This window comes from Nicrophorus vespilloides, unplaced genomic scaffold (assembly GCF_001412225.1).
Source record: "Nicrophorus vespilloides isolate i.1.1-1 unplaced genomic scaffold, Nicve_v1.0, whole genome shotgun sequence".
Lineage (NCBI taxonomy): Eukaryota > Metazoa > Arthropoda > Insecta > Coleoptera > Silphidae > Nicrophorus > Nicrophorus vespilloides.
Window position 1 is genome coordinate 22,393 of NW_017100083.1, and position 130,047 is coordinate 152,439.

Here is a 130,047-nt window from a genome sequence, read left to right on the forward strand (position 1 = left end):
TCAAACTTAAAAGTAACATAGAACGTCGATAAAGCATCCTCGAATTTTCTCATTTTAGCAACCAAATAATAGATAAAATTAATGAATTTCTCTAATTCATCAATTTGTTTATTATTTAAAGTTTTTTTGTTTTTTAGATCAGTTTTTTCAAACTTTTTTACATATTCCTTGGTAACGTCCTCGACATTGTCATAGAACTCAACAATTTCAATTCTTAACTTGGAAAACTTTTTCAATTCCGAAGAATCGATTCCTTTCTTTGGTTTCAGACTGTCAGCGGCCCTCCAGTCCTTCAAAATGTTTCTCTTCCTTATCACTTTGTCCAATTCTTTGCACTTGTTGTCCATAATTCTTAAATTCGACGTTATATCGAAATTTCCATATTTAATAAAATCTTCTATAATTTCAGTGCATACCCAGCCTATCTCCATTTTCACTTCTTCGCTCAACAAATCCTTTTCCATAAGGTATGCCATTTCTCAGTTGTTGTTTTTGACGGTATTTGTACACTGCAGATGCTGATGCTCCTTCGAACTGATGTTCCTTCGAACTGACAAAAATTTGGGTGAGGTAGTAACACGTCAGAAGTGGGGAGAGAAAGGTACCATTTTGGGGGTAGACAAGTAATAAACCCTAACGTTTCTTGGTATGTGCATAAAACCGTACTATAACATTCACTGGTTTGCTGATTTTATATACCAAATTTTTAGGCTAGTGGTAGTGGTAGTAACATTAGAAGTGCGGATGGAAAGTTTCCATTTTAAGGGTAGACTTATTGTCTACCTAAAACCCTAAGGTTCCTGGTATTTCCATAAAACTGTTCTACAACTCTCACTTTTACTTGTACAAAAGTTTGCTAACTGTCTAAAAACTTAATTTTAATGAAATGAAATTATGGCTTATTTTTGCTACCCACTCAGTTTTTAATAATTATCGCATGTAATTAGAGTATTTCCCTAAGTACAAGACGCAACTTGTAGAGTCTAAAAACTGGGTGCGTCTTATATATGAGAGCATCTTCTACTTAGGGAAAGATAGTAGGTACATTTAATAAAATCATATTAATAAAATTGGTTTTCTCAAATAAAATCAATTAAAATATAAAATTTTAGTCAGTTGAAAAAAAAAAAAAAATAGAAAATTACAAAAACTATAAAACGTTTATTTATATATCCTCATCCTTCTTAGATGCCAAAACCCATCCTAAGCCTTAAATTAAATTCCTACATAGTCAATTATCCATTCAAATCCTGATTACATCACATAATTTATTATTGATTCGTAGTTGATTTTGATATTTATAAATATAATTCAATTCAAAAGTTATTATTAAAGTTTTATAAAAGAATTACAGTTAAGGTAGTAGCAGTTAGTATAACCCAATCATATATTTCAATTAAAAAACTTATAACCATATCCTAGAATATGATTTCCTCGTCCTTTCTTAAAGTCATAAACTGGTTATGAACAACCACATTATTTCTAAAATTTCAACCAAAACCAAATAAAAATTCTTTATAATAACATTTTAAATATGAAATATAGTTGAGAAAGAGGTTAATTGCAAATGTTGTTAATAATAAATGTAGAATAATTTCAAATTATGTCTTTATTGTTTATAAAAATGTAATGTATTTAACTTAATACTAATGCATGTTTTGTAGATATAAATTTTGCAGAATTAGTTTTGTCTGCGTCAATGGTTAAACTACATTTGGGTACACGTTTGCAGAGCAATATTATTTTTGGTCTTTATCCACTTAATAATTCCCATGGCTTCAATTGATGTCTGTCAATGGGGGGAAAGACGCGCATCGTGTGACAGGAGATGAGATGAGATGGTAGGAGAAGAGGTAGTAGAATCTGGAGCACATACGTAGTACGTAAGTGCATACACACGTATGCAAATGAAAAGAACAAGTATATAATCCTAATACTTAGACTACAGCGATTTAATAACGTATATAGAACGATGTAACAATGCGATCCGTAAAACTCTGTAGGTCCACTGTTCAATTTGCATACAATTGATTTACAGTCTGAAAGATATTCCATGTAATAAAACTTAAAACTAGCGTCCTGCAAATACCGGGAACACTGTTCGACCGATTGCAACCCGCCCCCGTGCATTCGCAAATCACCCTGTAGACCAATTTATTTGATATCTTGTGACACGAGTCGCTACTTTTATCCGTCCTCCCGCATTCGCGAATCGTCGCTTCGGTATGTTCCTTCCTCACGTAAACTACAATAAAGCAAATACAGAAAACTACAGAAACAAAACCAAATGAAAACTTAACATATTTACGTATTTGCGAGACTTTCCTACAATAAAAAGATGATGAAACGGTCAACGATTCTCCAGCAGCAGCGGCTGGAGCCTTCGTAATTGATTCTTCTTTGCCGGACTCTTGGTCCTCTTTCGCAATACATTCTTTCAGGTACTTCTGATGCACCTCTTCCTCGCAATTCTTGTCCAAATCGCTGCGGCATTGGTAGCACTTCAAAGCGGTCACTGCAATTCGTTGGAAATTTAGTAACGTCCTTTCTCGATCATCATAATTTTACCGTTGATCATGGAAATCATCAGGATGATGAGGGGTATCACTAACGGACTGTTACATTTCATAAACATTATACTGTTTCATTACCGAAAGACCTTGAAAATAATGATTGCTTGTTACATAAATCGGACGTTTTGTAAAGTGTCAAAAGCTGTCACACCTGTAACCTCGGGCGATGATCGCATCCTGACGCATTCACATCCAAAAAAACATCAGATTCGACAACTCTTACGCAAACCCGATTTTACTTCTTTTCCACGATTTTATTATAGTCAGTATTTGATATGTATTGTTTGCAACACTATTTCAACCATACGATGACACCGATCGATCAAAGCTTCCTTAGAAACAAAAATAAACTAAATATTATATAAACATTACCTGCCAAACAAAAATATGATAATTTAAAAAATAAAATTACATCAACATTCACTAAATTTATTACAAAAAATAATATTTTATATGATGTATTTTATATTAACTGATATATCTAAATAAACAAATTGCAATCACAACTAATTACTAAATTCATTTAATTTTATATAAGTTGGTAATCATTATTTACTTTGAAGATTAATATGTCAATAGATTATGTTATTAAAAACATGAATACCTCGCTTAGTGCGGAAAATCTCAAATTGTTTGAATCCGGACTAATCGAGGAAATACGGATTAGTTTATGTACAAAAAAATATCTTAATTTTTTCAAAATTTAAATTATTTTTAAATTTTTATATCGGTATATAGTGACTAACCGAAGCCGCACTTTTCTAGCTATTGCTATATCTTATTAATTGATAGTGGCTTTGGATATTTCTAGGCAAAAACAATGAATTCTTTGATCTCATAATCAATGTTTACTTTGAGTCATAAGCGAGTATAAACAGATGGATTACATAAAGTTAATGCAAGAATGCTCAATAAAACACAGTTGTGCATTTCATAATCTTATTTCACTGTAATTATGTAAAATGATACACACATATTTGTAACAATTAATGGAAATTTGTCTAAAGTTTGACTATAAAAAAATAAAATTACATAAATTGAAATAATACCTAATAACTATGGTAATAAAATTAATTAATTTACTATTAAACCAAACCAAGTTTTCTACAAAATAATTTAGATTATTTTTTTCAAAAGAAAGAAAAAACAAGTTTAAATAAAACTAACTGTTATAAAATAAATTATTGGAATTGACATTTTTTTCTTGTTACGAAAAGCTGATGCAAAATTTCAATTAACCACATGTCAATGAAAGATATGCAAATTAATGTTGTGAATCATTTGAAATAATGAAAACAAACAAATATATAAAGAGATTGTGACGAAACAATGTGACACACCTCCAAAGTCTCGTTTTTCTCGTTGACTTTGTTATATATGTAGGAGTAGATTACAGAGGAAGTGCATTAACGGAATGCCAATTATGTAATTTCACATATAACATTACCAATGACCGACCGAAACTTAAATTTATTAACAGCGCGTGTTTATCTGGATATGAAATTATTTTCTTTTGAGTAAGATAAATGTGTTAGAAGAAGGAAAAAGGAAATACTGTGCAATTATAGCGTTATGTAACAAACGTTCGTTCATTTAATATATTTGAATCGTTCTTTTATGAATGTATTGAAGATTCAACTACTTTTTTAAATTTATGTATACAGCAATACCTCGTAGAGTGAGGCTTCAATCAGTCCGGATTCACCATAATCTGGTTTGAAAATTTCAAAACAAAGTAAATTGCAATTAAGCAAAATCAAAATAAATTCTAAAAAAATATTTTTATCTTGTTTATTTTTTAAAGCTTCGATTAGTCCGGTTTATAATAATGGCACTATTGAATTCAGGTACAATAAAACGACTTTATATTACAAAATCATTAAGTTTTTATATTATTAAAATGAACCTTATCACATTTCCACTCGACATTCCAACATTATCTAAAGTACAATCTTATCGCAATTAAACAATTGTTTGCAAAAAATCTGTATGTATACAACTATTGATTTATGAAATTATTTATTATGAAAGTAACGACGTTTTTTACAGTAAGAATACTGTAATTTCGTCTATATTTTCACGTAACCTTAGTTATTTTTCAATTAACTAATGGACAATTGACGTTAACTTTAATTTACTGCTATCCCCACCATTGAAGTAATTAAGAATGATTATAAAATGAATGAAAATTTAATTGAAAAGTGTAGATAATTTGTCAAACAGTAAATTTATGGTTGTACTTTTCAAATAAATAAAAATTGTTTGATTTTGTAATATACTTTTTACACTAACAATAATATTTATTGTAAAGACAAAAATTCAAAGAAACAAAGTTTTTTTTAATTAAATTTAGCTCTATTTGCAATTGTTTTAATAAATATTCAAATTTTAATACAATTGCAACTAAATTTTTAATATTTTTTTTAGAATTTTTAAATTATCTCAATAAACTTATTTGAAGAAATACAAGAGTAAATCAAACCAAATTTTCTACATGTTTTTGATATATTTTTTTTAAGAATCTCGTCTGTCTGCCATGTGTTGTTAAATGCACGAAACCGAATCGCTTCTTTGGATGAAACAAAACCTGTATTGGAGTTCCGAGAAAAAGATCTTTATTAAAAATAAACGGGGTACCTGAAATAAGAAGGGTTGAAATAAGTTTTTACTAAACATTTATCACATAGTCAATAACATAAATTTAAATAATTATTTACTTGATTTATATACATATAATTGCATACATAAATAATACAAATATTAAATACTTTTTTTTGTCTATACTTAAATAAAATTTAATTCAAGTAGAATAAATAACAAGAAATTTTGTTTTAAAAATGTTAACTTTAAGAATTTGTTTGTTTTTAATTATTTGAAACCCAATCTCTTTATAAAATATGAAAATCATATTGAAGCAATATATATTTACTAAAAAATTGGGTACTTTAAATAAAGAGTGAAAAAAAGGCTTTCTTCGTTAAATTGTTATTATATAATATAAAAATCTAATTAAAAATGAAATGAAATACAAGTATCCCCCGACTTACGAACTCCCTGACTTACGAACAAAATTCTAAAAGCTCTAACTTGTTACAAGGAGATATGTAATGATAAAAAAATAAACTGTCCAAATAAAAATTGATAATTTCTTTAATAAAATACAATATTTTTGGCAGATGTACTGATAAAGTGTATATTTTGAAATTTTTAAAATTCGAACAAATTCGACATACAAACAACCCTTCGGAACGGAATTAGTTTGTAAGTCGGGGTGTATCTGTATATGAGTAATAAATTGTATAACACTATTTATTATTGATTAAATAATAAGTCCATCTTAGAACTACCTACACATTTCTAATGTCTACGTTTTTGCTAAAAGACTATTGAAATTGCCATTATGCAATTATGTACATTAAAAGTAATGAAATATTTCAAATGTCTATTGAAAGTAGAAATTTTACTTTTATTTAAATATTTTAAAAATGAAAGGAATCTTCTATAGTAAATATAAACTGTAAATCTAAAAATATTTACAAATTTTAAGAATCTGCCTGCCATGTGTTCTTAAATGCTCGAAGTTACTTTCCTTACAAAAATCGAAACCTTTCTAAAAATTTAGTACAAAACGATCATTTTTTTCCTAAAACTGTGTACCTTGGAAAATTATCAAATAATATAGCAATGAAATAATATTTAGTTGGAGTGCAATAATTAATATACAATAATGACTTTAATACATGAAAGTAACACTAATTCTTTCTGAAATTATTTTAATAAAATAAATTAAAGGGAATAAGAGCATCAGCAATCAGTATTTTCTTTCAGAATTAGAAGATTTCAACATTTAGGAAATGTCAGTAACAAACATTTTGTTGAAATAATTACAACTAACTGCACACATAACAGAAAGTGATAGTAATTTAGAAACAGTATTAACTGTAGTACTTTAAATCAAAACTAAATTTTGAACATTTTTTTTCATTTTTAACGTGTTATGCATGAACTACAATATCTCTTTGTAAGAAGCGACATCATTCTTTTATTTCGCAAAATTTTAATTAGGTAATGTAATTAGGTAATTGAATGAACGGAAACTCGTCCCAAAACAACATATTTTTCAACGTACGTTGCCAAAAAAAATCGCGTTCGGAATGACCTTGAACTAAACAGCACATTTGAAATAGAATATCGGATAGTGAATAAGAGAGTCCAAACTATAAAGATCGTAGGGGAACATGGATTGGAATGATGAAGTTATTGGTCGCTTCCTGGATAGGGAAAGACGATAGCTGCAGGAGGAAGTACCCGAGATTCCTAAGCACTTGTCCTAATGCGTTATTAACCCAGTTGCTTGCGATTTCTGATGGAATTTGATTAATACAATGACGACGAGAGGAGACCACTTTATCCCATCCTATCGTCACGATGATCGCGATGAATGGCAATCATTATAATCATCGAAGTGTGGGGACTCTCCTTCTCAGAATGTCCCCCCACTTTGGAAACTGGTCCCGACTACCAGAGAGTGTCCGCTGCGCAGGGTTTTCAAAACGAATCCAGTCCCTCTCTACCATCGCAAACTCAGGTTTGCCGCACAGTGAAGTTCAACAACAAGAACAAGAGGAACAACAACAACAAGAGTAGCTTAAAGTGCGAAATACAAAAAAGTATTACGAAAATGGTGCAGAAAATGTACGCGTTCGGAATCCTCTTCTTGGCCGTGGTGTGCCTAAAGACTGGTAAGTTCAACAACAATTTTATTTATCATTTCCTTTACCAAAAACTAATATAGATCTTCAAAAATTTTGGGTTAAATCAGTTTCATATTCAAGCGTTTAGAGCTGTAGAAACAGTTCGGACCAAGGCGTAACTTCAGTATTTATAGATTCCGTTTATTTTTAGGTTTTGCATTGGATTGCTACGAATGCAACAGTCACAACGACACCAGATGCTCTCAGGACACGCTTCCCGATGAGATGGTGAAGTCTTGTCCGAAGGAGACGAAAGAGGGCAAACCCTACATCCTGTGCAGGAAGATCAAGCAGATCATAGACTTCGAAGTGAACGGATGTAAGCATTTTTAGGATTAGGAAGGTCCGCTAAGTAGAGCGCTTCCGTGATCAAACACATCCGCGTTGCCTTTAATGGGATTTAATTCCGCCGGTTACACTGCCCCAAATAATGATAATTGAATGCGCTGAATGAATGAATGAACACACACACACTCTTTTGTTCCCATTGTTAAACTTTTTGTTTAAATAATTATTTCCCGCCAAAACAAACGCGTCTCCATCGGCCTTGGCGCATCAATGAATAACGTTAACAACAGTTTTTAGTAATCAATGGAAAAGTTGGAGAAAATTTTAGTACATTTTGCAACGAACGTGCACACTTTACAAACTGAATAGCATTCCATTTTATTTTTAACTCCAAACGCAAACACTTTTAAGAAATAAACCTTCAAATCTATTTGCTTTTTCTTGCACGAAATATTTACATTTAGCATTGAAGAATTTTCTTGATTAAGTAATCTTAACTTTCTGTTAATTTTAATAGTAAATTAATTTCACAAAACACATTATTAATACTACTTACGTCAAGTTTCGCATAAGTATACTAATCATTAATTAGAACAAATTAATTAACATTAGTTATTTTTTTGTTATTATAATTACTTTTGAAAATAATTTCAATATAATACTTTAATTTTTTTTTCTTTTTAAATTTTAAAGAAATATCAAATTATTTCTTGTTAATTCGTAAACTTTTATAGTTTAAAAAAAAAGTAAATTTAACGTAGACATATAATTACAATTTGTTTACTATTTCCTGCTGTTGAAAATATAATACATATTATATAATTCTTTATTACAGCGACACATTGCGTAATCGTGTATCCAGGACGTTAACCATTAAATTATTTTGAATTGTTTGTTAATTCGGTGACGCAGATGGTGCGAAACAACTCATCCATCGTATACGAAAGGAGTGTTCTGTCGATTAACAATAATCTGTTTAGCACGAAAAGAAAACAACAGCTAGAAATAAAAGTATATATTTTACAAAATTTATGTTTTATAACTTACTGAAGTTAAGCATTGTTTATACCGGATTATAATTGGATGGGTGACGTTTGTTAATTTACAATTAATAAATCGTTAATGTTTATACACATCTAATAAGTGTCTAAATGTAATATATGAAAGAGAAAAAGTTACAATTTCTTGTAAAAATCATTTTTTTCTGTTTAAAAACATTTCTCTTAATTGAATTAATTTGAATCTTCATTTCTCACAAAAATTCAGATTTATTCTTATACTACTTTAATATTTATGCGAATTTAAGGAAATATTTCAATGTAAAATATACTAATTTTGTTGAATTTTATCAATTCAATATTTATCAATTAAAAATATTTGTTTAATTTAACTTGATGTTTCTGAATGAAGAAATGAAAGTAGTTTATTTTATTTACATTTGGAAACTAATAACAAATTTGATCATATTTTTCAAAACATATACCAAAAGCATTCTATTAAAACAATTCAACTACGTTTCTTGATTACCATGGATACAATACGGAAACTCCTTTGATCCATCTGGATAAAAAATGTACGTGCCTCGACTTTCAAAGAAGTATCAAACTTACTTCTTCATTCACACGAATTACATGAAATTAGGGAAATACTCCTAAACTCAGTTTGGAAATAAAATTATTAGATTTTTTTTATAAAAAAAGGAACAATAACATTTTCACGATTGAATTAAATTAGTTAACATATTTCAAGCACGAACATACATATAATTAGAATTTAAAATAAAAGGGACTCTTGGCATATAAAACAAGTTTATTATGAAACGTAAAAAATAATGTATATTTTAGCTGCAGATAATTTACTTTGCGCAATTAAAATTTAATTTGTAGTCTCAATTAATAATGTAACAAAAGTAGTCTAAAATCGATAGTTTCTTAGATGGAATTATTTAACATTGATACAAAGGTCTGAAGGCCAAAGTCGTACGAGTCTTTGAATGAATTTACTTTGAATTTGCATGCAAGGTATTTGGCTTGACATTAAATTATACATTTACGAAACATCAAGGAAAACCTTCAGATCTTTACGAATTAATTAAATCTTATAGTTTTGGTGATAGAAATTCTAACAATTTCAACAATATTTGGAGTAAAATAAAGTAAAAATTTACAAATTATTAAAAAAAAAACATATAAGTTATAGTAAATAATAGCAAACAATAATCTAGATAAATTTAATTGAAACGTTTATTACTACTAATTGAGTATTATTGTTGTGTGAATATTTTTTGGTGTATGATGTAATATTTCTATAAAAAAATAATTTAGTTCAACTACACAAAATTTAGCGCAATACAAATTGGGTTTATTTTTCTATTGTCACTTATTAATTAAACTATCAAAATAATTTACAATGGAAAATTAATGGAACATATTACGAATTGCAAATTTTTAGTAAATTATTCAGTCCAGACTATTTTTTATTAATTTAGATTGGAATTATTCAATTATGTTGGTAATTAATTAATTGTTTACTGTAGTTTACTTGCAAAGTTTTATAAAAAAAATAAAACTAGTTTTATTTTATTTCTCATAGAAGAAGCAATGACATTGACAAATCTAGTAAATGTATAGAATTAAATTCTAAACTTTACTTATACAATTCAATTCTTCAGTTTTTAGTTTAAATTACAAGAAATTTTAATCTTCATTCTTTTAAAGAAAATCTATACATATTGCATGTACAAAAAGTATAGTTAATACAATTCGATAAACCAACAAATCATTGTTATTACCTTTCCAAGGTCATATTATTTGTTTGATTGTTGCCGATCCTTCAAGCGTTGAGTTTTAAATATAGAATTTTTACGTAACAAAGGTATTATGTGTTTACTTTGTTAATGTTATATTACACTTGTTTAATTGTCAAATTTTATTTTGACTGATTTGTAATTACTATAAATTTGTAATATTATAAATTTACTATATTTTCCAACTCAATTTTTAACTCAATTAAAAAAAAGTTTCTAGTTCAATGTAACATATATTGTATAAATTTTGTACATTTTTTGAGAAAAAAAATCTTGTAATAAAATGTATAATGAAATTACATAATTTCATGGCCATACATTGAAATATAAGAAGTTTTCTCAAAGAAGCCATTATTTTTTGACTCATTTATAAGATATCAATTTCATTCAAGTACTATCATTTAGACACGTTGCTTAACTATTGTGAGATGTAAAACTTTAAATGGAATGAAATTTTATTTTGATCATGAACCGTATTCAATTGCACATTATTTATCTAAATAATCGTAATAGAATACATTACTATGGAAGCTAAAAATAGATTGTTGTTGTTCAACAATTCATTAGTCGCTGAGTGTTAATTGTAACCTAAATATCGTTAAAACACAAATCATGTAGCATGCAATAATTTATGTACTAATTCATTTTCACAAACTACAGCAATATTTGTCATGATTCAATTTTCAAGAAAATAGTGATAATTGTTGTAATTTATTGTTGATAAACATAATTTTCGGTGTATGAAAGGCATCTGTCAATAAGACTAATTGATGTATAAGACGCATTGATATATAATAATCATCTGTATATAAGACACACAAATCATCTATATATAAGATGCATCAGTCTATCAGACACATCAGTCCATTAGACACATTAATCTATAATAATCATCAGTATATAAGACTCACAAATCTATGAGACTCTTTAGTCTATAAGATGTATTGATCTATAAGAATCATCTGTATATGAGATACACCAATCTATTAGACTTATCGTCTATAAGACGCATAAATCTATGAAACTCATTAGTCTGTAAGACGTATTGATTTATAAGAATCATTTGTATATAAGACGCACCAGTTTATGAGACTGATCAGTCCATAAGTCATATTGATCTATAAGAATCATCTGTATAAGACGCACCAGTCTATAAGCATTTCCATAATCTTTCACATTTTAAGTCATTTTTTATAATATTATGTCCTTTGATTTCAAATTGTTTATTTAGGAAGTATAATTATTATTTGATATTAATTATCATTAATCCGCATAAAAAAAATACAAAACGCACTTCAAATTTGAGAGTGGAAACATTAGTATTATTTAATTTGTTCGATGTATAAGACGCACCTTGATTGTGTTGACTGAATTTCGAGTATAAATAACTATTGCTTTTATATATAATACGCAACAGATTTTATAAAATCCGTTATCTAACTTATAAAATATGTCATTATGAATACATTGTAAAATCGTTGATATAAGCATAAAATTTGTCCTTGGCGATAAATCCAGGTGCACTTCTCTAAAATCAGTATTGCTTTACTTTATGATAAACATTGCTACAAATAGGCGCTAACTATTATAATTAGAATGATTTTATAGATAAATAATAAGAATTAGAACTTGTTGGCTATCATCCAACACCTACTTCGAATTGGAATATTATCAAAAACTCTCATTTATTACGTTTTGTAAGAGTGACAATTAGATGACCAAACATACGTCAACGCTCTGTCGTAAGCATCAATTGGCACAGATTCAAAATCTGTAAATAAACCTCAATAACTTAAACTATATTTTCTATTCCAGTGCCCCCAGACAACCGTGTGATCCGCTCCTGCGGATGGGACGATTCCACCTACAAGAACCGCTGCTACCACCGTTCCGGATTCGGAGGTCGTCAAGAAGTATGCGCCTGCGAAGGGGACAAATGCAACTCATCCTCCAGCCTCCTCGGATCTGCCACCCTTTTGATGTCCCTTCTGGCACTTCTGAAACTATCGAACCGTTGCTAATAAACCTCGGCAGCACCTCTAGCATCAAATAAGTTTAAAAGTTAGCACGACGAAGAGTATATATATATAAATATAAAAAAAAAAAAAAATAACAGAAAGAAACCTCTCAACTCTCAGTTATAGGTAGCATTTAAGAGTGTTTTACAATGTATGCTTTTTACGTAAAAGAAAAAAATATCAATCAATTTTTGTAATTGAAATTTTCATCTATCTTTTTGTAATTATCCTTGTGTGGATGGATTGAATAACTGCCAAGGGAGACTATTTGTTGTGTTTTTGTTTATAATTTTTTTTTGAGTAAAATTTAATACACCCAGTTTTATTATTTTATATTACCAGTTTTCATTCAGAAATAACGCAGATATATATAAGAAATTTAATTACACAGGGAATATGAATACATGAATTCCGTGAAGGCAAATGAAAGCTTTGCTTGAAAAGGAAATATAACGGGAATTTAAATAAATTCTATGCGATGTTGGAGAAACAAAATCGATAGAATACACGAAAGCATTTTACAATTATTAATCGTTTTACTTTTTCAAATGCAAGAATATTATTTGTGCATTCATTGAAAAAAAATCGCAATTGCATAACAATCTTATATTTTTATTTCTTTTTAAATCAATACTAATTAGTTACTTTCCACTACAAACAAAATTGATCTTTTTTAAACTATTCAATGCACATATTTCTTACATATAATTTACCCAAGTTGGTAAAGGATTTTTAGTAAAACCATGATTATTTTTTTTAGTAATTAAAATATAAGTTGGTAACGCGGATAGAAAGCGTTTCTAATTATTGACAATTAAATCTTTAATTCAGTTATCACTGTGTATTACGTAAGAAAAAAAACTGCGCTTCCTCCATTACTCCACTTTCGCAATGTAAGTTTTAATAGAGTATCAATTTCACTAATAAATTATTAAAAAATTTCCATCACGAAAAAATATTTTATAATTATTTTTACGAATAATCAATAATAAGTAACATTTTCTTATTGAATTTGTCCTTATAAATTGGAAATTTATGGAAATAAATGAAGAAATCATTAAATAATATTAAAAATTATTGATTGACGTTAGATTTTTTTTAATAATAAGTTTTAAAATTTTATACACGATAGATTTTTCACATATTTAAAAATGTTATTTTTTCATTTAATAATATTTTTTAAAAGTTATATAATTTTAGAAATAACAAAAATAATGTTTTCTATTTTCGTTAATTTTATGGACAAATTTATGAAAATAAAAATTGTATTTGCTTTTCTCTTGTAGTAAAAACAATAGAGATATATCAACGTTATCTTTAATTATGTATTTGCTTCTTTATTATAATCAAATGTATTGTGATAACTGTAATTTTCAAGTAAAATTAACAATTTTAATTAATTTTATTAGATATATCGTTGGAAACAAATGCTGATACAGCTGCGTTTGTCAGTTGACAGTTTAAATCGTGTGTAGTTTGTATCGTTGATCGCTGCATTATTTTATCAAAGGAAAAAACGTTTTTCTGCATTCGGTAATGTTTAAGGTAATTACTAAGTTGTTGGTCTGATAAATGAAATTAACATGTAAAGGACGGTTTTTTTTTCAGATCACTTTGAAGTAAAATTAAGATGCACCTATCAACATTGGAGTTTTAATTTTGTATTTGTTTGCGGCAAGATGTACCAGCCTGAACAGAACCGAAATGATACCAGTCAAGGTATGCATTTCCACGTGCATCAGTGTATTTGCACGAGCCCTTTGTACAATCCCTACCGGCAGCCGCTTCTCGCGCAGTACGTCCCTCCACCTGTACCGAGACCTTACAACCTTGCTCATTACCAATACACCACCTACAATATGCCCTACAACATCCCGGTGTTCAATGCCAATGCTATAGCCCATCAGATCCCATCTACCACTCCTTCCGGTATACCAATTCCGGATCCTGTGGGATCTGAAAGAAGAGAGGCGCGCGAAGTTGGTGAGAGTCTAAGGACTGCTGAGGATGTCGAAGATTTTGGAACAATGCCCAATGATGCTAACACCGAGGACTTTACCAAGTTCTTAGAGCAGGGTTGCATCATAGCTGAGAAGATTGCTATTAGAAACCAGCATCGGCCTTGCTTCAAGAACATCCAGAACCTTTGCAATCGAACCAAGAACGAGATCTTGAAACCCAGTCACACCGTTTCCAACATCCATTCTCAAGGAATACCTTGGGCAACCAAGGACTTCATTTATGCCTACGTGCGACTCATCAACTGTTGGCACATGCTCAAAGGTTACTTGCAGGCCAAAGACGGTACTTTGGGCAACATTGATTGTGAGTTAACAGCAGAATTCAAGAGTTGCTACGCCGTTTGGGAGAGTCACACTAAAGATCTGGCAGAACACATGATCCGGATCTTTTCGAACCTAGACAACAATGTAAGCAATCCCATTCCAAATCAAACCTTTGTAAACCGAACGCGGGTTGTTAGACCGGTGCCCTTGGAACCCATCGAGGTGCCGTTGCCTACAGCAACTCAACCTTTAGCAACAGAAGAGACGAATCAGTTCTCGGAAACGACCACAGAGCCATCCCCTCGTGAAGAAGAGTCCGATGGTGAGTCGCGCGTCTACATGAAGCCAGGAAGCTACAGCGTACCAAAGAAACCCAATTCTGATAACAGTTCACCTTCGATAGAATTCTTCGAAACGGCCAAAAACATATCGTGCCATTACAAGAAATTAGAAGCCAAAAAACAGAATGAAGCTAATGATAGTGATTGGAAGAATGCCATCACAGCTACCTCCAATTTGATCAAGAAGAACAGTTCGTATTCTGGGGATGCGGTTGAAGATATAGTGAGCGTGGATAACGTTAGGAAGTGGTTGTACAGCGATCACTTCGATCAGCAGAACCTCGTCTACTCTCTTTCAGATCTGAGGAGTATTTTGCCGGATAGACCTGTGACAGTTTTACAAAGAAATGAAACTAAGAATAAAGAAGAGTTGAGAAGCTTTGGTTTTGATGAGGTTGCTATAACCGGACTTCTGGAGGATCTGGAGAAAACTGATCTGAATCAAACACTGCTCAACAAAATGGTGCTTTCCTCATACTTCTAACTGTAAATAATTTTTAAATTTTATTTATTTTCTAGTCCATCCACAAAGATTCGCCGGACAATTTGCAGAGCATTATACATAAGCACAACTGTAAAATGTACAAGACTCAATCAGCGATCATACAGGATCTTAGGAGGCTAGTCCATCATGCCCAAATGATGTTCAATGTAAGTTTAAAATTTTATTCCTTTAAATACAATATTAATTTTGTTTTCATAATTTCTAAAAAATATTTTAACAAAATATAATAAAAATTTTCACAATCTATTTAGATCCAAGTAATTGGACAACTTAAAATCCATACAAATTATCGTCTTCAGCCAAAATTGCAATTTATTTGAATACATTTTAAAAATATCGTCTATTATTATAAATAAAATTATATAAAAAAGCAAAAAATAGTAGAAATGAAATAAAACACTTATGCATTTCTAACATAATATACCCATAAATGATAGAAGTTTGGTCCTTGAAATTACAATAAATTTATTGAAAAAAAGTGAATTAAATAGTAAAAAAAATAATTTTAATCACTTTTACAATTTTATGCTGTGTTTTTTGACATATTGAAATAAAATATTTGTTGATATATTTTTTTTTAATTTATTTAAATTTGGTTGGAAATGAGTTGAGACAAGTATGTTTGTTGTTAGGGTGATATGGATGTTCTGAAGCAGATCAAAGTGTTTACTGGAGTATTGGACGATGCCCTGCAGAGATTCCATCCGGAAGGGACGATGGAGGAGATCCTCGGTCTGGACCTGAACGACGTTGACATCAGTATCAATAAGGGCTAAACGGAGTTGACGAGTCATCGACGAGACGAAAAAAAAAAGAACAAGAAACATGATAAAAATGTGCTTGATTTATTTAAGGATAGAATCGTTTAAGTTTCATAGTTTATAAGTTTCAAATTACGAAGGTTTTGAGAGTTTCCGGTTTCCGCATTTATTTAATTTAATTTCAGCATTGTGTGCATGTGTGTGGATTAAAAACAAAGAATTATACGTGTGTATATTTGTATATGTTTATGTATTTTTTTGCGTTTCTCTGTTATGAATTTTTGTCATTGTTAGACGTCGTCCGTCTCGGTGTTGCTTTCTCCTTTCGGTGCATTTTCGTCCTGCTTCTCCTGCATCTGCCTCTCACGTTCCGAGTCCCATAAATATGGATCCTTCTTGAGTGTGATGCATAGGAAGGCGCTCGCCAGGATACCTATAATTTGGTTTACTTAATCTTAATCCACGTCCGTTTTGAAAGGATGCTGGTCGACTCACCGAGCACGACGAATACCAACAGGATACCGAATCCTATTAGAAACGTTGTGGTGTTGTCGGTTGTTGTCGAGTTTGTTGACAGCGTCGAGTTTATCAGTATCAGAGGCTCCATTTCAATGTAATTTATAATTAAATCTAAAAATAGAAAACATATATAAACATATATTTATGGGTTTAATTTTTGTAGCGCCCTTAGTAACTAAAGTAGCGTCCTTAGCAACTTAGCTATCAAAATGTATTACATTCATTCCTGTATACAAAATGGTTTCGGTATTCGAACAGCTTTCGAGAATGAAATATGTTCGACAACCGAGTTTCAATTGCAATTAGATTTTCATACAACGTCCTTAGTAACTAAAATAGATTATATCCATTTAAATTAATTCCTCAATGGAAAATGATTTGGGTTTAGGAACAGCCTTTAAAAAGTTCGACAACCGAAATTCCATGAGAATTTAATTATAATAGAACGTAGCGACTAGAATCCATTTACAGTAATTCTTATATTGCAAATGGTTTCGGTTTCCGAACAGTTTTTAAAAAAGGAATATGTTCGACAACCGAAATTCCATGAGAATTTGATTATAATAGAACGTAGCGTCTTTAGCAACTAAAAAGGATTATATCCAATTACAGTAATTCTTATATGGAAAATGGTTTCGGTTTCCGAACAGTCCTTAAACACGAATTATGTTCGACATCCGAGATTCTATTGTAAATATATTTTAAATATACAATTTAAAAGTTAAATAACTTTTCAAAATGAAAAAGTAAGTAATGCTAAGAAATGTATATTATAAAATAATTATAATTATAAAAACTATGTATACTTCAATTACTTCCTGGTCTAATGGACTAAATTTGTATAATCTTCAGGTGAATTTCCCATTCTTAAGAACTGCATAAAATGTCCTTTTTTCTCGAGAGGAGATTTGGGTTTAAATTGTGTGTGCTCAAAGAATTTAAATGAATTATGCAAATGCTACATTTCTGTGCTAACGCCTGGAAAATTGTCATATGTCCCGGACATTTCCTCATTTCTCCTAAAAGTCCTTGCAATGTCCTTTCCAGAATTTTAAGTGTTAAAAAATGAGAAACGTAACAAAAGTAATGATACAATTAAATAAATGGAAAAGTGGGAATTAAATTCCAGAAAAAAAGTATATTTTCACCTGCTTTAACGAGTTATATTTTTGATTAATTTAAAAAATATATCAAAACATTTCTTCATGAACATAATTAAGTTTATTTGATTGAAAACAAAAACCACAAGAAAATTAATTACGTTATTAAATAAATAAATGTTATAATGTTTATTTATTACAAAAAAATATATGATATATTTCTTCACCTTTTATATAAGAACAAAGGCATAATCAAAATTATTTTATTTTCAAGTGTTAAAAATTAGCTAGGTAACAAAAGAATTGATTTAATTAAATAAAAGTTAAAAAATTATTAATTAAAAAAAAAAGGATAAAACTTTTCTTCGCAGTTTATTAGATTCTTAAGTGTTAAAAATGAGCAACGTAACAAATGAAATTACGTAATATAAAAAAAAAATTTCAAGTTATAAAACGAGCAATATAAGAGAAGAAGTGATATTAAAATTAAAAAAAATAAAGGTAAACAGAAATGTAACCAATATATTTCTTTGTCGTTTATTAGAACAAGGATATTATTAAATTTATTTAACTTTGAAGTAATAAAAACCGTCAACAAAATATTATAAAAATGTTGATTAAAAAAAAACATATTTTTTTCTCATTGATATTAGTATTCGTTTCGCAACAAATTTAATATGAAATAACACAAATTGGAAGCTCCATTCATATAAATTTTAATCCAACAGGGTTTGGAGATTTCAACGGGTTGATTAAAATTTAGAGCGAACGTGTGTATTCATCGTAATGAGAGTTTATTATACATGTATTTTTATTTTATTTTTGTTGTTTTGACCGCGTGTTAATTTGAAAGAATGGATTATGTTCGGTTTTGGTTGCGCAAAATGTTTACGTAATGTAAAATGATGAGGATGGCCACTGATATTTACCCCGGCGCATCCACCAGAATCGTTGCGGATGGCGTGTTAATTCAATGAGGTATGTTTGCTAACCCCAAGCAAATACCGTCTGCAAATCTCGTCCTTTCAGGTTGCCACATGGATGTACGTGCACATAGTTTCAGGGATGGGCACGATTCTCTGTTTTCGTGGAAATTACCATTTCGGGTCATGTTACATGTTATATATTCTACAATGAATAATTATAATTTTCATTGTAGAATATGAGTTAAAATTTAGGTTCAAATTCGTATAAAATATTATATTCATATTCTATTTAAGATGAACAAATTTTATTTCATTGATTAATTGAAATCATATAGATTTATTGATTTTCTTTTACAAATTATTAAAATCAAGATTTGATTTCTTCTTTTCTTAAAATTTAATAAAATTAACAGTTTTCCAAGTTAATTTTATTACTTATAAAGTTCCTAAATATACTCTTTTCTTTTCGTGTTTCCAATTCTTATTTTCATAAATTCCCATAAGTCACTTCTTATTTGTTTCTTTAAGCTCTTCCATATTTCATTCATTCATCTTTATTTACGGTCCGCAATTTTTTATTTTCATTTCTTTTCTTACAATGCCTTGGTTATAAGAAAATAAAAATATTTTATTGTACATTATGTAATATTTTTTTTAAAACTAATTAAATAATCACTTTTTTATATTCTCTGATATACAAAAATAATTACTCATTTATTTTAAATGTATTTATTTCAAAATTACAAATCACCCATCAAAGTTGCTTAACTGTAACTGTAAATTGTTTAAACTGATTTTTATTTAATATATAATTTTAATATTTTTGTGAAATTGCACAAAATTTTATATTATTTACGCATAATTTTATTTACTACATATTTTAGAGAATAAATAAATAATGTTCACTGTTTTCACAGAATTCTCGAATCGTTGAATTTCTTCATGAATTATTTATGAACATGATCCGCTTTTGCATCGAAACGTACAAAAAGTAGGGGTCCTAGGATTTGGTGAATTCTAGCAGAAACATCTTTCAAATTTAATGAGGCGAAATAATACTCAATTCAGTCTTTCGTCAAACGAACCGAAAAAAAAACCTATTTGATAATTCTGATATTTTAGATCCGGATATTTCCATACTTATATGAAGCGTTAACTTAAGACCTAATATTTTATATTTTCAATGATTTCTTTAAAGTTAAATTTATAGATGTACCCAATTCGTTAGGACATATTTTTTGTGTTGCTATATGACATCAAAGTGACAGCTGTCATTTGCTGGGACAAATGGTTATGAAAACGCGTCTCACGACGATGAATCATTTGTTGCTGTCAAATGATGAACCAATCCGAATGAGTACAACAAAGTGACAGCTGTCATCTTGCTGTCATTTCGTAGCTTTTACTGCTAAACAAATTCTTCTTTAGTTATAAAAACGCGCCTCGCAACGATTTCATAAGTTAAACTAATCCGAATGGACACGAACAATAGTGCGTTTTCTTATTAACTTATTTAAGTTCATACATTAGTTGAGAAATATGAAAACGCGTCTCGCGACGATGAATCGTTTGTTGCTGTCAAATGATGAACCCATCCGAATGAGTACAACAAAGTGACAGCTGTCATCTTGCTGTCATTTCGTGGTTAAACAAATTCATATTTAGTTATAAAGACGCGCCTTGCAACTATTTCATAAGTTAAACTAATTCTAATGGATTAGTTAGGAAATATTTTTAAAAAAATATCACTTTTTAAACAGAAAATTAAAATATATACAATTATATACAATTTCGAAAACACTTACTTGTCAAGTAATGTATCAAGTATATTCACTTGTAGAAATACTTGCACCTTATAAACACTTGCCAAATACGTAATAAATATAAGTAAGTACAAAGTTGCACTTAAGTACAAATTATTCATAATTTTTGTGAAATAAATAATTTAATAAAAAAAAACAATTTAGTTAATTTTATTTTTTTTAACCCGGACTATACTTAATCCGGACTGATTGAAGCAGCACAATGCGAGGTATTGGTGTACTAATGATTGTAGAATATTTTACACGCAAACATTACATAAATAATTATAGACACAAAACATATGATGATTTTAATAATTCATTACTACATCTAAATAAAATACGTTACATTTATTATTCACCGTTTCTCATTTTGTATGTAAATCAGTGCATTAAATGCACATCACTGTATTCTCTCCTAATGTAGGGTTTTAGTGTTTCTCTAGCAAATAATACTCCAGTTTGATTAATCTCATGCATTTAATAAAGTTATGTAAGTTCCATACTACATTATTTCGTAATTGAAATAGCGGAGTAAAACAGAAATTGAATACATGCATTAATTTTAAAAACATACATGCATGCATTAAATGTAATCAATAGTGAAAACATTATTATTTATATTGGATTATATAAAAACATTATTTTTCATTCTAAATTATTTATTTAATTAATTTTTCTAAAAATTTAATTTGGTAATTTAAAAAAAATTGAACAGAAAGAGTTTTGGGGTTTTATAACAATTTATATTGAAGTTTATGTTTTGTTATGTTTTCTGACCAATAAATACTTTCGATTTTATATTTATGAAAAATTTTATACTTTAAAAACGAAATGGTATCAATTGATGTTGGATGAAGCATTACTTTTTATCCTAATTAATTGAATCTTTATAATAAAATATCAGTAGATGAGAGTTTTTACAAAATATGTAGAAAAAAAATTGTAAATTTTAAAAAATTGAAAGCAAATATTAATCAATTTCAAAAGTATCTTAATTATGCTAAATAATTGAATCATTTTAAATTTACTGAAATATACTGAAAAAAGAGGGTAAATTTTAATAAATTGAAAGCAAAATGTAATCAATTTCGAAGGCATTGTTGGGTTGAGTATAATTTTACTCCCTTTTTATATTTTTTTTCTCTGTAGAGAGTCAAGTTTGATAATGGAGAGTACGTAATCAAGTAAAAACTGCGGAGAACCGTCGTAATTTATCAGACTGTGACCGGTAATTACAAAGCCCGGAACGGACGCTTAAAGTTTCGATAAATCAAAGCCCTAGGTGTATATTTAATGGTCATCCCTTGGTGGAACATAATCCGCGTGGGCTATTTCCGATCCAATTAATCTCCACCTACTGGATATGCAACATCCTGATAAGCTGAATTACCTGCGTCTTGCATGCGCCTTTTCCGTATCGCATCTAATGGAGAGCACTAATGCAATTGCCTTCACCTATCCTTTCCATTACAGAAACTTCCTTCCCAACCGAAGACAATTTAATGTATTTATTACATTCTAAACTTTTAAAGATGTATATGGACGATAATATCAAAATAATAAGTTCTACAGTCTTAAAGAAAGATAATTCAAAACTTATAAACAGATTTTGTAAAATTCCTGTTGATAATCGTAATCTCACAAACAAAAATAATTTAAGATCATATTTATAAAATTAATATTGTTTTTTATATTTATTCATTCAAAAAATAAATATCAATTACTTTCAATACTTTATTAATTTGTCCAACTTTGATATATTTCAGCAAAATCTCTTTCACTGATAAAGCTGATTCATTTGCAAGAAACTAATCAGGATGAAGTGAATATAATTCGGTTTCAAATTCAATTCTAGATGATAAAATACGTATTTACAACTCTCAGTTTAAGTATGTAGTTTTATGGTTTTACAGTGAAAGTTTTCAGAAACTTGAGAAACTTTAATTGATTAAGGAAATGAAGATTTTCAACTTTATTAAAGAATTAAACGAAACTAAAAGAAATTTCCTTCTATCAAACAATTATTCATATCGGTCTGTAATATTATTATTTTTAAATTATGTGAAATTTTTATTTTTTTTTACTCTTAACAAAAGTTTTATTATTTTTCACGTAAATGAAGATTTTGAAGTTCTTTCCTTTTTCCAATCAGAAACTCATCTGTTTGTATCCAGTATTATTATATTTTCACAGAAATAAAAAAAATTAAGTTTGGAATTGTAAAAAAAAAGTATTAAATTGGCTTTACTATTCAATAAACTTCGTTTTTCCAATCAAAAACTCATCTTGGTTTGTATTATTATTTTTCACGTAAATGAAGATTTTGAAGTTCGTTCGTTTTTCCAAGAAACTAATCTTGGTTTGTATCCAGTATTATTATATTTTAACGGAAATGAAGATTTTGAAATTTTCTATTGTAATAAAAGTATTAATTTGGCTTTACTATTCAAGAAATTTATCGTTTTTCCAATCAAAAAGTCATCTTGGTTTCTATCCAATATTATTATATTTTCATGGAAATGAGGATTTTTAAGTTCTGAATTGTATTAAATCATTTATAAAAGTATTAAACGAAACTAAATGATCCCAATAAAATTCAAATACTAAATAAAAACAACATTTCACTTAAAATAAACACAGTTCGCGAAAACCCATTCAAAACTCATTTGCATCGACTTAGAATTCCATAGATTTTTCGCCACAATTTCGCGAAGTTATTAACATTTGAAAGAACCCGCATGCCGGTACTTTATTCATGACCCATTTCAGAAAATTCTATGGAACCAGACGTAGAAAAAAAAATACATCCAAACCATGATTAAATGATGGATGAAAGGGTTTTGAGGTGGAATTTACAAAAGGTGCATGTAGAATAATGCGAAAGAAACTTACACAGTGTGTGTGTCTATTGGATTCAAAAACGGTCGCTCCTCATTTGCAATTCACACTGATTTACATATTAGGGCTCCAGTTTTTTTACATATACTTTGATACTGTCTTTGTCTATGTTTTATTTGTGGTACAGATGCGTTTCGTTGAAGCGGCTCGACGCTTCTGAAGCGACGGTGCGAAAGACACGAGCGTCGCGACGCCCACGCGTTTGCGCTCGCAAAATGCTCTGTGCGAAGGACGTGGATGGATTCAATCACGAAAAGTTGAGCATCCGACAAGTGGGTTATCCGATTACTTTATTATGCAAAACTAATCCAAATCCTAGGCATGTAGGATGAAGAGACGTGAGAGCAACAGAATAGAAACGAAAACATCTCCTTTTTTTTATTTCGTTCCTCCCTTGCTACGAAAACATCCACCGATAAATGGCTAAATTGGATTCGGAGACGACGGACGTAAAAAAGGTGTTCGGAATATAAAACTACCCCAAAAGAAGTCTTGCTGTTTATTGCTGATACATTGTTACTCGATGGACGGAGAATGTATTGATCCAGAAGCCGTTGATGCGTTGACAACAAATGCAGATTTTTTTTTTCTGCATGCTTTTCATCGTGATCCCTTTTTCTTGAAAGACTCTCTTGTCGGCTTAATTTGGAAATGATTAAAGGCCGTTTCAAGAGAAGTCTTTGATTTCACGACCCATAGCTCATGTGTCCGACTCAAAGGGATAATAATTAAAATGTACGTATACTTTCAGCAAAAAAACTGTTTCATAAACGTATCCCACATAAAACTTAATTACTAAATCTCATTAAAAATATTATTAACAGAATTTAAAATAAAACTTTTAGAAGATTTGATCGAAATCCCGACAAACAAAATCCCGACATTCTAAATCCCGACAATCATAATCCCGACAGTATCTTTTATTATTTGATATAGACTTATTCATTAACAATAAGAAATATTCTATAATACAATTAGTTTATTAATTGTTAGGATTTATTATGAATAACTCTATATTAAATAAGAAAAGATAATGTCGGGATTAGGAACGTTGGGAATTTGATTGTCGGGATTTCAATATATACCTATAAATAATATAACATTAATGTTTTTTATTAAAAAGAAAATGACATATTTATAAATAATCGGTAGCAATCGAATCCCGACAATCATAATCCCGACAGTATCTTTTATTATTTGATATAGACTTATTCATTAACAATAAGAAATATTCTATAATACAATTAGTTTATTAATTGTTAGGATTTATTATGAATAACTCTATATTAAATAATAAAAGATAATGTCGGGAATTTGATTGTCGGGATTTCAATATAGACCTATAAATAATATAACATTAATGTTTGTTTTATTATTATTTTCTGCTTATACAATAAAACTATAAAATTGGTTTCAAAAGTTTCATATTTAATTTAAAGAAATGTATTTGTAAATGTTACAATGTTTATACTAATAAATATACAACATCAATTCCAGAAAAGATATCATTCAAAACTTACACAAATTGTTCAGAAAAAAGCATGTAATAATTAGATTTAATTAACAAATAATTACCAAAAGTTGGCTTTAAAAAAACTTTTTTGTTATTTCCTATCAGAATTTATTTGTAATTAAATTATTTTCCAATACATTTGGAAATATAATAATCAATGTTATTATATAATAAATGATTTATAAAACTTTCAGAAAATTGGTTTCAAAAGTTTAATATTCAATTTAAAAAATGTACTTAGAAAAATATCATACTTTTACACACACAAAAAACAATATTAAGATTCCTAAAGTGATTTTGTAAAAACTAGTTTAAGTATTCAAGAAATAACGTATAAAAGTCAACAAACTTGCATTTAGTTAAATCAACTTTCATACAACTTAAATAAAAACAAAGAAGAAGTCGACAACTGTAAAAACATATTACATAAGAAAAGATTTTCAACTTTTAAAATAAAACTTTGAGAAAATTGGTTTCAGAAGTTTAATATTCAATTTACCAAATTGCATTTGGAAAAAAATGATACTTTCACAAAAAAAAATCAGATTTTTTTTATTAAATATTAATATTTAATTAAAATTACTAAATTTTCTTGTAAATATGCTAAATTTACAAATAGATTACATATAAATACAACCAAAACGTTTTCGCTCTAATACACTAGACCAGTAATTCTCAACCACTGTGCCGCCAAATTTTTGAAATGTATATAGTAAACATTATAACACAGTGTATTATAGATAAGTAAACAACTTTTAAACTTATCTTTTTCTGTTTTCACGTCTTCTGTTTATAAACAGAGGTAAAAAAATTCATAACATTCATAAAAATAATATAGTTTATATATAAATGTAAATATAAATTTTCTTACCTTCAGAGAAACTTTAAAAAAGAGAATACATAAAAAGTAGCAATAAAATAAAAAGAAACTGCATAAAGGATTTAAGCACAATAATTCCCTTTATACAGAAGAAAACGCGCCGAGCGAATCCGCATTGTTTATATATCCTTTCATATTGAAATATTTTTAATTAAAAAAGAAGCTCCGGATGTTTATTCTACGAGTCTTACGTAATTAATTACGTGGGAGTTCATTATAAAACTTAATGCGAAAGACAAACGCCCGCAAAGTTTGTCGACCTACTTTTCTCCCCATTCAACCAATCTAGCAGTAATATAGTTGATGCTATGTGTATGATCCATTGAATTTACTACCACCGATTTACTACTGATTCATCGATAAGCTTCAGTCATTGATTGGGAACAAATTTGTACAACAGTGAAATACTCGAACCGATAATTTAACTAGTTGGAATTCACGTAACTGCTGTATTGAAACTGTTACATAAACAATTTAAGTTAAACGTTTAATGAGGCTTAATTGTGTAAAAAAATATAACTAATTTTATTAGTATCAATCATAAAAAAAATAATTATTACATAATCATCCATATAAAAATCCATGATAAGAAAGCAGTTAGTATACCTAAAAATCTCGAATAGTGCGGTTTTTTTACAAATATTATATTTTAAAGTAAATCAATCAATCAAATTTATAAATTTATTTTCTTGCAAAATTGTAACCGAAACTTTCTCAAACTAAAAAAAAATAAAAATAAGAGACATTTTGCAAATATTTTATAAATGATATTAAAAATATTGTAAAAAATATACTGTATGAAATAAGTTTTAGGAAAAAGAAATAAACAATCAAAATTTAAAAAAAATGGTAGAAATGTTTCCAAGTGAATGAGAAGAGAGATTTCGCAAAGAATCAACATCATTAATTTAGAAACCACCCCAATCAACATCCTTTTGTGATGATAAACCAAATCCTAGTACATCCATACCAAAAGATGACGTAATACGGATTGAAAAATTTGCATATTTTCGCAATCATGAATCACATCTGATTTTCTATTCTAACCCTTTAAATAAGGATAATCTAAATCTGTTTGCACTAATCTCTGTCCTTAAGTTATATCTCTTTATTATATAGAGCAATACCTCGCATAGTGCGGCTTAATTCAGTCCGGATTCATTAGAGTCCGGTTTTAAAGTTTTAAAACAAACTCAATTTTACTTGATCATAAACTTTTATATAAATAATCTTTTTTTTTTCGTTATACAATCAAGTTTGTATTTATTTCCTCGATTAATCCGATTTCAAACAGTTCGAAATATTGGCAGAAACCCGTACTATGTGAGGCTTTATTTTGGTATTAGTACATAAACCAAGATTAATAGTAATCTTGATATAATGATGTAACTAATCTCCAATAATAATTATTATAGGATTTGCATCTATGCTGAGACAATGCAGTGAATTTAAAAGCTTTATCTATAAAATACACAAGTATCAACTGTATACGAATTGTGGAAAAGTGAAATATATAACTTTTATCTTTCGCATAAAACCTCGTTTCGTAATTAACGTAGAAACCCCGCGTTTACTTTTAATGTGTTTGCTGATCAAATACCGTCTATCTTAGTAGCTGTTTTTATTGCGATCACTTAACATCCTCCCGTCGATCATTAGTGCTAAATACTTAACCGAATGGAGCAGTCGGTAATGGTTTATTTCTGTATTGATCGATGACATGTTAATTGATATTTTGTGTGCTTGATTACCAAGCTTTTCAACCATCTATGTTGCAAATTATCTAATAAATTAAAAAAAAAACATTTATACAATTAAAAATTAACAATTTGAAAAGATACATTGAAAACCAGATTGATAACAATGTTAAATGTCATTTTATAATATTATAATAATTATATAGTAAATTGCATACAAATAAAGAATTAAAATTTTAGTTTTTTTTTTGTATATATTTTGATTTAAAAAATTTGACATTGTTGGGATAATTTATGGTAGGTGATTATGAATTGTCATAATTTATTTACTCATAAACGTGGGTTTCTATGGTAAACCCCATTGTGTTGTTTTTACCGCTTGCAATAACTTCTCGTCGGTAAATCCATTCCAATGCTATAATTAATTAAGTTTTATTAGAGGAAAGTATACACTTTTATAGAGCTGCTTTCATTTTGTCGATATTTATTACCATCCAATATAAATTTCTTATAAACAGCCACAGAGATTATATTTATTGTTATTTGGTTTTATATAATTAAGAAAATAACACTAAACTATTTTTATAGTATTCTTTTTATAACAAATTTTTACTCAAAGACCAAACAGTTTTTGCACATTGTTTAGTTTCAGTATAAAGATTTAAGTCTTATTAATATAGGCTTAAATGATAAATGAATTCTGGTCTTCTATCAATGCACGTAATTTATTGTACAAAAAACTATCAACAATATACAATAGAATTGGTACTTTTATAAGAACAATGGAACCTCGCTTAATGAGCATAACCCGTTCCAAAATTTCCGGATTTTTACTCGTATAGTAAAACAAACTTTCCCCATATAAACTAATGTAATATACCAGGGGTGGTCAGAGTTTTTGCAGCAAGAGCTGCACCTAAACTTTTTGGTATAATATTTTTTTTTAATCTGAATCATAATATAAAATATATATAATATTTGTGTTTTGTCAACTCTTAAAGAGCCGCATGCGGCTCGCAAGTCACAGTTTGGCCACCTCTGTAATATACGATAATGCGTTCCATTTTAGAGTCATTTTTCTTAAAATTTACTTTGCTCGTTAAGCGAAATGCTCGTTATGCGAGGTTCCACTGTAATTTTAAACATTAATTGCATAATTTTGAATAAAAAAACAAATTCCACGATCGATTTGTTTAGTGGCGTCATCTATCTTCAACTAATATGAACTATACAGTTCGAATACTTTGGCGCTGCTTTCCATAATATACAAATATGATACGTTTCATGACACAATTTTATCTGTGATAAAGTTATTGGATAATTCCTCATCATAGTCAATAAATAATAAAGTCCAAGAAAATTGATATTAGAAATGTTTACATGGAAATAAGATCGAATCAATAAAATAGTAGTAAATGTGATTATATAATTTTCATTTTTGCATTTCATGTTTTAATTATGTATTTTGTAATTGAAGTTTCATTGTAATTCATTCATTTTTTTTTTCTCCTAAAGTTGCTTGATAAGCGACGTTGGTAAAATATGAATAGAAGGTAATAGTTAATTAATTAATAAGAGTCATTAGTAAACAAATGTATTGGTATTAAATTAACATCAAATTATAGTTCAAGCAGGGATGGATTTAGGCCTGATATTTATGGGCTGCAAGTCAGGAGTTCCCTTCGTAGTCAAAGGTTTGGTGGCAGTGTTAACCGAACTCCCTAAACAGTGTTAGTTGAGGGCCCCACATAATATTAGTAAACGATATTCATTCATATTGAATACTTAACTACTTATATTGATTAAATGTAGCAGGTAAATATTGTCAGTAATAAATTTGATGTAATAGTAAAATATATTGTAAAATCAGATGTGAGAAGTATAGCAAATGTAATCTAATAATCATAAATTACAAGGATTTGATTATATTGATTTACTTCTACAACTATCGGGGACACCACAAACTATTGACGTACATTCACATACAACTATCTTATACTTTAAATCTAATAGCAACATATTTGGGAATTTGTAGACAATTGTAAATAATTTACTTTGCAAATAAAAATATAATTTTATATATAAAAAATATTGATAGGTCAATTTTTATAATTTTAGTTCCTTATTTTTATATTATAACAAAAATTAAATATGAAAATCAGGAAACGTTAAAAGGCCAATTAAATTTTCTTAATTAGCGCATTATTATATTCATATTAATTAAACTTCAAAAGATGACAGTATAAATTTTATTAAAAAATATTGACATATACATAAGAAGTGTCAAATTTAAATTTGAAATAGTACGAAATATAGGAATGCAGATGTCGCTTTATCCAATGTAGAGAACGTCGATAAGTTGTCCGCGACGATAAAAGGGGTCAGCACGTAATCAATGTTTCATGGTCGCGAGATAATAAGTCTGGTTGTGATATAAGATTTAAATCGACCAAACAACTATTGTCAACATATCCAGGCCAGAGCAGAGCGGTAAGTGCACAAAATATACATGTACACATGTGCTCGATGCACACACGTGCTTGTCAAAATATATTTAGCGGGAATTTAGCATCGCCAGGCGGACGGGCGCCTGCTGTGAAGGATAGATGAACGGATGGATGGTAAAGCTCTGTACATGAAGGCACCACGGGGGCAGTTAGATACACCAGACCGCATCCAGATTTAGCAGTCTGGTGGTTAGTCGGCTCTGATGCTGATGGGGATGAGGGGGGTTATTAGGTGGCAAATATTTAATTGGAACCGCAATTGTCCCAATAATTATTGTAGGCTTTGCAGCAGTGCAGACCGAAAATCAATACGGACTTGACAAATTATACTGAATATAAATAGCTATAGCCCTTATGATTAAACCATCCACCCTCCTAGCAAACAAATCCGAAATACACCCATCAATCATCTTGCAGGATTTAATGATTTGATATTAATATATTAATTAATAACGATTATTTATTGGTAAGATGGATTAGGAAGGATTATTTGAAGCTTTGTGTATGGTGGACAAGTTTGTATCGGATAAGAATTAGGGTTTGTTTGGATTATTTATAAATTATTTGTTAGGAGTTGAGTTACGTTGTATGGTAGCAACGAAAAGGTCCCGAATGTAGGTCGCAAAGCGACATCGGCAACGTCGCACGGAGAGTGTAACACAATTTCCTGTTATCGCTCAGGCCAAGCCTGCTGTTCGTTTATGAGCCCCAGTGCTTTTTACTACTACCAGACTCTCCTCCTAAGCTGAGGCAATCAACAAAATTATCGTCCGTGTCCATACCTGTTCTGCTGTCCCCTCTTCAAAGTATACGAGCTCCACACACCCGTCTCCGAAGCTTTGGTGGTGGAGGAGAAGGATGAGGAATTTCCACGATTGCGAAACATATTTTTCCGCTCGCCCTTCGAGTTGCCGCCCTTCGGTCGCACCATTTTTTGTGCAGCAGCGATAACTAATTAGTATATTCAATTGTTAGTTATCGCTGCTGCAAATGAAATGATGCGAATATGTATGCATTCCGAGGCTTCATCATCTCCATCTATAAGACGACGAGGAGGAGAAAAACATCATGAGGCGCTTGGAATTGTCAAGGACCCGAATTCTATTCCAAATACCGAAAATTATGATTAAGAGCTGGTGGTGGTGGTGGAGGAGAAGGAGTAACGACGTCCGAGCGGAGAGAGGCCTTCACCTATTACGCTCCGCAGAGTCGCTCTGCTCGTAAACACATTTCAAATTGGAAATGCAAATACATCTGGAATTCCGTTTCGAAGAGATATGCCTCTACGTGTGATTCATTAAGGCCGTTTCCTCTTAAAGCGATTAGCACGTGGCGGACTACGCGAAATCCGCTTCTTTTTTTTTCCATCACCTCAAGATCAATAACCATACCGAGCGTTTCTGTAGCCTAGAAGACCTGAAACTCCCATTATCTTTCCACTCCAAACCTTCCAAATATCACAAATTTAATAACAATAATTCAATTATACAATTAAGTATATTTATTATATATATATAAGTTTATTAATAATTTAAAAAATAAATTAATTAAAACTATAAAACTTTATATATTTGTTATTAAATAAAATACATGTTCTATTAACAGAAGTAAATACTAATAATTACAATACAAAATATACGTTTTTAGTTATATAACTTTGTTGAGGATTTAAAAAAAAAAGAGATTCTTAGGTTCCACCGAGATTTGAACTCGGATCGCTGGATTCAAAGTCCAGAGTGCTAACCATTACACCATGGAACCTATATAATATTATAGCAGGATTGTTGCATTGGCACTTCGTGGATATATATTATGCATTTTTAAGGATTCATCAGTTAATTGATCATTACTTCATCCAATTTTATAGCATTCCATAAATTATAATTTAATACTAATAATTCTAATATCATGTAACCTTGTTTCTAGCCTTTTCATTGTCAATGATATTGTATATTTGTTACATTAACTTACATCCAAACTATAACTTATATATTACATAAATCATATCAGGTGTACCAACTATAACAGTTGTCAATGTTTGAAATTGAATACATATTAGTTAGAACAACTGTCAAAATTGAACAAGTAATGTACACCAACTTAAATTATATAAGTCTCATTGGAGTGACAAACTTTTGTAATAAATATGAATTAATCTGTTATATGAATTATTTAAAATTATATTAATTTTCTAGAGAAATATTGATTATGAAATCAATTGTAATAAATATGTTCTTGTCATTATTAGACTCATCAAGGACTAAATAAGTAAAGTAAATACGATTTGATGTAAGTAGAGGCATCACTGTATAATAGTTAACAAACGCATATTCTATAATTACTTTGTATAATACCGTTTCCTTCATTCAAAAAACGTATACTATTTTTCCTTTTTAATTCAAATCCTATCTATGCAGATTTCCATCAAAGAGGAAATCGATATTTGCGGTTAATTGCTCGATTCAATCTGGAATCTCCTCCATTCAAATGTTATCTTCCTCGAAATGCGATTCCGCTAATTACGTCTGGGCAATTATAAATTAGCTTTTTTGTAATTAAATTTCGTATCTACGATCCTTTCTATGGAGCGGAGAGGTGAAAGTAACATAAGAACTTTCTTTTTTCCAACGGATCAGACATACCGAAGAACGAGGAACAGAACAATTCCGTGTCGCATTCGGAGGCTGTTGATAAGAACCTGTTATCATTAACACACGCACCTATTACCACATAGCCTCGGTTTCCAAACATGGGAAAACTTTTACGATGTATAATTTAAATCTATTTTTATCAACAGGAAAATTTCAGTTTGTTTTGTTCGTTTTTGAAGAATGGTTTTTCTATGCATGTTCGGCTCGAATCCGAACGGAAAAGTGCGGTCATATGTGTGTGTCCTTGAACTTTGTGTCAAAACACGCTATTTCTTTCCGTACCCTTTTACAATGCAACAAACTAATCGTTCCTCTCGGATTTCAGAGATAACTGTTACAAACAACATCCAATTAAATTTAATACCTGTCATTTCATTCATTTTTACTATTGTTATTATAATTAATACAAATTGTACCTTATCTCATAAGATTTTTAATTAAATTAAAAACAACATTTTATAATATTTATATTTTTTGTAATTTTTATATAACAAAATAATAAATTCCTAATTAATGAATTTACCTAACAAATTTAACTCTAAAAAAAATCAGTTATCAATTTTTTAATTAAACTAATTTGATAATTAATAAAATTGAACTATTAACGTAATTACATTACTTTTTCATAATTCTACATAAATTATTAAATAACAAACTTTCATTTATTTTGAATATAAAACAAATGCTGTCACTAATTAATAAAATTAATTAATTAAATTAACAAAATACATCTAAACTAGGAAAAACTATGTGATTATAATTGTGATATTTACATTTCACAATAAAGTTAGAAATAATATAATTGTTAAATTAACAAAAAAAAAAAGAGCTAGGATTAACAAAGAGTTTGTATTTAACTGCGTGGAACGTAATGAGAATACTGGTATAATTATGATGCTAATGGTTTTCACGTAATTAACTGTTCACGAAAATACAAAAGCATTGTATTTGTTTTGCGAAAACTTCGAATGAGAGTTTTAACGTTGAAACGTGTAAATTAATACAATTATTTCAGAAAATGGAATTAATTTGTATAATGCAAATACATATAAACAATAGGTCTTTGATAAATTAAACTTAATAATAATATCTTGTTTTTTACTCTTGTAATAATTTTGCTAAAAATGAAATAATTGGGATAAAATGTAAATTTTTAGTTAATTTTGTAATTAATTTATTATTTTATAGAAATTAATCACTAAAAATTTAAATAAAGATAAAAAGTGAGTGATTTTTTGATATTTATTTATTTATTACAAAATTATTATTTGATAAAAAATATCAATAATAGAAATTTAAGTAATTAAATAGAAATAAGCTTATGAAACCATTGCATTATATAAATAAAGTAGTGCTATGTTATAAAAATGAGTAAATTACTAATAATTTTGTAATTTTAAGCTTGTTAGTAGATTTTTTTATGTAAAGAAAAGGTAATAACGTTAATGGGAGAGAAAATAATTAGAAACAAGTGCATTACGTAAATTAATGAAAATTGATTATTTGCTAGTGATTTAGTTACTTATTACGAGGTTATACTTTTATGGACAGAAAGTTTTTATGGTAATAGAAGAGAAAATGTGATAAAAGTGAACAATTGCATCATATAAGTGAAGATTCACTGTGTTATAAAAATTGATTAAGTTACTAATGATTTCTGTTTCTTTGTCGTTTGTTGCTTAATGAAAGAGTTAACTTAAAAGGAAATAAAGTAATTATCAAACGGTTGCATCGTAAAATGAAGTTGCAGTTTAATTGTCAAAGGAACGACACCTTGGCAATCTAATGAATCAACTGTCATTTTCTCCATTAAAGCCGAAGGCCGTTCCAGTTCTCTAACGCAAACTGGTTTCGCGTTTCATTCCGATTTCCGTTCTTTCCACTTATTTATTTAATTTATTTGTATCCAAAATAGAAGAAAAAGCGGATCGAAATTCGAAATTTTTCGTTCTGCCTTTGACATCTCCGAAGGCCGCACTTTCACCGTTTCTCGGAAAGTATTTTTAAAACGATGGAAAATGCGCGTTTTGTAAACGATTTTTCCATCGATCCAATTTCCATGTTCGATTGTGTGTATATTTTTTTGTGTGTATTATATTTCTTTTCCGCTGCGGAACGTGGAAATGAGCAGGTGAATGGAAAAGCACGCAACTTTTGCACCTGTCGCGCGCGAGGCCAAGCATAATAATCACATCCTATCTTCCTGTATTCTTCATCGTACTGTTGTTCTTTGAACGGCGCACAGTGCTTCATTGTCCTGAAATCGCAGAAGAAGGATCGTTTTGAAAAAATTGGAGATGGAATAGATGTTGGTAGGTATGGGGGAACAAGAGCCTGGGTTAGGGACGTAACAATGGAGGGATTGGGGTGCCCGAGGAGTGGAAGGGACAGTTATGTAAATGATGGTGGGACCCTTACTTTTTGGGGGCCCTTTTCATCTAAGCGCTGCGGTGGTAGATTCGTGCGTGAGAGCCTCTATTCCGTAGGAGAGAAACCTATAAAAACCCTTACCCATGATGGTTGCAGTTCGGAATGGTCAGGAATCCCAGAATCGCATTCTATAGGAAGAGGAGGATCGACCAACCTATGTACTGTTACGCTCCTCGTCCTTTCAAATAAGCCTACGTGATTTTAGGGGCAGATTTTATCCCTAACAGAAACGTCTATGTTATAATTAGGTATTAATCTTGATAAATCTCCAATTTCATGTGGAAAAGTTTAGAACAACTTGCAATTATATAAAGTTTTTTTTTTATTAATTATTACTTACAATTAAACTAATTAATAATAAACAAAAATTACTGCAATTAATAAAAAATCTAGTTTATTCCAAATCAAAACTTAAAAACAAATTAATCGAATTGATTTTTTAGAAGAATCTCTCAACTCTTAAATTAAAAAGCAATAATTACATAAAAATAACTGTAGAAATATTGTTGAGAATTATGAAAATATAAACTCAAAATGTTTTAAAAATTTATTAAAAATATTTGAAGATGTTCGGTTCTCAAACAAAACAAACCAAAAGATACTTCGGTTTTCGAACAGAATTTCGAATGTAAGAAATTCGAATGTTTTGAGAAATTGCAACGATTGATGTATTTTTTTAATTTAATTCTTTATTTTCTGTAATTATATAACAATAATAATAATTGTTAATGTTTCATAAAAAAAATATAAGTTTTCTTTTGTTAACTAAACTTTAAATAATGAAATTCTTTCTATTAGAATTCTCCAATTAACAAATTGATCCATAAAAGCACGTATTTCTCAATTCATGTTTGCTTCAGAATTGATGTAGTCTTACTGCAACAGTTTATATTGCGCACGGTAATATATTTTATATTGTCATTTTTAACACCCACATCCGAAATTCTAGGCCATATGTTTCATATTCAGGTTAATATTTAACCTCCGGTTACACAAACAATTTTTATTTCATTTTCTATAACATTTATCATATGTAAATTCACAGTTTGACGTACATTTATTAATATTTATTTTTCATAAAAGTAAAACGAATTAATTTAACTAATTTAAAATATTTATAAAAAAGATAATAATTCTACTTATTTTTTTAATTTAATGCAATTGTGTATAGAATTTTTTTTTGTATATTTTAATTTTAAAGATTTTTTATTATTATTTCTCTTACTAGTAAATATTACATGAAAATTATTATAAGTATATAAAGCAATACCTTGTATAGTGCGGTTAATCTGCTCCGGATTGTTTGAAACCGGACTAATCGAGGTCTTTAAAATTTGTACAAAAACGTGCGAACACCGTAAATAATGCGCATTTTTTTTCTAAAAGCAAATGTTTATAATATTTTAATTTTAAAGATTTTTTATTATTATTTCTCTTACTAGTAAATATTACATGAAAATTATTATAAGTATATATAGCAATACCTTGTATAGTGCGGTTAATCTGCTCCGGACTGTTTGAAACCGGACTAATCGAGGTCTTTAAAACAAAAACGTGCGAACACCGTAAATAATGCGTATTTTTTTCTAAAAGCAAATGTTTATAATATAGAGTGCGTCTTATAGTGCGAAAAATACTTTATACTGTACATTCAAAGTCTTGTATTGTCTGTATTATGCATGAATACTCCAATTATAAAGTTATTATTTCAAAAAGGAAATATTATTAAATAAATGTCAATTAGAACAAGGTACAAAAAAATTGGTATAAAATGACAACCCCATTTGAACGCACCGATCCAATGATATTTTAATGAGCCTTAAGTAACCCAATTTACTTAAAGGTCTGCAATGTGGTTTTCAGACTCGCTCTTTGTTTACCCACTCTTTACGTCAATTTCTCTCTCTCTCTGTATCTCTTCCTCACTCTTCCAACATAACTCTACCTCTATTTACGTCTCCATCTCTTCCACATCCACTCCAACTCTTCATTGCGCTTTAATTGCAGTCGATCAAACGAACGGTTTTTCAGGAACAGCCTGCATTGCGTCGCAGGTAACTTCAGGCACACCTGACACCTGTAACACGTTTCATCTTCCGCCTTCTCCTACCACCAACTCGCAACACGGAAACAGTATCATTATTTTACATTTCCAATTCGCGATTTTAATTACCGAACGTAACGTCATTATAATTATTTCGCCGTTGCCATGGTAACAAATACAGGGACGACATTTGGATTACGCAACGCGCTGTTTAATTTAACGTTAACAATTGCAATGCGGCTTTATCTTCATAACAAACAAAAAAACAAGTATACTTAGTGTATTCAGAGTGAGCGCTACAAATATTTGCAAGTCGTCGTCGTAATAAGCCGTTTATTTCAGGAATTCAATTCTGAAATATAGAATAAAAGAAAATGTTACAAAATGAATGGGCGTGGGTGTTCTTCGGATTTGGATTCAAACAGCGTTCGAAGCATATTTAAAATTCAAATTCAAGTTAACGTCTATGCCTTCAGTATTTTTTTTTTCTTCTAGGAAACTTACAATAGATCTAAGGGACGAGGGTAAAGATGCGTTGTCGCCAGTTTTTCCTTTGTCATTTTCTTCCTAATGCCGTTTGTTTGGAAAACTGGAATATTTCCAAAAGGACTTTTCACGACGAGCTGTCCTTTACGATCGAAGGCAAAGTACTAGATTGTATTCAAAGCGAAAAGAAAGCCCAAACGAAGAGGACGGACTCGGTTCTCCGAAAAAAAATACCGCAATTCTGCAAAACTTTATTGCAAGGAAAGTTTGTTATCATACGACGATTATTATACTTCAAACAAAACATATTCTACGACTTGCTAATTAATAAAGCAAATAAACAACAAAATGTTATATAATAATACAAAGCTGCAAATATATGACATAATATATTTCATTTAAATTTAGGGTTATGGAATAATGCCAAAATTGATATTTTTATTGTGTCATAATTAAAACTTATCAATTTTGGTGGATAGTTTATTATTATTAAACACAAGGAAATTGTTTGAGTGAAATTTGGGAACCTTCATTGTATATAATTGAACTTTACACAAAAGGGATTTTGAAAAGGTTGTATTGTCCCTTGGAGAGTACTTAAAATTATTCCTTTCGTTAGTTGTAATCTTAATCTTCTACCTTTCTTTGACACTAACTATACTTATCATCTTTAGCTTTGTGTTATAAAAAAGACGTTGGATTCAATAACGTTAGTAAATAAATTTGATTAATTATTATTATCTTCATTAATTTTTAAATGTTTATTATTATTTATTAAAAAAATGCTTCGTTCATTATCATTCTTGGAAGTTTCAACAGATTTGGAGGTCGAAACACGAAAGCAAATATAAATTTGTGAAACATGTGTCTGAAAACGTCACAAACTTAAATTTCAAATAATAGTATTGAAACAAAAATAAGTTATTATAAAGAAAAACTAACAATTTGACGTTAACTTTTATTTTGCTTTTGTTATATAACTTAATTAAAATTATTTGTTTTCTTTTAATTTTTAAATTAGTATTTATAAAATTATTAAAATAAATTAAGTTTGATAATGTTAAGCAATATTTTAAAATTTACTTTTGTAATATAATATCTAATTACGTTCTGTGTTATAGCAAATGATTCATATAATTATTAAATTATAATCTCAATACGTCAAACTAATCAGCGCTCAATTAACGCGTAAATAAGATTGGCGCTCGCCGAGTCGTCAAGCTTTCGTAAATCGGACGGAATATTTTGGTACGTGCGTGTCTTCCCGTCCGCACAAACGTACTTAATATTTATGCGAACGTACAATTCGATAATTTCGTATTACCAGTATAAAAAAGTATCTAAAACTATAAAACAATGAATTTAGATAAATAGTTTTATTGATAATAATAGAAAATATTAATATTTATTTCTCAATAAGTTAATTTTAGTTATTTGAATAGTATACAATTATTTTCTGAACTATTTATATTATTTCTCACTTTGTGTCCACACGAACGTACTTTATGTTTATACGAACGTACTCTTAGGATATTTTATATTAAAATAATAAAAGTATAAATATAAATACTTAATCCTGTTTTTTTTAATACTATCATTGGTATGAATGTTTTTTAATGGTATTTTTGGCTTTGTTAATTAATGTCTTCTAAAATTTGGTTTTGACTGAAGTTATTATTGCTTCGGTAATATCGTTTGCCATTATTGTTTTGATGCTATTTTTTCTTCTCACATTTCTGCTGAGGGTCCTTGATGGATGATTTTACTGGATGGAAAAGTACAGAAATTGAAGATTGATAGGCAGGGTGGGTATATACACTTTTTTCGGCCTCATGCAGAGGGGTTGCTCGTTGTTTAGGAACCGAGGGGGCTCGGCGTTGTATTTTTTTTCCTTCTTCATCCATCTGTATGTGTTTGTGTGTATGTATATATATAGACTTCTTTTCCGACCATCATTCCGGCGGTTTGTAAAAACGTTGAATAGCCCCGACCCGAAACGAAATGGTTGGTGCCTGAGTATAAATGTATAGTATGAGTGTGAGTGTATGCGTTTGTATGGCTGGTCGGACAGCTTGCATGCGGGCCTGCCTCGCCTGCCCAGCCGTTCGTTGGTTGCCGTTGCTAAGTCTGTTTTGCCCTTGTTCAAACATCCATTTAGTGCGAACCACCATCGAACGCGGCGAACAATAAACCCGATTTCCGGTCGACTGTGGAAAGGACGAGACTACGTCTAAAAAAAACGTATAAGGATGATAAAGAGAATAAAAATAATGAAAGGCAGCCGGAAAAAAGGAAAATACCCGGAAGAGCGGTCCGCGTTTCCTGTTTCGCGCGCTCCTTTCCCTTCCATATATATATATATATGTTATATTCCTATCCTCGTGCAGCCTGCGCAGAGTGGTCAGGACTATTAATACTCGACGAGCACGTTCCGCACCGCTCGGGAAAACCGTCAAGTGTTCACTCTCTGTATATGTGTGTATCCACGTATATATTGTATAAGAATGTATGTGTGCCCTGACGCTATTCCGAACCAAGGTTATATTTGTATATGCACCAAGTTCTATCTAGCCAGCGCCGCTTGAAAGCACCGGATTTTCGAAATACCGCGCATTGCAAGAAAACTGCGCGCTCATACATACAAAAACAAATTAATAACTTTTTTTTGAAATCTTAATTTAAATCTGATCCTGTATTGATCAATTATGTGTTTTGTTATTGAATAGTTAGTCACTATCTAATTTAAATATTATTCGGATGATGAAAACGAACCGGACTATAAGACGCACTTCAATTTTGATAGAATTCTAACAAATTATACTTTACCAATTTTATATTAAATTTTATTATTTATGCAATAAATTATAGTTTTTATTATATATTATATAAAATGTGTTATCAATGTCTTTTTTAAATCAATTTAATATTATCAAACTATTAAATGATATAAAAGTAAACAGATTTCATCTATAAAACGTTTCTCAAATTTAGAGACGATTTATTGTAAAAAGTATTTGAATGTTACCTTCAGATCATAAGACGTACCCAAAATTTGAGTCCATTTTTCTAAGTGAGAACGGAATGTTTTCTGTCTTTACTTAACAATTTTAATTGTTTCTCTTATTTTCTTCATTCTCGAATTATTTTCTCTCTTGGTTGTGGACCAAAATGTCTTTCTGCTGCTCTGTTTCCACATTGTTTTACATAATTGATAGTATTTAGTTTATACCTCATGTTATATGAAAGTCTTTTTATTTTATTTTCAAATTTAGAGACAATTTATAGCAATTTTTTTTAATGTTACCATCGGACCATAAGACGCATACCATAGTTCGAAAAATACGGTATATATAATAGTTAATAATTACAAAATTTGACCAAATTGTTTATTTATTATATAAATGTAATTTTTCACAAACTATAACTAAAATATTAGCTTTGTTGATTAACATTATTTAAGATTTGGAGGACGAAACGAAACCAAATAAAAATTTTAAAAAACATAAGTCTGAAAAATTCACATTCCCTTTTCTCTAACATTTTGTTTTTAAACATAAATAATTGATTATAAATAATTTCATTTCAGGTTTTTTTATAAAATTTACATAAAATGCTGTTTTGTATGTAGATGTAAATCAATGTTTTTTTCAGTCATATTCCCAAATGTGAAACTAAAAATCTTCTATTAATTAATTAATTTAATTATTGGATTGGTGCATAATTATCAAACGTTTTTGTAGGCAGGTTTCTTGTTAATAAAAATTATAGTTTTGTTTACTTTTTTAATGAAAATATTGTTTGCAAATGATACATATTACTTAGAAACGCCTGTTAATTATGTACCAATCGAATACAGGTATCCCCCGACTTACGAACTCCCGGACTTACGAACAAAATTCTAGAAGCTCTAACTTGTTACAAGGAGATATATAGTGATAAAAAAAATAATTGTCCAAACAAAAATTGATAATTTCTTTAATAAAATATAATATTATTGGAAGATTCACTATCTATTTTGTTGCATTTGTTTCTTTTGTCGTTTTCTGTTAAATAATTTTGTTTATTTTAATTTATTTTTTCAAATTTAACATATATAAGAGTAAAAACCATGATAAAGTGTAGTAAGATAAGTATATTTTAAAATTCCCCCGACTTACGAACAAATTCGACTTACACACAACCCTTTGGAACAGAACTAGTTCATATGTCTGGGGATACATGTATTAATTTAATATTCTAAAATCATATACTGAAAATGTTATATTAATAGATTTAATTAACAATTTTTTACATTCTTGAATCTTTATTACATATTAAATAATATAAAATTTGTTCGAATGTTAATTTATACTAAAGAGAGTTTATGATGTTTTATTCGCTATATTTTTACTAAATTTTTCTTTGTTAATTAGAATAAGAAATTAAATGCGTTCTGTCAGTAGTTACAAGTTATTTTTTTTTAACAAAGTTTGGATTTATTATCAAATTTTAAATCAAAGCTTTTTATTTATTTTTAAAATTATTTAAAAATTTCAATGTCTATGTCAAAAGAGAAAATATAAGAAGACATACGTAAGATGTCAACATGAAAAATTGAACTATTTTAAGATGTTCATGAATGTAGTTAAATATACTTAGTTAGTTGCATTAGTGGACACTTTTCTCTTATATAATGGCTGTAAATGTTTACAAATTGATTTTGTTGTAATTTAAATTTATAATTTTAGATATTCACATGCAAATTTTTTTGAATTAGTTTTCTTGGTTTTGGTAAAAAATGTGAAAATGAAAACGCAACGTGACAAAGTAAATGTTTGTCGATTGAAATTGAAGGTTCTTCAGGATTGTTGCTTTTTATAACTTTAATAGCACTAATATCGAATTACTTATGATCAAACGCCCCACACATGCTGATTGTTGTCAAAACTTGCTGCGCAATTCTGCGCAATAATGGAAACCACAAACGTTCCAATATATAAGCATTAATCGACGCACGAATACAGATTCAGACGTTCACTGATCGCACGACGGCCTCTCGAATGAAAAAGCACTCAAGAATCATTCTGAGTCATGTCATAAGTATTACAAAGAGAAAAATAAATTAATATAAAATTTGTAATATAGAACTAGTTGAATGAAAGTACAAAAAATTATGACTGCACCAATAAAAATACAAAAAAAAATAGTTATTCTTCTCTTTTCTCATTTGTATCAATTAAATTTATAAAATTGAACAACTGAAATTTAAAAAAACAAGACTTTTGAATCTGCATAATTTGTCGAGGACATAAATAATATTATCCAAGACTTATATTTTATATTTTAAATTTTACTTGACAAAAATAAATTTTTTACATAAAAGATCATGATATTATCCTTTATACAGTTAAGTCTCTTTTTGCACTGTTTAGTTTTATGCAGTTCTAAAGTCCTCGATTAGTCCGGAAACAATAAACCGCACTATGGTATTGCTTTATCTATAATTATTTTTCATACAGATTGAACTTCTTAATTATTTTGATTTCAATTATCTATACAAAATTATTTCAATTATTTTCTACTTTGAATAATAAATGGAAGAGTTTCGATTAGGAGTAGTTCATTTCTTTCGCATTTTTTTTGCTTTAATATCATTACATCACTCCACTTCGCGTAGTTTATGACTTCGAAACTCTAAAATGTAATAACCGTAAGAGATTGCTCGGAGAATTTTAAATATCCAAGGCAGCAACGTGACTTTGAATTGCTCGAGATAAATTGGCATTTCCTTCTTTGCGTGTTTAAAGAAAGAAATGATTTTTTAGTGCAATTAAACATTTCCAATTTAAATTAACGTCACTTTTAATACAATTATTTTCAAAGATTATTTAGAATATCATAAATTCATAAAAAGTTATGAAAGTTTCCATATACTAAAGTATATATTTAAAACTTTGTTAAATAAACAATTACTGTAGTCATTTCATAGATATAATACAGCTTTCGAACTCACCCTTGGAAATGGAAATGGAAACAATCCATAAAAAAGTATACAGGTATACGTCTTTTTGCGCCGGTTCGAATTACGCGAAATATCGCTTGTTAATTGCTGATTTTATATGTATATAGATCTAAACCCTATAGTTACTTTACTGTAAATAATGGTTCATTTTACGCCGATTCGATTTGCGACGGCTTTTGTAGGAACGGATCTGCGGCGTAAAACGACGGCTACCTGTAATATTATTTTATAATAGTTTTCCAAAATATCAATCGAATAAATTTATCAAATTTACAATAAAATCTATAAGTTTTCTACTTCAATATGCTTTGAAATACAGTACCAAAAAAAACCATCGACTGTGACTTTTTGGAACTTCTATCTTTTGGATCCTTGACAATGTTGTAAACTCTTCTTTTTGTAAAGTCCGTTTTTTTTGTTCCAACTTCCACGTCTCTCTATACTCCTATTCAGGATAATCCATCACGTCTCCTTCTCCTCCTCCACCACCTCCAACGAGGACGGGGTCGCGCCTTTTTAAGTTCCGCGCCCCAGTTTTCAGCTGCAGAGCCCAGTGCATTCGTTCCATTTTCAACGTGGTCACGTCTGGCAACCACCCAACTTAATTGTTGGCCCATTACCCACTAGCAGCACATCACACTTCCCGATATACACGTACCTTCCTGAAAACTCAAAAACTCGATTAGTCACCATCAATTATACCATACCTATACCTAAAAATACCTGCATGTCAAGCGTCGCGAAACATGTGGGTGGCCACTTACAAGTGTGAATGTGCTTTAGAAATTAAATAAAGTAAGCACGATAATGACGATGATGAAAAGAAAGTATGCATTTATGTATATTGTAGAACGTGGTGCTTGTTGGAATGATGACGACGATGCATGAGGTATGACGAGCCGGCTGCAAACAACATTTAACAACATCACGTAGATTCTAAGTAGTGGCAATAAATGTGTGTGCAATTTTGTACGGTGACTTGAACAAAAAATTCCCCATGAAAACTTTAAATGCGAACGAGTCATCATCGTGCATGCATGTTTATTCCAAACAAACTGCCTACCATTTCTACATTCTACATACTAGAATCATTATTTTAAACATTTTGTATGTTACAAAAAATGATCATTATATAACAACATTTCTCAACCCAATATTGGGTCACGTTAAATGTTTAATGGATCGCAAAATGACAGCTGTCAACTACAAACAAACATGCTGGATTGCGATACAAAAAAAATGAAAAACGCTGTTATATAACATCTAGTTTCCAGTGTATACGAATTTAATAACGCTTTGTTGTCACAAACTATTTATATAAGTACTTGGCAAGTGACAAGTAGTGAGTATTTTCATAATTACTTGTTAAATCAAAATAATTGAATTACAAATAAAATAAATTACTTTCAAATCTCTCAACACTCGATTAATGTTATTATCGTAATGTGTGTACTCTTCTTCTATTTATAAAAGAGTTGTCGTTCTTTAATATAAATGAAATACACTTATTATTTATTTATTAAATTATAAAATAAATAAACGTTATACTTTCAATGAAATTAAATGAAATCAGATTATGTAATCAATTGTTATTATAGATAATCTATCCGTTACATCCTCAATGTATTTATACCTTAATTTGCTGGTAGCACAATAATATTTACCTTATCTATGTTTGCTTGTAAATATTTCAAATTTTCAAAATATAAAATTTGTAAAATGTATTTTGTATTTTATGATTATCGAAATTTTTATATTTTGATATATAATTTATTTTCAGTGATTGCTTTGACACATGGTGACAACTGTCAATTTGTGTCCAATTAAAAATTTAACGCGACCGAATTTTAGGTTAAGATAAATTTGCAAAGTAACTATCAACAAGTTCTTGTCAATTTGTCCACATTTTATATTTTTATTCTAATTTTATAGCAAATGTCTACAAGTAATTATAAGTTAACCCGTATTTCCAAATAAGACTTACGTTTAAGAATACTGTAATGTTTACATAACAATTTAAAAAATCAGTAGAAATCTTGTTCTTAAATGTTAACTAGTAGGGATTGGCAGTGCGTGGACTTAGCAAATAGCTTGAAATTACATCTCGTTTCCATCCATTTTTGATCATCCAATAAATATCATTTGGATTATGCATTCCATTCTATGATTGTTTAAAACGTAAACATTTATATCCCATAGTTTAATTACATCTCTTATAACTTTGTTGAATTATGCTGCTTTGATCAGTCTGGATTCACAACAGTCCGGTTTGAAAATTTAAAAAAAAAACTAAATTTAAATTGAGAAAAATAAATTCTAATAAAATAGTACATATAATTACAAAGTCCTCGATTAGTCCGGTTTCAAACAGTACTGTTCATTACTGAACTGTACTTTTAATAATCTTTTAAATAGATAATTAAGAATTAATAACAAATATGAGTATTTTATTTGCATTTTTAAATAATTTCATTTATTGAAATAATTTGTGGAAAATACAATTTGTAGTTGGGGAATAACATTAATAAATTTATTATATTTATTAAAGACGTACCGACTAGAAACGTATTCTACTAAATCTCCTCCAAACATTCAGATAACTTGTTGATAAAGTAAAAATAACCAAGTTTGCTTATATTATTTTATCTACTTGCTTTCGTTTATTTTTAATGTAGATTAGATTACATGTTGGTTTACTCTCCCATTCAGATACAAATATATTACAGTTTATACGTAATAACATATTTATTAAATCAAATTAACCCGTTTTAAGATAATTACAAATAATTGTTACAATAAAGCAAAAAAAAAATATATTTTTAGACTTTAAAAAAATGTTTAAATAAATATTTCAAACAAAATAAAATTCTGAAAAATCATTAATTAAAACTTCTGTTTTCATGACATTACAAAATATAATATTGAAAAACTTATTATTTATATATAAAATATAATTTTGTAAACTATTTTTTTTAAATAAAACCGTACAATTGTGAATCCGCACTATGCGAGGTATTTCTATATACAATTTACTAAGGCTACGCTATGCATAGAATACTAGTAATTGAAACAAAGTATTTTTACTAGTATATTGATGTTAACAATACTTAATTATACTAAAACTTATTTGAACTAAACTTTTTGTATATAATTTGTTGAAATATTTATAGGAATCAGAAAGCAACATTCTTTTGTCATTAGTATATTTTACCATAATCTCTAATTCATTGTAATTTAATACTTTAAACAAATTGATACCAAATCAATTATTTTCTAAACAAAAACGCATATAGTTTTAGTCATTGAACAAATACAAAGTAAACAAATTAATTTATGTGACAAAAGGGCTTTCTGTCAATAACAAAATATTTATTTTCAATTATTGAAGTAATTGTGAAAAATATTTTTAAAAAAATTACTTATGGAAATACATCAATTCAATATTTATAAAAAAATATATAAAATATGAAACGTTATATTAAGTAAACCAAATAAGTTAAAGTAAATAGATCCAATGAATTAAAACAAAATTACATTGGAAATTATATAATTTGCAACTATAAAATATGAAACTAAATGTTAGCTAATTTGTTTAATAGTTGGTAACAGAAAGAATATGTTTTCGATATTTGTAAGATAATTACAATGGATAAAATAGTAAAGACATGGAAGCATAAAACCAATTGCTTAATTATCCAGAAACATTTCTTGTAACTGTAAAATCTGAAAGTCGAGCTATACATTTAGATATGATTTGTTGTTAACAGAAGATAACATGTTTTCGATACTTGTTTATGTAATATTAATCAAAATGCATCCAATAATATAGGAAACAACACCAGTTAACTACTAAATATAAATTAAGTAAGACAAATAAAAACTTAGAAATAACCGCATATTCTTACTAGTATTAATTTAAATTAGTAATTAATTGAGTATTTAAATTTTGGGAACAGAATGTTCAATTGCAATTGAGTAAGTAATGAAGTGAAACAAATAGTAACTATAAAGAATGGTTTGTTAATTAAATCACGCGTCATTGGAATTTGTTTACGCGCGTTTTTTTTTGTGTGCTCGTATTGCAGCGATCGTTGTTATGCAACTGATCAATAGGAAAAGCAAGTGTAAACGGCGATTAGTGCTGAACGTTGGTTGTTGCATCGCACAGAACTAAATGCACCACCGACTTTGCGCAATCCAAATACACGAACAGCGTTTGCACAAATCGCCCAAACATATATTTGCCTTTCGATAATCTTGAATTTGACAAACAATCAACAAGTGTCGGTCTCGGTTTGGGTTTGGCAGCAGTAGCAGCTCGATGGATGCTTGAGTATTATATAGTGATGGTGTGTGTGTATGTATGTATATATGTATGCACTCTCTGCGAGTGCCGTAAATAGTTCACACCAATACACACAAACTCACTTTCGCTACCATTAAATCGAGTACGCCTGGATGTGGTCTGTATGTGTACGTATACGTATATAAGAGTTCGAGTGTGTTGGTGGAGTGTGTATACATCACTAGCGCATTTGTAGTGAATGAGAGGAGGCCCATTATTTTCAGTGAACCAGACATCCAGGCGCCAGTCGGCATTAATCAAAATAAACAAATCCACTGGTGGCCTTTTTTTTTCCTCTACGCGCTCTACAAATATCACACATACACACGGGCACACAGACGCTCACACACACACACACGCAGAGACGGACCACTCAATGAATGAATGAATGAAACCTCGTGCGATTCCACATTTACAACCACAAACAAACACACACACATAAACACAGACATGAGCCCAGACACAATGTATATTTATATGTATAGACCCGTTGTAGAGGATCTTCCATTCACTAAATGGAAGACAGAGAAAAACGGAGCGAGATGGTTGCACCTCCTGAAGTCGGGGAGAGATAGAGATGGACCTACTCTACTACTACTATATACATGTGCATACATATATACGTACTACATACACAAACACACGTGCATATAAAGTCCTCGTTCAATTATAAATACGTTAACGTTTCATTTCGTTCGTTCGAAACACGAACTAGAGTTTTCCCTCCTTGTGTGCTCGATGCATTATGCATTGAGACAGAACCAGTGGCCCTACGAGTTGCGTGACTTCCTCCTTGAAGACATCGCAGGATTCGGGAGGGTTTTGTTTTTAATTAGGGGATGTTTCGATTCTCGACTTCCGCAGACGGAATTGATACTTCCTAACAATCGATCTCTTGCATTCAAATTTTAGTATTCTCAACCGAATCCTAAATATTTCCTTTAACTTCTTTATGTTTTATTAATACATTTTATTTTAATAAACAAATATGTCTTGTTTCAAAATCTTGATAATAGTAAAACAATGCTTTGTTACATAAATGTATATATTCAGAAGCATTAATGTCTAACACTTATCTTCAGCAGTAAAGATCGATAGGTTTGAGTCTAAGTTGTTTCATCTTGATGAAATTTTTAATTCTGTACTATAGCAAATCCGCACTATGCGAGGTCAACTATACTACTATAGTGAATGGAAGCAGCATTGTTCTTGGTCTTGCTTTACATGAATGAAAATACAAAAGAAATAACTTGATTTTTAACAAATTTAATTCAAGAGACACCAAAGTATTAATATCAACCGTAGCAATATTTATCATAAATAGTTGGAACTAATTTTCAACTTACATAATTTTAATAAACTTTATGTAGTTATTAGTCCCGAGTAAATTAAGAAAAGAAAAGAAGTAGCTGAACTATGCTAATGCATTACGTGCGAAGATCTTATGGATGTTTTTGGTCATAAAATACAGTATAAAGGTAGATGAAAAAGAAAACTTGAAACAGCTGTGGCCAACGATTTATGTAACCAGCAGTTTATTACAAAAATTTTAAATATTATACATAAAAGAAAACTGTAGAAGTGAATTAACTCTCGTCTAACTGCAAATGACTATGGAAATTATCTTTTAAAACTTAATAAAGTAGTAAAAATTTAGTGTAGAAGTTATTATTTCTTTTTATATTTTAAATTTATCTTCTTATAATTATTATATTATATTGTATAAATAATTGGAAATATTTCATAAATTACTGATAGAAAAAATAATAAATTTATGTCGTTTTATTGTAAAGTTATTTAAAATCAAAATGGTAACGCTTCTTTTATGACAGTTTATTTATTGTTTTATTTTCAACTATTACACAAGACGTTGGATTTTAATAAACAAAATTCCTTAGTATTCAGAAATTTCCTTTATTATCTGTCAAATATCAAATTCTAAACTGTTGTTAAATTATAAATTGAATGGAATTTAAACTTTTTTTTTATGTTTACATAATAAACTAAAAGCTAAATGCATTGAAAGCTAATACAAACTGTCGATTTGTACCATGGTTTTGGAATTTTGTGGAATCTGCGCACATGTGTGTTTTCATTAACAATTCACGTTCAAATTGGAGAGCGTTTACCGAAAATATCCATTTCACCGCCCACACAGTTCATCGAGGCAATTTCGAAAAGTACGGGAAAAAAATAACATAGAACAATGCAGGGGTGGCAGCTCGGAATTTACATAAGCCTATAATAAATGTATCACTTCGTGTTGGGAAACTCAGTCTATATTTGTATGATTTCTATTCCTACTTTTCAATTGCTATTAATTTACATAAATAAGTATAATATACTAATTTATTTAAAAATTCTGATAGAAGCTTTATGTAAAATCTATACTTTCTGTGATATTTGACATATTACAGATATCATTTGACATATGACAGATGTTATTTGACATATGACAGAAGTCAAATGATAGCTACAGTTGGTACACCTGACAGATACGTCCAGTTTATTAACAATACAACAATTTATTTCTATTATATAACCTTAATAGAAACGAGCATATTGTAATATAAAAACGCGAATATTTTTTCCCGTTGCCGCAGCTATTGATTCTATTAATGGATTAGCCAGATGTTATGGAAATGAAGCGCACGAATTTGAAATATTATTTTATAAAAAAATTATATATATGAGAGACGGGTATAATCATTTTATAATTACTTAGTAATCGATTTTTGATTCGTTTCGTTGGTATTGATTAATCGCAACTACTGCAGAGAGAAATCCTTCTTTTTTCGTATAGAATAAATGTTCGTCCCGTGGTCGGGCATTAATTAAGGACGTAAAAGTAATTGCGTTGTTAAATTCGGTGCAAATTTAAAATCCTCGTTGGTTTTATTTTTTGCTGTCTTCCTTTACATTTTTATTTCGAAGCCCCCGGAGCGCCGGATGCTAGCGGTATCCGGTAGTTACGGATTCATCCAACAAAAATGTTAAAATTCTCACAGTAAATTCAAGCATGCACGTATTTTGATAAATAAATTAAAAAAAAATACATTTACACAACAGTAAAAAAAAGGAAATTTTGAAAATTTAAGAATTATATAAGTTAATATCATTTGAGAATAGTTTTTATAAAATTTTCATTGAAATTCTCATAAATTTCCATTGAATCTATTATAATATACAAAATAATTTAAATTAAGGAACATTTTTATAAAAAAAATTGGAAGATTTGTCTTGGAAGTTTTCTCCAAATTATTATATAATTTGTAGCAAATTATAAAAAACCACATAAATCTATTATAACATACAAAATAATTGAAATTAAAGAAAAATTTTGATTATAGATTGTTGGAAAATAATAAAAGTAATTTTATAAATTTATTAAAGTTATGTCCAAATTATTATATAATTTATAGTAATTTGTAGCCATATTGAAGCAATTTTCATTTTGTTGAAAAAATAAAATGTTTTTTAACTTTGGTTTTTACCATGGGAGAACAAACTTGAAGCCTTCGGGTGGGTTTTATGCAAAAGGACAAAAACTGGCATGGAAAGGAAGCAACAAAAAAGAACTTACAGAGAGTCGACCCACCGCACCGTAATTCATATATAATTCGTTGCGTAACGACGTGCTCGGTGCGGCATTAGCGAGGATTACATGGAAATCAGGTAGGAGAAATGTACGCACAATTTACCCAATTATTTTCGATAATTAAATTTGTATTACGACGCGGTGATTTACTCACGTAAACGTCGGACAATTTTGCGGTTGACGGGCGAAACATTATGTGTGCATTCCGGTTAATTAAGCTGAAAACGAATTATGAAAATCCTGCAAAAAATGCGTGGATGTTTCAAAAGGTCACGAAGGTCTTAGGCTTTAACCTTTTCGTGCTTTAATAAATTTAATTATGTTATTAGAGTTTAATTAGTTTAGATTTATAAACAAAAATAAATGTTGACACAACACCTCCTTTTTTTTAATAATTTATTTTATGACAAGAAATTTTGAATATTGGTTTAAAAAAAATGTTTACACTACACCTCCAATTTTTCAAAAAACGTCTAACTTTCTTATATTTTAACTGAAAGGTAATGTATACTAATATTTATTATGAATATACTAAAATTAACGATATATGAATCACCCTGTAAATATAGGTGTGCATTAAAAACCGACGTAGTATTTATTACACAGCTCCAATGTGAGCTTATTTATTAACATTTCTTCAATTGTTTTTTTTACTGGATAAAGAAAGCCTCGTAGAATGAAATCAACTACAAACAGTGTTTGTTTTCGTTTGCTCGGTTTCTGTTATGCAGACACAACGGTATATCGTGGCTGCAGTGACTCAGCGCGCGCGCGTTTTGTTTCTTCAAAATGAAATTTCCATCTTTGCCAACAAATATTTCCAATGATTTTGAAGACAGAGCGTAATTTAAATGATACTCAATTTATCTTCAGAGATGAATGAATGAGAGCAAACAATGTAATTATTATCTGATAGAAATTGCTTTTGGAAATTTTCTTCACAGATTTAATTAAATGTCATTAATGGAGGAACCTTTACAAATTTGGCTTTTAGGCTGTTAGACGAAAGGAAAATAGTTGCGCCGTGCAGACGCTTTTCAATTAAGTCTGTTTTAGTTCCATTATCTATCTCGTGAAAACTCCATTTTCGCAAAGAGCAAACCAATTAAGCTAATTCACGTGCTTTGCAAATTAATTAATATGTAACCATCGAATTTTCAGTAATTTTAATTACGTTAATATTTTTGTTATAAATTTGTATAAACTTTTATTGTTTGTTAAATGCACATTTCAGTATGATCATACAGCACCTCCACTGTTCATTCATTAATGCCATATATTTGCACAGATGCATTACAGACTCATTTTGTTAACAAAATAAAAGTGTACATTATTTGTTAATAAATAACTCGTTTAGTCCTAATTTATAGTCATTGCATTACAGATACACTTTGTCAATAAATATTAAGTGTGCATTACAAATAAACGTCTTCCTATTAAAGAATTCGAATAGTCCTAATTTTTAATCAATTTATATATTAAATTACAATATAATTAATAATTAGTAAAACAGATAAATCCAATTCACAAAAATATGTATTACAGATTAACTTTGTTATCAAATAATTCGATTAGTCCCAATTTTTAATCAATTTGTAAATAAAATTTAAAGTTTTACAGAAAGACTTATTAATATTAAGTATACGTTAGGAATTAACATTTTGTTATTAAATAACTCGATTTGTCCATAAAATCCATGTGAATATTTATACCTATAGATGAATTTGAGACAAACTTTGTAAATAAATAACAAGTGTACGTTATAAATTAACGTCTTGTTACATATTAAACATTTAATATTTTAATTGGAAGATTAGGAAGAAAGGGCAGTGATTGAGTCGTGAGCTGTAATCCTTTTTTTTGTGTGCGAAATCCATTGAAGTTGAGAGGAGATTATTATCCTTTATTATTAGTTTTCTTTTCTGGGCTTTGATTCGCGTGTGCTGGGTCTGGGCCTCGACCCCGTTCAATACATCGGCCGTTGCTGTGTGTGTGTGCACCCTATCGTGTGCACGGGAATTCCCTTGGAAAATATCGAAGGCGGAGGGAAATTAAGTCCAGATTTCATTATCTTCTATGGACAGAAATGTAGCAAATCCTTAACATCAATTATTTTACAAATAGTCTCATTCTTTTTTTATTACACAATTTACTTATTTCATTTGTTTTTGTTATATTTTATTTCACACAATACATGAAAAATTCAAGTAGAGTTTAACATAATACAAATTTTTGGTTTTATTTACCCGAATTTGATAAAATTTATATTAGAAAATATTAAATTATTGACATTTTATCCATTACTGGATTGAATCATTTAAACATTTCTTGTAATTATTTCAAAATATTATTGAAAATTTTCTTAATTTTACATTGAAAAAAAAACCATAATATTCTTGTAATTTTTACTAAAAATATTTTGAAAAATGTTACAACTTTTGTCCAGTAAAAATGAAAAATCTGACAGGTTTATTAATGTACATAACATGTTTATTAATAGCAAAAATGTTTTGGGAAATAATTCAATTTCATTAAAAAAACCACTGCCTTATAATTTCGTTCCAAATATACCACCTTTTTTATATTTGTACTGTATTTGTGCTCGTGCGAGAGATTTATTATGCATTTTTCAATTTATAGTTGCGCTGTTTGCTGTTTTTAATTCGCAATCCGCAATTTGTACGTTTTCAGTCTGTTTAAAAAAAAATAACAATATTTAATTTTTCCCAAATGCAAATGCATCAGAATACGTATTCTCATTTTGATTAAATTTTATGAGAAACTTTGCACGATACACGCAATTGAATTAACTTCTAGACGTAAATCAACTATACTAACTGATATTTAACTATTTTTCTTATTTCACTATTTAATTTTTAATTAATAATTTTTTTTCAATTCAAAATTTTTCTTTTTTAAATGTTCATACTATTAATTTTTATATTAATTATATTATAACATATTTATGTGAATAAAATCATTCGTTTTCAACATTATTTCGAAAAGCGAGTATTCGTAAAGTGAAACAAGTCTTAATCCTAAATAATATTGAAATATGTTTTTTTATAATCAAAAATAATTATTGCTTAACGTTCCAAAATTTCCGGATTTTTACTCGTATAGAGAAACATATTCAAAAATACACATAATATGAGTACACAAGTTTTAAAAATGATGTAACAGGCGCGCAATCCGAGACTTCTCTTCTCATCGTCACTCGTTATGCGAAACGTCGTTCGTTAAGCGAGTCATTTTTATGCGAGGTGCTCGTTAAGCGAGGTTCTACTGTACTTAAAACTAAATAAGAAATTTTCTTTTTGTTCCAAATTAGAAATTAGAAATGTAAATAGGAAATTTATATGGTATTAATTACATTCAGTGATATTTGTAGTAATGGAAACATTTATAAGGTATTATATTGTGTGACAGAGCGCAAAATTATTTGACATTTTCCAAATAAAAAGGTTGTGTATTTTATTAATTAAATTTAAATTACAATTTATCCTCGTTCTAGTATTATTAAAATTATGTTTAAATTACGAATTTGATTATATTAACAATATATTTAATTGAAAACATCTGAATTAATTAGTATTAAAAAAAAATTAAATTTCAAAATTTAAATTTGATTTTTATAGTTTACATTGATATAAGTTTATTAAGAAAATGATTAAATAATATATTTATACTTCATTGCGGAATAATAATCTGTGTAATTGTTAATCAATATATCGAAATTATACAAGAACAGTGAAACAATTGATTCATATATAAATTATTGAATAGGTAAGATTATTAATTTTGAATGTCGATGAAAATATTTAATGTTAAAAGTACGAAGATTTTTGCTTTTTATCGAAAATTGTTAAAAATTAATACATTTTTATACAAATTTATAGAAAATGTCCCCAAAAACATTAGTTATAATTACCATAATTTCAAATAAATTATTTATTATAGATTATTTAAAAGTACATATTTTTAATGAGAAGTTTGTTTTCTATATTACTAAATATATAGTCACTATACCGACTATATATTTAGTAATATACTATATATACATATATACATATTTCACGAAATATGAAGTAGAAAATCAAATGATGTTTAAAAAAAAAAATAATTGTTTAATTACTTTAAAATGTTATATATAATGATTCTTATATTATGTTGATGGTGTGAATACAATGTTGCTAAATATTGTTGATGAAAGATGATGTTGAAGCGTGTGTAAATAATCGTTTGTTTTGTTGGTGCTGTGCAGGTTTTTGGGAAAAGTTTTCGGAATCGTGTAGCGAACGTCGAGGATATTTCGAGGCGGGTTTTCGGTGCCTGTCCTCTCTGTATATACCTCTGCGCGTATTCACGTACGTATATAGCAGAGGAGACGGATATACCGAGAAGCGGTGGGTGCGAGAGAGTCGAGTAGAACGGTTTGTGAGAGAGTTCGGGTATCGGCGTGGCAACGTGGCGAGGGGAATGTCAGACGTTGTTAAGCTAAACTAGGGGAAACATCGAGGGCAACCCATCAGTGCTGCCACCACCGTCCGAGAACGGCGAGAGAGCGCAACCATACCATCCGAGCACAACCTACTATACTCTCCACACTACACATTACAACTACAGCGAGCCAGAGAAACAGTTGCCAGTTTAACCAGTTTCCAAGTTTTATTATAAGTGAGAGATTCGCCATGGCCTCAGCGAAAGATACAGCGACTTTCTTCTCTCATGGCACGAGTACGCAGTTCGAGCAAGTCCTGAAGCTGTACCCGCAGGCCCTCAGACTCAAGGCGGAGAGGAAGACCAAGAAGCCGGACGAGCTCGTCAAGTTGGACAATTGGTAAGTGAAGCCTCTGAACCTACCCAGGACTCCTCCGCAACATCTTATGTCTTCTAATTTTATTTTTTTCGTTATTCTCTTTTTTTTTTCCATCAATTTTTGTGTCATTGAACTCCTCTCTCTCTATCCTCCGGCACACACATTTACGTGTGCCCACAGTCGCTCACCGAATGCACCACCCTCGCGATATCTTAGCGGACGGTCATTAAAATCACGACCGTCACGTGATATCGATGACAAGTGCACGGTACTCTGTTCTTCTTCCTTTCTCGCTCGCTCTCAAACATCCACACTCTCGCACTCTGTTCATCAGCGCTCTCCAATGAATTTCCCCATTTGTTTTCCCAAAAGCAGGCGAGCAGCACACGGCGCCATTGCGTTTCGATGCAACTCCAACGACGCGTCGCTCGATTTCCCAGCTACGTTTCCATCCAAGTGAAAACGACCGATCATTCTTCCCATATGCATCCATAAATCTACTAATTTTCCGTTAATCCATCCTTCGGAAGCAGCCAGAAAGGCTCATCCACATAAACGCATTGCAAGCACAAAATGGTGCCTGATCAAACAAAGCGAAGCTTGCACGGCCACATCCCGAAAAGCCCAACCGTTTGCTTCGTTACCTAAACCTTCTCAGAAACCAACAATTACAACAGTTTTCTATTAATTCATCCTACCTCTCAAATAATCTACCTCCATTTGGGTAGGAGGCATAAAACAAAACAACTTTAATACCAAAACATTTAACTCAAACATCAATTATCCCAAATTATTAACTTACTGTATTTTTTCAATTTAATCAAACACATTATATTTGAACAAATTACTAGATTTATAATTCACCAAACTATTAACAAATCTACTAAATAATTAAATTTTATTGATTTTAATTAATTTGTTTAAAAAATAATAATAAATTTTATTATACTTTCATATCTTTGTAACAAACTATAAATGTTGTACTTTATGTTTAAGTTTATATAATACAAACAAGTTAATTTTTGAACAAATGAAAACAATTTTATCGCAATTCACAGTTTAAAACCCAAATATTGATTTGTTTACATCTTTTTCATCAGCGAATTAAAAAATTGTTTATTTACATATTTTGTTAGTTTTTTTTTGTAAATAAAACTAAAGTTGAAACCATTAAACGGCAATAAAGAAAGCGTATATATTAAAAAATCTATTGCTAATGAAAGAAACAGAGGATAACTTGGCAGCAAACGGAGTTTTCTATGAATCATTCAGAAATGTTAATTAAACGACTACATACAATCATTTTTTTGTTAATTAATTCCAATTAAAACAAATTTCTTATTTGTATTAACATTTTTTTAAACAATGACCTGCAAATGTAAACAATGGAAGTTCGAACTATAAAATCATAATATTTTTATTTTGTTGTATAAACATTCTTATTTTCATATGTTCTGTATTAATTATTAAAATTACAAATTGTTGTTAACCCAAACAACATTAATAGTACGTCAGTTGTATTATATGCAGTGTTTCAAATATACAACATGAGGTACAAACACTGATAAAGTTATCAATACTAAACAAACTCTTTAAAAAAGTAGGGATGCAATCAATGAAACCAATGTGAATATACAAAGCAAAATTTAACATTTTAGTAAAAGCTAAAGAGTATTAAAATTAAACATTTTAGCTATTAAATAATAAAAATTCTGCATTGACGCTAGCATTTCCATTGGAATTAAACTGAAAAACATTGACATTTTTGCAATTTAGAGCGGTAAATCGATGGATTCAAATGCTGAAAATAAAATTACGTTTGTTTGCTCGACGCTGATTGCAAACCATTAACATTTTCATTACTAATTAATGATATTTTTTATTCGAAAATACAAGTTTATCCAATTATTAACATTTCCATAAATCCATATACTATTTTAAAATAATAATTTTGTAACATTTTTGAAATATTTGTTTTTTTTTTTCATTTTAAAACTTGTTACTCATTCTGTTAAAGCGCGTTTCTATTTGTTGTTACAAATCCAAGAATTGTCCATGACGGGCGTTGCTTAACTGTTAACCATCGAAGGACACCATGCGGTGTTCCCATTTACGAGTTTATTTATTGAATATTTAAATCAACATTATTACGTTTATAATAGCGGCGCTTTTGATGATGAAAATATTGATGTGTTTTTGAAATTTTTCCTTTGTTGTAGGAAATATTTTTATGTTGTTATGTTTGAATGTTTAGGTATCAGGATGAGTTGCCGAAGAAGATCAAGAGCAGGGGAAAGGATGCGCATCTGGTGCACGAAGAGCTTTGCCAAACGATGAAGTGGAAACAGACCAGGGGTAAATTCTATCCGCAGCTATCCTATTTGGTGAAGGTGAACACGCCGCGCGCCGTCATGCAAGAGACCAAAAAGGCTTTCCGCAAGCTACCAAACTTGGAACAGGCCATCACTGCCCTCTCGAACCTCAAAGGAGTCGGAACCACCATGGCTTCAGGTAATTGGAACGATCGAATGCATCCTGCCATCATCATCATCATCGCATGATCGCCTTTTGCACTCGGCGAAGAGAGATTCTCATTGTCCTTTGTTCTCTTTGCAGCTCTGCTGGCTGCCGCATGCCCAGAAAGCGCCCCCTTCATGGCGGACGAATGTCTCATGGCGATCCCGGAAATCGAAGGGATCGACTACACTACCAAGGAATACCTCAAATTCGTGAATCATATCCAATCGGCCGTGGATAGACTGAACAAAACGAAGCAACCGGACGCTACGATCTGCTGGTCTCCCCATAAGGTGGAACTCGCCATTTGGACCCACTTCATCGTATCCGAGCTGAAGCCAGAACTGCTCTCTAGTAAGTTTCCATCCGCCTTATCTCCTCTAACTCATTTTATTTAATAACGACGAACCAAAAGAATTATTTGATGCTTGCGAGAAACTTTTCCAATTAAGTTTTTAAAACAAACCTTCGATATCATTAAAAAAAATCAATTACCAAGACACGAAAAGATGATATCAAATCAATAGAGATTATTTCACAAACTGACATTCACTTAATTCATTCAGTTTAATCATTTATAATTAAAACTCAATAATCCGTGCTTATTTCAAAATTATCCAACAAAAATACTAATTTAAATACATCTAATTTAAATATTCATTATACTTTATAATATTGAAACGTACAAAATAATTGTTCTTTCTTAAATTGAAAACTAATGTTTTCTTAAAAGCAATATTTTTCATAATGCGGGAAGTACCTGTATTATAAAAAAAAATATAATTAACATCTATAAGTAAGAAATGTGTCTGTTGTTATGAAGTTCCCATGTATCTTACCTTACATTGCATATATAAGACACTTTAGCAACAACGTGAGATACTAATTATAATCGCAATTCAAATCTTCTTTATACGTTTATATAACACTTTGAGATTTTGAAGTGACATTAGGCATCATTTCCAAGCAGATTCAGTTTTATGAATGCTTTATATTGTTTAGTTTTACTATTATACGAATGTCTTTACGAAATAGAAAATTGTAACTGTGACACAAAAGAGATTTTGTTTAGTTTATATTGCAAATGTGTTTTTTTTTCAATTTATAGCAGTCGGGATGGAAAACGGAAACTCAATATCGTCAGTCTTGCATCAAAACGGGGACTCGTTGGATGCGACCACCTCGGATGAGAGCAACCAAGGACCGATGAACGGCAAGACGACGACAGTCCTCGATGAGGATACTACCACTTCCTTCACGGAGGACAGCATGGACAAGCCCTCTACGCCGATCATCGCCAACGAGGAAACAAATGACAGCATCGTGTCGGACTCCACGAACGACTCGACGACCGTCGAGTTCAACAAGAGACCCCTCGATGACGACTCCAATTCCGACGACCAACCCTCTAGCAAGAAAATTAAAAATAATATAGGTGATAAGTGACAACTCCAATCTATTCCGTAATTAAGTTTCTTTCTCTTTATAATTATTATTTTTTTAAAAACAAGTAAAAAAAAGCATACAAGTACACATGTAAGAAGAAGAAAAAAGAAGTTGAAGAAAACAGAAACCCACATTTAAAAAAAAAATATACATATATATATAAATGCATATAACGTATAACTTGCATAATATATTTTAACGTAAAACTGCGTGCGGTCATTTTTTAAAATAAATCAATATGCTGTGGTGCTAAATCTTATTTTAAACCTTATTACTGCATAGAGAAACATCACTTGATGAATCTTCATTCGAAGATATTTAAAAAATGGCCAAGACAAAAAAAAGCGATGAGGTGAGAATTCTTGTCCACCCCGAACACCATTCACTTAGATCATAATCAAACACTGTTAATTACATTTCGGACGTGGTGCACAACAGTTCTCATCTTTCCCACAGAAAAAAAAAACGCCATCTATCCCCCACAGAATGATGGTAAAATAACATTATGCATTTTATTATTTACAAAAAAAAGAAACAAGACGTGTTTTTTTCATTTCGGTTGTCTCTTTAATTTATTTTATTTTTTATTTTCGTTCTATTCGGTTTCGCAAAATTAAATCTCCACATATTAGACTATGAAACGTTGATTGACAGACAAAAGGGGGAGGAATGAGAATTAAAAAAAAAATAATAATTTAAATAAAATAATAATAGTATTTTGATAAATAGGTATTTTTATACAATTTATATGTAATATTGCAGAACTGATGAATAGTTTACAAAAAGAAAATAATTAATGACAAGAGAAAAACAAAACAGTGAATATATAATACGATTGTGTAGGATTGTTTCGAGGATCTCCGTTTTACTTAGCGCGCCAAAAAAAAAAGAAAACAAGAATCATTAACACAAACCTTTCCATTTCGTTCTTTAATACTTATTTATCAAATTACATAGTTACCATAGATACATCTCAACAACACTGAATCAAAACAAAAATGCAACACATACACAAAGTAAGAACGACAGACGCGAATCTTCAATAGGAAAGTGAAAAAAATATGAGTTATATAAATATATATATATATTATTATTTTTATAAGCAAACATGTTGATTTTTTTTTTTTGGGAAAAAGATTCCTTTGCTTATCCAAGCTTTGGAGAAAAATCTTAAGAGAAACATGCAACAAAAAAAGAACACTTTAAATTGTAAGTAATTTATTTTATTTTTATGTTAAGTAAGTTTTTTTTGCTCTAATTAATTAATTAATGAATATACCTGTTTTCCTCTCTTTCTCTATCTCTCTATATAAATCTTATGAAACATTATTGTTTTCTTCTCTTTTCTTTTTGTTTAAATTTAGGCATTCACTTGCATTTGTACATTCCATATATAACTTTACTTTTCCTTTTATTTTCTGTTTCTATCTTTTAGCGCATTTTTTTATACGAAACCGATGTAGGGGGATTTATTTACATTTAAGTCTTGTACATACTTTGTCCTTTAATTATTTTTTTTTATCTATATATCTTTTTTTCATATATTTACATTCAGTTTCATTTACTTATTTGTTTGGTTTAGTTCGAATAATAAATAAACAGCAGAAGGAATATCAAAAAGAAAACTTGAGAATTGCTAAAGATGGATTTTGTCTCGTTCCGCGATGTACGTGGAGATTGATGTTCGGGACTTCTCGGACAAATGGAAAGCAAACTTAGTATCACTGATGAAACAAGATTAAACAAAACAAAGAAGTATATATAAATATATATATATGAATGATTAACAGAAACGCTTCATTTTTATGATAATGAAAACAAAATATATTATATATATATATATCTATATAAATATATATGAAAAAAGAATATATAGTAAGAAGAAACAAATAACTGAATGCCTTTATGAAATAATACTGTAGAATGTATACACTTTTACAAAACCTAGTTAGTTTATTTAAACCTAGTGAAGTGTTACTATAATTATGACTTATTATTATTTTTGGACGATCTTGAGTATCTTTTGAATGATTCCCGTTTATGTTATTTTTTTCATTGCAATCGCATCCCATTACAGTTTATATTTTATTATTAAGGAAAAATAATGTACATTATTCGTTTTATTACGGCTTTATCTATTGTTTTCACCGCAGCTTCGATACTTACCATGAAGAGAGATACTCATTATCGACGAATGGAAAAAAATAAATATATATGAAACTATGTACTGTAAAGTATCAGTTGTAGATGAGTTTGAGGTTTTTTGTAGGATATTTTCATAAATATAAATCTTTCACGGCAAAAAAAAACAAATTATAAATGTATATTGTTTCCTTTTTCCATTACAAAAATCATACCTATACGAACAATCCTATTACCACAGTAAATTGCATCAAGAGAATTCAGTTCTTTGAAAGAAATCATCGAAATTAATTATTGACTTCAATTAAGTATAGTTAATTTCCATTTTGTTACATACTTAATTATAATTAAAAAAAAAAACTTTGAAACTACTTTAAAATATTTCAACAGATATAACTTTACTAAATAGTTGTAATTATTTAATTAAACATTAGAACTCAGGAAAGTAATAATATATAGAGACAAAAGATATTTCAAGCTTAAGTTAAATTAGACACGACGCCAATTTGTCGCAACTACAGTTTTATCTATTAAAATAATAGATGGTGCTAATAAAGAATAATATTCGTAATGTTCTTTATTTTAAATTCATATTTAACCCATACATTGAATAAACCTATGTTATTAATATAACAACATATGGTTATTAATTTAAATGTTTTCAACTTTTTACTAAAGTTTACTTATAGGTTTATTGGTGAGAGTTAAGTAAGTTGTGGTGGTAAGACTGTATGATAAACGTGCAAGTATTTGAAAGATGTAAATATAACCAAGAAAGAAAATCATACATGGACCATGGAAGATGAGAGCAACAGGAGGCCCCAATTCGGCAACAGATTCTTAGTGAACGAGGATGCTGTCTTTGAACACAATGCTTGGTATGAGAAAATTGTTATCCTTTAAGTTTCATACACGGTTCTGCCACACAAGATTTAGAAAGAAGCCCATGCATGGGTCTCGATACCTCACAAATAAAGACAAGGTTTTCGACTTTAACGCATGGTACGACCACTTTAACTACTAAGATGATGTTTAAATTTGTGCACTTTACAGGGATGATGTTGAATGGGATGAGAACCAGGAGCAAGAGGCGATAGCAAAAGTTGCAACAAATAGCACAATAAAATTCAATGATGATGAAATTGAGAAGTATGATAAGGAAGCTGATAAGTTCTGGGATTCGTTCTATGGGATTCACACAAATAGGTTCTTTAAAGATAGACATTGGTTGTTCACTGAATTCCCTGAGTTAGGTACAGAAAATAAAGATGAAGAGCAGAGGGTGATCTTTGAGGTGGGCTGTGGTGTGGGTAACACAATTTTCCCCATTTTGCAGTACAGCAAAGAGAATAATTTGTACATCTACTGCTCAGACTTCTCAACAAAAGCCATTGATATTTTAAAGGAAAATCCTGAATATGATGAGGGTAAATGCAAAGCTTTTGTGCTTGATGCTACTTCTGATACTTGGGATGTTCCATTTAAAGAAAACTCAGCTGATGTAGCTGTGCTGATATTCGTTTTATCCGCTATACATCCCGAAAAGTAAGATTTATTTTTATTAAGCAATTTCCAAATAATGTATTTTGCTTTTAGATTTGCTCACGTGGTGAAACAACTTTATAGGTATGTTAAACCTGGAGGATTGGTTTTATTCAGAGATTACGGAAGATACGATTTGGCGCAATTGAGGTTCAAACCTGGTCGGTGTTTGGGTGATAACTTTTACGCAAGAGGCGATGGAACAAGGGTTTTTTTCTTTACTCAAGGTATATATTAGGTAATTGATTGTGAACGTATTATAGAGTGTATGATTTTTAGATGGAGTGAAGAATCTGTTTGAAGAAGCCGGCTTTGAGGAAGTCCAGAATAGAGTTGATAGAAGGTTGCAGGTCAACAGAGGACGGATGCTGAAGATGTACAGAGTGTGGATACAAGCTAAATATAGAAAACCCTTGTAACGGTGTTTTATTAAAAGTTCGACATGCCGGACTGGTAAGGAATAAATAGAGAGCTAGGACATGCGTCTGCTGGAATTAAATCGTCATCGTCGTCGTCATCAAAATTCTTAATATATTCCTCCTGCATTTGTGCAATTGATTTTTTCCTTATCATTTGAATCATCCCCACCGGATCCAATTCATCTGTGGTTGGCTTCTGCTTGTATCCTAACTCGTGCCGAATCTTCGCTGGAGATTCGTACAAGTTCGTATCCTCATCTTGCGGAACTTTCCTCGAAAATGAACTCAAGTTGTAGACGGGTAAGATATACTCTTCCGGAATCTACAAATTGCAATTAATAAACTAATTCCCTTAATAATTCAATAATTCGGTCACTTCTTGAACAGCTTTTTGAAGAAGCGTGTAATCACTTCTTTCCTTCTTCGAAACCTTTAATGAGTTCTTAATTTGTTTACTACTAGCAATTTCTCGCCATAACCGATCGACTCTCGATTTATTGAATATTTTAGTACTGAGTTTCGGATCGACTAATCGCGTTTCAACTCTGTGCGTTTCCATCAGTTTATCCAACATCTTTCTAGCCTTCATGTCCTCATTCAAACTAGACACTGCGTATTTCCAATACTCGTTCACTTTGGATACAATCCCCAGAGTTTTCTTATCCAAGAAACTCAAGATCTTTTTAACCACATTGATCGGCATAACTTGAACCTTTGACAAAAAAAAATAATTGACAAAAAATATTAAGATCAATTCATTTATACGTACGTAATCAATATCTGAAGTATTCTTCTCCTTTTTACCCTTCTTCGATTTAGATTTCTTTGATTTTTTCGACTTTTTACCCACCTTCTCTTTTTTACCTTTTTTGCCTTTCTTCTCTTTTTTACCTTTCTTACCCTTTTTACCTTTCTCCTTAGCAGCACCTTTCCCGACCTTCGCTTCGACTTCCTTCCGATACTTCATCATCAAATCCGCCCACTCCTTCTGCTTCTTCTGCACAATGACGAATGATGGATCATTTGATTGGCAATACTGCGTATACATGAAGCAACCGGTGCCCGATGATAATTTGCTCTCGTTCAAGATCTTTATGTTATCATCAGATTGGTTATCCATCATGATCATCAGTTTCGACGCTTGCTCCCTTATATAAATGCTCATCTTCTCCGTCAAAGGCGAACCTCCAAGTTGTAGCAATGCTAAAACCATCGCCAATTTACAATATAATGGCTTTCACATCTTGCGAACCTCAAACTTATGAACATATTGAATTGAAGATCATCGTCGAAATTCTTGAACCAATCTAAATCTGCTTTAATCGTCTTCTCCAACTCTTTGCTATCCATCGTTCTGTCGTGATCGCATGGTACATTGTCCAGAGGATTATATCTGAAAAACAATGGATTACCACTGTTTCTTTGAAGTTAAATAAACATTAAGCACAAGTTGGTATATCCTCGCAGTTTTTGAAAGCTTCTTTCCGATAGGAACTTATACCATGATTTGATATGAGCCTCTACATTCATGATATCGTACAGCGACTTCATGTATTTGAATTTATTGTGGAACGATGCTCGCAGGAACCAATTTTGGATGGCCGTGTACCGAATTTTGAAAGCCTCCGAAAATTTTCCTTCGAACAAACCTTCATTCAGGACACCTATGAACCAAATACTGATAATTTATTCTAATTTTCCTTTGACGCTCATCACTGATTGGCTGCAAATTCTGTCTGCTCTTCAGCAAATACTCCACAAAATGTACACTCATCTTGTAAACAATATAAAATCCTTCTTTAAATGATCTTTTTACCTCGTAAATCTTAAAAGAAATATCAAATGATATTTAATAAAACTGACATGTTTTTTTTATTGAAACAAAATAATTCCGATATATGAAAAATCAATAATATTATTATTAAATTAATTTGGAATCATCTATAAAATGTGTATTGCAAATATTAATTACAAACGATACTGGAATTCAAGAAGTGTAACTTGCGCCCTTAATCTAGTTGCGCCCGCGGCAGGCGCCTCTTTCGCCACGCCTTAGTTACGGCGCTGATTATATGTTATTACTATAATAATATCCCATGATACATTTTTCATGACAAAGTCCATAATTAAGTATGCATTTCATAAAATTCAATACGTTATTAATAGATAAATAAAGTGCATTAAGAAGGTCGTCTGCTGTAAACAAAAGGCGAATGACTTCAGAAATTACTTGATACTAACAGTGCGAATCACGCATTCTGCCACGTTTAATGAGTTTAGCTGTGAAAGTTTCACATGGGCGTCCTCAGAAGGGGGTTAAAAACAAGTATTGAGTGCAATATTTACAAGAAAATATGATTTTTGTTAATTATTAGCACTATTAAATACTTTATTCGGTCAATTCAATGTTTGTGTTCCCTAATACTTATAACCAAAATAATTGGATATTCAATTATGGTTTGTTTAATTTCAAATTAGTTTATTGGAAATCGTAAGGAATATATTTGTTTTTAATTAAATTAAAACGTAGACAAGACACATCGATTTTTATTAAGTGTTATGGAGATGTGTAAGATTTATACCAATTTATAAATAAAAAAAATGCAGTTCAAAATATTGTAGGAAAGAATTGTTGAATATATAGCAATCAAATATATTCGTCATATGTTAAATCTTTTCTATAAATAGTGATGATATGGTATTCCTACGAAACATGTGGTTGCATTGATTCAGAATTATTACATTATCTGTAATGGGATTTAGTCTGTCGTTTACATTGGATTGTTTACCATTATTTGACCTCGTGCTCGAATAAACAAGAAGATATCCCCAAGAGAGGCCCAATATTGTGGGTGGACCAGAGTCTACGCTACTGCGCTACATCTTGGTATGCATAAATAATACCAGTCAAACAACACCGGGACAGAAACATTGCATTCGACGCCATGCAAAGTATCTGCGAGATTCTCAAACCAGAAACGGCCGGTTGGCTGTATTTTAAGGTAAGTTCATTTAATCCCAAACCAATTAATACTCTTAATCAATCGAATCTCTTAATTAGGTAACCTTTGTGGATTTAGAGGATAAATTGGAAAACAACAAAGATCTGATTTGCAAGTATAAAAGTCCCAATGATTACAAAACGACGTGCGGTGACCGAATTGTTCTTTATGAATCCGATTCGAGGTCCGTCATGGATTATATCTTATTCGAATGGGCTCCAATTGGCGATACACAAACAGTGATTTTTAAAAGTAAGTTTTTAACTTTCAACTCCAAATATTAACAATTACAATTGGTATTTGCTTTTTTTTTAGAGGAGTGTCTTCCTAAGAACAAGCAAGGTTATTTTCATTTTTGTTACCTATCGCGTGAAAATGAAATTTTAGGAGTAAGCAATTCGTTTCGATTTGTTGATGCTGAACATCATAGATTCGGCGTTTGTAGCAATCATAATGATTTAAGGACGGGACATAATCGAGGAGGATTATGTCTGCCAGAAAGTATGGCCGGATTCCGTCGTTCTATACAGAATCGTTCGAGCAGTTGAAACATATGTTGAAGGATATGTGACTTTAACTGCATATAGCTCACATAGTCCTTTTTGTAAAGATAAACAATGTCGCTAACCTAACCGACTGAGCTTAAGTGAGAAATATACTGACAATGTTTGAAAATTGATGAAAAGTGATAATTTCCATTTTGGAAGATTTGACTACCAAATCTCTTGTTTATAATTATATGTAAATACTTATTTTTTGTACAATAAAATAATGTGGAAGAAATTCATTGTTTTCTTTTGTGTGCTCTTAAATTGTAAAGCGTTTTGTTAACCAAATCACTGTTTAAATATACAAAAATTTAATTTTAAAGAATACATTAATATTTGTTAATCTTAAACTTCCTTAAAACATTGTTTAAAAGTTGTACTTCTCTACACAACATTATAATTCATTCAGGTAGACTAAATTGTCTTTATTATGTTTAGTTTTGGTATTTGATTTGTGGCTGTTTGCGACTACAATATTTTGTATAGAAATTCATAATATTTGATTTATTGATCATAAATCTTAATATTATTTTATAGCTGTGTACATATTGTGTAAATATGGAAAGGCGTGAAAATTTTAGACGTTAAAGGTAAATGTACAGGTCATTTCTAAAAATGATTCTAAGAATTTAAAGAGCAATAAAGATGGGTTTCCAAAAGTCGTGCAAAACTGGTCACATACATTTAGTAAAAATAAATTTCTGTATTTTATATAAAACTTTCAACTTAGATCTATTCTAAAATTATAATAGACTACAGGTAATAGATTAGTGAATCTTAGCAAAAATTATGTAATGACTAGTTTTAATACATCATAATCAGAATGTATTTGTTGAGCAAGTCTGTAGACAATTATTTATGTACGATCACTGATAACATTCTATAAATAGGGACTTCCCCTTTGGGGATTAAGTGAACTTTGGTATTATGCAATCTCGAGTACACTCAATTGTAAACTACATTTCAAATAATATTAATTTTAAATGTTAAAATTAAGGTAATAGTCACTTCTAATAATTCTGTATAGTGAAAATATGAATCATAACTATTTTTAATAGGTGATCTATCAAAATGGTTACAATATTGCGGTTGGTACAGTAGTTGGTACATCTTAGAATTGTAGCACTAAATTTGAAAATGCTTATCTTATCTGATGTGTTTCTTTGTATACAAACAGTCCTAGGAGACCATGAATCTGGATAAACACGCGTAATTGTTAATTTGTGGAGATAAGCAGTAATTATTACTTGGAGTATACAGTAGGTCTACGTCATTCAAACAAGTGTTCGGTATATGCGTATTTATAGACATATTTACCCTTTCTTCCTTCAGTTCTCATTTCCGTAAATGTGCATGGAAGTAGATTTTTTCGTGCAACTCCATGTTTAACACAAATATCATAAAATGTCGCGAATTCATTGATCGTCTAACGATGGAATTCCGGAATATAGTCGATCCAGACTCCTTGATTTTGAAGGTATGCATTTATTTATATGGTGTCAGATGTATTTATAACCTTGAACTATATTACATTTTTTTAGGTGGAATTTCTGGATGTTGATGACCAAATTAACTATAACTTAGATCTTATTTGCAAATACAGTCTGATAGACTATAGGCCAGTAAAGGGAGATCGCATAGCCCTCTACAAATGTGGTTGGAGTTTCATCGATGATTACTGTCTCTTTGAATGGGCTCCAGTCAATGAACAATATGTGATTTTTAAGAGTAAGTACAACTTTCGTTGTTGTTATCCATTCTAAACATGTATTCATTTCAGATGGAAACTTACCAAGGAATAGTCAAATTTTCTATCAGCTATGCTACTTGTCCTTTGAAAACAAAATTTTAGGTGCAAGCAAGTTGTTTCAATTAGTAAATAAACAAAGTAATAATTTAATTGCATCCAATAATTTTCCACCGCCTACTTCTTTGGTGAATGGAATTAGCGAAGCTACAACTGAGAAACCAGAAGGGAGTGGAAATGAAGCTACTAACAACTATGTATGCAAAAAATGCACACAATGCAATTCAAACAATTATCTGTTGAAACGAATTGAGCAATTGGAATTGGAGAATTATAAGCTTAAGCTGGCAGTGAAACAAACCTTTGTTGAGAAGAATTATGATGAGCAGTTTTTGGAATTGAAGAATTCTGTTAAGTATTTAACTGATGTTGTTACCCAGCAAGGAAATGAGATTGATATGCTGAAGAATGGGCAACAAAAGAAAGAGAATTTTGATAGCTGTGTAGAAGTTAAACCATTGAATGAAACTGTTGACAGTCATAAGATTAATGTAGGTGTTAATCTAGACCTTTGGGAGCTGGAATCAATTCCACCTTTTCCTTATTCCACATAGACTATGGATTTATTGTGATAATAGACATTAACTTTCTTTAATCTGATTTATTGATTAGCTTGTGCTATTCCCACTGCAAATATATGACATGAACATCATATACACCAAGAATTGGAGAAATTGAGTGGCACAGAAAATTATTAATTTAACATGCTTTGTAACATTATTATTTTGTTGAAATTAATATTATTGGAAATAAAAGCTACACAAAATTACTTGAATACATAAAATAAACCTATTCCTATTTCCTTTCAATTAACTATTTAATATTTTTATAATAATTTAGGTAAGTAAATAACAATTTGTAAAAAAAAATTATTTAAAAGACTAATTCTGAATGAGTTTCTTTATGTAGTCTAAAGTGCGTCTTATGGTCCAAATACACGATGTATATGTAAGCTAATAACTATACTACTTAAATAAATATCATCATGTTTAACCCGAATAATATTTTATTTTTGTTTATGTACATTCATACAATTATATTTACTTTGTGTTTATTTATAAAAATCTATTTTTATTTGCTTGCGTGAAACTGCGTAATTTTCAAATTGCTCAAAAGTATTTAAAGCCTCATCTAAATCAGTGTTTCCAAAATAGTCATGTTATTTGCAGTTTATAATTGGCTAGAACCGTTTTAATGCGCATTTTCTTATATTATTTTTTTAGATCAGATTCAATTTTCTTATTCCCTCTTATATTTAAATATTAAAATCTACACAAATTTTCTTTAATTAATTAATAGTAATTTTGTAAATTAATATTTAATCACGCAACTGCTAGTAGTATAATATCCAGATGGATCTTAACTAAGGGAAAATATGGTTTGAAAAGTAGTGGAAAAAAGAAATAAGTATGTGATAATATTGTTACTTCTTATTGTTTTAAGACTGAAATTACAGAAAAAAAATAATGTTTTGAAAGGAAACAGATGTATTAGTCAATTATTAATTAATGAGAATGTACAAATCAAATATATAAAATATGTAGACCATTAATAATTAATAGGTAAGTAAACACTAGTTTTTTTAAATTGGATCATGTGAGTTAAATTAATTTAACTATCCAAATATGAATTCCTGAAAATTGCTATAAAATTGTATACAGTGGAACCTCACTTAACGAGAACCTCGCATAACGAGCATTTCGCTTAAAAATAATTGTATGAAAAATGACTCGCTCAACGAGCGACGTTTCGCATAACTAGTGACGATGAGAAGAGAAGTCCCGGACTGCGCGCCTGTTACATCATTTATAAATCTTGTGTACACATATTATGTGTATTTTGTAATATGGTTGACTATACGAGAAAAAATTGGGAAATTTTGGAATGGATTAAACTCGTTAAGCGAGGTTCCACTGTATTTTGATAAATGATTTAGTAAACACTATTGATATAAAAGTAGTAAATTAATGGGATGCTTATAGCGCATTGGCTATGATCATCTGTATAACAATACGAAAGTGGTGAGTTCGAAACTAAGACCAAATAAAAAAATAAAATGAAGTGAGTACCAAAAGGGGTGGCAGAATTAGGGTCATAATAATAAAAAAAAAACACATATTAAATCTTATATAGTCATTAATCCTTCCTGGCAAATGGTTTAAGACATAAATTGGAGTAAATGTTATATATTTTGATGATTTATTCCTCAAAAAAGATGAGTAAACACTGTTCTCATGGATTTAACTAAATATGAAATGAGATGAGCAGGTTTAATCTAGAGTTGTGCTGTCATAAAGATTCTTCTTCTTGGACAAAAAAAAAGATTATGCTATACATTAAAATTGTTTTTTTTTCCTCTTCCAGCCCTATTTCTACCCCTTTCGGGTTTAACAGCCACCACAAATTTTTGTTGGTTTTTTGGGAATTGAACCAATGACCTTTCGTATCAGATTTTCGTGTTACAGGCGACCATATTAAAATTGTTATAAAAAGTATAATTTTTTGGAGCCAGCGAAAAAGAACACACTCTGTATATATTCGTGCGCTGCGGCTAACTTCACGTAGAGCTAAAGTATTTCTGGTTGCGAAATATGTCTGGTGTTGTCTCAGTCAGAAGTATAGCTGGATATAGCTATATACTGTTCGTCCTGTCTCTCATCATTGGAACCAATTGGATCTGTCAAAATCGCCGGGGACGTTTGCGTGACGTGCAGCCCCCGTTTTCTGTGTTGTATTCTGTCGTGAGTCATTTAGAGTCATACCAACATCGGTCGCGAATGCCATCAGCAGCAGTTGTGGTTGTGTGTGCCGATACCGCCGAATTTCGTTTTACCCAAGTGAACTCGCGTGTTATGTAAGTGGCGATCCTTGTGATCCTCCGGTGCAGCAGTTCCGAGGACGAGGTGTGTGTGTGTGCATGTGCACGGTGCATTGCAGTTGGCATTCGCACCTGATCTGTATGTATGCATTGTGCATGGTTACAATAGGCACCTCAGGATAAACGTCGCTGCCTAACAACCATCGAGGCTCATCGCGAGTCCATGCATCTGCAGTTTGCGCTCTGAAATCCAGTTTTTCCCAAATACACCACCACTTACGACGACGAAGACTCTTTCGTCTATCATCAATTTGAAGACACCACATCAACCAACAGCTATCAAAGTTTGTTGTGATTGCATCATATGAATTATGTGGTACGTATTTATTCGCTCCGGTTCTATTTTTACAACGAAGAGCTCCACTGTCGCCGCCTCTTCCGACGACGACGTGCACCGTGCCTCCTTTCGCATCGCCGCTAATTAATTCAAACGAGACGAGCTTAATTCAATTATGAAAGACAGAAAGAGACGGAATCCGCCTATTGTTGCAAACGCCGCCTTTCTAATAATAACCACCCATTATTCAATTATTCCCAATACATGCAGAATCTCCTGGCTCAACGGCGAAATTCAATTTGCCCAATTTTCACCTGACGAAAACGGCCTTCACGTGTCTATTGTTCCTGCACTTCTTTCTCTTTCTTTCTTTTGACTGTTATATCACCATGCAAATTAATTGGACATTCCTAATAGCTACACCTTTGTTCTTTCGACACGAAAACATGAGTGTTTATATTTACGTATTATTGTTGCCATACCAAAAGCAATTATTCTTAACAATTTAGAATCATCATTATAATAATGCATTAATGCAATCTCTTCAATATATGTACATTAAATAACCTTTATCCTATAAGATACTTATAACTTATATATAACTGTCATCCACATTATAACCTAAAAATCTGACATTTAACTTCTTTCATCCGCCTTTCCTACAAATCAATTATAGTTTTTAAATATCATACTCAAATTACCAGCAACAATAGTTTATATACAAATTGTTGACATTTAAAGAAACAAATAATCTACATCAATGTTGTTTTAAAAACTATAGTTTATAAAGAACTGTCATCTTAATCTTTATAGTATTACTAGTCAAGAAATTAAATTGGAAATACTTGAAAGTTCCAAGTACAGTGGAACCTCGCTTAACGAATTTAATCCGTTCCAATTTCCGGATTTTTACTCGTATAGTGAAACAAATTCAAAAATACACATAATATATGTACACAAGATTTAAAAATGATGTAGTAGGCTCGCAATCCGGGACTTCTCTTCTCATCGTTACTCGTTATGCAAAACGTCACTCGTTAAGCGAGTAATTTTTCTTACAATTCATTTTGTTCGTTAAGCGAGGTTCCACTGTATATCAAAACTTTAAACTTGAGATAAAATTTTGAATTGAAATTTATTTTTTAATCCAATTGTAATAAAATATTAATGAAAAATTACGTACATGTAAAATTTAATCCAAATCTCTCAGAGGTACATAAATATTACTCATGTCGTCGTTCATATGTTTAAATTTTTATATATTATCTGGTATTTGATGTCATCGTCATATTATTAGTAACTTCAACAATATTGACAAGTATAAATGTTAGGTATACAATATATATTGATATCTATATGATAGTTAAAGATAGTATTAAAATAGGTATGACTCAATGAGAACTATATTAGAATTATGTATTAGCCACAATTATATTTTTCAGTATTTTATTAAAATATGTATAAAGATTCAACACAAATATTTACAGTATAATTTTAAAATTGAAGCAAAGAACCAGTAAAATCTATTTCAATATTGAATATACTGTACTTCTTTTATAATATTCATAATTAGTGTAGTCTACCTGGTAACATCGAATTTGCATGGAATATATATAAATTTTAATGATGGAAATTTTTTCCTTCATAGAAATTGATTATGCATTACCACAACAGCACATCTTTCACATTCATTAAATTCATTATCCCATGATTTTCCACCTGTTTTGATTGGCGTTCCAGAAAATAAATAAATATATAAAAGTTTTCTGTAACCTAACAATTATTTGATAATAATTGATAAATTTTATTTACATGCAAATATTTATTTGACAATTCATACGATGATTTTTCAATACACTAATCATGTACGATTATTCTTATGAACGTTTCCAATTGTAATTGTTCTTGTAACAATCGATGTTATGAGTCATCAAGGAATGTTAAATAATCTTAATTTCAATTGTCTTTATTGTTTTTTAAATAAGATAAAATGACTAATTTAATTGGAGAAAATTACGAATCGTAAATTAATCAACATTTCTAATAATTTGATGTTTGTTAATTATTTTAGATTATTAATATTTAGAATAATATGTGTTTTGGTATTTGTATATCTAAAATAAGGATCAAAATTAATAAGAAATGGTATGAAATGAAGGTCTTTGTTAAGAAAACGAATGTGAAATATGCAGATATTTGAAATGAAATGTGATGCAATCAATTCCTGTTCAACCAAAATGGCATGTTTTATTTGCAAATGAGATAGTGGAGCTCGTGATCAGAATGGGATTGAATGGAACACACACACAAACCAACAAGTTAGAAGAGAAAACTTCAAGGTCCGAAAATATGCTTCGTGCGAAATTTATTAACGAAGCACATGCTTCATGCTCGGCCAAATCGCATCAAATATTTGCCCTGAAAAATCCTAGACTATGAAAAAAAAAATTAGTAAATAAGATGAAGAATTCTAACAATAACATAAACGTAAGTTTATTAAAATTATAATATGAAATATGAGTGAAAATATCCGGAAAATTGTCTTTAGCTGAGATGTTGAGGAAGTGGATGTTCTGCCGACACAAGAATTAAGTCCACCAAACGTTCATTTCAAGAGAAAATAACGAGAGACCATAAAACATGCATTAACTCTCTCTGAAAATGTGTTTGGTAAATATCCTTTATTTAATTATTTTTACTCGAGACGTTCTATAACGAAATTACAATGAACAAACAAAATTGCCATTCGCACAAATCGGACAGGTATAATTGAAAATATGTGCATAACATAATTAAATTTCTATTTGTCGGTTTAATAATTACTGTAGAAAGATAGCTTTTCTATTAAATGAACATCTTTGTGTTATGTTATTATTGCTTATGTTCACATTAATTTGTATTGGAAATGTGCATTAAAACACATTTGATTTCTTTAAATTTTGTATCCTTTATTAATATTCTATCCATGTATTAAACTTTTGAATTCTTCTACATTTGTTGCTAGTACCTTTTATTTTATTGGTTGAAATTTTGGTTTCATTTACTATTTTTATAGTTTCCAGGAGAAAGAAGTGCATTTATAGGTAAATTCTAAAAATGTGTTTACTCGTCAAACATTTAAATCTAAGTATAATTTCAGTGTTTTAATTAGTAATTACTTTCTAGAAGTGTTATTAATAGACTTCTCATAAATGCATTTATATTGTAATTTGACTTATTACGAATATTATGGGTTTTATAACGCTATGCTTGATGATGTTTGCAATTTTGTTGATTATAAATTTGCTCAGATGTTGTCGTACTTAGAAAGTGACACTCCAATCAAGTTTTGTGCACAACCTATTATCTATTATAAACGTATCGTATGCTAATTTCTAACTCAAACAGTTGTAAAACCCATACGCATATCACACGACCCTCATACAAAGTGATTGCCGCAAGTAGTTTGAATGATTTACAGTGCATTAAATATGATTTAACAGCGTTAGATAATTGCAAATACGTGGAACAATTATATATTGATAACTTGATAGCATCATTAAACAAAGGTATTTGCTTAGAACCAAAAAAATGTTGATAATAATAAATGTACAGTATAATTGCAATAAAGAAAAAAATCTGCATTGCTTCGTTCATTTAAAGGCTTTGTGAAAAAAAAGAAAAGGTGGACATGCATAAATTCAATTTACAATAGGCCAATGTCCAACAATATAGTTTATTATGATGCGACGAGTTATTATTTTTTTTTATACTTTAGTTGTATTGAAAGATCCATCTGTTTAGGTCCTTGTTGTTAATCCGCGTGCACAAGGACGGTAGGTAAATAAATATTGTCCGGGGTTCAAGGTCCTTCTCGTATGAAAAAACATATTTTCTGACCTGCGTTTCCAAACGAAATCATTCCACTCTGTACAGTCGTTGCACTCCTAAAAGAACTGGACGAGTCAATTTCCACCAATTCAATTTCTTCTTCTACTTCTTTTTTTTTTGCTATGCAAATCGTGTAGATATTGAGAATAGTAAATAAAGAATTCGCTTTGTAATGTTTATGTAATGCATATCTCGTTATTCAATAACATTTCAGTTAATAAATGGAATGAATAATTCAGTTAAATTCTAGGAATTTTATCGTGCGTCTATAGAAATAATCTATTGTTTATTTTCTTTTTTTTTAAACAATATTCGATTATTTGTAATCATTTGCACCCTTTTGAAACGTGCACATTTCAATGGATAACAATGCAATACGGTGATTTTCTTTTGTTGAAATGATACGAGTATATGAATGAATAATTTAAAATAATTCTATGCAAATATTTCAACGGTGAATGAATGAAATTCTTTTCTAAAATAGGTTGTGTATTCTCATAAGTGAATCAAATATTGATTATATTACATTGTTTCATTATAAAATATGTAGAGATTATCAAAATATTCTATTACATTGATAACATTGATATCTTTAACTTGGCAATTCATAGGTTTTCTATCCACTACACATGAATAATGAATGAAAATATGAGTATAAGTAAATATTGCTGTTGTTTCTTTGCTTTGGCAACAAGTTAATTTCAACTTCTGGTATTTTGATATTCGATCTTTATCTTGATTTAATTTTCAAGAAAGACTGAAAATGTTTAAGAAAGTTTTTAAACCCAAAAACCTTCATAAAATCTAATAAGAAAATACCGAACAAATAACTTACATTTTTTGTTTATACAATTATAAAATATGTATTTATATTTTCTTGCGAAACCATTAAGCTTGTTTTAATTTAGACTTGATGACAAATTGTTATCCTAAATGTAATTTAGACTCAATTTTAAAAAAAGTAATAAATAACATTGTATATGTTACGGTAAAAGTACATAATCAGTAAATGTAAGTTCAACTTACATTTTCCGGATAATGTATACACTTACCCAATTTCGTATAGGTAAATAAACACAGTAAACACAGAATTATTTTATTTATTTCTTTATAATTTTACAGATTTAAAACTTTACTAATTGCGTCTTTTAAACTAACCTAACTTTGATATACAACAACTGTATCTCATATTTATTTTCAAATTTTACCGATGTACGTAGGTAGATGTAAACATTTACGGGTAGAAGTAGGAATATGAATGATGCTGCTATTAAATTTATACTTGCATTTACCTACAAGGTCGGTAAACATTTACCGGGAAATGTATACATTTACCGATTAATAAATGAGAATTGTATACAATTATTATTAGCAACCTGTATTCGATAAACAAATTTGATAAGATCAAACACAGTTGATGTGGTAATAAAAATGTCAAATTTTGTGAAAACAATAATTATTTGCGACATTCCTTGATGATTCGTTACATTGAAATTCAGATATGATTTAAAAGGTGGATTATCTCGTATTAGATGGAACAATGTTGAATTATCGATTGCTTAAATACAGTGGAACCTCGCTTAACGAGCATTTCGTATGAAAAATGATTCGCATAACGAGTGACGATGAGAAGAGAAGTCTAGGATTGTGCGCCTGCTACATCATTTTTAAAACTTGTATTTTTGAATATGTTTCACCGGAGATTCTGGAACGGATTAAATTCGTTAAGCGAGGTTCCACTGTACACTTTTTTCAGTACTAAACTACCTGAATTGGATTGAGAATTGTTTTGATTGTAGAAGAAAAATGGGTTTTTTGTTTAAAAAGCAATATGTTTATTGTGCAATAAATGAAAACGATTGAAATGACCATAAAATAGTAATTTGCTATTAATAATAATAATAATTTAATGAGCATGCAACAAATGTGTTCATTAATGCTGTAATTGTTAATAAGTGGAATAATAAAGCGAGTTCTCCTATTGGATTATTGATTTATAAGTGTTATTATTAGACTGGAATATAGGGTTAAATTGTTATACAATTAATGTGTTTTGTGTAAGTTTCAGAACGTCATTATGGACTATTTCAACATATTATATAATAACAGAAAATCAATTCAGCTTGCCCTACAATCTTGAATTGTTGATGGCAATTTAGTGGTATTACGACATCAAGCAAGAACTTCTTAGGATAAAATTATCCATTAAAGCTTAACTTTGGTAATCTTTGATATATAAAGTGACATTAATTAGAGTATAAAATTATTTATTTATTTGTAATGAGTGGTACATTTACGTCTGCCCTCTTTTGTATTATTGATTGATGAGTATTTTTAGACACCGTTTTAAGTACAGGCCTTTCTTGGAATCAATTTAAACTTAGACCTAAATGTAAACAAATTTCCTTAAACATTATCATTTTATAAGAAATATTTCTTAAATTTTTATTACTGTGAAAATGAGAAGATTGTTTATTAAAATAAGTTAAGAATGTTATTCTATAAACTTATCAAAACATATTTATTGTTTACTGTAAATAGAAGAAAAAAAAATCAATAACGTATATTTCTTGTATATTTACAGAAAATCAGCGAATCAGCTAGAAAAATATGGTGCACGAATTGTATTTATTTTTTAATCATCATCACAAATTGGACTCTGCACCTAGTTTACGTCATAAATCATACAAAATAATTGTACTTTTCCAAATCGGTTATCAATTTAATTCCATATTATAATTTTACGTCGAACGAAATCTCTCCTGTATACTTTTCAAACGTGATTGCAAATGACGATGACTTGTTCTGTTCGGATGATTCATCTCAAATTGCTTGTGTGAAGATGGGACAATAGTAGTTTCCTGTTTATATGTTAATGGCAAATGTTAGCAGCAAATTATATAATTCGTTATTCTATACCAGGGGTGGCCAACCTATGGCTCGCGAGCCGCATGCGGCTCTTGCTGCAAAAAGTCTAGCCACCCCTGTTCTATTCAAAGCCTAGAGATATGTTCTTTAATCGTCATAAGGGAATAATCAAAATAACTATTTTTGGAAAACGTTAATAGATTGATATTTTTAAACAAGAACTAGATTATTGTATTTTTTTTTCACGTCTTTACGTTTTATTTAATTGCTCGATAACCACGCATTATAATTAAAACTATGGCCTTTCCAATCAGCTTTCTGCCAGATTTGTGGTATTTCCTGTTTTCCTATAAAAACCTTTCAAATTTTAGCAGTAAAAATTCCAATTATTTATTTTTTTTTTGGCAAAAACTGTTTTAATTTTTATGTTATGATTACAACATAGGCATTTTCTATTAGATTCCCAATTTGTTATTTAATATGACTAATATTTAGCATTTTTTCCAATGCTTAATTCAGGAATACGTCCTATCTCTAACAGATACAAAAATTAATGGTTGGTATAACAAAAATAATGGAAAAGGATAACGTCGTTGGTGGTACAGATAACGTCCTAATCTCACACCGAATACAATACAGAGATATTAACGAAAACGACATTGTTTTAAATAAATGGAATCCAATTGCCATTGTTTCATGATACGAAAAAAAAACCGAAAACGTGTCCTAGAAAAATCTCTTCCTGCTGATGCCATGCGTTTAATTTATTACCATGATCGGAGTATTCCGAATTTGATTGCTTTAAGTAATCTCAACGATAAGCGTGCTTATAATTAGTGCGATTTAAGTATGAAACTTCCGGATATTGTGTGGAATATGATGTACGTACGATTAGATTAGGGAACAGCAAATAATGTATTGGCGTGTTGCGAAACAAAATTTCAAAAAAAAAATAACAATAAAAGTAATCGCATTCATCGTTCTGGCTCGTTAGAGCTGCATTGCGAACACAATCACCGCGAAAGAATGTTACCTGGTGTGAATGCCGAAGGAGATCCTGTTATTCCTGAATTCCATTTGTTTCGTAGTTCGTTTCGTCGACGGGGGATGAAATTGAAAATGTCAAATTGAGTGTCGTCGGGGGTGTCAGGGGGATGAATTTAGTGCGTTTGTAGTTCAAAATTGACGCGAAATTGTGAATCGGTCGCGGGCGGTGGAGGAGTTCCTGTCGCGCCGTCGAAATTCATCTGAAATTGCTCTGCGATGGTCACCCCTTCTCACCACCTGCATATGTTTCTTCTGTTCCTTTTGCCAGGTAGCGTGATAGCGAATCAAGTGGTTGCTGGTGTTGGTGTCATCCGTCAAATTGCCTAGGGGAGTAAAAACAATGTCTGAAGATGGCCTTTCAGATCCCAACGATGAGCCCAGTATGGAATTGTTCATCGAAACTCTCACCGGAACCTCCTTCGAGATGAGAGTCTTTCCTACTGACACTGTTTTGGACATCAAAAATAAAATTCATCGCGATGAAGGTAATCAATTGCTCGTCAACTTTCCTATCGAAGTTACTAATAAATCTTTCGTTTTGTTTAAAGGGATCCCTGTGCATCATCAAAATCTTCTCTTCCAAATGAAGGAGCTCCAGGATTACGCTCGGTTGAGCGACGTCGGCATAGTCAGCGGATCAACGCTGAAGATGGTGCTTTCCATGCGGGGTGGACCCATTTCCACGCGCAGATTGAACACATGCGATCACCACATCATCTGGAAGGACCTGAAGGATCTCATCGAGCACACCAGGTATATATATACCAAGTTCGGTTACATCTCTTGATTCCTGACACCTGTCACCGTGTTACCATCTGTACCTGTCTCCAATGCAATCCATTTTAGAAAACACCCACACTCGACATTCATTGCAAATTTTCATTAGTCACACACTTTATTGGGTAGCTCAATGTTAAATATTTCCATTCAATTATTTAGAAGTTTATTTTACTCAATTCTTATTTCTAATTAATAAGCATACAAGAACGATTTTTGTTAGAAATATTTGGCTTAATGAGTTTTATTCAATGTTTATATCACTAACAAATACAATAGATTAGGGTGATCTTTAAAAAAAAATATATTTTTACTTAGTTTTCAAAAGTAGTATATGAACGAAATCTTAAATAATACTTGTAATGTTATAAATTTTTGATTAGAAATATTGTCTTAGAAGTTAGACTGCTGGACTAATGGATGTTAACAGTTTTCAGCATTTTGATCTATTTATTCTACTGTGGCTATTGGAGACTATTTGGTATCTTATATGGTTAATTATTGATATTATTATTTTTTCTGTGTGTCTGCTGTGTTCATTGTTTTTGAGGTATTCTAATTGTGATATATTTCTAATTGAACTAGGGATGAAGTCGGGGATAAGTCGGGCTCAAAGGTGTCCGTGGTGGTGTTCAAGGAGGGCGAGGTGATAAACGTAATCCGCGTGATCGAAAATGAGGATGGCACCTATTCTCCGTACACCGAGAAAGCCATCTCTCCTCCGTACAGTAGACACAAGGAAAAAGACGATGTTCAGCAGACGTTCTTCAAGAAGATCTCCGAAGATATGGAGATGGCTACCAAGATCCACGTGCTTAAGTCGAAGATGAAGAAGCTACGACAGCAGCGCAATAGTAAGGATGTTGGTGATGCCGTTGGTAAAGCTGAAACGTCGAAAAGCGACGCGAGCCATCACCATCTTCCAAAAGCTGTCGGTGCCGGCGGTGATTTCCTTAGCTACGAAACAAACCCCTCGACTAGCAGAAGTGTTGAAAATTCGCGATCATCGAAGCGCCTAACCTTCGACGAGAAGATCGTTCATGAATCTCTTCTAGATCATCTCGAGAATGGAGAGATAGCTCTGAAGGAGAAGCACCGTAGCCGAATTCGATTGAGCCCCAATGATAAAATTAAGAAGGTCGACAAACTCCGTACGGCCGGTGACGCCAAGCCGTATTTTTGCAAAAATCTGCACGTATTTGAACCGGATAGGAAGGATAAAACCGACGATGAGAAGTTGATCAACTCCTCGATACTCTCCCCACTTTATAACCGAATTCCGCCTGGCGAAAGGCACCGAAGACCTACCCCGTTTGACAATAACTTCGATGACGGAAAGCACACAGAGCCTATTAGCATTTTAAAGGATCAGGACCATGCGAATCCCATTGAAGTGCCCTGCTCGGAAACCTTGTCGCTTTCTGCTCGGAACAGGGTGCATTTAGCGCGACTGGTTTTGCCGGATGCGGAGCATGGGAAGAGTAGCCCGGATAGTATAGAGCTGGAAGAGAACTCCCAGGAAATGTGGGAGATCCAGCCTGATAATATAAAGTCTGGTGGTTCGTACAAGGTGGGTCTTCTGAAAAGGCGAACCAGCGTCGACCACAATTACGAATCAGATTTCGGTTTGGAAACGTCGACGAGCAATTTGGACCGTGACGACTACAACCGTCAGAACGGCGGAGAGTACGAGGTCTTCGGTAGGAACCTTTACCACGTGCCCCAGTACGTTTCCGCCCCTAGTGCAATACCGCCCCAGTACGCTCCAAAGGACGAGAGCATTTGTGATTTCTATTTGGGTAGTCCTGTTCCTGATGCAACGATCAGGAGAAGTCCTCTATACGGTCGCAGGTCGAAGAACAGCGGCAGTAACATTGATTACAATATTTACGCCGAGGAGGCTTCTAGTTTGGAAAGGAGTTTAGAGAGTCTCGGTTTCGATGATGGTAAAAAGTTCCCAAAGTTGCGCGCGAAGAGTGAGAATAATTTTAGTGATCTGGCGTCGAACATAGAACGGTTACAGAACGACTTCAGCGAATTGGATTACGAGGACTTTGATGTGAACTATGGTGACGACATGTTCGGTTACTACAACTCGAGTTGTACGGCGGAACTGGACAAAATATTAAATTCTAATAATCCTAGATATAAGGACAGTTTATGGAGTGATATGGAAAGGATTCGAGGGATCGCGACGTGCAGCCACGAGGACGCTCAACTGGCGAACGAAATTAAGAGGCTGGGCTTCGACTTGAAGATTGACGACGATAAACGGAGTACGACCGCCGTGCAGATTGAGACTTCAAAACTGGAGGCTCTTCCTGCTGTCGTCTCGAAAAAGAGGATGCGCTGCGGGCAGTGCAATAAACGCCTGAACATCACCAACATCTACAACTGCCGTTGCGGCCGGATATTCTGCTCGCAACATAGGTATTCGGAAACGCACGACTGTAAATACGACTACAAGTCCGAAGGGAGGAAACTCTTGGAGCAGCAAAATCCACTCGTAACAGCAACTAAACTTTCCAAATTCTAATCACTCGTTCCCGTTTCCTCTCTACACATAAATATTATTTTTTTTTTCTCTCTTTTGTTTTTCCTCACTTGCGTTCAGTGCTGTTTTTGTAAAATTTAAGTGTGTGTGAGTGTTTATGATAATTATTACTACATACATTTTTTTTAAATAATTTGCCTGGGGTAAAATTGTGTATTTATCTTTATATAATTTTTTTCTTCCATTTATAAATATATACATTATAAACTATATAAACCCGTTGCTCAATATATGGTTTGACGCGTGGAAGGGCCGGGCTCGGCCCGACCACCCCCCATCTCATGACTTTTTATATAAGCAACAAAACTTCCAGAACTTACGCGAGCTCACTACATTTATATTATACTACTGCATGAAGAAGAATAAAAAAATACTAAAATATGAAAACAAAAAATATATGATTATTATACTATGGATATATTATATATATATATTATATTGAAACAAAAATATGTATACTGAATGTTGCTTTGTATAACGACTGTTTTTAAACTATTTTTAATAATACTTTGATATTGTACTAGAATTCAAAGTTAATCGCAGATACAGAGAGTGTTGTGAAAGGAAGAGATAAATAGGGCATTTTGTTTATTGTTCATCAACTGTTACGCTTCTTCCCACCCACAGAAAAAGAAAAGTTAAAAAAAAAATAATAATAACGAGAGCAAACCAGAATATATACACTATTATTAATCGTTCCTAATAATTGTTAATTGATCGGGGAACCGTCCAAGAAAAAAAAAACATGGTGAAAACGCAAAAAAGTGAATAACTTATTTAATCAAAAAATATTTACTTTTGTATATAGATTATTTTATTTTGATTCTATTTGTATATACATTATTATTATCCAATGTTTCATTTTCGTAATTATATTTTTTTCCTGTATATATAGGTATGTAATATGATATGCTTTGTACATTTATATTTTCTTGTCGACGAGAAAATGTTGAAACTCAAGATGAAATTAAAAAAAAACACGTGGCTTCCTGTATTTAAAAAAAAAACGTAACACCGGAAAATCAAAAAAAAAACACTACGTAACTACAGAACAAAATCTAGTTGTTTCATTTGATCACCTTTCTAATCCTTTATTACTGTTTGTATAATAATTTAAACACAAAATGTGGAACGGTCCCTATTTGCAAGGATCTGTTAATAAATGTTTATATTCTAAGATCATCTTCGAAGTAATGTTGTAAATTTAACTGTTGATTAAATTATGTGTAATAATGTTCATTTGTAATACTTGGACTATCAATATCACATTAAAGTATTCAATCTATTAAAAATCTGAAAGATCATAATTAATGTAAATTATTTATTTGTGACATGTAATTTATTATTGTCCAGAAATTAAACAATTTTAAGACTTTCGTAATTGTTTTTAGAAATTTAATATCTTTAAAATTTCAATTGAACATAATATCTTCAAAACTCAATAGGTGTCGTTTCAAAAGAAATTTCAAACGTTGATAACTCTATTAATAAACTAATCATATTTTAATATAAATAGCAGTTATTAGCAGTCTGTATCATCTGTATCCAAACCCCATCCATTATGGTTTAATACTAATGATATACATTTTCTGTCCATCTATTAGTGATACCTGCAAGCTTATAGTTCAGCACTTTTGGCGCTGTTCCAATTACGATTATTTAATTAGAGGGTTAATTAGGATTTGCTATTAAGTAAAATGAGTGTTACTTAATTGTCTATCGATTAATACCTTTTATTTGTACAACGGGTAATTAGTTATTCAATTATGAACGATTGAATATTACTTCATATCACCATCTATTGGAAATTATTGGAACTGGTTTTCTTTTATAATATTTTGCTTCAATTAAAGAAATGTATAATTTCAAGTTATTTTTATAAAAAATGTAAATGAATGAAATATTGTTTATTTATAAATCAATGCGTTCAAAGAAAAGGTAAATATAAATTTGCACTTTATTTACAAAAAAAAACATGCTAAAGACTACAAAATGAAACAGAAACTAAATAATTAATTACAGCATTGTTATAGCTTGTGCTCATTGCGTATTAAATAAACATTAACGTGATTTGAATTATTTAAGTATTTCCCAATTAATCAAATCTTAAGAGAAAAAATAAACAGAGGAATAATACGATACAAAAGGAAAAAATAAACTTGTAATTAATTACTTATATAACTTCTTTTCTTAAATCGTTCAATTATTTATTATCGAGAAAAAAAAACTCGAATCCATGTAGTAATCAAAAGAAAATAATAATCGAATGGTCGAATCGATATAATATAATTATCGAAAATAATAATTTGCAATTATTATACAATGATGTTGCATTAAAAACTAAAAGAGATTATTAATACGAAAACATGGTATTCAAACGGTCTACATATTAATAATGATAAATTAAAACTCCCTACGGTGATACTTATCAGGATCGAAGTAGGATGTAACGACCACCCTGTTACTGAATTTCCTTCCGGTAAGTGTCTGCTGAGCCTTCTGACAATCCAATACTGAATTGAATTCAACGAAGACTTTTCCGCATCCAGGTACTTCGACGCCATCGATCGGTCGCGGAATTTCTATACTTCTAACGACTCCATACTTATTACATTCTTCCTTGATATCCTCCAAGATATCTTCGTATTCCTCTTCATCTCTCAGTTCGTCCGGTGTCACCTGTAAGGAATATTATGTATGAATATTGTTACTTGCGATAAATCTTTTGATCTTACCATATTAAGCAAACAAAGGACTTCTGTTGCTGGTCCTGAAGCTCCGACCAAACTGAGGCCAGGAACTTGGATTTGTACGCTTGGTACAATTGTAGTATTCTTGGCTCCAACGCTGGCCCTTTGTACAATCAACTTCTTGTCGCCCAGTTGCATACCGTTCAATCCTGCAATAGCCTGTAAACAAAACAATCATTAAAAACTGAGTTTAGTTCGACAACATTATAATCTCCAAAAAATGGAGAAAATATTGTGAATATGAATGAAAAGTTAAGGATTATTATACCAATTTTTATTAGTGGGATAATTAGTGAATAGAAACTTACCTGATCTGTCATAGATATATCGATATATTCGGCAAAGGCATAACCTTTGCTAAGTCCAGTGGCGGAATCCTTGACCAAATTAAATGCCTTGAGCTGCCCGAAAGACATGAGGAGTTCTTTGACCTAAGTTGAAAAAGAAAGTTAGTGAAGGCAGTCGATTTGCAAGAAAGCGTTTCAGAAGGCAATTGAATCTTTGAATTTCTCTTGCCGTCCATTCGCAACGCGTTCGAAAAATTCAAACATACAGTTGACGTACTTTTTGAAATTCCCGTTTCTGAACCATTTTTCTGACTTATCTAATGTTATTATAATAGTTAAATATTTTTTTTCGTATAAGACTTCGTGAAAGCTGCTGAATTGAATTTTTAAACTCACGGGCCGCGGTAAAATATCGAAAACTTGCCTGCGTCCACAGGTGATCTGATTTTATTTGGCAGAGAACTTTTCGACTCAATCAATCAATATAGGGACCGAGACCCAAACCCTAGCTATAGGGCAAACAAGCAGAATGAATAAGTACAGGTTGGATATTAGGGCCACAATCATCAACTATCATAATCATATAAGTAGATCAAAACAAATCTGTCTTTTTTTTTGTATTACTTGGACTCAATTCGTTTGAAATTTTGTTTTAAAAAGAAAAAAGTTATTGTTAATGAAAACTGAGTCTATAGTTATTTTTGAACGAGCTGCAAATAAGGCTGAAATAAAAATAAATAAAGAAAAAAAGAAAACACCGAGAGAAAACTGAAAATAAAATTAGTGCTGCAATTTCTGTACTTATGTGTATACGTTCGAGACATTGAATCTGTTTTTGTATTTGTTTGTTTTTTGGTAAATAAAGAAACCCTGAAATGCGTTGCACAAAACAAAAAGTGGTAAAATAAAATTATATCTGTAAAGAAATTTGACCTGAAAATGTGAAAGAACCTGCAAAAAGAGATTTGTCTCGGCTCGCTGAAAGATACCTGCAAACTCACCCCCCACCCAGCCCAGGCCTAACCATCCCCACGAAAAGAATTTTGAAGATTTTTTTTTTCCTTCCAGATTTAATCGAAAATAACGCGATAATTAAATAATATATGTATATTAAAGAGCTGTAAGAGATTCGTTTCGTTCTAAATCCGTTGTAACCTAAAAATTCGCTGTTTCTGGTTCATACGTTATTTTAACTTGTTTTTTTTTTAATATTTTTTTACGCCAATCGTTTTTAGATGCTAAGCTAAGAGAGAAGGGTTTACTTCCGGCTGCAGATTACAAAAATATAAAATGCGGAACAAACGTTATTGCGCCAACAATGCGCAATTCGCTTTTTTGTAATTTGCATTTCCGCCGAGAATTTCGACGAGATGTGACATACCTGATCTTCGTTTAAGTAATTTGGTAAACCCCCTATAAATATCTTATGAGGAGAATCTGGAACAACAGTACTAATAACGCCGGCTGGCACTGCGATCGCGCTTTCTGCCATGCCAGGCATCGGCTGATAATCGTGCGGTCTACGGATCTTCAAACTTTGACCTGGAAGTTGTAAGATAGGTTAGATGATTTTAAGTGATTTATGGGAGGCGGTATTACCTTTAAAGTTGATGCCGTCAAATGCCATGGCTTGTGTCGTTTCATCGATGGACCTAAACTCCAGAAAGGCAAAATTTTTATCCAGATTAATTTGGCACGCGAGAACGGGATTTCCGGCCGCTTGTGCTAAACCACTCAGGTGCATTTGCTGATTGAAAAACTCCATCATCTCTTCTTCTGTCACTCCGAAGGGAATATTTCCTACGTATAGACGACGTGCTTGACGAGTGATTGTCGAACCTACAACTGGTACCGCTGCCTGCGGTGTATCCGCTACGATGTTAGCAGGAATTTGACCTGCGGCCTGCATTGCTTTGTATTGCAAAGGTGTAATGTGCTCGAAACCGGGGGGTGGTACATCCCAGTATAGAGAAGGTTTACGCCTCCTAGAGTGATTGGACTTTCCTCCACCACCGCCTCCTCCGCTGCCGCCGCCACCACCTCCTCCTCCTCCTCCACCGCCGCCGCCTCCACCATGGCCTCTGGACCTGAAAAATAATACATTGATAAATAGCTCAAATAACAATTCACTATATAATGTAAAAATGAGGAATTAAGGTGACTAAATAAAATAAGAAATATTTTGACTTTAAACTTCAATAGATTAAAATTACATTTTATTCCTGCAACAACAAACAAATAAATAGTTCCAAAGTTCTTACTTATTATAATATTATAATCATTGTAACAACAAAAATCTGTTCCTGTTGGAATTTGCCAATTGTTAAATGGATAATTGTTTTCACAAATAATTAAGTACAATATTTGTGTATAAGACATTCAGAATAGATCAACTGTGATCTAATTGGAAATTCAATTTTTAAGATATCAAGAGACATATGAACATATTATAAAAAATAATGTTAATAGTTACCCAGATCTGCTCCTCCTTCTATCTTTCCTGTCTCGGCTTCTGGATCTAGATCTTCTTCTGTGTTCCCTTGATCTGGACCTCCTCCTACGATCTGTGTTTCTGTCATTTGTTTCTAAAAAGTTAAAATAAATTAATAAATATATACTTTTCTTATTAAATTATTTCTTGTTTATGTAAGATATTTCTATTATATTCAAGTTGTTTCTAACAAAATAATTTTGGCAATTTGAAAACAGTAAAGAAGGTAAAGTTGTAATAATTTGTTGCAATTAAATGCAAATCAAAGTGCCTGAGAAAAAATCAACTTGTATCATTATTTATACAATATATAATGACCAGTTTTGTACTAATTACTTGTTAACCTCGAAATATAAAAAAGGCTGAAACTGAACGTTGTCCGTTTTATGCAAACGCTTTTCAGCAATCTACTTGAAAGTGGTTTTCTTTGCAAATTAAAATCACATCGTTTTTTTTTTATTTGGTCGTTTGAAGGTTAAAAAAGGGAGATGCTTGGACCCGGCTAAGTGGATTCTTTGAAGCTTACCTTTGTTGTCCTCTCCCATTTTACTGAAGTCGTCTATTATGGTTTTAACGTAGGATCACTGCGAACAGAACACTTCTTAATTATACTTTTTGGGCTCTTTAAAACCCCAAACAACACCTAAGCACAAGACGCTATGTTTTTATTCTAAAATGGCGATTACTGCATTCTCGTCCTATGTCATATTTTGTTTCCCCTGACAGGAAGAGCTGTTGGTAACTCTGTTTAAGAGCGACATCTAGGATTGACTGAGTCCAATAGGATGCAAATAAAGTTGCCTATACAAAATACTAGAATCCTTAAGGATTCTATATAATACGAAGGTTGTGAGTTTGAATTCAAATCAAATACAAATTTGAAGGATTTAGGGGTCAATAAGTAACATTTTGTAGCAGAAATACAGCTGAAAGCATAGATTTAACTATAATTAAAGTTTGTTGCATAACTATGTACAAAAGTTAGAATAAGGATAACATTATGATAATAAGTTGATAGCTGCATTTAATTTTTAACAGGAATAGTATAAAATGTTCCCGGTTTGGTCATTGTTTATTATTATTTTCCTATGTTATATGTTACATTTAGTCCCTATTGAGCACGCGGCGGTGGGTGATTGGAAGGAAGAAGAAAAGAAGAAGTATAAAATGTAGCTACTTTTCAACAAAAGTTTCAAATTTTCCTTTTAACTTGACAAGTAACTCGTAATGTGTACGCATCTTTATATATTTACAAAAATGCACGTTTTGAGAGATTTTCAAATAGTACGTGATTACAAATTATTTTTTTTTTATAAAATCTGATATGAAGTTAAATATTAATTATATAAGAATAATAAAGACTTTATCATTTTGTATTTCGAAGTACATACAAATTGTAATTTTCAAGTGTGTGAGTGGAGAAAAGATGTTAAAAGCATTTAGTACCGTTAAAATTTAGCAGCAGATTGAATACAGTTTCTTTACATGTGTTTTCTTCATCTGCAAATCAGTCGTTTCACGTTTTGTATTCTCTGTAATATTAAATAAGGCGCTAATGTAACGAAACGCTCGGTGAATCGTTAATTGGCACGTAAGTAAATTTCGTTACGGTTGTAAAAATCCACGCAGTAAAACAGGATAATTCTGAAGAGGCAAAGGATACAAAAAGAAAATAAATACAGTTTTTTTCTTTATAAATCAATTTAATTTATTGTTAATATAACAAATAAATTATAAATAAATAAATACAAAACTATTAATGATGGAGACGGAAATAATAATAATTGTAATTATAGTGAAATGAGGCCTTTTTTAAATTATTTTTTTTATATATATTTTTTTTTTAGGCAAGATGATTTCGGTGTGATTTCGATCTTGGTGATTAAGGGTAGAAGCTTTGCAGAGCGTCGTTGTAGAAGGAATCGTAATTGTCTCTGAGCACGAAGATGTCTTCAGGTTTGCCGTTGAATGTGAATTGTCCAGGCAGTCTGTGGATGGTGGAATCCGTCGGTTTCGATGGTATCGGTTTCTTGGTTGGTGGAGGTGGTGGAGCTACGGTCGGAAGACCTTGCACGTTGGGGCTCCACTGGTAGATGTTGCTGGGTTTTCCGTTGTTCACGAAAGGTACTTCAAGATTGAGGAACGGTTGGGCAGGGTTTGAAGCTGCTTGAGAGACGTATCCTAAACCTTGGACGAACATGTATGGTTGAGGAGGCAACCTGATGTAGTAGATGGGAGAGTTGTACGGACGACGGACCTTCTTCCTCTTCGGAATAGTCCTGCTTAACGCATTCTCTTCGTAATCCATAGCATAATCCTCTCCTTCATCACCATCGTAAGCATTGTAATCCATGGCATCGCTTGGTTGCACATAGCCGAAGTAGGATAACGATTTTTGTTGTCTGTCGGCCTTCTTTGTAGGCGCTGAGAGGACGCACGTCAACATCAGGAAGAAGAATGTAGTCTTCGTGGCGGTATGCATATTTCTGTAAGCACAAACGAAACGCTATATTAGTAAAGTTTGTTACATTTAAACAATCAAACATAATAGAATTGCAAGAAACGAGCGGATCATAAAGTAACGTAATGAAGTTGCAATGATTGCCTTCTTCGCGAACAATTGTTTTAATTGCTGAAACAGATCTCATCGGATTAATCCGTTAACAATCTCATTACAAATCCGCTTTACACCTTCCTCATCTTTATTACCTCGATGATTTATATTGCAAGAAATATCTCGTTCCAACATTGCTTCCTTATGGAATCGCCGTATTGCAATGTTCAATTTCATTTATATAATCCACATTCCAAATTATAAATACAATACCAACAAGAATCTACTATTAATTAATCAAATAATAATATTTGAGATTGGTGAAGTTTGTAGTAATTCTATTGGTATAAAAAATATTGGTGTATATAGTTGTTTTCATAATTGATTTATTACCCAATAAATCAATCAAATTGGTATTGAAAGATTGAAGATTGCTATAGAAAATTTTCAGATTGTGTTAATTGGTGGTAATAATGTTCGTAAACATCTGTAATTCGATACAAAACGAACATATTTGCGAATATAGGAAGAAGCACAGAATGAGTAGAAAAAAAAAACAATTTCTAAATTATTCTAGTGAAATGTAAAAATTATATGATTGAGTTAATGAAAATATGACTAAGCTTGTTGGAGAAGCCTTAGTTTTATCTTTAATCTGCATATTCGATAATCTAATTAACTTACATGTTAATTGAGTAATTAAATGAAATTTGAAAACGTAAAAAGATCGCCATATCTCAGTCATTAATTAATATTATGTAACAAAATTTATAATAAATGCTTTCTTTTCGTACATTTAAGAAATATATAAAAAGTCTCACAAATTTGAGTTAGTCTGTCAAATTTATAAATCAAGCATTTTAGAGAAAAAAATGAAATGTATTAGCTCATTACACAAAAATGATAATTAATATACATCTGAGATTATGCTCATTAGAAAGTTTGTAGTTTTTTGTTCAATTTGCATATGCGATGAACTAATTAGTGTTGGCAGTTATTGAGTAATTAAAATTAAGATGAAGATATAACATTTTGTACTTTGACATCTTATTACAGGAAAACAGCAAAAACTACTAATCTGACTGTAGTATTGCTAAAAAGGTCATAGTTTTGTTTTTATTTGTATAATCGTTGAACTAATTACCTTTTATTATTAGTAAAAATATGAAGATGTGATTTTTTTCTTTGACATTTTTTTAAGTAATTATTACCCAATAAATCAATCAAATTGTTATTGAAAGATTGAAGATTGCTATTGAAAATTTTCGGATTGTGTTAATTGGTGGTAATAATGTTCGTAAACATCTGTAATTCGATACAAAACGAACATATTTACGAATATAGGAAGAAGCACAGAATGAGTAGAAAAAAAAAAGAGTAAAACAAGTAAAAAAAGAAGAGCTTTCTCTTCTGCGAAGAACTTGCTTCGATTCTTGGCGTTGAAGAGAAAACACGATAAACAGTAATTAATCGGACTTCGAGTTGTTGTTGAGCTATACCTAATTCATATTATTTGTAAGTAATTTATATATAATGTTGTGCAATGATAAGGGGAGCAAAGTTCCGTGGAAAATCGTTAATGTTCGGGCATTAAGCATGGAAATATGCAGTTCCCTGCTCCTTCCGAGGACCGTAATAACAATGGATGGAAGGACGAGGAGCGCATGTTAATGTGGAGTCACGGCACTCATCAACCGAATATGGAAGAGCTCTGCTCTTTTGGCGGTTCCTCCTGGCGATGATGACTCGCCACATATTCCCATAACAGTTAAATTGTATTTTGTTAATATACGATTTTCAACACTTAGAGTAATGAACTTGACACGAACGCCATCACCAGCAGAAGAAACAAACAAGAACGGAATTGTTATTATTATACTGAATGGTTTTGAATTGGCTTTCGTCGATTAGGATTGTGTATATTGCATACGGTTACCACATGCGGCAATCTTCCTGTCAAACTGGAAGGTTCTTCGATAACAGAAATATATTTACGTAACGAGTCAAATCTCACTCTTCCAATTACAAAGCGGATCGCCACACTTCCAGCAGAAGTTATTATATTCTCATCATATTAATATTACTAATATTTTTTTTCTCTCTACCTTCGTCCGATATTTCCATCTTCCGTCTCTGGGAATTAATAGTTTATTAATTAAGGCCTCGGGCGAGACGCACCGAAGTTACGGCCCATCATAATTTGATGGGCCGAACGGAAATTATTGGATTACCTTCAACCGCGTTAATTACATTTTGTTCTTGTCCCACCTGGATGTGCGTTAATTAATAATCTATTTCAAGTGGACCAAAAAAAAAAATATTTTCAAGAAAAAAAATAAATCTATTAACATTTTTTTTCTTATTAACTGTGATTTTTAATTTCGTTTTTGATATTGCGTCGCGTAATCGAAAATATTTAAAAAGCAATTATCTCGCATTATTATTTTTTTTGAATTCGTTCACGCATCGACGGTTTTTGGAATCGTCCGAAAATTGAGATGTTATTATATAAAATATGTTTATATATAGTTTTTTTTTGGTAAAATGTATTACACGTATGAAAACGGTGAGATTATATACTTGATGGATTAAAAAGTTGAGAGGTGTGTTTTTTTTTTCATCTTCTTCGGTAAATTACTCGCGAGTTTTCTGTCTGTAACGGTAACGAAACTGCCGATAGAAAGTTATGACAAGGAGGAATATAAATGTGGTGCGTGAAATTCCGTAGTAAAAGTATTATTTCTTTATTTTTTTTTATGCACATTTTACTTGTTTTTCACGTAAAAACCGGACTACTTTTGTAATTCGTCGTGAAATTAATGAATCCATTAGACAATTTCTAAATTATTCTAGTGAAATGTAGAAATTCAATGATTGAGTTAACGAAAATATGACTAAGCCTCAGTTTTATCTTTAATCTGCATCTTCGATAATCTAATTAACTTACGTGTTGATTGAGTAATTAAATGAAATTTGAAGACGTAAAAGATACAGATTTTGTTACATAATATTAATTAATGACTGAGATATGGTCATTAATTAATATTATGTAACAAAATTTATATCAAAAAATATATAATAAATGCTTTCTTTTCGTACATTTAAGAAATATATAAAAAGTTTCACAAATTTGAGTTTATCTGTCAAATTTATAAATCAAGCATTTTAGAGAAAAAAAATGAATGTATTTGCTAATTACACGAAAATGATAATGAATACATAACTGAGATTAAACTCATTAGAAAGGTTGTAGTTTTGTGTTCAATTTGCATATGCGATGATCTAATTAGTGTTGGTAGTTATTGAGTAATTAAAATTAAGATAAAGATATAACATTTTGTACTTTGACATCTTATTACAGGAAAACTGCAAAAACCACTAATCTGACTGTAGGATTGCTGAAAAGGTCATTGTTTTGTCTTTAATTTGTATAATCGTTGAACTAATTACCTTTTATTATTAGTAAAAATATGAAGATCTGATTTTTTTCTTTTAATTTTTTTTAAGTAATTATTACAGATTTATATTTTATTCATATCTAAATAATTACAGAAGTAATTTTCGATTATTTTAGGTAATTGTAAGAGAAATAAAGGTTTTTTTATGAAAATTGTAAAGACTTATTGAAACAGATTTTTATATGAAAAGATGTGAAATGAAAGTTCTTCTTATATTTTATTCATATCTAAATAATTACAGAAGTAATTTTCGATTATTTTAGGTAATTGTAAGAAAAATAAAGGTTTTTTTATGAAAATTGTAAAGACTTATTGAAAGTGAAATGAAACCAATTTTTGTAACACTTTAAATAAAACAGTTCATAAACGGATTTTTGAAGATTTTTACTATATGTTGACATCATTGAGGATATACAAACTGTAATTGAAGTATAATAATAGATGTATGTAAAGAAAACAATGGGTATTGGAAATAATTTTGTAATTTGTATATAAATTATTGTCTGATTAAATAAAGCGATTTGTTTGATTTTAATTGAATGGAGTCATGCGAAGTATTCAATTGATCAATCGAAGGCCGAGAAACATTCAAACACATAACACAATTATGTTTAATTAAATGATTATCGCTTTGCTGTCGTCGCAATTCCAACTCTTGAATACACCGGATGACTCTAATTTATACCGGAATTAATTGAACAAAAATAATTAGTAACAACATACACAAAAAACGCACAAACCAAACACAAAAAATCGAGCGTAAATGTAACAGATTTAATGATGACTTTAATTTGTCAAACACTTTATTCCATCACGTAATTGTGTTTAATAAGTGTATCGGCTCTAACAAGCGCATTTCAATTTGGAATTAAACGGGCGAGGAATGATGAACGGAAATTAGTAATAATGATACCTAACATCGGCAGAAAACGAAATATAAAAAAACAACTTTTTCTAAAAAAAAAACGTATTAGAACAAATAGCTATTAACTATAATGAGAACGTGGATGATTTAGGTGTCAGCTACGAAATTGCTTTGCAAAATAATAAAACAAAAAAAAAAGAATAAATCAAAGTAAATTTTGTTGTGTATTTATTTTAGAGAAATTGAAAGTTTCGAGACGCTTTTTTTTGCAACGTTTAACCTGAATTTCTTCTCTTCTTAATCAAATTAGAAGAATCTTAGGATGAAATAGAAACAAAGAAAAAAATGGTTAATAATATCATTAAAAGCTAATCATGAGATTTTGTTTTTTTATTTTTCATATTTGTTATTTACTTTAAATTAAAGTAGACTTTGAATTGTTTATGAGAATTTGGGTCAACGGTAGTTGAAATATTTCCTGTCCTACGTTTATTTTTGTTTTTAGTACTTTAATTAACGTCAATTTGTTTGCAAATGAATGAGTCAACTTTTTTTTTTAATTTTTTGAACTTTCCTTTGTAATTTGTGAATTTTGCGAACACTCAAATATTTACATAACATTTTGATTAAAAGGAAAACTATGTTAAGAATATTTTTTTTTATTTTAAGTCATTTGTATTTTATGTAAATTTATTAATTATTTTTGTTTATTTGCTTTTTTTTATATAAATTTTGAAGTAAATTTTCATTTAAATTATTTATAAAATATTGCAAATTTATTTCTTAGACCGACAATTTTTTGTACAATATTTATAAGCAATATTAAAAAGACATTTAGACAATGCAGAAATCAATATAAAAAAACTTAAATTTTTCATAAAATATTATTTTAAAAATTTCTACACAATTTTTTTCATATATGGTTAAGGTATTAATTTATAATATACTTTTTCATACACTTCAATAAACAAGAAATGTTACATTTGCAACAATAACTTTAAATTTATTTTCAATAATTTTATTCTCATATTATAAACAATTTATTATTTATTTATTTACTAATTTTAGACCAAAGTATTTATTGAATATTTAAAACCACCCTTAAATTTAACAAATACTTTAAATTTGTTTAATTTTCATAAACTGTTTAGATTTTATTGTAGTTAAGTTAAATTATAATATTTAATGTCACCGTTAAATTATTAACAAATGTGTTAAATCCGTTCGTGAAAGCGGTCATATAATATTTGAATATGAAATAAATTTGCTTGTTTCATTAAAAAAACGTAATTAATTAAATCATTAAGACAACAGATGGCGACGTAAATTATGTAAACTTGACAAGTCGCTTCATCAGCGTAATATATCTTCTTATGACCATTACTACTCAGTGCTAATTACAAGCAGTGCATTACTTTATAAGCGGTATTTATTAATTATATAACTGAAGAAAACGGCCCTGTGTTCTCGTATTAATTGCAAATCAAACAGTTATTATAGAAGAAGGAGGAAAATTCTCACGCAACGAACGATCTTTGTTTTCTTTGTAGGCGAAGACGCGTTAATTAAAGCATAATAAATCGGATTCGCGTTGGCTTCCGGTGAGAGAAGAATAAATAAAAGAGATGCAAACAAAAAAAAAATGTGGTATGATTATCTAATTTGAAAAGAGCAGATTCGGTGCAGATGTGAAGTTCACAGGAGTATGGTAATCGCGGTCTGTTGTATGTGTGTGGATTAATCTTCGGCGAGTCGTTTTATTTTGTGTTGGGGCCGTTAGATTTTATTGCCAGGCCGTTTCAGAATCAACTTGCACTTTCGCATTTGCATAATTGCAGCCACTTAGGCTCGCTCCAAGTGAAAACCGATTTCACAATTGCATCTCATCCAGAGCTCTAATTGATTCCGATGTTTAATGATTTATTAAATTTCTGTTAACACTGTAAGCGATACACATACACAAGCCAATTGTAAAATGGAATCTGTTAATGTAAGAACATTTAGATGCTAAAGATCATAAACCTTACCATTCGTTTTAAATATTTCTTATGTTGGGTCAATGTTCATTTTAAGATCATTTATGTTGAAGGAAAACTAGAGCTGATTTCAAAGATTTTTTTAGATGTATTTAATATTGGTCTGCACTATAAATTAGTATTGAAGACAATAATTTGGAGGAGATACATGCTCATAAACATAGATAGAAATATTTCATTTCATTTTGACAGTTTTAGAAAAAAATGACAGTTATGTCAAAACAATTTAGATTTAAAACTTAAGATTTAATAGAAATGTCAAATGTCATTTAATTTGACACTTCTATTCAGTTACCTCAATTATATAATTTACTAAATACTAATAGTAGAAGTATTTTTGTTTTCAAAGAAAATTTCTACTTAGTATAGACTTGAAAACAAATTGATATAATATATTTCAATAATATGTACAATGATATAACATTTTTTTTTAATATAAATTTGATTTGATGAAATTTGTTATGATTGACATACAAAATTGACAGATATGTCAAATGCCAAATGACAATATTTTTGGTCAGTACTATAAACTACTATTGAAGACAATAATTTGGAGGAGATATATGCTCATAAACATAGATACAAATATTTCATTTCATTTTGACAGTTTTAGAATAATTTGACAGTTATGTCAAAACAATTTAGATTTTGATTATGTTTAAAACTTAAAATTAATAGAAGTGTCAAATGTCATTTAATTTGACACTTCTATTCAGTTACCTCAATTATATAATTTACTAAATACTAATAGTAGAAGCATTTTTGTTTTCAAAGAAAATTTCTACTTAGTATAGACTTGAAAACAAATTGATTTCAATAATATATACAAAGATATATCTTTTTTTTAATATAAATTTGTTATGATTGACATATAAAATTGACAGATATGTCAAATGTCATTTAACTGTCAAATAAATTTGTAGTCAATATTTTTAAATTAATTAATGAATAAGTAAAACAATCTACAGATAAATAAAATAAATATTAAAAAAAAACTTGATGTAACTAAAAAGAAGAACAACACTTTCTAAAAACAAATACAACATAATAACGTTAAATGTTTCTTATTTACGTATATATTTGGAGAAACGTTCTCACACAAATAACACGCGAATTTTAGCTTTCCGCAAATTTGCATTGCGTCCGAAACCTAATTTTTTTTTAACGTAGTAATCAGGACGCGTTAAACATTTGGCAAAACAATAACCAGTTCTCAAACGTGCGATGTTCATGTTCAATTCGACTTTCCCAGGTATCAAAATTTAATTCGTATTAATTATTGGAAAGTAAAAACAACATGTGATGGATTAATTGAGTATACGTGATAGATTTTTGGTGTAATTCACCGGAAGGTATGCTTTGATCCAAAGATCAGTATACTCTATCATCTGTGCCTCCCGGTATACGATAAAATTTAAATTTTCGTAGCGCCTATGGAGAGTTGTGGAAATCACCTACAATTCAGACGCAGGTATGGAATTCCTTGTTGGTTTTCCATTCGTTTTACATGTAAATGCGAGGATCAAGTCGTAAAATTCGAAATTAATTTGAATTCGCATCTGCTGTTTCGATTAGCTTTACTTGTATCGATCTGATCAAAGATTTTTGTAGTTCTTCGAGATTTAAAGAAGATATCTTTGAATACTAGTATGTAAAGTCATTCGAGTTCCATTACGATCATTGGTCAAGATTATATCTTTGATACTTTGGTATTATTTTTTTAATAAAATTGTTTTTAAGTACAACAACGAAATTGGATTTACACATAAACTATAAATAAGTAGAATTAAAGAAATAAAATTGATGTGAGAAAAAAGGCAATATTTATGTGCTTTTTCTTAAAAGTCTTCATTAAATTGATAACCATTAAAAATGCACCTAAGAATTTAAGTTCATTATTTAATATTATAAAAAAAATAGATTTTATTCGATTTTATTATCAAATTACTTTATTTATTATGTAACATCTTAATAGAGATAATAATAGATATAAATTATTGTATTACATTTTTTTTGTTAATAAAACTAAAAAAATAAAAATAAAATGAATTCTTTAGTGTACTTGAAAACATTTTGTGTTTATTAGGATAATAAACGTTTGTTACATGGTTTTGACGAGCTGCAATTTTGCAAGTAAATCACATAAAGCAGACTTTGATGTTGAGTTTAATCTTGGAGACCTTGGAGAATCTTAAGGAGTTTGCGGTATAATAATACCGACATTTACCGCAACGTATTAAAATAATGCCAGTACTCTCATAATAAATATTTATTATGTAAATTTAGTGCATCTAGTCCATATCTATTACATAAAAGATATATGATATTAAATTATAAATTTTACACAATTTGAGTTTTATTATAACATATTTTTTCTTAATAACCAGTAATTTTTATAAATATTATTTCCTGTTGTAATAACATCTATATTGTGTCTTCAGTTCAAGTTTTTCTAAAAAAAAGTTGCAAAAAGATATTTTGTACAATTTTGTACTTCGTAACCAATATTTTTTTTGTAAATTTCCTTGAAAACATTCAATTAAAATTTTTGTAAATTTATTTTAAATATAATAGAATAAAATCTTAATTTTGTAAATTATTGTTTGATGTTGTAATTGCTTTTGATTTGTAGTTATAACTTTTATTTAAGTTTTGTAAATGAGAGAATATTTGTATTGAAAGTATGAAGTAGTTTCTCGAAATATAATTTAAAGTAGTTTGTAACATTTTAGTCGGCAATTTAAATAATGGTACGTCGTGGATGTGGAAATAAGCATCCCCTTTAAGAGTGTTATGTGTTAAGAATTAAAAATTGCTCAATTTCGAACACTCTTGCGTGCGGTCGTGTTAGAAATATAAAAAGAAAAGAAGAAAAAAATATGAAAATAAGAATGCATAAACCGTGTAAAATAAAATACACGAACAAGAAGATGTTTATGTAAGTGAAATTGCAAATATGCAATCTGGTTGAGTGCGTGAATGTATGAAGGTCAATTTAATTGATGGATGAGATCTGTTCAGCATCTCTCTGTAACTGTACCATTTGTAAGACGGTATTAATTCGAGCAGACTTTTGAAATTGATGTATAGGTGAAATACATCGTTCGACATGCGAAAGTGTTTTCGATTCGCGTTATGTAAGGCGGCTTCGGCGGCGCCAGATCACAGAGGAAAAGGGGACTCCCCATTTTGAGAAGCTTCGCCGCTTCCTTTTATCGCCGTTACGGAATCTCCGTATGCAAATTGTTATAATTATTTCGGATGCAGGATCTCCGTCGGCGACGCACCTGCCGACGAAAGCGCACTCTGTAATTACAAACCATAATGGCATCAATGATGATGAGTAATTACCGAGGATAACGAGCTACGGACAACTGAAATGGCCAATTTTACTTGTTGCGACTTCTTTCCAGTCTTCCTAATGACACGAACTTGTCAACGCAAACTTCAAAGTATACAAAAAAAATATGGATATCAGATTTCATCTCTTAATGTAAGCTGTCACCTTGTGCAAAAGGAAAAAAACTCTTAGAATTTGGTTGTAGTGATACTACACATGCTGGATTGGGTGGCTAAAAGATTGAGAAACATTGATTTAGTGTATACATGATATGATACATTGACATCTGTCAAACTGTCAGTTATCAATTATATAAAATTATATAACCTTATAGCTGTTACTAGCAACTGGTATTTGGTGTCGTCAGGACGCTTGTAAATGTAATCAAAAAAAGATGTTGGATACATTTTAAAAAAAATATTGGATTTATTACTATAATTATGTTATATTGACTTTATCAATGACTTGTTTCTCGTCTCCTAATGCTCTTTACAACATATCTGTCTGTTATACAATTTACTAAAACCTATGAATTTTATTGATTATACGTATTCGTATTGTTGACAATCATTGATTGTTATGAAGTCTAATGATAGTGAAACTAAACTGTCAGATGTCACTTATCAAATGTTTTGTTGACTGTTTTGAAGTCTAATGATAGTGAAACTAAACTGTCAGATGTCAGTTGTCAAACGTGGTCTTGACAATCATTGATTGTTATGAAGTCTAATGATAGGAATACTAAACTGTCAGATGTCACTTGTCAAACGTGTTGATGACAATCATTGATTATTATGAAGTCTAATGATAGTGAAACTAAACTGTCAGATGTCAGTTATCAAATGTGTTGTTGACTGTTTTGAAGTCTAATGATAGTGAAACTAAACTGTCAGATGTCAGTTGTCAAACGTGCTCTTGACAATCATTGCAAAACTTGGAACTTTTGGATGCGTTAATATTGGACAAATGTAAAAAGCTATATTTTTATAATATTATATAATAGTCTCCTCAAATGTTAATCTACTCTTTTGTATGACTTTATCTCTTAAAGTTATCAATATTTAAAAGACAAAAACTGATGAAATTGTGGGTAAATTGTGGAAACAGGGTAATTGAGAAACGAGGTGGTTTAAGAAAAGGTAAAATAAAAAAAGTAGTTAAATTAGGTAGTATGAATAAAAAAAATGGAAAATATTTAAAGGTAAGAATTAACGTAATTTGAAGTAAGTGAACTAAAAAATTGCACGAATATTTCAAAAAATATGCAAATCTTATGGAACCAAAAAAAAAAGATCAAATTTATAATAGGGTAGGAGAGAAAGCGATTTTATTTTTGAAAAATATAATTCTGGACATCATAAATAATAGCCATATGGCTGGGCCGAAGCAATTTCGGCGCATGCAATAAATATTATATTTGCAAATTGCTGGTCGTTCTCGATTTATGGCCGAAATGATGATCCTTCCTGAAATTACGGTTTCGATTAAACGCACATCTCCTCTCTCGCAGCGAAACGAAGAGAAGAAAAAAAGACGGTGATGATGATGGTGATGGCTCATCGGAGCGTCCGTCCACTTTCAAACGCGAGCCAAGTCAAAACAGTCATTTCCTCCTATCCGACGCTTTTTCACCAGCACTCGTATTAATTTTAATGTAACAGACTTGAGACTCTAATGTCTTTATTTTCCTACTACAACCTCTTAATCTAACATTTCCCTACACATTTTATTAATGCAATAAATTAGCGAAAACGTTCCAACGCAATTTGTTCCTCCTAGTTATTTTTTTTTGTAATTTTTTTTATTAACATATTATGAAGTTATTAAAGTTTATTATTTTATGACTAAGGAAGTTTGTGTTCTTTTTTTTTGGACTCTTTGTAAATTTAAGTCTTAATGGTATTAACGCCTCGTTACAAATGACTTACAACATTTGCAGTAATTGAGTGGAGATTTACGTAATCATATAGTTTTTCTTTATGTGTTGAATAATGAAATATGAAAAATCTATGATCTTTTTTTGAAATTCTAGTTTTAGACAAGAATAATAGTTTATTATTGAAGATTTACATGTATCATTTTGATTTATGTTTTATCTTATAACAAAATGAACTACATTTACAAATGAAGAGAAGAAATTGTAATCTAAATATATAAAAAAAGCGTTGATCTCGAGAGATTTAAATAACAAAGAATTGTTGCATGTAGATTATGTTAAATTATGGACTAAACGAATGTAAACTACATTAGATTCTAGGAAATCGGACTAATCGAGGACTTTAAGACCGTAAAATTTAATTTGTTTTTATATATTTAAACCGAACTATAGTGAATCCGGACTGTTTTAATTACTAGTTAACAAAGCTATGTATACTTTTAGTATTAATATGTCCATTTTCAAAATAGGCAACAGATGTTACAAGGAATCAAAATCTATATTTAGTTATGACCGCAAATTCCTGTATTTATTGAAAGATTCAAGCTAAATTATGCTTGTATTCTGGTCTGAAATGATTCCTTCTTTCCATATTGGTATAGGATTTCCAATTCGAATATGTAAACTCAATAAAATAAAGTATTGGAACATGGAACAACTTTTATTCGAAAAAATTCCAAATTGAATTTATTTTTCAATATTTCTCTGTAAGTAAATTGATAATATTTACGAATCAATTGAATAAATATTTAAAAAAAATAATTCTTGAATTAAAATTTTAACATCATATTTCCATAAGGAAACAAAATATTTACTATAATTATTAATTAACAATTAAAAAGTCTTATTGTTATGAAAATATAATTAAATTTATATTAAATTTAATTAATAAATAATTATACAATTTAATTAAGTTTCATATAAATATTATTTTAACTGTTGTCCATTGAAATTATGTACGTTTCTATTATTCCAGGAACTGTGTTTCTTTTGAATGCGCGCATTCAGTTAGTCGAAACAGAAAGAAAATGCACAAACAATGAATGAAATCTCGATTTTACTATTATGAATGTAAATTGTACAAAATACGAGAAACATGCAACTTTATTCATTAACTGTTTAAGAAAACAAAGGACTATTCTTTCTCAAAATAAATAGACAATGCTTTGTTTCTTTATTAAAAAAATCTTTTATGAAATCTACACTTTATTAAACATAATTCTTGAAAAAAAAAACTTGAATTTTTCAATTTTGCCTTTAAAAATATTTTTACAGTAAAATTTTTATTGTAAATATTTGAATAATCAGCAGTATTTATTAATTAATTTGATGATTAATTTGAAAATAATGGAGAAACCTAATTGATTTTCAAATCTTTACTATTAATAAATGTTTCTTAAAATATTTGAACTAAAATTGTGTTAAAAAGAAACGAAAATGTGGTAAAAAAAACATGAAGTTACGTACAAAGTGAAATCACTCTCTTTTGGGGTTATTGGATAAGTAATCTAGTTGCGTACGTAGAAATGCGTCCAAAAACCTGACCAAAATATGCGGAGATCCAGTTTCGGGCAGGTATGAACACCGAATCCAGATCCTCTTCTACCACGCGATATTTGAATTTCAAATGAGCGCAGTGTCAATATTCATAAGCTGAATGTATTACATGTGATTTATTTATGTTGGAACAACGAAGAAGAAAAAAATAATGAAATGAAAAGAAAATAAAGCAGAACAAAAAATTTTATAAGATGAATTACGGTCAGACATATTCGATTTGTATCAAACATTAAAAGTTTTTATAGAAGTACGTTTTGTTAGAAGATTTGTATAAGAATTTGTTGAAAACTAGATCATTTGGATATCATTTGCACAAATTTATGCAACGAAAGTTGCTTAAGTCATTGGATATATTTTAATATGATTATTAAAGACGTAATTTTTGTTAGAAAATTTGTATAAGAATTTGTTGAAAAGTAGATCATTTGGATATCATTTGCACAAATTTACGCAACAAAAGTTGCTTAAGTCATTGGATATGTTTTATGATGATTATTAGAGAAGTACTTTTTGTTAGAAGAGTTGTATATGAATTTGTTGAAAACTAGATCATTTGGATATCATTTGCACAAATTTAGGCAACGAAAGTTGCTTAAGTCGTTGGTCATTGTTTTAAGGTAATTATTAGAGAAGTACTTATTCTTAGAAGATTTGTATATAAATTTATTGAAAATTAGATAATTTGAACCATTTACACAAATTTATCTAGTGTTACTTCTTAAAAAGAAATTTTATGCAATCATTATTTTAAAATTTATTACAGATTAAAATAATGTTAGAAGTATTTAAGATTTATAATTAAATTTATGGAAATGTATACAGGTTAGATCTATTGCAATATTTTTTTGTATCCACCCATTCAAGTACTTTCCGCCATTAAAGTTACTTAACTTTTGTATCCTACTAGGACATTTAAAGTTTTCTTAAAAAAGTTAAACTGATGTAAATGATCATTATTTCACTCCGATTCGATTTATATACGCATCACAAGTTGCTTAACTAAATTACCTTTAAAACTAAAACTAATGTATTAATTATTTGATGGAAAAATTTAATCTTATAAATTGTTTAATACTTAATGTTTAGAATGGAATTCCTTCAAACATGTAGTGTATTATTTGAAAATAATTGTGGATCATTTAGTTGGGATTATTGCGTGGCAGTTTATTAAAATCGTTTGAGGTCCGCAATCTGCGAGCTAACGGATTAATGTGATTAGGATTTTCGCTTCCTTGCAGCTTTAAGTATATTGTGTCGAGTCCAGGTTTCCTTATTATATTTACATGTTGTTAACTTCGGTTTACTCTATTTGTTTCAATTAGAATCCAATCGATTTCAATAAGAATCTATCCCGATACCGACGCCACCGTGTTATTACGTAACGACGAACGGGGGGAAAAAGGCGGCCACCGACCAAACGAAAAGTGGTAATCCGAGACAGATCACGGCGCGATCGCCCAATTATCCATTGTTGGATGATTAATAAAGCCAGGGGAAGTGATTTGTAGTTATCTCACAGAATGGATTTCTTCATTGCGGTAGTATCAAATCGGCCTGCCCGGACGGTATCAATCATGTACAGGCTCGAGATTCCATCGAAATTGTACTTAATGAATGATGTGAATTGAACTTCTTTTTAACGATATCCTCATTGCTATCCATTTCGTTTAACATGTTAAATAATTAATCGACAGTTTTAAAAGTTTTCTATCAAAATTTTATCAAAAGTTTAGTAGCTAAATTAGAAAAATGTATTCTTTATTATATTAAAGATCTGTACCAAAAAATTTCAGCAATTATACATGAATTTTGTTACAGAAAACTTAATGGAAGATTTTCTGAAAAAATGAAAAAATTGAAAAAATGAAACATTTACTGGAGCAAATATAATATTTTTATAGAATGTTATAAATTTGCTACATTTTTTGTGATGAAAATAATAAATTTTACATATTTTTTTTACAAGATTTGAATAACTTTTGTTGATACTTAACACTTTTATGTATGAAGCTATAAAACTATTAAAGATTAACGTTTATTTTCATTCTAATTGATGGAGGTACTTAATTTTAATTAATCAATTTACAACGATTATAAATTTTACTAATATACTCGTATATTATGAATTAGACAAAAATAGAAAGTAATGTTTCTCAATTGAATAATTACTAACAATCAATGGTAATAAAGTAATAGAAATAATAGTAAAAAAAATCAGGACAAAATGTAATGGATTTTATCTGATTTGATCTACATGATGGATGTAAATAATTGAATCATTTTTATAAGCGAATGGAGTTTATATAAATGGATTTTATTTTGAAGGTCGTAATAGATTTATCATTTCAAATTATATCAATTTAATATGAATTTCAGTAGAAAGATTTTGGTTTATAACTTTTTGATTGTATGACAAAAATAACAATTTGCAACTATCTAAAAACTATAAAAAAATAATTAGTAATATAAAAAACAATTTTGAAATAAATCAGGTATAAAATTAAAAAGAAAATCACAAGAAATTTTTGTATAAATTATTTAAATTTTCACTATTTGATAGTTTCAAATCACACTAAATTTTAAGGTTTTGTTGTTACGATTCTAAATTTTTAATTTTGTCGATCAAATGTATTTGTAATAAAAAAAATAATTCCATGTTAATGGTTCAGAGACCTGAGAGGTTTACAAGTTGCAACTTCCCAAGGATCCCGTTATTTTTGAATATGTGAAGAATTTTTTTTTTCGTTGTTGTTGGTTTATTTGTATTCGCTCGGTCTGAAGGTCTTCTTTGATTGTTGCGTTTCTTGTTGCGAATGATTTGAGCAATCGTTTAATTCCATATGTGCAGACGATAAATCCTCCGAAGATCACGAAGCTTTGCCGAAAAGGCGTGAGAAACGATGAATGAATGAATAGGCCCAAGGCTCCGATCGTTCCGTTCGATCATGTTTAATTTAAATTAAATCCGTAATAAGAGAATCATCGTTACGTAATGGTATAAAGGAGAGTTCGAATTGTAATATGGTACTAGCGTTTATTATAGTAATGATTAACATAGTACTTCTTCTTATGATGGTTTGTGATGACACTGATAGTACTATAATCATCATAGAAACTAGTACTTCCTTTTCTAATAGTTGATGATGACACGGATGATACCATGATGGTATACGTGGTCTTATAGTTTACAAGAGTAATGATCATCATAGAAACTGGTAAATCCTCCTCTGATGGTTGATGATGACACTAATGCTACAATGATGGTATATGTGGTCGTATTGTTTATTAAAGTAATGATCATCATAGAAACTAGTACTCTCCTTTCTGATGGCCGAGGATGACACTAATGGTACAATGATGGTATATGCAATCGTTTTATTTATTAAAGTAATGATCATCATAGAAATTGGTACTTCCTCTTCTGATGTTTGATGATGTCACGAATGGTATCATGATGGTCTACATGGTCCTATCGTTTATTAAGGTATTGATCATTATACAAACTGATACGTCAATGATGACACGGATGGTACTTCATCCTCTCATGATCAATGATGATATGGATGGTACCATGATGGTATACGTGAGTGAATTTGCATGGGGTAAGTTAAGTGAAATAGATTGAATATTAGTTTTCACAAAAAAAAGTAGTGTATCTACAAAGAGGAATACCGCCTTCGAGAATGCAAAATACACACGTGATGGTAGTTTTCTACTCATTTTTATCCCGTTAACAAATTACTCTCGTACATATATACATATCGAGAGCACACGACTCCAAATGTCTGGACGTAAATCACGTGGAAGCATGCAAACTGCATTCTCTATTCACATACAAAATATTTGTTCACCCGGGGAGAAACACGGCGCAGCATAAATCGTTTACGAATGATCCGCGACGTTACGTTACGTTAAGTTACGTTACGTCGAGTCGCGTTTCGGTACGCGGAAGCCCAAGTTGAAATTATAAATGTTAATTGCACAGCAATTCCACTCTAATTGGTGATAAAACGTTCGGAGATCAAAACGAGAAAGAAATTGCAGTGGCGGAGCATTACGTTCGACCATTAAACTATTTTACTGGGCTAAATAAATCTAGCTGAACGATTCGATGGGTGGAAATGGAAAGTCGTCTGATACCATAACATTGTTCTTTCGATTCCCCCAGGATGCCAGACGTTATATGGTTGGCTTGAGGACATAGTTTAAGCTCATTCAAACAATAAACATTTAGCCCGAAGGGTGCAGCCCCTGTTTTTGCTTCAAAGCGGAACTATGCACGACCAAATCAATTCAATGGAATTAGCTATTAAAAAACCTATCCCTCATTAAATAAATTAACCAATTTAACATTGTAATCATAACCAAATAAAACTACACAGACTAATTTTATTGAATGGACTTAAAATAAAGAACAATGGATTTCTTATGTAATGATAACATAATTGTTTTATGTTAAATTTGGTTTGTTTTTATGCCTTCTATAAATTTGAATACTTTAATAGAAGTTACTTGTTTATGATCTCTTTTAATCTAGATCCTTGTAAATATTATAATAATAATAATCATAGAAACGTTTGTATTATTACTAAAAAAAATGAGTCTTGTCATATTTAACATATGAAAAAATTGTTATGTAAAAACTTGTATTAAAATAAATTTTCAAATTACTTAACCCAAATTTATTAAATTTGGTTTGTTCTTATATTTTTCCATTAATTTCAACCGTGTAAAATAAGTTTTTTTTATATTTTTTTTTTTAAATTTAGATCTTTGTAAATAATAACCATTTAAACTTTAATTGGCATTATTACTAGAAAAATGACATTTATTCTTGTCTTATGGGTAATTCTTTAAAATATACAAAAAATAACTCAAATTTATATAAATTTGTTTCTTTTGACTTTTTATTAATTTGAATAATTTAAAATAAATTATTGTTTTATGAAATTTTTAAAAATCTGTTTTAATTATTCATAACCATAGAAACGTCCTTAAGGATAATTGTTTGTAATTTAAAAAATATGTAATAAAAATTACAAAATTTTAATTTAAAATTTTCAAGTCTTCATCATTTGTAATACTATTGAGTTAATAAGATGATTTTGATTTAGATTATAGAATAAAATAAGCTTAATGCAAAGTAGTAGTACTTTCAATTACACATATCATGGGAACAACTTTGCTTCCATCAAATTATCGAATTAATCAATTTATTCATTTAAGATAAAACAAAACTAAAGGTTGTCACGCACTGTGGACTGGCCTGATTTCAAACCGCTTGACGCATTAGGAAAGTCCGTTAAATATAATTGGTACTAGTTTAATATCTAGCAAAAATAAATAATTTTCTAATGGAATAATTTAACAAGTTTGTTAAATCTTTATATATTTAACAAGTTTGTTAAAATTAAATTAGAAAACGTAATTCTCTTCATATTAGATAATTTTATAAATTGATAAAGTAAATGGATTAGATTATCTAATAAAACTTTGGACAAACTCTATTTTCTCATCATCAATTTGAAAACATGAAAGGATGAACGTTTATTATAAAATAAATGGCAAAATTTGATTTTTTTATACACTGTAACAAGTAACAAGTTTTATATAATTATGTGATTTCACGAATAAAGGTTTTTGGATGAACATCTATAAAAATGTAACAAATTAATTAAAAAAAAGTAAATTTAAAAAAAATAGTTTAAATGGATTTCATATTACATAATTTTGTTAATTTATTGAACAAGGTAATTGGACGTCAGATTTTGAACGTGTTGAAGGGAAGTGGAGAATAAAAAATCCTGTAAAACCATTAATTAATCCTGAAGGAAACTTGAAATTAATCTAGTCTCATTGTGAGTCAACGTACAGGCATGAATAAAACACGAGATCCGTAGAGCTTCGCGCAATGAACGAGAGACGTGAGACAATTATTCAACATCGCCTTTGCCGATTGATTGATTAAAATTCAAATTATCAATCAATTTAGTAAGCGCGGATTATGCAACGACTGCGCCGTCGCGTTATATTATTAACCGTCGTAAAAGGAAACACACGTCTCATCTCTTCCATTGAATTCGACACTGCTCTTGTTATCTTCACCATCAATTACTTAATGATCGAGAAAGCAACAAAACACTGATATTAATCAATGGAAACTTTCCCAACAACGGAAGAAGCAAAAATGAAAATAAAACGACCCAGAGAAAATGATTTACATGACATTTCCACTCTATTTGCGTTGAGGCTAACGAAAAAAAAAAGGTTTTCACGCAATTAGCTCGTAATTAAATTCGATTCGTTCGGTCCAATTTGCATTTAAACGCAACTTCGTTAATGAAAATGTATTTGTTTTAATGGAATGCGGCGTTATTTTTCTTTGATGTGCGCTGTAAATGATAATTATAATAATAATTTTTCTTTTCTTCTTCTGATTTTACGAGCGGACGGCGTATTTCGAACTACAAATTAAGGTGGAAACAAAGAGTGAAGAAGAGTTTAAAAAAAAAATGGTGAAACTGGACTATTCATCCTAGTTTACAACTCAATTTAAAGTCGCTGACATTTACGGCCGTGCAGGAGGTACACGTATACTTGGACATCAATCTTTAAAGCATTCCAGTTATTGAAGCATGCTTGTGTTTTAAAATCATATTTTGATTTATGAAATGTTCTTGCCATTAGAGATCTATTACAATTTATATGTATTTAGAGTTATCTATAGTTAGTAATTATCTATAGATTATCTCCTAATCCTAGTTAGTCTCTGATTATTTTTAACATCCGATGTAATTTCAGATAATCTTCTGATAATTCAGACAATTTCCGACAATCTAGAACAATCTCAAACAAATTTTAAATAAACACAAACAAATTTATATAATCGTATATAATTTCATAAAATTCAGACAACTTCTGAGAATCAGCGAATAATCTCTTATTTATTATCTTAGATAATCTCTTAGAATTTCAGACAATTTTGGAAAATCTTAGACAATCTTAGGCAAACTTAGACAATCTTGGATAATTTCAGACAAATTCAGATAATCTAAAACAATTTAGTCAAATAACTCAAAATCAATGAAAATGTCTGACAATATTAAACATTTTCAAAGAATTTTAGACAAATCCCAGTCATTCCAAAATAATCATATAATCACCTGATTATATGATTATTTCAAATATATTTTTAGACAATACAAAAACTAAATAATGTATGGAAATTTTCAATATAAATATTTGACTCTATTCTCTTAGTTGTAATTCTATTTATCATCATTCAAGTACTTTCCGTTATACGGATTGCTTAACTTTCGTAAAATATAAAGTATTAATGACAGCCGGTGTTCTAAATAAAATTCATTTAACGATTCGAATAAGAGAAATGCAGAAGTTTATGTGCCAAGTTGTATGTGAGGAGGTGCAAGATGTTTGTTTATTTAAAATTCTGAAGAGTGTTGTAACTGTTCCTATAATAATTATTTAGGATACGTTTAATTTGAATTTTATTCATAAACAATGTGTCGCGCGCGTCTTGCACGTACATTTATTTTTTTTGGTTAGTTCCGTTTCTTTTCTGACATTCCTCCTCAACCTTCCGCGTGTGTTCTTTTACTGTTCTGTCCTAGAAAAGAGGAGTTGAAAAATTAGTACATGTGTGCATAAGTTCTATGTTAAAACGCTAGTTATAAAGTAGCAAGTTCATTGCGAATAACAACGTTACGTCTGTCGCGTATTTAAGTGGCGATACTTTGTCGTAAGTCCAAAAATGGAATGCGAAAATTACAATATACGTGCAAGAAGGAGAAGCAACAAGAAAAAATAAAAAATCAACAATTTCGAATGAATGCGCAATGATTGCAGCTTCTTAAGTGAAACGTTTTGGCTTCGGAATTACGTTGAAGTTTTTGGTGTGGAGGAGAGAGAGAGAAAGATTGGATGGAAAATGAAGGAACATTAAGAGCTCTTGTCATACCTGTGTAAAGTGTCACGCATGCAATTATTAAGACTAATCGCACCTGAATATTGTAATTAAATAAATCGCGTGGAGGGAAGAAACTTAATCATTTCTCGCGATTAATTAAAAATCCGTTGCATTTCGGACTTTTAAATGCGAAGTAACGCCTGTAGCTCATCATTTGTAAGGATAATGATTATATTTTACTTCATGGAATACAAAATCAAAGGACTCTACGCCGCGGTCTTTGTACTTGAGGATGTACAAAATTAAGGATAATCTCATAATAATATAGATGTATAAAGTAACTAAGGAAAGAAACATATCAATTAATATTATTTAACAGATCCAATTATGAAGAGTTCAAGTATTTTAGTTCTTTTAATGTAAGAAGTAAACACAATCAAAATATAATAGTTTTGAAACTTTAACAATTTCTGACAACTTTTGACAATCTTCGATTATTTTTTGGCAATTTTAGAAAAAATCTAATTAATTCATACAAATTCATACATCTCTGACAATCTGCGAAAATCTCTTATAATTTCTGAGAATATCCGATATTTGTTGACAAATACAAACATATTGTATAAACAAATTCATAAACAACGTAAATATTTACCAATTTTTGAGAATCTTTGACATTTTCTCATAATCTTTGAAAAATTAAAAAAAAATTATACAAATTCGTTTAAAAACTCAAGACAAATTTAATTTTATAAAATCTTTGTCAATTTTTAAAAATTTGCAATAATTTCTGACAACCCCTTACTATCTCATACTGTATTTGACTATCCCTGACTATCTATGACTATCTCTGACTGTATTTGACTATCTTTGACTATCTTTGATATCNTATTTTTGACTATCTCTGACTATCTATGACTATCTCTGATTATCTCTGACTATCTATGATTATCTCTGACTATCTCCGACTATATCTGACTATCTTTGACTATATATGATAATGTTTCATTATATTGAATAGTATCTGTCAATAACCGTTAATTTTTGACAATTTTAGACAGTATCTTTCATTCTGACATTTGACAATCCCCGACAACTTTTGTCAGTCTCTGAAAATCTATGACAATGCTGACAATCTCTGAAAATTAGTATCAATAATAATAAAGATCTTTGTGAAATGAAGATCCGATAGTGATTAATAAATAAAAAAATAATAACACAATAAAAGATGTTTTGTACAAAAATTTCACAAATAGAACATTCTAATTAATTTTGATAACTATTATTATGTAAATATTTATAGGTTATAATTAATATATAAATTACTGAATGTGTATCATTAATACATTAAATATCTATCATCTAAATAAATTAACTAAATCTAAATATAATAAATGTTATAATTAAATGACATAATTATGTAAATCTAATCATAGATAAAACTCGATTAAACACGAAATTAGCCCGAAGCAGCGCCAAATTAAATCTAATACTAAGTTAGAGGATGTAAAACGTACCTATTAACTATGACAGTTTCTTTTTTTCATTCTGATGTCTTTAGATCATAGCACGAGCCTTAAAAAAAGTTATCTAAATGTGGATAAATGCAAACGGGACTTGTATGTTTCAACATGCAAAATGCTTAATTAATTTCGATACGCAAATCGCATCTTTTGATACACGCTCATTACTGAAGGATCGTTTCTCTCGAAATCATGATTTATTATCACGTTGATTGAAGGCAATGGCTGTAATAAAAGTGGCTTGCTGTAATAGGTTCGTCCCATTAGAGGCGCTTTTTTCGCGGCTGCAATAATTAGTATGCAAATGCGAAATAATGCAGTCTTCCTGCGAAATTTTGCCAATGGCTATAGTTACAGCTATTCGAGGATCAACGACTCGTTAAACTTTAAAGACTCCATCACGAAAGTTAATGCTCACTCACGTAACCATTCATTACGTAAACACAATGTAAATCATCCATTTTTTTAGCTACAAGCTTTGTGTTTTCTTAAGCTTCTAAAGGATTCCACTTGGCAAAATGTGACAAGAAATTTTATTGTAAAAATAATGGTGACTACACCTGATTTATATTTGAAAATTGTCACTAAACTCTTTTAACTAGAGAATTTCAAGAAATTGTAAAAATTAATAAATAATTTAATCATGTATAAAATAAAATAAAGAATTAATTGAAAAATTGGCATTGAAATTGAAAATTGTCAATAATACTAGTTAAACTATTTGTTTTAAATTAATTGTGTGTTTAGAACAGATGACTGAAGGATCTGAAGGTCAACGGTTTCAATAACCACACAAAGTTGTTTCAATTAGCAACACTCATTACTATTATTTTTTTTCTCTCTTATAGATGAAACGAATTAAATGTCTATGAGACAAAAAAAAATGTAGAAGATGAGGCAGCAACGAAATTAATTGAAAAATGATTGTAGCTCGTTTCCTACTAGCAATGAACGATGTCTGTCTGCAAAATACCAGGTATTACGTCCTGCAGCAGCTCATATCTGTCGGAGAAATAAATAGATTGAAATTAATTTAAATTACATTAAGAGCACACCAATTAATTAATTAAGATAATTGCACGGTGTTAAGCATCGGCGTTTCGCTTTTTTTTGCTTCTTGTTTTCTTCATACTTCGTTCTATCACATGATTATTACCATCAGAAGTGCAAATTCGTAGGCCGTATCGTATTACCGTGTTTCTTGCATTGAGAGATCTTCACTTACGGTAGCTGGTGGAAAATCAGTGGTTCGTAAAGCCGCAAATTTTCTTAGCAAAAATTGATGCATTTCAATATTAACTTTTTTACTCGTTTTGTGTATTAAATCAAATGTATTCACCACTTTACAAGATCAACATTTTTTTTATACTTTTTATTACAAATAAATTGATCATTAAAATGTAGAAACAAAAATTTTCATTGAAAACAACAATATTTTGTACTAATTTTGTAATAATGTTGTAATTGTCAAAATGTAGTAAAATTAATTAAAGTTTCAATGAAGTAAGATTTAAATCAATTTGGTTTTCAATTAAAGGTTTTCAAAAAGTATAAGTATATTTGCAATTTACTAATAAACAACATGTAATTAAAAAGTATACTGAACTTTTATTATAGAATTCGAATTAATTACGTTTATAATCATACAAATTCTATTTTATAAAAAAAAAATTTTGGATGAAAATATTTACAGGAAATATAAGGATTTTATACATAATACTATAGATTTTTTAATTTTAATTGTAGAAACTATATCAAACACATATTTGAAAAGTTATTTATTAATTTGACACTTTCTAATAACGTAACAATAGAAAATCATCCATATTTTATTAAGACAAAATTTTGAAAAAAAATCAATAAATTCTTAATAGAAACTATATTTCGTAATAGAATTGGTAAACGTTATGCAAAATTATAAATTTTTGAACTTATGAATCAAATATTTTATAAGAAATATAAAGCTTTGTAAATTTTATAATAAATTTAAAATCAAAACCTTTTTTTTTCTATGATTAAAATATGTAAATAAATTTTAAGATTATCAGATAATCAAAAATGAAAAAAAATAATTTATTATAGGTTTTAAATTAAAATTGTACAAAACACTTGATTAATAACGTAGAATAGAAAAAAGACTAACTAAACTTGGAATAGAAGAAAGTAATAACGTAATAACCAAGAATCATGTATATTTTCTTCAGTCTGGAGGCAGTAAAATTGTAAATTGCCAATAGCAAAGTGAACAGTACTTATTTCGTAATAAGGCATTTCACGTATTATACTTATATAACAAGTTTTATTGAGAGGTAGGTACACTGGTTGAGTTTTTCCTGTATATGAAAATCAATTTAATAATGATATTTATTGATCTTTCGCCTAGTACGCACTGCTTGAAACCGGACTAATCGAAGACTTTAAATTATCAAATGTAGTTTGTTTTGAAATTTTCAAACTGTACTATAGTGAATCGGCACTGATCGAAACCGCACTATGCGAAGTATTGGTGTATTAACGTTTATAAGAAGCAATTGATTTTAATTGAATGAATGATATATATTTAGTATAAAACTAAATTAGTAATAATATTTATTGAAAAATTTTGGCAAAAAAGAAATAGATATTATGTTTGCTAAGACTTTGAACTAATTTAAACATTTTGTTTAGTAACAAGTCTTAATGCTATTCAAATTATCATATTAAACATAAAGATTGTTGTGATATGTTCAAGTGAAATATCGTAAGAAATTTTATAAATAATTATGTTTGGTTGTAATCACTAAATTGTTGACAATGAAATAAATACTTTGTGATTAGTTCAAAGCGAAAACTCTTGTAAAATTACAGGTAATTACGTAAATTATATTTTTTTTTTTGAGAAAAAGACAAATTTATTTTTGTTAAAGTGTTTACTTTTGTAAAGGAACGAAATTATTTAATTTCCTTTGAAGTTATGTTCTCACTTTCAATATTTATGCCTCGGAAGATGTGCGTAAGTAGGTTGAAGTACCAAATGGTCAATAACCAGTTAACATATACACTGTACCATATATTTATCCAGAGAGATTAGCAGATCCGAATCCAGTACTGTATGCAATTCGCAATTGCGTGAAAAGAAAATAGATACACACTGCACTGCACAGCACATACTATTATCAAGAATGTTAATTGACAAACGAAGATTTTCTTCGTAAATTACCAGCAATTAGTATTTCGGTTATGGTAGAAGCTGATCATTAGATAAAAGTTATGAAACGATGAACCAAGAACTCGTCTTAACGGATTTATCGCAATCACACATTTCCAATTAGAATCGCGAATTATTTTCGTAAAAATTCTTTTTCGAAATGCCCTATATTTTAATGCGTTTCACATTCATAACTGAGTGGATGAAATGATACTAAAAAATCGAGATATATCCTATAAAATTTACGATTCATTAAAATTAATTGAAATGTTCAAGGTTTCGTGAAATTTACTTTAAATTCGCATTAAGAGAAACCGTGTTTCGAAAATCCCGCCGATTCGTAATGATTTTAGCAGTGCAAGTGCAGTTTTATTAATAAAAACAAGTTTGTGTATTAAACAGATTTTATATGCTTTTGTTACGATATCAATTTATAATTAGCAATGATTTTTAATGTATATTAGGTCAATGTCCTTCTTTTTTTTTGCAAAAACAAACTTTTTTGATTCTATTTATAGACTTTTATATTCGTATTATTTAATAAAAAATCAATTTCGCAAAGGTCTCTAATTTAAAAAGGGGTTTCTACCTGTATTTAATTCATATAATTTGTACATAATTTATTTGTTTTAAGTTATTGTACATAATTTACTTTGATTGAAAACTTGTCACATATTAAGGCTATTTTTTTAAATTTATTTTATACACCAATACCGCACTATTAAGTGCGTGTATTCGGACTAATCGAGGATGTTAAAATTTAGTTTTTTTTTTCTGAATTTTCAAACCGGACTGTAGTGAATCCGGAATAATCGAAGCCGCACTATGAGAGGTATTGTTGTACCATTCAAATGACTATTTTTTCCATATTTTCTACCTGTATTTCATTCATATAATTTGTACATAATTTATTTGTTTTAAAGTTATTATACATAATTTACTTTAGTTGAAAACTTGTCACATATTAAGGCTATTTTTTTAAATTTCTTTTACACATCAATACCTCAAATAGTACGTGTAATCGGACTAATGGAAGATGTTAAAATTTATTTTTATTTTGTCAATTAAAATTTAGTTTTTTTTTAAATTTTCAAACCGGACTATAGTGAATCCGGACTAATCGAAGCCGCACTATGAGAGGTATTGATGTACCATTCCACAATTTAAATAGGTCATATTCAGACTAACAGTAAAAAAACATACCAAAATAACATATGTTATGTGACCAACAAAAAGTTGCTTAATTTTATTTGATCATTCTTTAAAATTTGTTTTCTTAAGAATTAACTCTTTACTTTGTTACTTTATAAAGTTGTAATTTTATAAGTATTTATCATTTCTAATATAGACAAACATAATTTACTTGTTTATTGCTTAAATAGGTCGAAGGTTAATCCGTTTTGAACTTCTTTTCTAATGAAAACAAAAAATGTAATTCAATTATAAAATAACATAAACGTGTTATTTTATAATTGAATTAATCTTAACATTTAATTTTTATTTAGTAATAATTTTCAAATTAAATCTATTAAAAAAATATGCACATTCTTAAAAGCATCATAAAATATTTAATATATGTTACTTATTATAAAGACAATGATGGAAAGTAATGAAAAACTAGTTGTATTGAGGTTGTAGCAAATCGAGTTTATATTTTAATTCTTAAATTTCCCAAACAATAAATGAAAAGTTTCTACACATAAAAACCAAATAATAATGATTCCACTTTTAGAATTTATAATATATAAAGAAAAGTAAGTTAATTTGAACCAAAAATGAAGCAACAAATAAATGATTTTAATAGAGCAAATCTCGTTGTAATTTGTAGAAAATCAAGTTTTTATTTATTTTTTTAATTTTCTAAACAATAAATCAGAAGTTTCTACAAAATGACACCAAATAATAATAATTTCAGCTGAAATTATATAGTAACAATTTTTATTTTTTACTAAAAAAAATATTTTTTTTAAATACATTCTAATACTTATAAATTTGAATCAACTGGCTTGTTTTTTAATATTTGTTCACAATTTCAATTAAGAGCTGGAAGCTCGTTAAGGAATTAATAAAACGGTCGTAAAATCGTATAATTTATCTGTAATTATTTTAATTAATATTGAATTAACATGGATCTTGTAAAATGTATTTTTTTAAATTGAAACAAATAAATCAACGATTAAATGCTTATTAAAAGGTGTATAATTAATAATTGGAAGCAGACCAGAATATTTTAATAACAAATATTGTTTTATGCAACTTTTCTAAATTAGTTTTTCTAAAAAGTTTAAAATTATCTTAATTTCCATTAAAAATTTAATAAATAATTTGTCTACATTTTCAAATTTGAAAAATTGTATCAATAATTTTCATTAAGAATTACGTTTATTTTCTGATTAATATTTTTTGTATTAATCGCATTTTTTTTCAATGTTTCTAAAATTTTATTGATAAATTACTTTTATAAAAAATAAACAAAAAAATATTTTGTTTTAATACTAATATTAAATGGATATTATCAAGTTTTAATATTTTTCGTTAAAAATAAAGAAATAATTGTAACTAATTTCTTGTTATTTTTTTGTAAAATGTTAATTAGTTTTGTAAATTCAATTGCAAATTTTGATATTGAAAATCCTTTTGTTTAAAAAGATTTAATTTTGTTGGCCTTAAACTTACCTATTGTTTATTGAAATCCTTTAGCAACAAAAAAAGTGAAATAATAACTGAGATGAGAATAGGATTTGGTGTCGTAACGTTGCGTCCTTCGCGTCCTGAAACGTCCTTGCACTTGAAACACCGAAAGCGGCGGCAGCAGCAGAAGTAACACCTCTTGTGTTCGCGACTACCGAAGAAGATCCTCCGGTTCAAGCACGAGACTCGCCTTGGTCACCGCTTCTCACATACTTATAACAACTAGGTGCACTAGGAGGTGTTTAAGAAGGGGAAGAACCAGCCTCAAATCCTCACACACACACTCACATAAATTATATATACATACACACACACACACATTTAGAGAGAGAGAACACTCATCCATTTCTTTTCCAAACCCATTCACAGAATCCGCAGAGGAAGTAGTAGGAAGGACTCGTAGCAAACACACACACATTTCCTTTCTTGAAACTAATACATAGCACTTAACAAAATGTGTATAAAAAATAGGAAAGAAACGGCAGCAAGAAAAGAAATGACCCGTCAATTTTTTAATTAAGGAGGAATTAGAGAAAAAAATACGATTTTTTTTTACTGCTAAGAATTTTTCCTCTCTTTCACCGCTCTTTTCTATTAACCCATTTTTTTCCGCTCGAAATTTTCTCTCTTAGCGTTAAACTTCTGCGCGATTCCAAATAGATTATCCTTATGTTTTTATTGTTCATTTGATCGAGAATTTAATAAGTGGTTTTTGCTAATTTAACTGGGATCGGGTATTTCCATTCATATATTTATATTGGACTTTAACAGAGGAAAAAATGGTATATTTAGTCATATATTTCTTATGATTTCTTGACAAATATTCAAGTACATTCAATACTTATGTATAATTAAAAAAAATCCAAATTTTTTATTGAAAATTGCTTAACTTTCGGAAATTGCACTATTCTGTATTAAATTAAATTTTTAATTGTGAAGAAATCAAGCGATGAATTTTTAATTCTTTTTTTCAATATTTTTCATTCATTCATTGAAATAAATTTTGTCAAAACTCTCAAATTATTCATTTCAAAAAAGTTTGTTTTGCTCATATCTATATTAGTAATAATATAAATATAGTTTTAATGGTCCAATATTAATTATTTTGTACTGAAAAATTATCGTTTTTTTTTAATTACAAATAAGGAATAACTAAAGGTGAAGATTTTCGATATATTTTATTTAAAAAAATACAGAAACATTGAGAAACTTGTAAATCTTATAAAATTTACCCTAATTTACTTTTTTTTTTTTAATTTATTTTAAAGAAAGAAGTATTTTTCAAAATACTTAATTATTGCTTATTTATAGAAATTTTTATCAATCTACTTTTGTCTATTAATTATAGATAATTTAATTGTTGATTTCACGAACAACAATTGATTAATTTTGTTGTAAAAACGTTTTTTTTTTTATAAAAACTCTTTGCATTTATTAATAAAATGTAAACTAACGTATTTATACATTTTACGTGATGCGAAAAGTGTGCTCTAGTTTAATAATAACAAACTCATAACATGCACATTATATCGTTTACGCATTTATTTATTCATTGACTTATTTGCAATTCCATCATTCTATTTATGTTAACTGCACGTACTTTAGTAATTGCAGCCCCCATTTAATCACATACTCGTACGATTTGGAACTCTTTGTTTACAATTTCTCTGCCACATCTTAAAGGACATCATCAGTATGCATCAAAAAAACATCACATCGTTTTAATCATAATAACCAATATAAACATAAATTTTGTTATATACAAATTAGTCTAGTTTTATTTAAATAATTACAAGGTTAGTTTCAAAAAGTTATTTATTTTATTATTATTACAGCCTCATGACTAGATATATTCCAATTATTTTTAAAGACTTTTAAGTATAAAAAACAGATTCATTTGTTATTTAAAAAATAACAAAGTGTTATAAAAGAAATGTTATTTTTTTAAATTTTTAAATAACTTTTAAATAAAACACAAGATATCAACATTTATATATATATATATATAAATAGTTTATTTTTTTCTAAATCGAAATCGAAATCTAGTATAAAATTGTATATGAAATTTAAGTAGAAACTCAAAAAAAAAATCAAGTCTATTATTGATTCTTGGTGTAAATCTAAGCAGATCTCGAATGGCGCGTGATCTTTTGAACCTGCTACTAGAATAATGTATGATGGGTTTAGAAAATTTAGAATGTTCACTTTCGATTATTTTAAATTTAACGATTATTTCATTCCAGCTCTGTGTAAATAAAGAGAATAGGAACGTTTTGTGAATGAAGGAAAAGTGAATTTCACTTCTCTTTAAAAAAATATCAATTACAGTAGTAGAGAAACAAACTGCTACATCGATTTAAATTGAATTAGTTGGATCTTAAATATTGTTATTATTCCATTATATTCGAAGGCTGCAGACCCTGAGGTTCTCCTTGGTAATAATTCAAACAATACGTAGACCACTTAACACTACATCATTATTTGTTGATGATGGGAAAATATATAAGATTTTTTTTCCTTCAATTTATTTAGTTAATTGATAACTAGATTCTCATATAATACCCTCTGTTAACGAAGTTTTGATGTAAAGAAGTTTGCTATTTCAAGGCCAGAAGTTCTATAATTAGAGATTTATTGAATGCAGAAAATTATGGTTTTTCAGTATAAGATTTAGAAAATAAACACAAAGATTTTCATTTTCTTTATAAAGAAACGTATCTCTATTCCGGCAATAGGATTTTTACCTCTGAAAACGAAGTTTCGTTTAACGTACCTTTTGGAACACATTATTTGTTAATCGAGGTATGACTATATATATAAAGAAATAGAAAGATTTAGAAAACGAACATAAAGAAAATAAAAACAAAATTTAAAAAGTTGCCGAAAAAAAATTGAATTAACAAAACATTAAAAATATGCTTAAAAGACATTGAAAACTTTTCGTTGTTTGAAAAAATACTTTTCATTTTCTTTATGAAGAAACATATCTCCAATTTGGCAATAGTAATATTTTTACCTCTGAAAACGAAGTTTCGTCTAAACTAGCTTTTTGAAACGCTCCTTCGTTAATCGAGGTATGACTATATAAATAAAGATATAAAATTATTATATTAATTATTAGAAAATTGCATATATGGATTTTCTAAGGAAGTAATGTTTATAAATTAAATATTTATAACAATGTAAAACTTTGGTCTATGTTTGTACACTGTAAAGGATTGTTAAGATTGTGAGATCTTAGTAATTGCTACTCTATACTCCGTTGCAACTTCGAGTTAGCCGCAAATAGAAAATCTTATTGAAACATGTTCAATAATAGATTGCAATAGATTATTTTATAAGTAAGTGCACTGTACTTAGTTCAATGTGAAAAATTGGAAATGTCGTGCTCTGGTTTAGATCTCCGTTTTAGTATGGACATTAAAATCTAATTACGTTCTCAAATCAAATTCACGGCGAGAAAAGAGAGTGTTTTGTGTAATTAAAGTTTTGTAGTCATTAGATTTATTGTAACTCATTATACAAAAACAACAACAAAAAAGTAGTACTAATTAGATGAATTAAAATGTAATCAATTAATGTATAATAATAATAATTGTTTTAAAAATTGTAATAAAATTTCAAAATAAACTAAATTTTGATAGATTTTATCAATTAATCTGATTACCCGCACTGTGTGAGGTATTGTTGTTTACGATAAAAAAAATGAAGTTACCTTAATTAATGAATACAAATTGCTCAGAGTTTTAATTTATTTATTCATATTTGTAATTAAAAAATTAACAAACAAACATTTTTTTTATAATTGTAAACAAATTTGAGCAATTAATATAAATTGGACAAAAGTAAATTAAACAAAGAAATTTATGTTTTTATCTGATTGAGAGAAAATCCTCAAATTCATGATTTCGAATGAACAACAACAAAAGTGGAAGAACAACAACAACAAAAAAATAGAAAGATCTCCGTCAATTTTTGTATCATAACTGCAACGCCAATTACGCTATCTTCTCTCGTTCTTTTAAAGCACAAGAAATTATATAGCATTTTACGAAGCAATTACCATTTATCTTCTGCTTTTGTGTGTTTAGATTCGTACATCGAGATTTCCAAAGTAATTTAATTATATTTTAATTAGGCCTCGAATAATAATTTAATGGCAATGTGCATTCTCTTATCGCGAATTACCATTTCGAAGATCTTTCTTTGTAATCATTTTAAAATTACTCTTTTTATTCTTAAAAATTTTAACAAAGAAAGAAAACAATGCAAGTTTTCTTGAATAATTATAAAGTTTAAGTTTTGTAACTAATAATTATTCATTTTCTTGTTTTCTTATGTATTATTATTAATATCCAGAAGAAAATAAAGTTTTATACCTTTATTATCATTTTTTTGTATAAGAAAAGTGTTTTTTGTATTAATATGTTAGATTTCTAATTCTGAAAACTCACTGAAACTTAAGTAATTTATGAACTAAACCGATTTATACTTTTGTTACTTTAATCCTGATTGATATAAAGCAAAGTATTTTTTATAATATAAACTATTTACTTTACATAGAAATTAATAATTTTATAAATTTGAAACTTTAAAAACAAATTTGTATTTTATCAATCAGAAATTAGTCAATTTTTTATCTTTACTTAAATTTTATTATATTTTTTTTAAAGTAAATATTTTTTGTAATCGAAAATATGAAATTTCATAGAAAATAAGTTCTAATTTTATAAATTTCTAATTAAACATTAAGAAATTCGAAAATCTCCAATGTTTAACATAAATTACATTAAAATCTATGTTAATTCCAAGAACTAATTAAATTTGGTTTACTTATGCATAATAAGATCTGTGCTAATATTAAAATATGTTTATTAGTGTAAATCCCATAAATCAGGTTGAAAGTTTACTTTTCCCCTTTTGGTGCAAACGGATTTTCCAACTGGGAATTTCTGACTTCCTAGAAACTCGCATCTTAAGTAAATTGATTAAAACAAGTTTCAGAATTCATTCAGCAAAAAAAGAAAATAAAGCTAAAGACAGCCCGAAAAAAACTAAACCAAATCAATCGGAATGTATACCATAGTTATTGGGACGCAATTCGAGTCACATCTCACTTAAAATTCAACTCCGACCCGACGACCACAAAAAAAGAAGTACATAATATTTCGTTCGTTATTTTTTTCTTTGTTTTCTACAAAATGGGTCATCGAGTATTCGGGCCAAATGTTTGAATTAAGCAATTAAAGCCTCACGTTGTAATAACTTACTTTGATGTAATAATGTCAACGTAATAATCCCTCTTGTCAGGAGGTGAGGAACAGCCTGATCACGCGAGGATTTAAACGTCGACGAAAATATACGTATTAAAAAGGATACGTGAGAATTTACCTGTCTTATTTTCTTCACTTTTTATATTATTACCATTATTTTTTATTTGCTCAACATCTTCGTACGACTCTTTGCATTTCATTTTGAAAAAATATATGAGCCAAGACATTTTCACACTATCTTCTCATAACCGCATTTTATCCCAGAAGCATTTTTTTTCGTGTGTGAAAGAAAAAAAGTGTACCATTGTTCTTCTCCCTTTTTAACAATGTTAAAGACAATTTTTCTATGTAACTCAGGATGCGCTAAACCATGCTAATTAGCTAAATTGGCGTTTAAAGCCCATTCGGTCGGCTATTTGCATGGAATTCCGAGCTGGTAATTAAAATGTTATTATTATTTTTTTTGTTCCGTGCCATTATCTTATATATAAATTCGTTGTTTTATATTTGACAGACGCCGTTTGCATCGCAGATTGCGTATTAAGACGGTTCCCAATATCTTTACCTTCCATGCTTAGGAAGTATCAAAGTAGTACTAGTTTCCTGTATTAATTTATTCATAGGCAATGATCTTATATTTAAGTAGATTTAATTGATCTCAAAAACGTTTCAGAGTTACCAGAATTGAATTGAATTAATGATTAGTTTTTACTTGTAAATAAATGTGATTTAAATCTTCATACATGTATATTTTATTGTTAAAATTATTTTATTTCTGGTGAAAAGTTAAATAAATTAAAAATTGTTTTAAGACACATTAAAATGTATTCATACATACGTTTAATTTTAATTTAATATAGATTTTAAATTAATATCATAGTATTTCAGTATTAAGGTACAAGTAACGTATTATTCCAGGCAAATTTGAATTTGCCGCCTCAGGATAATTTGTATTTTGAGGGCCCGTACTTTCGAATTTTAACGTATTTATTATTTCAGTAATAAGACAAAAGCGTGCAGGACAAAAACGTGCTAAAAAAACACGCAGTATGTGAAACTATATTGAGTCTTTCATTTAAACATTTGTTTTATATGTATTCTTATAAAATCAAGTACAGATTGTTGAACTATTGATAATTAAAAATATTGCTTTTATTAATTTCAAACATATTCATTCATTTATTAATACAGATTAAAATTTAGGTATTAGTCATGTTTTTCTTTAAATTAGATTACTTTTATCTTGAAGTATGTGAAGGTTACAGTAAAGACCGCAAGATTCTTTTTTTAGTACCAATAATTATAATAAAAATAAAACAACATAAAGCAGTAAAGTACCTATTATAAAATAATATAAATTTTCAAATTGTTGCAAATAAACTTTATTAATATTAATTTTATACATTCAATTAAATTTAACGAAATTATTATTAAATATAGAAATAATTTTAGTTTTTTTTTGTTGTTTATTTATTTTGAATATTAATTTTATTCGAACTTTGTAACATAATATTAAAAAAAGGAGAAAATATGATGTTTCTTATTGAGAAAGGAGATTAAAAGATGCAAATTAATTAAATATAGAATGACCATGAATGGTAAGGCAAATGCATGCATTGTGTACGTTTAATTAAATGTAATTATGGTAATTGTTGATATACGATTTTTATATTTTAAAATAAAATGAACTGAATAAAAATAATAAAATTAATGACTATGTCAATTATGTCAACTTCTTTATTTTTAAAAGGATTTATTGACTCTGATTACATTTTTAATCTTACCAAACTTTAAAATACCTACCTGATTGGTAGGTACTTTAAGATTAGGTACAATGATGAAGTGATCTGCCTAAGACCTGTAATGTTCTAAGATCCTCAGGAAAGCATGGCTGGACCACTCTTATACCTAATCTTTACAGTAGACCTGCTAATATCACAGCAGGCTACTGTAGCCACGTTCGCAGATGATACTTTAGTCTTAGTATCCTTAACCTTCGATAGCTTAGTTGGTAGAGCGACGGACTGTAGATATTAACCATGGTCTTAGTATTCCATAGGAATGCAGCGATGGCATCGACGATACTTCAAGGCAGCCTAAATGACATCAACGACTGGCTGAAGAGGTGGTGAATTAAGGCTAACGAATTAAGTCTGCCCATAACGCAAGTAGATGAAGCCAAGTACCTGGGAATGCATCTTAACAGACGTCTAACGTGGAAGAAGCATATAGCAACCAAAAGGAAATAGTTCGGTCTGATGGTAAAAAATTGCATTGACTTCTGGGATTTTTGGGCGTCTCAACTGAAAAGAAACTCTACGTATACAAGGTAGTCATAAAACCGATTTGGACTTACGGTATTCAACTATGGGGATCTGCGTGCAACTCTAGCATAGACATCATCCAGAGATTTCAGTCAAAGACGTTGAGACAATTGACTAATTCTCCCTGGTTCACCACCAATTTATCCACTGGTATCGCCTTCGTTAAAGAATAAATTTCAAAATCCAGCACCAGATATCGTCTTCGGCTGGAGGATCGTTCGAATCAACTCGCTGTAGAGCTGAGCAATACCGAAACGATTTCAACCGCGATCTTCCTACTCGTTTTTGATGTAATGTACTTTGTCTTTTACTTGTTTATATTTTATCAATATAGTTTAGTCATTGGGTGAATCTGCAATATTGTTTGTTTCATTAATATTTAGCCAGAATTAAAGCTTATTATTTTTCTTTGTATTGTAATAGATTACTTATTGTAAACAGTAAAAATAAAATCAATCTTTAAGTATTTTGGTAACATTTTTTACTACTTTATACAAAGATGATATATTTTATTAGTATGTACGCACCTATATATAAAAAAAATATTTTTGTGCATATTTAAACCTGGAAATAAATGAAAATTTTAGTTATTTTTTATGTAAATTTACAATTAAAAATTGTATTAAATGATAACTATAATTTTTGTTCTGATATACAAAAAGAGATAAATAATTTAATTATTTACATTGAAAATTATATAACATTAAAATATTTAAATACAATAATTCATCACGTAGATACTATTTACTTTCAAATAATTTGTGAAGTGTGTACTCACCTTTATATGTTAAAATGTATTGTGTAAATTTGCACCAAAAAAATCAAATTTATGGTTATTAAACGAACATTTTAATTAATGTTTGATATAGAAAAATGTACGAATAAGTCAATTAAGTGGAAACAAGAGTTCAAAAATAAAAAGAATACAAAATGTTTACATTGCTAATTGCAGTAACGAGGCACGGTAATTAATGTGGTTATGATGACCGTCTGAAAGCAATGAATTAAAGTGGATGTATTGAAATGTAATTAATAATAATGATGTTATTGATTTGAGTGGATGTAATGATATTAAGGCGAATCAAGAATATAACATATACAAATTTGCGATCCTACAACGGGCGATAAATAACTCTTGCTAATTACGATAGGCCAATAAATCCAGAATTTGTAAACAGGTAGCAAGAATACACGTAGGCCGGGTACGTGTATTAAATTTACACGTAACATACCGTGTGTATTAAAATTCAATATCAATCAATTATCGATCTTATTAACTCCGCTCATGACAAAGGAAACCATTGTAAAACTTTGTATTTTGTAACTGTATATGATTATTTTTTTTTAGTTTTGGTATTCTTCTTTGGTTCTGATGGACGACGCACCGAACCGGAAGTTCATCTAACTGTGGGTCGATGTAATAATTTAAATTTTTTCGCCCAATTGTTGCGCCATACGAACAATGCACGAAAAACATCTACGTACTACACACACACATATCCATTGTTGGAGCGGAGATCGGTGACCCAAAAATGTCCAAAAAGCAATTCGGCTCAGTCGTGCAAAAGTGCCAAAAAATCACATATCTGTGTCAATCGATA

The 130,047-nt window shown here is 29.6% G+C and overlaps 10 protein-coding genes and 1 non-coding gene across 15 annotated transcripts; 7 read left to right on the forward strand and 4 right to left on the reverse strand.

Annotated features, from left to right (window-relative positions):
• Positions 1-6,999: 6,999 nt before the first annotated feature.
• Positions 7,000-12,759, forward strand: LOC108566997. Its single transcript, XM_017927169.1, has 3 exons — positions 7,000-7,315; positions 7,479-7,646; positions 12,237-12,759. Exons 1-3 carry the CDS (start codon positions 7,015-7,017, stop codon positions 12,440-12,442), a joined length of 675 nt encoding a protein of 224 aa, XP_017782658.1. The 5' UTR covers positions 7,000-7,014; the 3' UTR covers positions 12,443-12,759.
• Positions 12,760-13,809: 1,050 nt separating this feature from the next.
• Positions 13,810-16,384, forward strand: LOC108567039. Of its 2 annotated transcripts, XM_017927229.1 has the most exons (4): positions 13,810-13,984; positions 14,048-15,528; positions 15,585-15,716; positions 16,203-16,384. In XM_017927229.1, exons 2-4 carry the CDS (start codon positions 14,119-14,121, stop codon positions 16,344-16,346), a joined length of 1,686 nt encoding a protein of 561 aa, XP_017782718.1. In that variant the 5' UTR covers positions 13,810-13,984; positions 14,048-14,118; the 3' UTR covers positions 16,347-16,384. The 2 variants fall into 2 exon arrangements, with proteins under 2 accessions (XP_017782718.1, XP_017782717.1); XM_017927228.1 differs by having other exon boundaries at positions 13,810-15,528.
• Positions 16,385-31,865: 15,481 nt separating this feature from the next.
• Trnaq-uug lies at positions 31,866-31,937 on the reverse strand. Its single transcript has one exon. It is a non-coding gene; the product is annotated as a tRNA-Gln (tRNA).
• A 24,185-nt stretch (positions 31,938-56,122) lies between these two features.
• Positions 56,123-60,610, forward strand: LOC108567040. The gene is made up of 4 exons (XM_017927230.1): positions 56,123-56,571; positions 58,805-59,061; positions 59,167-59,421; positions 60,176-60,610. Exons 1-4 carry the CDS (start codon positions 56,423-56,425, stop codon positions 60,511-60,513), a joined length of 999 nt encoding a protein of 332 aa, XP_017782719.1. The 5' UTR covers positions 56,123-56,422; the 3' UTR covers positions 60,514-60,610.
• A 2,656-nt stretch (positions 60,611-63,266) lies between these two features.
• LOC108567055 (methyltransferase-like protein) lies at positions 63,267-64,702 on the forward strand. Of its 2 annotated transcripts, none has more exons than XM_017927258.1 (4): positions 63,267-63,533; positions 63,709-64,200; positions 64,252-64,424; positions 64,477-64,702. In XM_017927258.1, the coding sequence occupies exons 1-4, from the start codon at positions 63,451-63,453 to the stop codon at positions 64,614-64,616; spliced, it is 888 nt and encodes a 295-aa protein (XP_017782747.1). In that variant the 5' UTR covers positions 63,267-63,450; the 3' UTR covers positions 64,617-64,702. The 2 variants fall into 2 exon arrangements, with proteins under 2 accessions (XP_017782747.1, XP_017782746.1); XM_017927257.1 differs by having other exon boundaries at positions 63,451-63,657.
• On the reverse strand, positions 64,608-66,489 carry LOC108566984. The gene is made up of 4 exons (XM_017927154.1): positions 65,876-66,489; positions 65,386-65,819; positions 64,993-65,328; positions 64,608-64,938 (listed from the first exon to the last, which is right to left on the reverse strand). Exons 1-4 carry the CDS (start codon positions 65,964-65,966, stop codon positions 64,627-64,629), a joined length of 1,173 nt encoding a protein of 390 aa, XP_017782643.1. The 5' UTR covers positions 65,967-66,489; the 3' UTR covers positions 64,608-64,626.
• A 746-nt stretch (positions 66,490-67,235) lies between these two features.
• LOC108567007 lies at positions 67,236-68,392 on the forward strand. Its single transcript, XM_017927183.1, has 3 exons — positions 67,236-67,618; positions 67,678-67,870; positions 67,934-68,392. Exons 1-3 carry the CDS (start codon positions 67,562-67,564, stop codon positions 68,164-68,166), a joined length of 483 nt encoding a protein of 160 aa, XP_017782672.1. The 5' UTR covers positions 67,236-67,561; the 3' UTR covers positions 68,167-68,392.
• An 887-nt stretch (positions 68,393-69,279) lies between these two features.
• On the forward strand, positions 69,280-70,725 carry LOC108567002 (tax1-binding protein 1 homolog). 2 transcript variants are annotated; one of them, XM_017927175.1, is made up of 4 exons: positions 69,280-69,425; positions 69,499-69,643; positions 69,708-69,894; positions 69,947-70,725. In XM_017927175.1, the coding sequence occupies exons 2-4, from the start codon at positions 69,548-69,550 to the stop codon at positions 70,525-70,527; spliced, it is 864 nt and encodes a 287-aa protein (XP_017782664.1). In that variant the 5' UTR covers positions 69,280-69,425; positions 69,499-69,547; the 3' UTR covers positions 70,528-70,725. The 2 variants fall into 2 exon arrangements, with proteins under 2 accessions (XP_017782664.1, XP_017782665.1); XM_017927176.1 differs by lacking the exon at positions 69,280-69,425 and having other exon boundaries at positions 69,456-69,643.
• Positions 70,726-73,085: 2,360 nt separating this feature from the next.
• Positions 73,086-84,326, forward strand: LOC108567049. 2 transcript variants are annotated; one of them, XM_017927245.1, is made up of 4 exons: positions 73,086-73,167; positions 81,182-81,398; positions 81,462-81,666; positions 82,270-84,326. In XM_017927245.1, exons 2-4 carry the CDS (start codon positions 81,254-81,256, stop codon positions 84,224-84,226), a joined length of 2,307 nt encoding a protein of 768 aa, XP_017782734.1. In that variant the 5' UTR covers positions 73,086-73,167; positions 81,182-81,253; the 3' UTR covers positions 84,227-84,326. The 2 variants fall into 2 exon arrangements, with proteins under 2 accessions (XP_017782734.1, XP_017782735.1); XM_017927246.1 differs by having other exon boundaries at positions 82,276-84,326.
• Positions 84,327-86,537: 2,211 nt separating this feature from the next.
• On the reverse strand, positions 86,538-90,501 carry LOC108567052 (splicing factor U2AF 50 kDa subunit). Its single transcript, XM_017927253.1, has 8 exons — positions 90,416-90,501; positions 90,299-90,356; positions 89,755-89,866; positions 88,881-89,368; positions 88,663-88,823; positions 87,303-87,425; positions 86,980-87,153; positions 86,538-86,923 (listed from the first exon to the last, which is right to left on the reverse strand). Exons 2-8 carry the CDS (start codon positions 90,315-90,317, stop codon positions 86,648-86,650), a joined length of 1,353 nt encoding a protein of 450 aa, XP_017782742.1. The 5' UTR covers positions 90,318-90,356; positions 90,416-90,501; the 3' UTR covers positions 86,538-86,647.
• A 1,082-nt stretch (positions 90,502-91,583) lies between these two features.
• LOC108567014 lies at positions 91,584-121,048 on the reverse strand. Its single transcript, XM_017927196.1, has 2 exons — positions 120,835-121,048; positions 91,584-92,258 (listed from the first exon to the last, which is right to left on the reverse strand). The coding sequence occupies exon 2, from the start codon at positions 92,252-92,254 to the stop codon at positions 91,655-91,657; it is 600 nt and encodes a 199-aa protein (XP_017782685.1). The 5' UTR covers positions 92,255-92,258; positions 120,835-121,048; the 3' UTR covers positions 91,584-91,654.
• Positions 121,049-130,047: the final 8,999 nt, after the last annotated feature.

What these genes read in the sequence shown, in the direction of transcription:
- LOC108566997 (XM_017927169.1), top strand. Translation starts at nt 7,015, where the DNA reads ATGGCAATCATTATAATCATCGAAGTGTGGGGACTCTCCTTCTCAGAA. An exon ending in CGTGGTGTGCCTAAAGACTG is followed by an intron (nt 7,316 to 7,478) that starts GTAAGTTCAACA and finishes GTTTATTTTTAG; the next exon opens with GTTTTGCATTGGATTGCTAC. An exon ending in AGACTTCGAAGTGAACGGAT is followed by an intron (nt 7,647 to 12,236) that starts GTAAGCATTTTT and finishes TTTCTATTCCAG; the next exon opens with TGCCCCCAGACAACCGTGTG.
- LOC108567039 (XM_017927228.1), top strand. Translation starts at nt 14,119, where the DNA reads ATGTACCAGCCTGAACAGAACCGAAATGATACCAGTCAAGGTATGCAT. An exon ending in AAACACTGCTCAACAAAATG is followed by an intron (nt 15,529 to 15,584) that starts GTGCTTTCCTCA and finishes TTTATTTTCTAG; the next exon opens with TCCATCCACAAAGATTCGCC. An exon ending in ATGCCCAAATGATGTTCAAT is followed by an intron (nt 15,717 to 16,202) that starts GTAAGTTTAAAA and finishes GTTTGTTGTTAG; the next exon opens with GGTGATATGGATGTTCTGAA.
- LOC108567040 (XM_017927230.1), top strand. Translation starts at nt 56,423, where the DNA reads ATGGCCTCAGCGAAAGATACAGCGACTTTCTTCTCTCATGGCACGAGT. An exon ending in CTCGTCAAGTTGGACAATTG is followed by an intron (nt 56,572 to 58,804) that starts GTAAGTGAAGCC and finishes TTGAATGTTTAG; the next exon opens with GTATCAGGATGAGTTGCCGA. An exon ending in GAAGCCAGAACTGCTCTCTA is followed by an intron (nt 59,422 to 60,175) that starts GTAAGTTTCCAT and finishes TTCAATTTATAG; the next exon opens with CAGTCGGGATGGAAAACGGA.
- LOC108567055 (XM_017927257.1), top strand. Translation starts at nt 63,509, where the DNA reads ATGCTGTCTTTGAACACAATGCTTGGTATGAGAAAATTGTTATCCTTT. An exon ending in GTTTTCGACTTTAACGCATG is followed by an intron (nt 63,658 to 63,708) that starts GTACGACCACTT and finishes TGCACTTTACAG; the next exon opens with GGATGATGTTGAATGGGATG. An exon ending in TCCGCTATACATCCCGAAAA is followed by an intron (nt 64,201 to 64,251) that starts GTAAGATTTATT and finishes TTTTGCTTTTAG; the next exon opens with ATTTGCTCACGTGGTGAAAC.
- LOC108566984 (XM_017927154.1), bottom strand. Translation starts at nt 65,966, where the DNA reads ATGGATAGCAAAGAGTTGGAGAAGACGATTAAAGCAGATTTAGATTGG. An exon ending in TCAATTCAATATGTTCATAA is followed by an intron (nt 65,820 to 65,875) that starts GTTTGAGGTTCG and finishes CGATGGTTTTAG; the next exon opens with CATTGCTACAACTTGGAGGT. An exon ending in TTCAAAAAGCTGTTCAAGAA is followed by an intron (nt 64,939 to 64,992) that starts GTGACCGAATTA and finishes TGCAATTTGTAG; the next exon opens with ATTCCGGAAGAGTATATCTT.
- LOC108567007 (XM_017927183.1), top strand. Translation starts at nt 67,562, where the DNA reads ATGCAAAGTATCTGCGAGATTCTCAAACCAGAAACGGCCGGTTGGCTG. An exon ending in CCGGTTGGCTGTATTTTAAG is followed by an intron (nt 67,619 to 67,677) that starts GTAAGTTCATTT and finishes TCTCTTAATTAG; the next exon opens with GTAACCTTTGTGGATTTAGA. An exon ending in ACAAACAGTGATTTTTAAAA is followed by an intron (nt 67,871 to 67,933) that starts GTAAGTTTTTAA and finishes CTTTTTTTTTAG; the next exon opens with AGGAGTGTCTTCCTAAGAAC.
- LOC108567002 (XM_017927175.1), top strand. Translation starts at nt 69,548, where the DNA reads ATGTTTAACACAAATATCATAAAATGTCGCGAATTCATTGATCGTCTA. An exon ending in CAGACTCCTTGATTTTGAAG is followed by an intron (nt 69,644 to 69,707) that starts GTATGCATTTAT and finishes ACATTTTTTTAG; the next exon opens with GTGGAATTTCTGGATGTTGA. An exon ending in ACAATATGTGATTTTTAAGA is followed by an intron (nt 69,895 to 69,946) that starts GTAAGTACAACT and finishes TATTCATTTCAG; the next exon opens with ATGGAAACTTACCAAGGAAT.
- LOC108567049 (XM_017927245.1), top strand. Translation starts at nt 81,254, where the DNA reads ATGTCTGAAGATGGCCTTTCAGATCCCAACGATGAGCCCAGTATGGAA. An exon ending in TAAAATTCATCGCGATGAAG is followed by an intron (nt 81,399 to 81,461) that starts GTAATCAATTGC and finishes TTTTGTTTAAAG; the next exon opens with GGATCCCTGTGCATCATCAA. An exon ending in GATCTCATCGAGCACACCAG is followed by an intron (nt 81,667 to 82,269) that starts GTATATATATAC and finishes TATTTCTAATTG; the next exon opens with AACTAGGGATGAAGTCGGGG.
- LOC108567052 (XM_017927253.1), bottom strand. An exon ending in TGACGGCATCAACTTTAAAG is followed by an intron (nt 88,824 to 88,880) that starts GTAATACCGCCT and finishes TACAACTTCCAG; the next exon opens with GTCAAAGTTTGAAGATCCGT. An exon ending in TCCTTTGTTTGCTTAATATG is followed by an intron (nt 86,924 to 86,979) that starts GTAAGATCAAAA and finishes TATTCCTTACAG; the next exon opens with GTGACACCGGACGAACTGAG.
- LOC108567014 (XM_017927196.1), bottom strand. Translation starts at nt 92,254, where the DNA reads ATGCATACCGCCACGAAGACTACATTCTTCTTCCTGATGTTGACGTGC.